This window comes from Salvelinus fontinalis, chromosome 16 (assembly GCF_029448725.1).
Source record: "Salvelinus fontinalis isolate EN_2023a chromosome 16, ASM2944872v1, whole genome shotgun sequence".
In the NCBI taxonomy this organism is placed as follows: Eukaryota; Metazoa; Chordata; class Actinopteri; order Salmoniformes; family Salmonidae; genus Salvelinus; species Salvelinus fontinalis.
The window spans coordinates 30,587,279-30,697,445 of NC_074680.1; the positions used below are offsets into that span (position 1 = coordinate 30,587,279).

General features: G+C 43.0%; 6 protein-coding genes across 27 annotated transcripts; 1 reads left to right on the forward strand and 5 right to left on the reverse strand.

Annotated features, from left to right (window-relative positions):
• Positions 1–646: 646 nt before the first annotated feature.
• Positions 647–14,329, reverse strand: LOC129812982 (tRNA (adenine(58)-N(1))-methyltransferase catalytic subunit TRMT61A-like). 3 transcript variants are annotated; one of them, XM_055865046.1, is made up of 4 exons: positions 14,064–14,329; positions 12,717–13,120; positions 6,332–6,598; positions 647–1,589 (listed from the first exon to the last, which is right to left on the reverse strand). In XM_055865046.1, exons 2-4 carry the CDS (start codon positions 13,045–13,047, stop codon positions 1,297–1,299), a joined length of 891 nt encoding a protein of 296 aa, XP_055721021.1. In that variant the 5' UTR covers positions 13,048–13,120; positions 14,064–14,329; the 3' UTR covers positions 647–1,296. The 3 variants fall into 3 exon arrangements, with proteins under 3 accessions (XP_055721021.1, XP_055721020.1, XP_055721019.1); XM_055865045.1 differs by having other exon boundaries at positions 12,717–13,079; positions 14,064–14,328; XM_055865044.1 differs by lacking the exon at positions 14,064–14,329 and adding an exon at positions 13,971–14,049 and having other exon boundaries at positions 12,717–13,079.
• Positions 14,330–15,790: 1,461 nt separating this feature from the next.
• On the forward strand, positions 15,791–20,370 carry LOC129812985 (creatine kinase, testis isozyme-like). Of its 2 annotated transcripts, none has more exons than XM_055865064.1 (8): positions 15,791–16,051; positions 16,824–17,025; positions 17,820–17,974; positions 18,106–18,238; positions 18,757–18,928; positions 19,219–19,342; positions 19,497–19,686; positions 20,064–20,370. In XM_055865064.1, the coding sequence occupies exons 1-8, from the start codon at positions 15,983–15,985 to the stop codon at positions 20,240–20,242; spliced, it is 1,224 nt and encodes a 407-aa protein (XP_055721039.1). In that variant the 5' UTR covers positions 15,791–15,982; the 3' UTR covers positions 20,243–20,370. The 2 variants fall into 2 exon arrangements, with proteins under 2 accessions (XP_055721039.1, XP_055721040.1); XM_055865065.1 differs by having other exon boundaries at positions 16,021–16,130.
• A 61-nt stretch (positions 20,371–20,431) lies between these two features.
• Positions 20,432–56,465, reverse strand: LOC129812983 (MAP/microtubule affinity-regulating kinase 3-like). 13 transcript variants are annotated; one of them, XM_055865058.1, is made up of 20 exons: positions 54,777–56,465; positions 54,331–54,369; positions 53,132–53,302; positions 52,827–52,880; positions 42,509–42,557; positions 38,565–38,630; positions 33,885–33,955; positions 31,664–31,720; positions 30,839–31,075; positions 30,549–30,689; positions 29,224–29,323; positions 27,954–28,066; positions 27,701–27,848; positions 27,383–27,585; positions 27,165–27,268; positions 24,797–25,054; positions 23,025–23,104; positions 22,803–22,856; positions 21,399–21,443; positions 21,008–21,053 (listed from the first exon to the last, which is right to left on the reverse strand). In XM_055865058.1, exons 1-18 carry the CDS (start codon positions 54,825–54,827, stop codon positions 22,804–22,806), a joined length of 1,995 nt encoding a protein of 664 aa, XP_055721033.1. In that variant the 5' UTR covers positions 54,828–56,465; the 3' UTR covers positions 21,008–21,053; positions 21,399–21,443; position 22,803. The 13 variants fall into 13 exon arrangements, 11 of the variants coding, with proteins under 11 accessions (XP_055721023.1, XP_055721022.1, XP_055721026.1 ...); XM_055865056.1 differs by lacking the exon at positions 22,803–22,856 and having other exon boundaries at positions 20,882–21,053; positions 30,570–30,689; XM_055865055.1 differs by lacking the exon at positions 22,803–22,856 and having other exon boundaries at positions 20,882–21,053.
• A 1,825-nt stretch (positions 56,466–58,290) lies between these two features.
• Positions 58,291–66,318, reverse strand: LOC129812984 (eukaryotic translation initiation factor 5-like). Of its 4 annotated transcripts, none has more exons than XM_055865060.1 (13): positions 65,975–66,318; positions 65,719–65,759; positions 63,974–64,181; positions 63,011–63,290; positions 62,752–62,833; positions 62,414–62,586; positions 61,799–61,910; positions 61,569–61,693; positions 61,216–61,380; positions 60,822–60,983; positions 60,523–60,687; positions 60,213–60,350; positions 58,291–58,492 (listed from the first exon to the last, which is right to left on the reverse strand). In XM_055865060.1, the coding sequence occupies exons 4-13, from the start codon at positions 63,080–63,082 to the stop codon at positions 58,394–58,396; spliced, it is 1,293 nt and encodes a 430-aa protein (XP_055721035.1). In that variant the 5' UTR covers positions 63,083–63,290; positions 63,974–64,181; positions 65,719–65,759; positions 65,975–66,318; the 3' UTR covers positions 58,291–58,393. The 4 variants fall into 4 exon arrangements, with proteins under 4 accessions (XP_055721035.1, XP_055721036.1, XP_055721037.1 ...); XM_055865061.1 differs by having other exon boundaries at positions 65,715–65,759; XM_055865062.1 differs by lacking the exons at positions 65,719–65,759; positions 65,975–66,318 and adding an exon at positions 64,436–64,545 and having other exon boundaries at positions 61,569–61,690.
• Positions 66,319–70,642: 4,324 nt separating this feature from the next.
• On the reverse strand, positions 70,643–79,424 carry LOC129812987 (tumor necrosis factor alpha-induced protein 2-like). Of its 2 annotated transcripts, XR_008753094.1 has the most exons (13): positions 79,278–79,424; positions 78,649–78,861; positions 77,152–77,803; positions 76,944–77,055; positions 76,605–76,727; positions 76,344–76,438; positions 76,114–76,209; positions 72,710–72,836; positions 72,399–72,521; positions 72,146–72,301; positions 71,937–72,058; positions 71,048–71,700; positions 70,643–70,949 (listed from the first exon to the last, which is right to left on the reverse strand). XR_008753094.1 is itself a non-coding variant. In XM_055865069.1 (12 exons), exons 1-12 carry the CDS (start codon positions 79,408–79,410, stop codon positions 71,562–71,564), a joined length of 2,091 nt encoding a protein of 696 aa, XP_055721044.1. In that variant the 5' UTR covers positions 79,411–79,424; the 3' UTR covers positions 70,643–71,561. The 2 variants fall into 2 exon arrangements, 1 of the variants encoding a protein (XP_055721044.1); XM_055865069.1 differs by having other exon boundaries at positions 70,643–71,700.
• Positions 79,425–83,697: 4,273 nt separating this feature from the next.
• Positions 83,698–107,008, reverse strand: LOC129812986 (exocyst complex component 3-like protein 4). 3 transcript variants are annotated; one of them, XM_055865066.1, is made up of 14 exons: positions 106,758–107,007; positions 105,063–105,421; positions 104,427–104,549; positions 104,039–104,248; positions 103,199–103,832; positions 102,958–103,075; positions 102,670–102,798; positions 102,416–102,516; positions 102,176–102,274; positions 90,635–90,758; positions 90,220–90,342; positions 88,171–88,323; positions 87,802–87,923; positions 83,698–87,111 (listed from the first exon to the last, which is right to left on the reverse strand). In XM_055865066.1, the coding sequence occupies exons 2-14, from the start codon at positions 105,388–105,390 to the stop codon at positions 86,883–86,885; spliced, it is 2,493 nt and encodes an 830-aa protein (XP_055721041.1). In that variant the 5' UTR covers positions 105,391–105,421; positions 106,758–107,007; the 3' UTR covers positions 83,698–86,882. The 3 variants fall into 3 exon arrangements, with proteins under 3 accessions (XP_055721041.1, XP_055721043.1, XP_055721042.1); XM_055865068.1 differs by lacking the exon at positions 88,171–88,323 and having other exon boundaries at positions 106,758–107,008; XM_055865067.1 differs by lacking the exon at positions 106,758–107,007 and having other exon boundaries at positions 105,063–105,472.
• Between the last annotated feature and the right edge of the window lie 3,159 nt (positions 107,009–110,167).

Here is a 110,167-nt window from a genome sequence, read left to right on the forward strand (position 1 = left end):
TACAGAAGAATGTCTTTTTTATGATTGTGTTTTGCTTTTCGTGTATAATAACATGTATTTTGTGTATATGAATGTGTAGTTTAATGTTTGTGTATTGTGGTGCTATACTGGGCTAATCTGGAAAAGAGACCTTGGTTTCTGCATTGAAAATAAAGGTTCTATAAAAAAAATCCCACCAACAGGGTCAGCTTCTACACAGGAGACCTGACCACAAAGGACTGTTAACCCACAAAAATCCCACAAATACTTCAATAACTAAATCACCATCCCATCCCCCACATACTTTCTAAGCACGGTAGGGAGCTTTATTCAAAGAACACAAACCTTTAAGCGTTACATAACCTCTAGGTTCTCCCATTATGAAAACATTGAAACAAACCTGTACAAAATCATTGGTAAGGAGTGAGGACAATGTCATTGGGCAGAGGTTGTGTTTTTCTGAGTAACAGTCTGTTTCATCTACAATCAAAGAGTGAGGTTTACAGTCCCTCACAAAGAGAAAGAGAGCAGTGGAGAACATCTCCTCCTCCTCCCAGCCTAGGACGGCTGCCATTTCTCTGCCTTTTTTGGTCTGGAGCCACCGGCCATCCAGCAATGATGATAATAGCCGACCATAGTTAAAGAAAACGTCACAAGCACAGGGCAGTAGGAAGAACGGTAAGGTGTTTATTTAGCCTTGTTACAGCATCCCCCTCAGCTGAGACAAAACACAATTTCTCCCACCATTCTACAAATGTAAAAATTGCAACAAAAAAATTGTCCTCCAGAGAGAGACACTGGGTAACAGTGGGGGATAAGATACTATTATTTAAATCCTGAATGACACAAGAACATATCAGTAGCATGATTAGAGCGATTGTACATGACAGACTAAGAGCGAACCTCTCAGACAGCTCTTCACAGCCCTGTGTAGAGACCCTAAGCAATCAGCAGCCTATTTATAGAATCCCACTTAGCCCGCTCTTCCCTCCCTCTGTTAGAGTGTGTTAGGGATGTGTGGGTTTGTGTGTATACATTCATCAAAGTCTACGAAAGACACTGGAAATAGCCTAAAACAGCAGCTATTTCTCAACCATGTCTCTCTCCAAAAGGATGTCAGCTGTCGACTGAAATGTAGAGTTTTAGCTGAGCAGTGGAGAGGAAGGGAAAGTACAGTAAATCAGTCTGAGCAGGTTTTCCACCCAAGTCAGGTTAGGTCCCAAGTCATCAGCACTGCATTTAGACCTTGTGGAGTTCCCCAGGCATAGTCTCCTAGACAACAGTCTCTGCCCACTCCAACCTCCAGCAGTCAGTTCTCTACACAGAGGGTTTGGTGGCGAAGGTAAGGTAGCCAGTGTGCCCTGCCATGTCCCTGGGCGGCGTGGTTGTCTTACAGAGAACAGAAGCATTGCTAGGGACTGGGGTGTCAGTTGGGGTCTCCAAGGGCTGGTCGGACCCAAAGTCCGGCAAGGGGAGTGTGATGGTGCGCACGTCATGCACCCTCAGCAGAACCTCTAGAGTGCTGATCTCCTGGAAACCCTCATCAGCCAGCGCCTCAACAGTCTTCTGCACCTGCTCAATACACGGGGAGAAGGAGCACACACGACCCCCTGCAGAGAGAGAGGTGGGGACAGGAGGAGATGACAGGATAGAGAAAGGGGTGGGGACAGGAGGAGATGACAGGATGGAGACAGAGGTGGGGACAGAAGGAGATGCGGAGATGACAGGATAGAGAAAGGGGTGGGGACAGGAGGAGATGACAGGATGGAGACAGAGAGAGAGGTAGGGACAGAAGGAGATGGGGAGATGGCAGGATAGAGAAAGGGGTGGGGACAGGATGGAGAGAGAGAGGTGGGGACAGAAGGAGATGGGGAGATGACAGGAGGAGATGACAGGATGGAGACAGAGAGAGGACAAATAAGCAGAGAAAAGGAGAGCCAGTTATTGAGTCAGTTATTCTGTTTCAATCTCACACTCTTTACTTTTGGCAGTATCTATGTAAACTTCCAGAGTTTGGTTTATTCATCCCTAATGGAGATTTTGGACACTCCTCTAGCCACCTTTAAGAGGCATATTGTGATTCAGAAGACAGGTTAAGACAGACTCGGCTGGTGAATTGGATTCCAATGCTGACATCAAACACGTCAAGAGATTTACAAAGCCAAAGATTTTTAGATATTCACAACAATGAGATATTGGCCTAATCATAAACATCTTATTGTTCTTGTGTGTTATGTTGAACAATGAAGAAGCAAGTCAACCATTTTAAAAGCAAGGAGTAAAATGCTATACACATGACCAGTTTAGTTTAAAGAAGAACAAATTGAAATGTTCCACTGGTTGCCCAAGTCATTGTAGTTGCTATGGTGATGACCCTTGTTGACCATTGGTTGATTGAGAGAAGCAGAAGACAACTAGCTAGTCAAAACATCTGAGGCCAGGCAGCCTTGGTCAGAATGCAAGGCTGTCTCAGATGTTTTGACTAGCTAGTTGTCGAATGCCTTGAACAATAGCTCTCACACACTTTCTGGATTTGTGTTGACAACAACCTGGTCATCACTAGCTCCACCTCTTCTGCTTCTCTCAATCAACCACTGGTCAACAAGGGTCATCACCATTTCAACACAAAAATAATTTCAAAGTGCATTAAATAAGAGAAAATAAATATCTATATTTATTTTTTTACATTATATTTTATCTCATAAAAGTGTTCAAGGAAGGGAAGGCCAGCCGATAAAGATGAGTCAAAGGTGCAATATGCAGAAATTGCTCCACCAATTCCTGGTTGCTAAAATTCTAATAGTTCACCTAATTTCAGTTTGTGACAAAATAAGCACCCAGAGTGTAGAGAATCATTGTACCATCTAAACCGCAGTGAAATAGATTTTCAATAACAAACATTTTATTTTCAGCTGGTGTACAAAACCGAAAGTAAAAGACGTAAAAACTAAAGTTAGGAACGGGAAACAGAAATGGCGCACAAAAAACAATTGTACTGCGTCTTAGACTTTGCAGCTTTAAGGCCTGCTTTAACAGTCTGAGCAGTCCTGAGACTGTCAGGAATTGTCAAGTGCCCTCATCATAAAACAGGGACGTTGTGTGCGTTCTGTGTGGTCAGGCCTAATAAAGGATAACAGAGGGTTGTTAGGACAGATGGAGTAAAGCGGTTGGACTAGGACAGGTGGAGTGGGAGAGAGGGACAGCCCTGCCACTCATTAGTGTATTTTAACAGGATCACAGCAGATCCACTTAACCCAGGATCACTAGAATCGTCTCCTCCTCCTGCTTTCTAGTCTACTTCCACCACCTCCTCCTCCTCTCTGGCCAAAACCTGGACGTGCAACACTCAGGCTCCAGGTTTGTGTGCGCATGTTTTGCTTCTATGGTGACAAGAAATCAGTCACAGGACCAGTGTTGTAATACACAGATCTGAAAGATGAAGCAGAACGCAATACGAGTGTGTAGAATCACAAAACACACAAGACTATGCATGCGTTTCCACTGGGCTAAAGTATCCAAAGAAACAGCCTACACACATCATTAACTAACATCCAAGAATGTGTGCAAACTGCAAAGAATCTTCCTCTCTCTGCTAAACACAAGCTCCATAGAACCACAGCAGGGTATGAGAGCAGCTTACCAAAATATCTTCAAGAACCTTGACAGACTGAGTAAAGAATGTTGTCTAAATCACACACCTATTACAGATGCCAAAATCTCACTGGGAGAATAATTTATTGTTAAATCTACAAAGTGAGGTGGCTTTTTAGCCTAACGAGTCCAGCAAGCAACACATGCAGACATTTACTAGTATGTGCCATGCACACACACACCAAAGTCGAAATAAAGTAAGATATGCCTTACTAGACAAGCCCTTACAAAAACTAGTGTCCGAATACGCGTACTTGCATTACAAATAGCAGGCATTTTGGATATGCGAAAAAATAAATGTTTATGGTATGTGAAATTCGGAAACTGTGGTATGCTTTAAATGCCAGGATGTCATACTCATTTAGGCTTTATCTGTTATAGTAGAATTCGCTGCACACTATTGAGGAAGAGAATTGTCTTTCAAGACCCATGTGTGCCTGACACCAGCTGAGGGATCACACTGTACAAAAAATCAACGAATGGCGGGAATCAACGCAATTGTGCATTAAAACCCAAACCGGCTACGGGCGCCATCGTGCATAAATGTATTTTGTCCTACACCAAACACGATCACGACACGCAGCTTAAAATATCAAAACAAACTCGGAGCCAATTATATTAATTTGGGGACAGGTCGAAAAGCATTAAACATTTATGGCAATTTAGCTAGGTAGCTTGCACTTGATAGCTAATTTGTCCAATTTAGCTAGCTTGCTGTTGCTAGTTAATTTGTCCTGGGATATAAACATTAGGTTGTTTAGGTCCTCTACTCTGACAATTAATCCACACATAAAACGGTCAACCGAATCGTTTCTAGTCATCTCTCCTTCCAGGCCTTTTCCATATTTAGACTTAAAATTGTGATTGGCATCTAAACTTTCATAGTATTACCATGACAACCAGCAACACAGTTAGTCTTTCAATCACCCACGCAGGTATAACCAATGAGGAGATGGCACGTGGATACCTGCTTCTATAAACCAATGAGGAGATGGGAGAGGCAGGACTTGCAGCGTGATCTGCGTCAGAAATAGAAAGGACTTATATTTTAGCCCCTGGCAACGCAGACGCTCATTGACTCGCGCGAGCAGTGTGGGTGCAATAATTGAGTAACAGATTTCAAAATATATTTTTCGTCGCTCGCTTTGTGTAGTCAGGGTATAAGATGACGTACTCTCAGTAGGATGAGCCTAGTATGCTGATATTCCTTGCTTACTGCATTCGATTTTACTAAACAGTACGTTCTAAATGGTATGTAGTACAATTAGTACAGTACGCAGTTTAAGTAAGTAGTAGGCAAGCCAGATTTCGGACACAGCCAATGTCTAGTGTTGGAAACATGGGATCTCTCAGATAAGACGTTCCATTGACAAATAGGAGCAGCCCTTCTCTGGAAAGCTCAAAACACAGCCCCAATCGGCCCCATGTCTTTGGCAAACAGAGGGGGTGTGTGGGGGGCAGGAGGGTTTGTGCCAGGATCTAGGGTCCTCTGAGCACAGCTTCTCTAAATAAAAGGTGCAGGCCACTGGCCAAATAATTAAAAAAATTACAGAGAGAAAAAAAGACAGCCATTACCTCTGCTCCATATTCTTCCCCTTACCCTGGTTCTCAGATACTACAGACCAAATCTAAAGCAGGGAAAGGAAAATGTACGGAAATCTCCTTTATTAGTGGTTACACAAGGACTGTACAGGAGCATGTGAAGCTCACATGGGCGGTATAATTGACTGGTCAAATGCTAGATGCCCTTGGCTGAAGCATGGAGAGAGACGGCTCCATAGTGTCCAGTCCTCTAGAGGAGTGTGAGAGAGACTGGGACTCCAGTGTCTCAGCCCTGAAGAGAGGGAACAAAATTGTGCCTTGCCTAAAGGAGACTCACGCTACCTCCCTGCAGCACATAACCCTGTATGGTCATGAGACTGATTCTACATCCAGATATCTGTCTGTTTGCTTGTGGCTCTCTGTGTGTGTGTGTGTGTGTGTGTGTGTGTGTGTGTGTGTGTGTGTGTGTGTGTGTGTGTGTGTGTGTGTGTGTGTGTGTGTGTGTGTGTGTAAGGGAGGGTCAGATAGCTAGAGAGAGGAAAACGCAGACGTGAAACCATAGAAGGGAGGACTGAACAGTCTACCACGGGAGAGAACGTAGGAAAGGGTGCTGAGTCTCTCTGCACCGTTACTAGTCCATGTCCCACATTCCATCTGTTTATGCACCTTGGGATTATACAAATATTTTATAAAGCTGTTTATAAACCAGTGATCCCAAGTAAGTAACTGTACTAGCCTAGGGCACTATGTGAATACTTTATAACCTTGTGATGTATTCTACCCATGTCCCACCTTTAGCCTATACAGTCACGCACGCACACATACTGACCACCCCACTAAGCTGCCAACCTGCCCAGGCTTGTCGCCACTGTACATGGGTCCTGATCTCCATGGAGACCACTGCATGCTCTTTAGTCAGGTCACGTTATTCTGCATCCGTGTGTCAAGGAAGTAACAGAGAGGAACAAGCATGAGCTGAGCCAAGGCCACATTTAATGAGAGCTCTGCTGACCCAGATCAATATCCAATATGGCACTGACTGTACTACATTGCACAGCCAGAGAACAAAGGCTGGCTGGGATTCATGAGTGGACAAGCCAAAGTCATGTTCTCTGGACCAAGTTCCTGGCTGCTTCTACACACGCACACCCCTTCTTACCCTGCCTCTTCATGGCGTTCTTGGCATGTTTGACAGCCTCCCAGGGGGAGGGGATGTCCAGGAAGACAGCATCTGCAACCCCCGTCACTCCAAAGCCCTCCTTGCAGACGTCCTGGTTGCGGACGGTGACCAGGTGGCCAACGCGGTGCTCCCTGAACTCCTCAGCCGCCTTCTCAGCACGCTGCTGGTGGAACTCCACAGTGTGTAGGTGACCAGTAGGCGCGATGGTGCGCAGGATGGCGTGGGACAGAGAGCCGCTGCCCGTGCCTACAAACAAAACATACAGGGAATGGGTTATGAGACTAGTAGCCGTGGTGGTGTCATGAATCAGGGTTTCCCAAACTCAGTCCTGCCCCCCCAGTGTACATTTTGGTTTTTGCCCTAGCGCTACACAGCTGACTCAAATTACCAACTCATCATCAAGCTTTGAATATTTGAATTCGCTATGTAGTGCTAGGGCAAAAGGTCAGTGGAAATCCTGTTATAGATGACTGGGGCGTTCACAACAACTGAGAAAAATGTAGAAAACAGATCAATACAGAAGTGCTTCCATTTTCATGTCATTATACTCAATCAACAGGTCTGATGTACAGTAGTACAGTTGTGCAAGTAATCAAACCTTGGAGTGTCATAGGACCACAACAATAACTGCAGTTGTGTCTGATCGCATCTGAAGTGATCATGTGACAAGGCAGGGGAACATGGTGATGGGCTACAGTGCCCCTTCCTCCTCCCGCTCCTGACATTGCGTCACTGCTGCTTTTGTTCTCATGGCAACAATGGGGGTAATGTTTACCACACAGCGGCACATTGACTTGCTAACGCCACACCAGTCAACTAACCGGATGACCGACAGAGCCAGGGGAACAGCAGAGGGGTTGAGAGCTGTACTACTACTAGTCTCTCTCCAGGACCTTCAACTGGATGACAAGTGTCTGGTCTAAACAACTGTATATGAAGGGTCTAAAGAAAAGGATAATACTCATTTTAGTATGATGCTGTGTGTGGGTAGTGCTGCATGGTAAACCATTTCCAAGGCTTTGTATACTGAACAAAAATAAAAAACAACAATGCAACAATTTCAAAGGATTTTACTGAGTTACAGTTCATATAAGGAAATCAGTCAATTGAAATAAATTCATTAGACCCTAATCTATGGATTTCACATGACTGGGAATAACGATATGCATCTGTTGGACAGAAACACTTTATTTTTTTAAGTAGGGGTGTGGATCAGAAAACCAGTCAGTGTCAGTGTCATTTTCCTCATGCAGCCCAACATCTCCTTTGCATAGAGTTGATCAGGCTGTTGATTGTGGCCAGTGGAATGTTGTCCCACTCCTCTTCAATGTCTGGGGAAGTTGCTGGATATTGGCGGAAACTGGAACACGCTGTCGTACACGATAATCAGAGCGTTCCAAACTTGTTCAATGGGTGACATGCCTGGTGAGCATGTAGGCCATGGAAGAACTGGGATATTTTCAGCTTCCAGGAATTGTGTACATATCTGTGCGTTATCATGCTGAAACATGAGGTGATGGAGGTGGATGAATGACAACAATGAGCCTCAGGATCTTGTCGCGTATCTATGTGCATTCAAATTGCCATCGATAAAATGCAGTTGTCTTTAATGTCCGTAGTTTACAGTGCATTCAGAAAGTATTCAGACCCCTTGAATTTTTCCACATTTAGTTGTTACAGCCTTATTCTAAAATGTATTACCTCATTAATGTACACACAATACCCCATAATGACAAAGTGAAAACAGGTTTAGACATTTTTGAAAATTTATAAAAAATATATTTACATAAGTATTCAGACTCTTTGCTATGAGACTCGAAATTGAGCTCAGGTGCATCATGTTTCCATTGATCATCCTTGACATGTTTTTACAACTTGAAGTCCACCGGTGGTAAATTCAATTAGTTGGACATGATTTGGAAAGGCACACAACTGTCTATATAAGGTCCCACAGTTGACAGTGCATGTCAGAGCAAAAACCAAGCCATGAGGTCGAAGGAATTGTCCATAGAGCTTCGAGACAGGATTGTGTCGAGGCACAGATCTGGGGAAGGGTACCAAAAAATGTCTACAGAATTGAAGGTCCCCAAGAACACAGTGGCCTCCATCATTCTTAAATGGAAGAAATTTGGAACCATCAAGACTTTAGAGCTGGCCGCCCGGCCAAACTGAGCATTCTGGGGAGAACGGCCTTGGTCAGGGAGGTGACCAAGAACCCAATGGTCACTGACAGAGCTCCAGAGTTCCTCTGTGGAGATGGGAGAACCTTCCAGAAGGACAACCATCGATGCAGCACTCCACCAATTAGGCCTTTATGGTAGAGTGGCCAGACGGAAGCCACTCCTCAGTAAAAGGCACATGACAGCCCGCTTGGAGTTTGCCAAAAGGCACCTAAAGGAAACTCAGACCATGAGAAATAAGATTCTATGGTCTGATGAAACCAAGATCGAACTCTTTGGCCTGAAAGCCAAGCGTCACTTCTGGAAAAAACTTGCCACCATCCATGGCAGCATCATGCTGTGGAGATGTTTTCAGCGGCAGGGACTGGGAGACTCGTCAGGATCGAGGGAAAGATGAAATGAGCAAAGTACAGAGAGATCCTTGTGAAAACCTGCTCCAGAGCGCTCAGGACCTCAGACAGGGGCGAAGGTTCACCTTCCAACAGTACAACAACCCTAAGTACACAGCCAAGACAACACAGGAGTGGCTTTGGGACAAGTCTCTGAATGTCCTTGAGTGGCCCAGCCAGAGCCCAGACATTTCTGGAGAGACCTGAAAATAGCTGTGCAGCAACACTCCCCATCCAACCTAACAGAGCTTGAGAGGATCTGCAGAGAAGAATGGGAGAAACTCCCCAAATACTGGTGTGCCAAGCTTGTAGCGTCATACCCAAGAAGACTCGAGGCTGTAATCGCTGCCAAAAGTGCTTTAACAAAGTAACGCAACGGGTTGCATACATTTTAGAATCAGGCTGCAACATAAAATGTGTCAAGGAGTCCGAATACTTTCCAAATGCACTGTATGCCTGCCCATACCATAACCCCACCATGGGGCACCCGGTTCAAAATGTAAAAGGACATTGGAGGCAGCTCATGGTAGAGAAATGAACATTCAATTATGTGGCAACTGCTCCGGTGAACATTCCTTCAAATCAGCATGCTAATTGCACGCTCTCTCAAAACTTGAGACATCTGTAGGCTTGTGTTGTGTGACAAAACTGCACATTTTAGTGGCCTTTTATTGTCCCGAGCACAAGGTTCACCTGTGTAATGATCATGCTGTTTAATCAGCTTCTTGATATGCCACACCTGTCAGGTGGATGGATTATCTTGGCAAAGGAGAAATGCTCACTAACAGGGATGTAAACAAATTTGTGCACAAAATTTGAGAGAAATAAGCGTTTCTTCCATATGGAACATTTTTGGGATATTTTATTTCATCTCATGAAACCAACGCTTTATGTGTTGTGCTTATATTTTTGTTCAGTGTAGTTTACTGCCTGATTTCATTCACAACTCTGCTCAAATCCTATTCAAGTGTGTGTGATGTTGTACTATGACAATTCTTACGCACTAAGGTGTTTCAAATCGCAAATATCTAAAACATCTAGTCACCTTCCATGGTACTACCAAGCAGGAACATTCCTCAAAGTACATGTGAAGGCCTATTTCTTCTGCAAATTGTAGCACGGCATGCACTGAGGACATGCCATTTCCATCTTCCACTGGTTACAAGAGCTTATTCAGAATCTGAGTGGCCTTGTTAATTTAATAAGCCTGCCATGTGAGAGCCAGAGACAAAGACTGAATGAGAGCGAAAGAGGTCAAGACCGAGGGATAGAGCGCCATCTGTGAGTATGGTTTGCTGATGTGTGAAGTTGACTGTCCAGACACTTGTCCCGTCTTGAATACTGCAACTCGCTGTTGGCTGGGCTCCCTGCTTGTGCCATCAAACCCCTGCAACCTATCCAGAATGCTGCAGCCAGTCTGGTTTTCAACCTTCTCAAGTTCTCCCATGTCACCCCGCTCCTCTGCACACTCCACTGGCTTCCAGTCAAAGCTCGCATCCACTACAAGACCATGGTGGTGCCTGCGGAGCAGCAAGAGGAACTGCCCCTCATTACCTTCAGGCTATGCTCAAACTCTACACCCCAACCCGAGCACTTCGTTCTGCCACCGCTGGTCTCTTGGCCCTCATACCCCTATGAGAGGGCAGCTCCTGCTCAGCTCAGTCTAAGCTTTTCTCTGTCCTGGCACCACAATGGTGGAACCAGCTTCCCCTGAAGCTAGGACAGCAGAGTCCCTGCCCCTCTCCTGAAAGCACCTGAAACCCTACCTCTTCAAAGAGCATCTTAAATAATCACCACACCCTTCTAGCTCTGTCTTTGCTGATAGCTAATTTATTGAGAAAAAATGTACTTACTATGCCTGTGATGTGGTGTCCCACCTGGCTATCTTAAGATGAATGCACAAAGTCGCTCTGGATAAAAGCGTCTGCTAAATAACTAAAATGTAAATAAATGTAAGAGACATTGCACATTTCTGCTGCCTGAGGAGGATGAGCGGCAGGACAAGAGCCCAGAGTCTCTCCCCATCTCACAAAACGGCCATTAGCACTGGCACTCAGCCCATGCCCACCACGAGGGTGCCACCTGATTGGATAACAAGGCAGCCACATTTGGCATGTTCTTCAGAGGCTCTGAGCAGTGAGCACCCATTAGCCTTCCCATAAAGCCAGCGTTGATGAAAACAGCCCTGACCTGGGACTCCTATCAAAAGTTCTATTCCTGGCAGCAGGATGGAGCCTGGTCAGCGAAGAAATGAAACAATGACATGTGAAGGAGCAGAACATGAGACCTTCTGCTAGGGCTGGGGCTAGAATGGCGACCTTCAGCGCAATCTAGATGACTCCTCTATGTGACTGTGCATTTCCCCTACAACACATGGTGTGCTCAGAACAGCCAACTGATAATTACTGCCTGTTTACATAGCTCATTCACAAAGTCACTCAGGACACAAAATATAAGTCACCCCTGAGATTGGACAAGTTATCGCTTAGATAGGCTTATTGTCGTCATCCAGTGTTCATGTATTAGCAGGTAATAAAGTAGATTTTACATATAATCAGTTGATAAACTTCCAGGCTTGTCAGCTATTATAATCAACATTTAGGAATAACATCTGACCAGACATCCAATAGGTATTTATTTTCTACAGAGTGAAACATGGTTTCAATGGCAAAAAAATTATGAAATCTAATGGAGAGGGCAGGTGATCCTCAGGTTGGTACATTAGGGGTCTTTCATCACTCAATTAGGCTACATTATATTACACAAGTTCAAAACCAACCAACAAAAATGACTCGGCATGCAATGGTGCATTGTAGTAATGCCTTAGCTTTTTGCTCCCTGTGTATGTTTTGGAACCAGACCTTTTTCAAAGCAAAGTAAACACCCACATGAAGAAGCTAATAAATGTGACAATACTGCAGACATGTTGCATCTCCCCATTATGTCAGGGGCTGACCAAGCAGATTTGTTCATCGATACGCCATCTGGAAATTCGCACACGTTTACTGGTGTTCCATCTATAACCCGTGAAGGAAGGAACAGCACAGCAGTTAAACATGATGAAGCACTGCAGCAAAAGCAGCCATCTGCCCCCAGACCCTCCAAGCCAGACACGTACACAGCCCAGGCTGCGTCAACATCCATTAACCACCCACACACAATCACTTTACTTCTGCATTGAATTCAACCAGTTCACACTCCTTACTGGGGAGATTTTTAGATGGTACTACTGTGATGTTCGATCTCAAGTCTAGTCAGATCAGGTTATTGTCATAAACTGACCGCTTAACTGAATAGGTTAATAATGGGATGTAAAACCACAACATTAATTTATCTCTGCTTTAAAAGAGCATAATTTCAACAGGCCTCAATGTAAATGTGATGCTGTGACCCATTGAAAACAGACAATGTCTTTTTTCAACTCTTGATAATCATGACAACTTGGCGTGCATCACCAAAAGCCAAGTGTGATGTTGTCCCAACCACTTCCCTTGGCTCTTGAGCGGGAGCTTTCACTTACCGACCTCTGTTCGAAGAATAATTAGCGTCACATTTATCCTTGTTGTTTTTGAGTGGCTTACCACTAGTCTATGACAAATACTTCCTCCAGATATTTTCTCATTATCTGTGTCCCTCTCTTATAGGGAACATGAAACATGTAATATTTCTACTTTATGAGTATGCTAAGCAATTATTCAGTGCAATGGGTGAAGTTATGGAAAGATTAAAATGACTCATGTCCTCAGATAAAGTAGCTACATAAAGTTGGAAAACAGCTGGTTTTGTCCCTCTCACCTGATTCACAGACAACAGAGCCAGGCTTGAGCTCCAGCATCATGGTGATGTTGGCAATGTCTGTTGTATAGAGGATCTGGGTGCGGTGGGGCAGGTTGAGGGTCCACAACTCAGGAGTGGGATGCAGCACATAGACCCAGCCACCTTTGCTGCAGGTGACCTTGGTGCCAAAGCGCTGGCCTATCAGGTCTTTGGAGTGGCGGATGACTCCGTAGCGTGTTTGTGTTTGGGCACCCTGCTGCACCTTGACCGGCATCATTGAGTCATGACCCAGGAAGATAATTGCAATGTCGCCCTCCTGGATAAACTCTGAATACTCTACAAAACTCATGGCCGGCCTTGTTTGACTCCTATCACGGGGGTCTACAAGAGGGAACCAAAGGGAAGAGTTTCAGGTGTTTTCACTGTAAAGAAATGAAGCCAAAAGGAGTGGAAACTAGTAAACATTTCCCCCATGACAACCAGAACATCCTTTTCACAAATTAATATAAATACAAGATTGATCAATGTATTGGGCGACATTAGCTGATAGTTTAGCTGAAATCAGACCTGCCTCTTCTATGCGAGTTGAAAATTTACTTTTAAATGGACAAATGTGGTCTGTCAAATATGATCAAAATCCCTCCAAAATGGGTTTGTTTACTTTCATACTCATTCGAATGCTCATTTTTACTTTTAGATGTGTGTGTATTGTTAGATACAACTGCACTGTTGGAGCTAGGAACACAAGCATTTCGCTACACCAACAATGACATCTGCTAAATATTTTGTTATGTGACTACTGCGATTTGATGTGCGTGCACTGTATCCGCGTTTATTATTTGTTTTGAAAACAAGTATGATTTAATAATTCTAAACTGTTTGTCGAATAAGAACAGTGGAGAGACACTTCAGTGTGACTGGCGGACAATAATATGGAGAAACTAAGTGAAAAGTCGTTTGTGAATTTTTAAATACATAACGTTAGTTATGATACTTTTGTAGCTAACGTTAGCGCGCTAGTAAGTTAACATATCAATCTGGTAGCTACTGTAGCTAGCTAACGTTAGATACATTACATTTTAAACCGTTAGCTAGCAAACTAACGTTAGTCAATTTAGCTAACGTTTACCAACTAAGTTAACTATAGTTTAACTCGCCAACAACAAATATACATAGCTAATCTTGATTTTGCAAGTCCGCTATTCGGCAACTTCACTGTGGAAAACGTATCTCAATGGTTAACTAGCTCGCTACGTTAGCTAGCTAACTTACCTATGGAAAAACGGTTGGACGCTAAATCTGACCCCATTCGTTAGTCAATGAACAGTCACGGCGAAAAACACTTGCGAGCAAACTTTGACATACCTTATCAAATGTAGTTAGGTACTTGCAGCTATAAAAGCAAAATTGAATTAGATGTGCGAAGTGACTTCTAGCTATGTTGAGTGGTTGATGATCAGTTAGGACTTGTTACTTGCTGTTCAAATGCTGCAGAGCTCACGTGTGGATTTGTCATCAGACTGACCAGACGAGGCTCCTGTTCACAAACATTTACACTATTCGCTTTCACAGTAATCATGAATCCTGCAATGAATGAGGCTGTTTAGATGATATACAAATCTATGAAAACGCGCAAATGCGGCGCTTTAAATTATTTTCAAACTGAGATGCGCAGGCTCCAGTTGATGACGTATGGCATTTCTTAAAAAAGCAGAACATAATCTGCATTATTGCTTAATTATCTGCGACTGCATATTATACTTTTAATGTATTTTTATTATTGGATTTTTTTTTCTGTGTATGTTTGGTTGTTATGTTTTTGTCTCTTTGGGTTTGGGGGGGGGGGGGGGGGGGTATATGTGTATATCCTATTTGGAACTAATACATATATGTGTAAAAAAAAAAAAAAAGTCAGAACAATCAATTAACTGTAAATCATAATTTTTTACATGATGGTCCTACATTTGTTTATGAATCCCTAGGAATTTCAAACAGTTTTAGCAAAGAACAGTTATTTAGGCCCAGAGTCTGTGTATATACGCGCTCCAGCAGGTATATCTCACTGGTCACTCCCAAAGCCAATTCCTCCTTTGGTCGCCTTTCCTTCCAGTTCTCTGCTGTCAATGACTGGAACGAACTGCAAAGATCACTGAAGCTGGAGACTCATATCTCCCTCACTAGCTTTAAGCACCAGCTGTCAGAGCAGCTCACAGATCACTGCACCTGTACATAGCCCATCTGTAAACAGCCCATCTATCTACCTCATCCCCATACTGTATTTATTTATTTATCTTGCTCCTTTGCACCCAAGTATCTCTACTTGCACATTTATCTTCTGCACATCTACCATTCCAGTGTTTAATTGCTATATTGTAATTACTTCGCCACCATGGCCTATTTATTGCCTTAACTCCCTTATCTTACCTCATTTGCACTCACTGTATTTAGACTTTTTGTTTTATTTTTTCTATTGTATTATTGACTGTATGTTTTGTTTATTCCATGTGTAACTCTGTGTTGTTGTATGTGTCGAATTTCTATGCTTTATCTTGGCCAGGTCGCAGTTGCAAATGAGAACTAGCCTACCTGGTTAAATATAGATGAAATACAAATAAAAATAAAAATAAAAATATATGGCTCTAGTTAGGCCAAAGAAGTTCATATAATTGAACAATGTGTAAAAAAATCCCACATTTAAATTCAACTGTTGTTATATGATATCCGTAGCCAGGCTATACAATAAGAGAAAATGTGTAATTACCAAAGATTTATATATACACTAGATTACTAATTAAGGGGCGCTATGTTGAAGCCACCGCACCACCATCTCAGCACTCCTCCCTACACCGTTGTAAAACATATTTGTTTTTGCCACATGTATTCTATTACAGACACCTTAATGCATACTTAAAAATGATATTATGTGAGCTAAACATAAAAATAACAAATACTTTCCTTAAAGTATTTATTTTTAGATTACTAATGTTACTGTCCCAAATATAAAAAAATACATTCTTAAATACGTGAAATTTTGTCCTTGAAACATTTAATTGAAATACTGTAGAATTCCATTTCATTCCTATGGAGGCCTGTGCCTAGTGAGAAGTGCCAATATGGCCGACCGCTGGCTTCAAAACCCCTCACTTGCCAATACATTGCATCAGCAGCAATCCAGGGTAGATATAGGCTACATCATTGGTAAAGAAAGACCAAAGGAACATATGAAAACTGCAATCTCGTATAGCCTAATAATCGACAAATAGGTGGACTACAAATACTGACCAATGGGAGCCGAGTTCGCCTACTATAAAGAACCATCTCCAAGAACATTTTCCACCGGAAAGCCAAATAACGTAAGTGATTGTTCGCCACGGTCGGAAAAATAGGTCTCGTTGTGTCTTCCCACCTAGTAGTGACCAGCCTCGGCAGCAGGTAGGACCACTATTTCTACTCGTTCAGGATGACATTCATTTATCATTCATTGATGGCATAAATCGTTTTAACCCCAAATCAGCTCATTGTGACTAGGCAAGTACTTGGTTTTTAACAGAGGCGACATTTTATTGGCTATTTGTGTCCATCCATATATATTTTTCGTTTTCCGTGAACATTTCGATAACAAAAGACAATGAAAACAATTGTATAACGCCTGTAGCCGTGTTCGAGCGCGAGACCCTGTTATTTTGAATATCTTGCTTTGGTCTGTTACAATCTCGCATAGCCTACCCTACATTTTATTTTTTCAAGGGCTGAGTGATTTGGATATGATTTTTCAACATGATCACACGCATTTACCACTCCAGTCTAGAGCACTATAAAATAGTTATTCGAATTGGAATGACGCTACTGCGCAATCTTTGACATTTGACTGGAGTTCCATCACTCCACCTCTCTTTATCAAATGCCTATCGACATCTGCCTATACTCGTCTGATTGTCGTTAAGTGCGGTGACTGCGATCCGACATCATTGGTGCCGCCGCTACTTTGCATTGCGCATATTCAGCCCTGAACTCGCACGCACCTGATTAAAAACCAAGTATTTGACTGAGATCTGTCGTAGGCCTATTTGTAGTATTTTCAAGATCACATTCACCAGTTTTTACCCCACTCCGTGTTGCGTCCAGGGATCAGCCATGCCGTTCGGAAACACCCACAACGCGCTGAAGATGAAGTACGCTTCTAGTGAGGAGTACCCAGATCTCAGCCAGCACAATAATCATATGGCCAAGATCTTGACTCCTGCCATCTACGAGCGTCTAAGGAGCAAACAAACGCCCAGTGGTTTTACATTGGATGATGTCATTCAAACCGGGATTGATAACCCAGGTAAAGACCCAAGCAGCTTTCAACCATTAAGCCATCTGTTCTGCCTCTTAAATGTGCGTTTAGTGAGGGCATGCCATTTTGTTCTGCACGGTAACCTTGCCGATGGGTAATATAACCCTATGAAAGTATGTCTTCAAGTGGAATGTTGCAGGTATTCAATTGGCCTGCATCAGTACCAAACTCTCAAAGCACAATGGGGCATTGATTTGTTTCGGATAACCTTTTTATTTATGTTATCCAGCAGGGGTCAAGCATCACTTAGGAATAATGCTTATTGGTCAAGCATACCATAATAATAACTTAGCAATATGGAACTCATCATAGGTTGTCACTGCAATTAGTGATGATCTGGTGACTCCATATGAACTGAAATAGTATAGCCTAACCCTTTTTGAGGAGAAATGAGTAGTGTCCGTGCACCATGCCCTTACCCTGTAGAATGTGTTTTGTTATTGTTCAGAAATGATAAAATGGCCAAACTGGCCAAACTGTCTGTCACCTGTCCCTGACCTAGGCCAGCATATCAACCACATGGCCAAGGTCTTAACCCAGAACATGTTCACCAAACTCAGAGACCGTGCCACCACCAACGGCTTAACCATAGATGGTGTCAATCAGACGGGGGTTGATAATCCTGGTAAAACTAACCCATCCGGAGTCTATCGACTCCGCCTGTATATAGCTTAATGAAATGCTAAGTATTGAGTGAGGTTGTCACTGTTTAATCTGTCATGCTCTACAATTTGTTTCCAAATTGAATCCATCCCTGATTGATTTTTCACCCCCCATTCCAGGCCATCCATTCATCATGACTGTGGGATGTGTGGCTGGAGATGAGGAAACATACGAGGTCTTCAAGGAGCTGCTGGACCCCATCATTGAGGACAGACATGGAGGATACAAGCCTACAGACAAGCACAAGACCGACCTCAACCCAAACAACCTGAAGGTACTGCCCTTTAAATGGGTCCCTGGTTGACAGTGGTCTGAGACTCATATTCAACAGTGTACACTGCAGGAAGTTGACCAGTGTTAAGTCACAGAGAATTCAGAACTCAACTTTGGTGTCTGTTTTCACAGGGTGGAGATGACCTGGACCCCAACTACGTCCTTAGCTCCCGTGTCCGAACAGGAAGGAGCATCCGGGGGTTCTGTCTGCCCCCACACTGCAGCCGTGGAGAGCGAAGGGCCGTTGAGAAAATGTCTGTTGAAGGTACTCACCTAAACCCACCCAAAGTGGGCTGGGGCTCTGAGTGGATGCCATTCTCAGAATGATGCCTGGTCCCTGATGCAACATTACTGCGTAAAGAGTCCCCTCTAGTGGTGAACTATGTGAATGTATTTCTACATCTGTTACTGACCGTAAAGGATCACTTTAGACCAGGGGTGTCCGTCATTTTGCCCGGGAACTGCATTTGGTTATATTTCCCAGCCGTCAACATTTGGGAAAATTGGTCCTCTATCGTTTTTGGAATTTGATGCTCCCTGAATGTCTAGCTTTAATTTTGGTGAATATTAGCGAGCTAGACAGTCAAGAAACTATGAATGTAGGTCCATTATCATTTCTACACTGTTTTGAATTTGGTTAGTTTTCCCCACCCGTGGGCCGGATTGGACCCCATCGCTGGGGTCCAATGGTTGTAATGTGATCACCAGATTAGTGAAAGCCACGTAATGGAGTCTCATCCAGTAACCTCAGACAATGTATCTGACACATCTGTTCCTCTGCAGCTCTGGACTCCCTGTCCGGTGACCTGAAGGGGAAGTACTACGCCCTGAAAAACATGACAGATGCTGAGCAGCAGCAGCTGATTGATGACCACTTCCTGTTTGACAAGCCTGTGTCTCCTCTGCTGCTGGCCTCTGGCATGGCCCGGGACTGGCCCGATGGCAGGGGGATCTGGTAAGACAGGGATTTCCCATTCCCATACTTGATGTCCTCAAAGGCATTACAATTTGGTTTTGTTCTTACTCACTGAAGTCATTCTTACTTTCTACCCTCCAACCTATTCAAGTAAATGACTGCCAAGAGGGATAGGAAATGTAGTTACCCTCAAACTAGGTGTTCCTAAATCTCTGGTAAGTCGAAGGGAGAAAGTTCAAAATAGTTTATATGCTGGTGGTGGCTTCATAAGCCACTGTCCATGACCTTATCAGAGGACCATAGAACATTTATTTATTCTAATCTTCAAGGCACAATGATACCAAGACCTTCCTGGTTTGGGTCAACGAGGAGGACCACCTGCGTGTCATCTCCATGCAGAAGGGTGGCAACATGAAGGAGGTGTTCAACCGTTTCTGTACTGGCCTCACAAAGGTGAGCGGGAATATCTGAGGAATACATTCATAAGGCTTTGAGAATGAAATATGAATCATAATTTGCCATATTCATGTGTGAAAACATGCTGGCAATGATCAATCGATGTTTGTAATCCTTTTCTTAATTTGACCCCCAAATCTCTTTTCCTCAGATTGAAACCCTGTTCAAAGATAAGGGCACTTCATTCATGTGGAACGGGCACTTAGGCTACGTGCTCACCTGCCCATCCAACCTGGGAACAGGGCTGCGTGCTGGAGTCCACGTCAAGATCCCCAACATGAGCAAGCATGCCAAATTCGAGGAGGTACTCAAGAGGCTAAGGCTTCAGAAACGTGGAACAGGTACAGAAAATGTTCCATTACTGAACCAGATACCTAATTGTGTTTGTTTGCTGTTCTGTTACTCAGGGTAACTTACATTAAGGCTGTAAAACGACCAGCAATAGTTCTAGCATTAAAGCTGTAATTCCTCTAAAAGGACTATTGTAGCTATGTTAAAGGAGGAACTATTAACCCATTTTGAATTGTATGTCCTCATATGATGCAAAACTCATCATACCGGCTGTATTTCTGCCTGCTTGCACAGTGATGGCTCCGATACACATGGAAACATGAAATGACCCCAGGAATCGATAGAGCATTGCTCAGATGCACCAAAACGATACAATGTTCAAAATGGGTGAATCTTTCTTCAGTCCCTCTTCTGATGTCTATTTCAGGTGGAGTAGACACCGCAGCCGTGGGTGGAACCTTCGACATCTCCAATGCCGATCGCCTGGGCTTCTCCGAGGTGGAGCTGGTGCAGATGGTTGTGGATGGAGTCAAGCTGCTGGTTGAGATGGAGAAGAAGCTGGAGAAAGGCCAGTCTATCGACGGCATCATGCCCACCCAGAAGTGAAAACTCTTGTGATTGCTTCCCTTTGCCATCTGAATGAATGTGTGACACTATCCTGGAATGCACTTACTCTCTCACAAGGTCCTCTTTCATTGTGATAGTGGATTTGAAAATAAAAAAAACTGTTTCAATCCACGCTTCTTTCTTTCCCATCTTTGAAGTTGCACATCCTCAGATTAGAACTTAAATATGCCAAGTTTACAGAATTTTATTGAGACATTGGTGATCTTACCATGTGAGCATTTACATGAACTCCATCTCTTATACATTCTTTGAAATGGTGTATAACAATGTGTGGCTGTCTTAAGTCAGATTCATTATTTACTCTGAAAAGGTTAACTTTCATGATGACAAACCATATACAACCAGATTATATACTTTAGTAATTCAGTGATTATTGCCAAACTCATTCAATACATACTCAGTATTTTGTAAAAAAAAAGATTGTACAGCTTATACTTTCACCCTTTTTGTTCATAGCTCTAACTCATTGGTGACTTTGGAAGCAATGTTTTTAAAAGCGATGGATGAGCCTGATATCCTCTTGAATCTCACGCCATTGAGGGAGAGGCGGGGCAGCTTGCACACCTCCATCACCCATTGGACAAGGTTCTCAGCATTGCCATGGACACAGAGCAGCAGGAAACACTCTTGCTGTTCGTAGTCACAATTGTTGGCCTCGAGCACCTTGCGTATCTCCCGCATGATGTCACAAGGCTCCATGGAACTGGTGTTCCTCATACTCCAAGTGAATCTGAGGGAGCGGGGTTTACCGTCTTTACTTTCCCCTTTCTGATCCCCAGGTACATGGCGACTGGTAGGAAGGAGATCGAAAAAGTTGAATTCACTAAAGCTGTGCATTTTCCTATCTGTATAACAGTATTTCCTTCAATATGTTTTAAAAGGGTCTTCCATGAATAGACAAAGTAATGCAAGGTGTTGATCATCAAAGGGTCAATTAGCAGAGCATGCAATAAACAGATCATGAAGCACCATACTCAATGAGGAAAAGGTGAGGCATGGGTAAACCCTATGAATTGACAGAGTGAACTATTGGTTGACTGACAAAATGAACGGAGAACAGAGCTGGGCCTGGGAGAAGTGATATCAAGCCTATAGTCACAGGAATATCAGGCTGAGAAAGCAACCTACACCTCACCTTGAGCTCTCAAATCTCCCGTTTCTTTCAAACTCGGTTGAGACTCTGTGACAGTTGAGGGAGCAGAGCAAGATTAGAAGTGAAAAAACACTAAATGTGGACTTCCAAAAGAGTATTTTGTAATAGCAAAGGAACAAAAAAAAGCACTTAAACAGATGACAGAGCAAGGGGATACACAAATGGAAATGTGTTGAATGATGGTATGACAGCTTGGTGACGTGAAGAGATTCACCCCAACACGACAAAAACAAAATCATACAGTGGAACTACAGTCCACACACCCACACGTTTGCGCACACAATTATGCTGTGTTCGTAACCAAGTGGGAATTTACCACATACGACTGGAAAAAATCCACTTCAACGGACCTCAAACTGGAAATTACAAGTGGGAAACTCGTCTATCATCCTGAGCTCACTTCTCTCATTCTGATGTCACCTTCTAAATAAATGACCTCGAGAACAGCAGTTAAATGCAACAAAACATTATTTATAAAAAGCTCTCTGTTAATATGTTTTTTTAACACTATAATTTGTTTATGGTTTACACAGCTTGTTGGCCATTAGCCAATCAGCGTTTCTCAATTAGTTAAAATCATGTGATGTTCCAACTGTTTACAACTGGTAAATTCCCACCACCCACTTTGTTACGAACGCAGCATTTGGGTCAGTGCATGCAGACTGGGGCTATTGTGGGAGGACTCATGCGGTCTACTCTAGACAGACAGCAGAACAGAGGTCCCCTAGTCCGATGTTTCTTCTTTCGGCGTGACACTGGATGTTTCAAGAATTCATATTTGTATTTTAATTGTTTTATTTAACCTTTGTTTAACAAGGCAAGTCAGTTAAGAACAAATTAGTATTTACAATGACGGCCTAGGAACAATGGGTTAACTGCCTTGTTCAGGGGCAGAACGAAAGATTTTTACATTGTCAGCTCGGGGATTTGATCTAGCAACCTTTCGGTTACTGGCCCAACGCTCTAACCACTCGGCTACCTGCCACCCCAAAGAAGAGGGTGGTTGGTTAAAAAGACAATCAGGCAACCAGTCATAGGGCCATTGTAGACAGGGACTGAATACCAGGTCCAGACCCTAATGAGTTTTGTGCTCCACACACGCAGACTAGCCTTGAAATGATTCTACGGGAGGGTAGAGGAAGTTAGATTCCTGGAGGGGTATTAGTTAGTGGGCAAGATATCAGCCTCAAGCCAGGGGGATGAGGGACACAAAAAGGTCTGAGACTTTATCTGGGACAGGGAGAGGGGCTGGGAGTGTCTGTCACATACACATACTGGAGAGAAGGGAATGTGACTGTGTTGGGGTGTGTATACAAATTCGTTCTCTCCACACAGAACTCTGACACTAACTCTTGTGGGGACATAAGGGTTGAAATGATCCCTTACTCTAGGTCTCCATCTGCGACTTCCTACAATTCTCTATATCTTCTGCTGCTGAATCTGGAAGAAAAAATGGATTCTGAAAAAAAGCTTGTATTTTTTACGGATACATGAACAGAGAAAGAAGCTTGATGTTCGACATGATCACAGGCCGATGATGCCAGGATGACAAGGAAGAAGAAAAAGGGGGAGAAAAGAAGGGGAGAGGTGGGTGAACAGAAGACTTACTAAGAGTCTTTGCTCCCTGGGCAGAAGGGATGGCAGGCCCTGATTTGGCCATCTGCCGTTTGGTCGGGTCAATACTGACCCTGAAGGGAGGAAGAGCAGTGAAAAGGTCCAAGGTTAAAAGGCACAGAAAGGTCAGGGAAACATTGGCACACAGCAGTACAATAGTGAGAAGAGTGAAGGGAGGGAACAGAAATCAAAGCGCATTGCCTACTACTGAGACAAGAGACTTCCTTCCCTATACTTAAACCAATCGTTTCCAGGATGTTACTCTGTGCAGAAATAAGAATCAACAGAGAAATGAAATGAGTGACAAGGACCTGGTGAATGAAGAAATATGGAAGTGTTGCAAAAGGTGACAACTTCCCAAGATGTAGAACTTCTGGTAGCCACTAGATGTCAGTGTGTCACTTAATCAGACTGAAGAACAGAAGGTTATGTCTGAAGAGGAGGTATGGTGGGAGAGCTTTGCCTATTGTCCCAGCTTTGTAAACAACATATCCTGATCTGCCAGACCATCTGCTTGTAAATGTTTACAAATTGATGTATCAAGACATAAATCCCTCTGATCTTGCTCATCAGAACGCCTGGTTCACAAAAAGTATTTCACAACCCTCTCGGTTCCCAACAAGTGAACACGACTCCACAAAGAAATATTACAAACTGAAGTTCCCAAAGCCTTATAAACAATAATTCTTATCTGAATACTCTATATCCTGCATCGCCACATCACAAAGTCGATCACATTCCTACAAGCCAGCAAAGTTATTATAGGGAGCATTGGTCATAACTAATAAGGTACAGCAAAAGTTAGAATAGACAAATATAATCAGTCTACCTTTCAAGCACATATCTGTCTACATAAAAAACACAAACTTACCTGGAACAACAGTTCAATACAGATCAATCATTACTTTGTTAAAAACAAATCAGAGTCAATAGCAACTTTGTAAGCAGGACTGTCCCCACTGCATGCATTGGAGATTGATTAGTGTCAAGCTTTCTGTTGGCTGTTGATGGATTTTTTGACTAACTGACCGATTGAGAGAGCAACACTGCCCTTACAATCTAACCCATCGTTAACTCCAGAAGCCTAAGACCAATCACTGTCACAAAACAGAGGTTCTAAGCAGTATGTCAGTTCCAGCTTGTCCTAGTACTGGTTTTAGTTGATTAATTGCACACACTGAAGGTAATAGGGGGTCCTACCTTTTCGTAAACCTAAAGGAAATGTTTCTACAACAGAATCAGCAAACACACAGAAACAGTGAAATGAGGCAAGAAACTGAAAGAATATGATTGGTTGAAACTTGAAATGAGTGAAAAGAAACAGGGTGGTTGGAATCAATGGCGAGGAGGAGAAGGTTCAAATGACATATGTTGATTTCTATTCCTAATGTCAGGTTAGTCTCGGGACAACCCCGAATTGTTGACAGTCGCCTGGCTGCCTGTCTGAGATGTGTTCAATCTACTCAGTCTGGACAAAAATTCAAGTGGGTTTTCCCTGCTGGTTTACACTTGAGGTATGTTTAATTTGATGTCTTTCTCAGACTGGCACCCAGGCTACGTTATCAGTGCTTCTGGAACAATCTATTGTTAGTAGGACTGTGGATGTTCCACACAATGTGATTCATGATGCTAAAAAGCACGCCGTTCAAAGCCCACTCAGAAGGATTAAAAACAAACCATTTAGCTAGATATAGTCATAGTATATTTTAGGGGCTTGGACTCATAGTTGAATTGAGTGGCATGAAGCTGTAGTCCCGGACACCTACCTGCGTGTGAGTTTGGAGGTGAGTTTGGAGAAGAGGTTGCTGGAGCCGCGGCTGCGGGTCTGGGAAAGGGGCGCTGCGTCTTGGGACAGGGTGGGTGAGGCTGGGGGCCCGTTGTAGGTAGCCGTGCGGCGCTCCTTCAGCTGACCACTGTGGAAGGTGCTGCGGCTCGCCGTGCCTCGTGGGAAACGTAGTCTGTCTGGCGTGGTGATACTGTGGGTGGATGCCACAGGGTTCCGCTGGCCAGGAGACACGGCCACACTGCAGGGAGGACGGAGGGAAGAGATCAGACGGAGAAGAAAGACAAACACCTGCCTGTACATACCAGTTCTATACATAGAATCAACAGCTGGGCCATTATCATATCACCAGTACCTTACCTTCAAGTCCTAAACTCTAAATTCTAAAATGACATCTAATCTGTGTCAATAATGTTCATTTAGAGTTATTCTAGTAATTCACTATAGTGTGATATTGTTGAAGTGAGTTGGAGTACTAATATCCAGATAGAACTAAACAAAGAGAGGAAAACTTGTTGGTGAAACATGGAGTGACTAGCACAGGTTTGGATAGTCAAGCCAGAGGTAGGTAGTGGAGCTGCCAGTGCCAGGACCAGACCAGGGCCAGGCCAGGGCCAGGCCAGGGCCAGACCAGGGCCAGAGCCAGACCAGGACCAGACCAGGGCCAGACCAGGACCAGAGCCAGACCAGGACCAGGACCAGGACCAGAGCCAGACCAGGACCCGGGCCAGACCAGGGATCACAGGTCCAAGCAGACGATGAAGGAAAAATTAGGGAACAGAGGAGTGTGTATAATAAAGGGTGGGGCTGTCTCCTACAAGAGGTTAGAGAGAGGGAGAGATGACATCATCACAACGCTTAGAGATGGAGTCCATGAAAGGGATGCATGTGTGAGCCTTGTCGTGGGTTAGAGAGGGCCTGAGACAGTGAGACGGGTCTACACTTGGGAGGTGAGAGGTCAGACAGACAGTTGGAGGCCCTGCCTGCCATCTTACTTGGGCTTACAGAAGTCCAGAGTGGGAGTGGGGCAGTGTGGCCCAGTCTGAGTCTGAGGGGAAGGCAGACAGAGGGTCAGAGGCCTGGTACCTCAGCTGGACCGAGGTGGGCGAGCCAGTCAACACGGGGGCAAAGCCAGAGGACGGGCTAATCATCACACAGGCATACGTCTCAGTCATACTGGGACACGACCAGACCACGAAGAAACCAGAAGGTTGGGGGGGAGGAAAAAAGGGGCCAAAAAAGAGAAGTGGTGGTGAGGAAGTAGAGAAGCCATGGGGGGGAAAGTAGAGAAGCCATGGGGGGGAAAGTAGAGAAGCCATGGGGGGGAAAGTAGAGAAGCCATGGGGGGGAAAGTAGAGAAGCCATGGGGGGGAAAGTAGAGAAGCCATGGGGGGGGGGGGGGGAAGTAGAAGCCATGGGGGGGGGGGAGTAGAGAAGCCATATGGGGGTGGGGGGAGTAGAGAAGCCATGGGGGGGAAGTAGAGAAGCCATGGGGGGGAAAGTAGAGAAGCCATGGGGGGGAAAGTAGAGAAGCCATGGGGGGGAAAGTAGAGAAGCCATGGGGGGGAAAGTAGAGAAGCCATGGGGGGAAAGTAGAGAAGCCATGGGGGGAAAGTAGAGAAGCCATGGGGGGGAAAGTAGAGAAGCCATGGGGGGGAAGTAGAGAAGCCATGGGGGGAAAGTAGAGAAGCCATGGGGGGAAAGTAGAGAAGCAATGGGGGGAAAGTAGAAAAGCAATGGGGGGAAAGTAGAGAAGCAATGGGGGGAAAGTAGAGACGCCATGGGGGGGAAGTAGAAAAGCAATGGGGGGAAAGTAGAAAAGCAATGGGGGGGAAGTAGATACGCCATGGGGGAGAAGTAGAGACGCCATGGGGGGGAAGTAGAGACGCCATGGGGGGGAAGTAGAGAAGACATGGGGGGAAAGTAGAGAAGCGATGGGGGGAAAGTAGAGAAGCGATGGGGGGAAAGTAGAGAAGCGATGGGGGGAAAGTAGAGAAGCGATGGGGGAAAGTAGAGAAGCGATGGGGGGAAAGTAGAGAAGCGATGGGGGGAAAGTAGAGAAGCGATGGGGGGAAAGTAGAGAAGCGATGGGGGGAAAGTAGAGAAGCGATGGGGGGAAAGTAGAGAAGCGATGGGGGGAAAGTAGATGAAGAGCACAACATTGAGGATATTTCTCCCCTGGAGGCCTGGTCTTGTTTTTCTTCAATAACTTCTCTCAATAATAACAGTATTGATACACATAGTTCCCTCCTCTGTGCCCCTGGGGGGAGAAACAGTGAAGGTGCTGTGTTGAATGCTGATGCCATGTGGAGAACACAGGGAACACAGTAAAATTCTAGCCTGTTCCTTACCTGTTCTCCTTCCCATTGGGAATGACAGAGAGACAGTCCATAGCGTTCCTGTCGCTGCACACGTACGTGTTTCTCCTCGTCATCCCGTCAGAGCCAGTGTTATTCTGCAGGGTGGAATAATATCACAAATCATCATATCGGAATGGAGGATTCATCCCCACTTCAAGTGTAAGAATATGTTATACAATTGATAATGGGATGGAATAGCAGACACTCACGTTGGGAACAGTGGTAACCCCCTTCCTGCCATTGGGAATATCAGCCTTGTTGGGGTTGTTGGCGTTCCCCAGCAAGGGGCTGGGTGGGGGGACACAGCGCCCCCCGGGGACACTGCGCCCTCCCTCCTCTTTGATGTTGTTTTCGGCCGTGCTGGTCTGGCTCCTCTTAGGGTGTCCTGAACCTGGGGCAACATTCTGACCCACTGGAGAAGAGAGAGAAAACGAGGAAAAGAGGAAATGGTAGAGCTGAAACGCATTTGTCAAAGATGAGAATTCCCTCTGAATGGTTGTTAATGACTGACTGATAGAGTGTCTCACCCTGATCACTGTAGCGTCTCTGTTTCTGGTTGGAGGAGACGCTCCGCTGGACTTTGAGGTGTGAGGGGGACTGGCCATTGAGCTCGCTGGTGGGCCGGGGCTTAGCCAGGGACAGGTTGCTGCTGGAGGTTGAAACACTTGGCTCCAGCTAGGTCAAAGGTTACAAACACACACATTCAAAAGATTGGACACTAATGGATATACTAAGCACTAGAGCAAAGACATCAACAACTATCCATTGTGTTGCTCTGACCTCAGAAGACTTCCTCCCCAGCAGCAGGTAGGTGGCAGTGATCTCATCATACTTCATCTTGGCCAGAGACTCCTGGATATCCTCTGGAGAGAAGCCCATCCCCACCATTACATCTGGAACAGTACAGAGACATAAGTTCACATATACAGCCCTGGCCTCCACAAGCACTGTCAAAAACTGTCTTATTTTAAGGGACTTTTCATTTAATGGAATTGACCCCAATCCTGCAGCCCAAAATGAATGCCATAATACCAGAAAGGTCTTTATTCGCCAGTATCAGCAACCAATAGCAGCCCACATCCTTAGTGTGTTCTACATAGATAAACAATTCATAAGCAATTACGCACACTTGCTCCTCTGACTCATTTAAAGCAAACATATTATATCTTCCTTTTTCACCATAACGACAAGAGATGTTCCACCACTTATTAAATGTAGCAGCAACCTCATCATGCGAGTGAGTCAGCATTGCATTCTAGCTCAGGTGTCATCACCCGGCCCCCCTCCTCCCTCTTGCCCCATCCGTTAGCAGAGGAGGACAGGTGATGCAAGCAGCACAGCGGGGGTGGAAGTGATTGGTTGGGAGGCAGTGGAAGATGGGGAGTGATTACACCCCCACTGCGCTACTTGCATCACATTGAGAGGAGCATGCCAGGTGGGGAAGCTCCCGGAGCGGCAGTTCCACCATACATCAGCTCCATCTATCCATCTCCCCACTAGGCTATACAGTGCTCCACAATCAATGTGTTCAGGCAGATCAGGCTTCACTAAACCCACTGAGGAGTCAGTGCTTCTCCACTGGGTGAATGAGATGGGGAACGCCCTGAAACGTGATCTCTCTCCACTAGACTACAGAGCCCTCAGTGAAACATGTGCATCATTTCATTTTTCCCTCCCGCCCGCTCTCTTTCTCTCTGCGCTAGGTGACTGGCAGCTCCCTCTAACCAACGTGCTCTGACAGAAATCCCAGCTGCTGTTATGCAATACCCCCACACTCCAGAGGACATCTTTCAGCATGTACACCCTCTCTCCCCCTCCCTCTACCCCTTAGTGCTTTTATCCAGGCCAAGATGTGGATGTTCTCTCTGTCTCGTGTGTCTCTCCCTCTCGGAGGCTCTTGCAGAAGTAGTTTTTATGCTGCGTTTTATCTTTTTCTTTTGAAAACTGTAAAGTGCTAAAATACTGAGAGCGATTATGTTGCTGTGCTGCTGCCTCCACACGTTAGAGTTCGTGCAGCTCAAAAACAAGAGTCGTTTTCTCCTCTTAGTACCTATTCTCTTCTGATCTGCGATGTCCTGTTCTGGTTCTACGAAAGGCTTGAGCTCGTCCTCCTCCGATCCCGCATTGATCCAGCGGTCTTTCATGATTTGCTGAAATAAAATGTTAAAAAAAGAGTCCTCATAAAACAGGGTCCTTTAACTCATGATCGCTTTCTTAAATCCACTTAAAGGTTCACTTATTTCACCTCATTGCACTCAAATAACAAATTGAATTGTGATTTCCTCTAAAAATAAGAATTGGAAATGAGATTTTGATTCGAATCAATGCTCCACTGTTTGAAAGCTGAATCGTCATTTAAAGTCAGTCTAATCTAATTCTCAAACAAATTCACCAATCAATCGGACGGTCGTGTACGATGGGTTTACAAGATAATGATAATAGGAAATGTACAACCACGAGGCCGATATCTCTTCTAAATGACATCTTTCAATGCAGGACTGTATGTAATCTGAACTTCTAGTGTCAAGAGGGATGAGGATGGATGTGACATAACGGATGCACACATAACGTGAACACACAGAAACCAAGACAACTATGTGCTGGTGCCTGCATTTTGCTCTGCCTAAAACTCAGAAAACAAGAAAGATAAAAACAAGAGGGATCATGAATTATGTATTGTGCCAACAGAGGAGAGAAAGAGAATGGAGAATATATAATCAGTACAAAAAGAGAGCGGTGTGATGAGTGTCGAGCAGATGCCGGCCCAAGGAATGGAGAGGTGGATGGAGAGATGGCAGGCAGGCGGATGGAGAGATGGCAGGCAGGCGGATGGAGAGATGGCAGGCAGGCGGACGGAGAGATGGCAGGCAGGCGGATGGAGAGATGGCAGGCAGGCGGATGGAGAGATGGCAGGCAGGCGGATGGAGAGATGGCAGGCAGGCGGATGGAGAGATGGCAGGCAGGCGGATGGAGAGATGGCAGGCAGGCGGATGGAGAGATGGCAGGCAGGCGGATGGAGAGATGGCAGGCAGGCGGATGGAGAGATGGCAGGCAGGCGGATGGAGAGATGGCAGGCAGGCGGATGGAGAGATGGCAGGCAGGCGGATGGAGAGATGGCAGGCAGGCGGATGGAGAGATGGCAGGCAGGCGGATGGAGAGATGGCAGGCAGGCGGATGGAGAGATGGCAGGCAGGCGGATGGAGAGATGGCAGGCAGGCGGATGGAGAGATGGCAGGCATGCGGATGGAGAGATGGCAGGCAGGCGGATGGAGAGATGGCAGGCAGGCGGATGGAGAGATGGCAGGCAGGCGGATGGAGAGATGCTCTGGAGTGCCATCATGCCACGGTGGAGTGAATAAAGTGTTGAATATTTACATTTTCGCTGTCCTCTCTCACCTCGAGAGTCCCCCGCTTGGCCGGGTTGAGCACCAGGAACCGCTTGAGGAGGTTCTCGCAGTCTGTGGACATGTAGAAGGGGATACGATATTTTCCCCTCAGAACCCTCTCCCTAAGCTCCTACAGAGAGACGGACCGGGAGAAAGAGTGAGTGAGACAGGAGTGAGGACATCTTATCTCAAGTTTTACCCCTATGTTTCACTGACTATGAATCTCCCACAGACAAAGGAACTGAGTGTGGAAGTATTTCTATGAGTCTTTCTACATACCTTGAGGTTCTGCCCGTCGAAGGGCAGAGAGCCGCTGACCAGTGTGTAGAGGATGACCCCCAGGCTCCAGACGTCCACCTCGGGCCCATCGTACTTCTTCCCCTGAAACAGCTCCGGGGCGGCGTAGGGTGGGGAGCCACAGAACGTGTCCAGCTTGTTCCCCATGGTGAACTCATTACTGAAGCCAAAGTCCGCTATCTTAATGTTCATGTCTGCATCCAGCAGCAGGTTCTCTGCCTAGAGCCACAGGAGGGGAAGGCAGAGAAGAATGAGGTGATGAGGTGAGAGGTTGCTGGGACGTCAGATTGAAAGACAGAGGTGACAGACTACCTAGGCCACAGGTAAAAGCATAACACATTTGAATAACCCACAAAGATCCATGCTGACAGTAGAGTTCCAATCAGAGGTAGAGATGTCAAAGGCACAAAAAATATCTACTGATCCCTCTACAGAAAAACCCCTCACAAAACAAAGTGCTCTACAAGTCAAAGTTAGTGTCAAACACACAGGGGGAGACAGCTGCTCTCTGCTCTTACATATCTGTCCTCATGGATCATTCATGAAGCTCTACAGAGTATGGACACGCTGCTGATGGAAATGAGATGGGAGCTCTGAACAGAGTAACTCCCACTGAGGTCGACCCCTCATGCTAACTGAGATAAAAATACAGGAGCATCAATATTTATTCTACATGTGGCAGCATATCAGAGGCTGGCTAAATGGAACGGCATTTTAAGTGAGTATGTGGTGCAACGGAGAACATGTGAGCAGGAAAAAGCACCGCCTTTGGCCACTTTAGTTCACCCACCCTCACTGGGTCCTTACCTTCAGGTCTCTATGAACAATGTGCTTCTGGTGGCAGTACTGCACAGCAGAAACGATCTACAGAGAAACACACATACAGAGTGATACAGTTAGTCTTCCACCTGGCAAAGTTTTCACACCGCCCCTGGGTGAAGGATATGGAGAGGAGATGTGGTGTACAACCACCCTGGGTGAAGGATGTGGTGTACAACCCCCCAAGGTGAAGGATGTGGTAAGGAGATGTGGTGTACAACCCCTCTAGGTGAAGGATGTGGTGAGGAGATGTGGTGTACAACCCCTCTAGGTGAAGGATGTGGTGTACAACCCCCCTAGGTGAAGGATGTGGTGAGGAGATGTGTACAACCCCCCCTAGTTGAAGGATGTGGTAAGGAGATGTGGTGTACAACCCCCCAAGGTGAAGGATGTGGTGAGGAGATGTGGTGTACAACCCCTCTAGGTGAAGGATGTGGTGAGGAGATGTGGTGTACAACCCCCCTAGGTGAAGGATGTGGTAAGGAGATGTGGTGTACAACCCCCCTAGGTGAAGGATGTGGTAAGGAGATGTGGTGTACAACCCCCCTAGGTGAAGGATGTGGTGAGGAGATGTGGTGTACTACCCCTCTAGGTGAAGGATGTGGTAAGGAGATGTGGTGTACAACCCCCCTAGGTGAAGGATGTGGTGAGGAGATGTGGTGTACAACCCCTCTAGGTGAAGGATGTGGTGAGGAGATGTGGTGTACAACCCCTCTAGGTGAAGGATGTGGTAAGGAGATGTGGTGTACAACCCCCCAAGGTGAAGGATGTGGTGAGGAGATGTGGTGTACAACCCCCCAAGGTGAAGGATGTGGTAAGGAGATGTGGTGTACAACCCCCCAAGGTGAAGGATGTGGTGAGGAGATGTGGTGTACAACCCCCCTAGGTGAAGGATGTGGTAAGGAGATGTGGTGTACAACCCCCCTAAGTGAAGGATGTGGTGAGGAGATGTGGTGTACAACCCCTCTAGGTGAAGGATGTGGTAAGGAGATGTGGTGTACAACCCCTCTAGGTGAAGGATGTGGTGTACAACCCCCCTAGGTGAAGGATGTGGTAAGGAGATGTGGTGTACAACCCCCCTAGGTGAAGGATGTGGTGAGGAAATGTGGTGTACAACCCCCCCTAGGTGAAGGATGTGGTAAGGAGATGTGGTGTACAACCCCTCTAGGTGAAGGATGTGGTGAGGAGATGTGGTGTACAACCCCCCAAGGTGAAGGATGTGGTGAGGAGATGTGGTGTACAACCCCCCTAGTTGAAGGATGTGGTGAGGAGATGTGGTGTACAACCCCCCAAGGTGAAGGATGTGGTAAGGAGATGTGGTGTACAACCCCCCAAGGTGAAGGATGTGGTGAGGAGATGTGGTGTACAACCCCCCTAGGTGAAGGATGTGGTGAGGAGATGTGGTGTACTACCCCTCTAGGTGAAGGATGTGGTAAGGAGATGTGGTGTACAACCCCCCTAGGTGAAGGATGTGGTGAGGAGATGTGGTGTACAACCCCCTAGGTGAAGGATGTGGTAAGGAGATGTGGTGTACAACCCCTCTAGGTGAAGGATGTGGTGAGGAGATGTGGTGTACAACCCCCCTAGGTGAAGGATGTGGTAAGGAGATGTGGTGTACAACCCCTCTAGGTGAAGGATGTGGTGTACAACCCCCCAAGGTGAAGGATGTGGTAAGGAGATGTGGTGTACAACCCCCCTAGGTGAAGGATGTGGTAAGGAGATGTGGTGTACAACCCCTCTCGTTGAAGGATGTGGTGAGGAGATGTGGTGTCGAGTGAGAAGACAGATACAACTAAAAAGAGACCATGTCTAAGAAACAGAGTGTAGACATGAAGCTTGGAGAAAACTGGGTCTCCACTTCCTGTGTGAGCATCTGCTCGAGATTTATCACTCCCAATGAAACTCTGCAGAAAGATGAACCTGCGGTCAGACCAAGGAAGTAGTTAGCTATAGCCTCGACATTGCTGAGTGTGCCTGACTATCCTCCCACTGCAGAGCGCTGTGTGGAGGCAGCACATCCCCAGTGTGTCACTGTCAGTGGGAGATAGATAAGCGATGAGGGGAGCTCTGTGTTTTGCCATTTCTCATAACTTAACAGTAACAGCAGTCTATCCTGGGTGGTTTAGGACACTGACCAGTGAGGAATCGGCAGGCAGACAGGCAGGCAGGATGAGAATCCAGCACACTGCGGGTAAAGTCCTGTACCTACCTGTCTAAATTTAGCCCTGGCCTCTTTTTCCTTCATCCTTCCGTGTGCAACAAGGTAGTCGAAGACCTCTCCTGCAAGAGAAAGAAGACAACAGTAAGGATATTCAATTAAAGGCTGTGTATTTCAAAGGGAAAACGGTACGAAAACACTTTGTACATCAAATAAGGTCAAGGTTTAGAGCAGGGCTGTTCAATTCCGGTTCTAGAGGACCAAAATACTTCCGTGTCTTGTTTCTACCTGGTAGTTAATGGCACACACCCGGTGTCCCAAGTCTGAATGAAACCCTTATTAGAAGGAGAGGATGAAAACCAGAAGTGTTTCGGCCCTCCAGGACCGACATTGAACAGCCCTAGTTTAGAGAATAATCCAAATCAAATCAAGAACCAATTTAAAACACAGTATGAGGAGCATGTGAACCTAACTGTTCCTCACACCGACAGAGAGACACAGAACTCTAATTCCTTTACTGTAGTTCTGTCCTGAAGGCACAAGCTTCTGAGTATCGCTACAACATCAGATGCTTTTTCAGCCCACGCAGCTGTGTTGTGTTCTCTCAACCCCGTCCATGCTAAAACGTGACACAGCTCTCTTGTGTGCTAAAAGCAGCTGAGAGGTTAGTGGGTGAGAAGGGGGGGTCCAGCATTAACAACTTGCCCCATAAAACATTTTGTTCTGCATCCCCGAAACCCTCCCACACACAATCAGTGTTGATCTGCGGGAGCAGCAAGTGAGCGTGTGTGCGAAAGAGCGAGCTTGTAGGCCTATGTGCGCAAAAGAGAGTCACCAGTGCTCTCCAACTCTGCTCTAAATGCAGGACGCGTCAACACACATTTCAGATTTCCTAGAAGTAGGTTGCCAGTGGCCACTGTTGCAATGTACTGAATATGATATGTTTCCTGTAGGGCTGACCCCATTTTGTTGACTGGTCGTTTGTTTGGTCAATAGGCTTTTGGTTGACTGAGATTTCTTTAGTGGAGCAGTAGCAATTAAAAAAAATATATATTTTCATGGTGTACAAGACACCTGTCTAATTGGCACCTGTCTGAGTGGACTACTCCATTATGGAGGCCGTGGGGATGGCACAGTCCATCACTCTAAGACATGTGCTACTGAAATTGTATATGGTTATATTACGTTGGAACAATGGTGCAACACTAATAAAAATGATATTTTATAACAGATGCGCTTTCTCCCGCGTAGGATAGCAGTCGCTGTCAGCGGTTCTGAAACACATCAGTGCACTGTTGGCGCCTAGACCATGTTGCTTTGTGCATAATAGCAAAGTTAACCAGCATATTGGTGTTGAGAACAATGCTGTGGAGGCAGCAGCAGAATGACGAGATGAGAAAAACAGCCTTTTGACTTAATTGTCTAAGAAAAGTAGCCTAACTGTTAAATGTGCCAGGCTTAAAAATCATCAATATATCGACAGAAATAAGACAAATCCTGCTTCTGTTGCCTGTTTGTTTAATAGCCTACTGATTCCATGAGCACCAAGCCTTCGTAAGCACCAAACCACACACAACATGTCGGATAAGCAATTTCACAAATGTGTATGTTTGCTATACTGTAATGAAGGCTTTACCTTGTTTTTAGTTAGAACAGCCTGTCTGGTATTATTTATAACCTATTTAGTGTTGCTTACACTGCTTACACTGTTCCAAATTGATCTCATTATTGTTATTATGACTATTATTGTTTTGATTATCATGATTCTAATAATAAGTAATGTCATAATCATTAGCAGGCTTAGTATAGCAGCCTCGCATATCCACCATTGAGCTGTAGGTCTGAGAGAACATCCTGTCGATTCTTAATACTGAAACTTACTTTGGTCTATATTTCAATATATAACTTACAGTACTGTAACAATCAATCACTCATTCATTAATGTCATCACACAGCATGAGTCATTCATGACTTGAAATGCAATCAAGCATTGACCCTTGAATAATTAGCGTGAACAATAAATAAACTGTTCCATTTTGCTGTAATAAAGACGTTACAAAAGAAGTTGTTTACATTGATCCAAACGGTCAGAGAAACTATATTGTATTCTAACAGAACCTGTTTGGCACACATAATATGCACGTAGAGCTTGCTCCTTACCTTACGAGCTAAACTACTTCTATGCTCGCTTCGAGGCAAATAACACTGAAACATGCATGAGAGCACCAGCTGTACCGGAACACTGTGTGATCACCCTCTCCGCAGCCGATGTGAGTAAGACCTTTAGACAGATCAACATACACAAGGCCGCTGGGCCAGACGGATTAGCAGGACGTGTACTGCGAGAATGCGCTGACCAACTGTCTTCACTGACATTTTCAACATCTCCCTGTCCGAGTCTGTAATACCAACATGTTTTAAGCAGACTACCATAGTGCCTGTGCCCAAGAACACTAAGGTAACCTGCCTAAATGACTACCAACCTGTAGCAGTCACGTCTGTAGCCATGAAGTGCTTTGAAAGGCTGGTCATGGCTCACATCAACACCATCATCCCAGAAACCCTAGACCCACTCCAATTTGCATACCACCCCAACAGATCCACAGATGATGCAGTCTCTATTAGACTCCACACTGCCCTTTCCCACCTGGACAAAAGGAACACCTATGTAAGAATGCTATTAATTGACTACAGCTCAGCGTTCAACACCATAGTGCCCTCAAAGCTCATCAATAAGCTAAGGACCCTGGGACTAAACACCTCCATCTGCAACTGGATCCTGGACTTCCTGACGGGCCACCCCTAGGTGGTAAGGGTAGGTAACAACACATCCGCCATGCTGATCCTCAACACAGGAGCCCCTCAGCTCAGCCCCCTCCTGTACTCCCTGTTCACTCATGATGGCACGGCCAGACACGAATCCAACACCATCATTACATTTGCCAATGACGCAACAGTGGTAGGCCTGATCACCGACAACAACGAGACAGCCTATAGGGAGGAGGTCAGAGACCTGGCCGTGTGGTGCCAGGACAACAACCTCTCCCTCAACATGATCAAGACAAAGGAGATGATTGTACAGGAAAAAGAGGACAGAGCACGTCCCCATTCTCATCAACGGGGCTGCAGTGGAGCAGGTTGAGAGCTTCAAGTTCCTTGGTGTCCACATCACCAACAAACTAACATGGTCCAAGCACACCATGACAGTCGTGAAGAGGGCACGACAAAACCTATACCCCCTGACTGAAAAGATTTGGCATGGGTCCTCAGATCCTCAAAAGGTTCTACAGCTGCACCATCGAGAGCATCTTGACTGGTTGCATCACTGCCTGGTATGGCAACTGCTCGGCCTCCGACCGCAAGGCACTACAGACGGTAGTGCGAATGGCCCAGTACATCACTGGGGCCAAGCTTCCTGCCATCCAGGACCTCTATACCAGGCGGTGTCAGAGGAAGGCCCTAAAAATTGTCAAAGACTCCAGCCACCCTAGTCACAGACTGTTCTCTCTGCTACCACACGGCAAATGGTTCCCGGTGCACTAAGTCTAGGTCCAAGAGGCTTCTAAACAGCTTCTACCCCCAAGCCATAAGACTCCTGAACATCTAGTCAAATGGCTACCCAGACTATTTGCATTGCCCCCCCCACCCCAACCACCACTGCCACCCTCTGTTGTCATCTATGCAGAGTCACTTTAATTAACTCTACCTACATGTACATACCACCTCAACTAACCGGTGCCCCCTCACATTGACTCTGTACCGGCACCCCCTTGTATATATTGTTATTTTTTTGCTGCTCTTTAATTACTTGATACTTTTATCTCTTATTCTTATCAGTATTTTTTGAAACTGCACTGTTGGTTAGGGGCTCATGAGTAAGCATTTCACTGTAAGGTCTACAGACCTGTTGTATTTGGCGCAGGTGACTAATAAAAATTTGATTTGATTTATTTTTCTTTATTTCCAGTATTTTCTACATGTCAAATGTATTCCACACATCTGACTTACCCTTTACCTCCTGAGCAACCTATAAACATTCCCCATTTCAAGTTTTTTTGTCACGCGCTACGGTGTTCAGAGTTTATTATAACCAGTTTATTGATGTGATTATGATATGCTATAGGTCAGGTCCTATTGGTCACGTGCATGCCATGCATACATGTGTCACGTAAAGAGATCAAGGGTTGAGAGAATAGGGAATGTTTCTCCGAAACAAATGAGCGATTTCAGTAACAAAAGTTTTCAGTCAGAAATGGCTGTAATTATGTTGCAGCTTTAGCAGCACGAACAGCGCGATAAACACTGTGGTGGTCGCTGCAGCAGGGAGGAGAGCCGACAATGGATGCTAGTCACACACTCCCTCACTGTCATTTTTTTTTTAACACATCAAGTCTGAGCCCGGCTCGGCACAATCAAATCAATTGCGGTCAGACTCCCTCTAGTCATGTGTGTCTTAATTATTTCATCAAACAGTGCGCTTAACGCATCAGACAAGCTCAGTGAAAATACTGTAGTTGATTTGATTAAACACATAGGATTTGTCTACATATGGACAAATACACGTTTGAAAATGTAGACCAATCGATGGGTCGAAAGAACAGATGACTCTCGGTCGACCATGATTATTTTCAGTCGGGGACAGCCCTAGTTTCCTGTATGGCTCTTCACCAAGCCCTATGCCATCACAGCAGTTATGGGGGCTGAGAAGCCGAGGCATAACATACTACTCACCTCTACTGGCATACTCCATCACCAGGTACAGCGTCCTCTCTGTCTCGATCACCTCAAACAGCTTCACTATGGGGAAAAGAGAAAGATTTGTACTTGAATTCAGGCCCACACTCAAAATCAAATTAAGAATTTCATCTTTCTGGCTCAACTTTGTAAAAATGCGTGTCCTGGATAGCTGACGGCATTGTCAGGGACCAGCGGTGTAAATGGATCCTGGTAAGAGAGAGACTCTGTACGCCCGACATTGAACTGCTTTCTGTGTCGCTGCGACCCTACTATCTGCCCAGTGAGTTCCCCCAATTGTTTGTTACCGTTGTGTACATTCAACCTAAAGCTAATATAACAAAGGCATCAGAGATTATTTATAATCTGTCACAGAAACTGGAATCCATCTCCCCTGACGCACCCAAATTTATTTTAGGGGATTTTAACAAAAGTCCTGCGCACATACCACCAGTATTTGAAATGTCACACTAGGAAAAATAGGACTCTTGACTTGTGCTATGGGACAATACCAAATGCGTTTTCTGCCACCACCAGACCTCCCCTGGGGACATCAGACCACAATGTGGTCTACCTCAGGCCAACCTACTGTCGGCTGCTGGAGAGGGAGAAACCCACAGTTCAAACTGTCCAGATCTGGAACGACAACAGTATCACTTGTCTCCAGGGGTGTTTTGACTGTACTATGTGGGAGGTATGAGGACAGCAGCTCTATCTTGATGAACTCACAGATGTTGTTTCAGACTATGTAAACGTCTGTGTTGAGTCAGTTGTGCCTACTAAAACCTGTAAAATATTCCCCAACAATAAGCCTTGGGTATCAAAAGATCTAAAATCACTACTTAATAGGAAGAAGGCAGTTTATGCTGAGGGTGATTGTACATCTCTTAAAGCCTGTCTATGTGAGATCAGAAGACAGATACTGGTGGACAAGGAGGCATACAAGCAAAGGGTGGAGAGGACCCTCTCCTCAGAAAACGCAAGGGTGGCCAGGCAAGGGATTAAATCCATGGCTAGTGCCCCCCACATAGGCAGGGGGAAAACCAGTGCTGACCTTGGGAGATGTTTTCTTCTCAAAATTTGAATCAGACAACTTTGTGTTGGAGGTATAACAAATGGAAGCATCATTACAAATGTTTGAGAGAGTTGTTGTTAAACAGTCTGATGTTTTAAAGTTGTTCAAGGGATGTAACACAGACAAAAGTCCAGGCCTAGACAAAATAAGTGGACATGTGTTGAATGACTACCGCTCTGTCGCCTTGACATCCTTAGTAATGAAATGCCTTGAGAAACTTGTGGAAAGTCATATTCTCAGCGCCACCCAGAAGCTTCTCGACCCATTTCAGTTTGCCTATCAGCCTAGCAGAGGAGTTGATGATGCCATTCTTACCCTCCTGAACATGGTCTACAGACATCTAGAGGGTGCCAAATCCCATGTCAGGGTTCTGTTTGTTGACTTTTCTTCTGCCTTCAACACAATCCAGCCCTACATTCTGGCACAGAGACTCATTCAGGACTTCTCCTTAGATGGGGGGTTTGTTTTGTGGCTGTTGGGACCTCCTGAGCCAACGCTCACAGTGAGTCAAAATTCGGTACCCACGTGTCAGAAAAACGCAATAGCAACACAGGCTCTCCTCAGGGATGTGTTTTGTCCCCACTCCTGTACATCTTGTACACTAATAGTTGTACTAGTTCCCATCCTGACAGACACCTCGTTAAGTTCGCTGATGACACTGCCTTGATCAGCCTGTTGCATGATGACGAGGAACATCATGGCCCGGTCCTAGATGACTTTGTAGAGTGGTGTGAGGAATCACACTTGGTCCTCAAAACCAACAAGACCAAAGAGATGTGCATAGACTTCAGGAAGCGTACAACACCTACCTCTGCAACATCTATCAGAGGTCAGAATATAGAGATTGTAGAGGAATACAAATACCTGGGTGTCCTCTTGGACAATAAGCTTCAGTGGAATAAATGTACAGACCTGATCTACAAAAAGAGCCAACAGAGACTGTACTTTCTCAAAAAGCTGGGATCTTTTAATGTAGACTGTACTATACTGACTCTGTTTTACAAATCTTTCATTGAGAGCATTTTAACTTTTTGTATTGTTTGTTGGTTTGGCAATGCCTCTGTCAGCGAGAGAAATATGCTGAGAAGAATTATCACCATAGCAAGCAAGGTACTAGGAGTCAAACAGACAGGCTTGGATGAGATCTTTAAGGTCAGGGCCCTTCGCAAAGCTCACAAAATAATTTTAGACCCAAGCCACCCCCCGTACCCGGACTTTGAACTACTCCCCTCTGGGCGCAGGTATAGGGCACCCCTCAGCAGGAAAAACTCAACTAGACAATAATTTGTGCCAGGTGTGATATCCCTCCTAAATAGCATGGGCTAATGTTCCTATTGACTCAGTAAGGCCAGCAGGCTAGTCTTTAAAAACAAACAATAGTATGCAAGTATAAACACCATGGGACCACGCAGCCATCATACCGCTCAGGAAGGAGCCACGTTCTGTCTCCTAGAGATGAATGTACTTTTGTGTGAAAAGTGCAAATCAATCCCAGAACAACAGCAAATGACCTTGTGAAGATGCTGGAGGAAACAGGTACAAAAGTATCTTTATCCACAGTAAAGCGAATCCTACATCGACATAACCGGAAAGGCCACTCAGCAAGGAAGAAGCCGATGCTCCAAAACCGCCATAAAAAAGCCAGACTACTGTTTGCAACTGCACATGGGGACAAAGATTGTACTTTTTGGAGAAATGTCCTCTGGTCTGATGAAACAAAAATATAACTGTTTGGCCATAATGACCATCGTTATGTTTGGAGGAAAAAGGGGGAGGCTTGCAAGCCAAAGAACACCACATCCCAACAGTGAAGCACGGGGGTAGCAGCATCATGTTGTGGGGGTTCTTTGCTGCAGGAGGGACTGGTACACTTCACAAAATAGATGGCATCATGAGGGAGGAAAATTATAAGGATATATTGAAGCAACATCTCAAGACATCAGTCAGAAAGTTAAAGCTTGGTCGCAAATGGGTATCCCAAATGGATAATGACCCCAAGCATACTTCCAAAGTTGTGGCAAAATGGCTTAAGGACAACAAAGTCAAGGTATTGGAGTGGCCATCACAAAGCCCTGATCTCAATCCCATAGAAAATTTGTGGCAGAACTGAAAAAGTGTGTGCGAGCAAGGAGGCCTACAAAAATGACTCAGTTACACCAGCTCTGTCAGGAGGAATGGGCCAAAATTCACCCAACTTATTGTGGGAAGCTTGTGGAAGGCTACCCGAAACGATTGACCCAAGTTAAACAATTTAAAGTCAATGCTACCAAATACTAATTGAGTATATGTAAACTTCTGACCCACTGGGAATGTGATGAAAGAAATAAAAGCTGAAATAAATAATTCTCTCTACTATTATTATGACATTTCACATTCTTAAAATAAAGTGGTAATCCTAACTGACCTAATACAGGGATTTTTTACTAGGATTAAATGTCAGGAATTGTGAAAAACTGAGTTTAAATGTATTTGGCTAAGGTGTATGTAAACTTTCGACTTCAACTGTAGCCTTGAAGAGCCTGAACAAATGTATTTCTTATTTCCTTTGATCACTGTGTTTTCAGTGAGCTGATCTAACAGTCTCTGGATGAGTGGCTGAGAGCTCCATGGCTATATATAGTGGAGGTGGGATGGAGAAGAGGCTCCCTCTCGCTCTTTTAAATGGTTATCATTTCACATTTAATTATAACCACATTTGAGCAGAGGAAATCATGACGTAAGTGGGGTACAAAATTAAACACAATTAACAGAGTATCCTGTCACCACCATCTGTAACTCAGCTGTATGGTAGTGTGTGGTGTATCGTGGTGTGTAGTGTATGGTAGTGTGTGGTGTATGGAGGTGTATGTGTGTGTGTTCTGCTTACCTATATTTGGGTGGTTTAAAATCTTCATTATTCTTACTTCTCTGAAGAGCTGCAGGGAGAGAAAATTAACAAATTGTTCAGTGTTGGACTGGATGTGTCAGAGAAGAGACAGTAGGGAACTGTTAGAAGTGGAATTTTATATATATATATATATATACATATACACACACACACACACACACACATATACACTGCTCAAAAAAATAAAGGGAACACTTAAACAACACAATGTAACTCCAAGTCAATCACACTTCTGTGAAATCAAACTGTCCACTTAGGAAGCAACACTGATTGACAATAAATTTCACATGCTGTTGTGCAAATGGAATAGACAAAAGGTGGAAATTATAGGCAATTAGCAAGACACCCCCAAAAAAGGAGTGATTCTGCAGGTGGTGATCACAGACCACTTCTCAGTTCCTATGCTTCCTGGCTGATGTTTTGGTCACTTTTGAATGCTGGCGGTGCTCTCACTCTAGTGGTAGCATGAGGCGGAGTCTACAACCCACACAAGTGGCTCAGGTAGTGAAGTTCATCCAGGATGGCACATCAATGCGAGCTGTGGCAAAAAGTTTTGCTGTGTCTGTCAGCGTAGTGTCCAGAGCATGGAGGCGCTACCAGGAGACAGGCCAGTACATCAGGAGACGTGGAGGAGGCCGTAGGAGGGCAACAACCCAGCAGCAGGACCGCTACCTCCGCCTTTGTGCAAGGAGGTGCACTGCCAGCGCCCTGCAAAATGACCTCCAGCAGTAGGGGGCGTGTATCAGAAAACCTGTTGTGACCACCATTTGCCTCATGCATCTCCTTCACATAGATGATCTGGCTGTTGATTGTGGATCGTTGTCCCACTGCTCTTCAATGGCTGTGAGAAGTTGCTGGATATTGGAGGGAACTGGAACCCGCTGTCGTAGACATCGATCCAGAGCATCCCAAACATGCTCAATGGGTGACATGTCTAGTAAGTATGCTGGCCACGGAAGAACTGGGACATTTTTGGCTTCCAGGAATTGTGTACAGATCCTTGCGACATGCTGAAACATGTGGTGATGGCGACGGATGAATGGCACGACAATGGGCCTCAGGATCTCGTCACAGTATCGCTGTGCATTCAAATTGCCACCGATAAAATGCAATTGTGTTCATTGTTGTAACTTATGCCTTCCTATACTATAACCCCACCATGGGGCACTCTGTTCACAACGTTGACATCAGCAAATCACACGCCCACATGACGCCATACACGTACGTGGTCTGCGGATGTGCGGCCAGTTGGACGTACTGCCAAATTCTCTAAAACGCAGTTGGAGGCAGCTTATGGAATTGAAATGAACAGTAAATTATCTGGCAACAGCTCTGGTGGACATTCTTGCAGTCAGCATGCCATTGCGCGCTTCCTCACTCAAAACTTGAGACATCTGTGGCATTGTGTTGTGTGACAAAATTGCACATTTTAGAGAGGCCTTTTATTGTCCCCAGCACAAGGTGTACCTGTGTAATGATTGTGCTGTTTAATCAACTTCTTGATATGCCACACCTGTCAGATAAACAAATTAGTGCACAACATTTGAGAGAAATAAGCTTTTTGTGCATATGGAACATTTCTGGGATATTTTATTACAGCTAATTAAACATGGGATAAACACTTTACATGTTACATTTATATTTTTGTTCAGTCTATATGCTTTATATGTCTTAAATAATACAATAGTCACTTCCACATACCGAGTGATATTGTTGGGGAATGTTACTATTAGTTAACATGCAATATTTTGTACTAATAATGACCTATATTAATTGAGTGACTCTGACAACCAACTAATACCCAGGGCCGATCAGGCCTTACAAAAACAGCATGATACTAACACTTACAGTAGTAGTAGTAAGAAAGGCAACATGTAGGAAAGACAGTTGGCTGACTTAGGAAGAAAAGCTCACTGACACGTGATGACAGACACTGATATGGTTTTCGCTTACAGAGCAGTTATGAGCAATGCATCTCTGCCCAAATATTTCCCAAGCACTAGTCTGGTTTTCACAAACACCTAGAATACATCATTGTGCTATTAAAGAAGTTGAAGTGAAGTTCCGATTATTGTCCTCGCCTATCTTTCAGAACCGTAGACTTTACCGGTTTCAACGTTGTTTGAGCAAGACACCTGCACACAAAGACACAAGACAAAAGCTCCATAACCATTAGAGAGTGATCGGAGTTGTGTCAGAGCCAAAAATGCTCTTTAGGGTTCAATCTCAGTGGGAATAAAATAACTAAGTGCTATTTATTATTGATCCTCCTTTTACGACAGCTCACTCTGCTCCCATCCCCCCTTCCGCCCATAAAATAATAAAAGTCATCCATATTTAAAAGAGCAGGAGCCGTGCCTGATGCTGTGCCATGTACTGGCCTTTCTAGCTTCTACTGTGCCTCCTGGCATTACCCAATACAAGGTGCTGCAGCAGTCAACGCATAGGAGGAAATATATCACCATGTCTGGAACATACAGCTTAATGCCATCCTAACTGTTCACCCATCAAGAAACACATACACGACACGCTCTGTACTGGGGAAGCCAGGCTGTTTGGAGGACTACAGACCAGGGTGGTGTTCACATTGAAACCCAACCTGAACATCGTTCATCTCCAAGTCTCTCAACTGAATAGTATGATTTCCGGGTTTAGCTAAAATACTAAAGGGTTAATTAAACTTCAACAGAAAAACACTCTGAACACCATAGTAACAAACAAGCATAGATTCGACTTGGCTCTTCCTTGCTAGGGGAAGAGAAGTCTTAGCCTTGGCTTGAGGTCTAGCTCACTTTCATTATACTCTTCCCATTATACCCCTCTACCCATTTTTATAGCAACATATTCTCAGAGTGCTGCGTAAACATAGAGAAATAAATGTTGTATTTGCATTTATTAGGGATCCCCATTAGAGCTACTCTTCCTGGGGTCCAAACACATTAAGGCACCTACATCACACAAAACAAAATATAAAACAGTACATGATATAACATTATTACACCACTACAATACAAAATGTATAACACCACCGCCAAGTGTCAGATCTGGAGGAAACCTGGCACCATCCCTACGGTGAAGCATGGTGGTGGCAGCATCATGGTGTGGGGATGTTTTTCAGGGACTGGGAGACTAGTCAGGATCGAGGGAATGATGAACGGAGCAAAGTACAGAGATCCTTGATGAAAACTTGCTCCAGAGTGCTCAGAACCTCAGACTGGGACGAAGGTTCACCTTCCAACAACCCTAAGCACACAGCCAAGACAATGCAGGAGTGGCTTTGGGACAAGTCTCATATTTGGGTGGTTTAAAAGCCCTGACTTTAACCCGATCTAACATCTCTGTATAGACCTGAAAATAGCTGTGCAGCAACCCTCCCCATACAACCTGACAGAGCTTGAGAGGATCTGCAGAGAAGAACTCCCCAAATACAGGTGTGCCAAGCTTGTAGTGTCATATCCAAGAAGACTCAAGGTTGTAATCGCTGCCAAATGTGCTTCAACAAAGTACTGAGTAAAGGGTCTGAATACCTATGTAAATCTTACATTTCTGTTTTTTATTTTTAATAAATTAGTAAAAAATTCTACAAACCTGTTTTTGCTTTGTCGTTATTGGGTATTGTGTGTAGATTGATGGGGGATAAAACAATTTAAGACATTTTAGGATAAGGCTGTAAGGTAACAAAATCTGGAAAAAGTTGAGGGGTCTGAATCATTTCCAAATGCACTGTACCTGATGTGGAGTAGAGTTCCATGTTGTCATGGCTCTTTGTAGTACTGTGCGCCTCCCATAGTCTGTTCTGGACCATTTTCTATGTCATGGATAGGCAGGCAGACAGGCTTATCATTGTTTCGTAAAAAACTGAGTTCGCCTATGTGTGGTTGCTGGATGGGTTTCGTGGTGTTCTCTAGAGAAAACCATAGGGAACAGACAACACTATCTTACAGCTGTATTTACAGGCTTATGTAGTGATAAAGCGCAGAACCGGTCAGTTCTTGCACACACACAAACAGACCACATGGGAACCACCAGGCTAAGGCACCATAACAAAACATCACAATAGACACAACACTTCTATGTAGATTGTGTTGCCAACAATCCAGGCTTACCAGTAAGGCTGGGAATTGTCAGGGACCTCACTATACAATATTATCACAATACTTAAGTTTTGATACGATATGTATTGCATTTCTCACGATTCTATATCTATTGCAATTCGATATTGTGATTTTATTGCAATTCGATATTGCGATTTTATTACATTTCAATGTTCCAAACATATTGCTCACCATATGTCTTCTGCAGAGGGACAAGAGAAAATTAGTTTTGGTCAGTCATGGAATTAAAAGTGCTGAAAACAAATTGGCTCCCTATTTAAAAAGAAGATGGCGAACAATATATGAAGGACAAATACTGGAGTTTTGGTGCAGGTACAGCCAGTCAAAATTAATATTGCAATATTGTTAAAACTATACAATAGTGTCAAAAACTGTATGGATTTTTTCCCCCATCACTACTTACCAGTGCGCTAATATATGGATCTCTAACCTTTACTTATGCTACAAGGCTAATTGTCACAGCAGGTCCCATTTTAACAGTCAATTCGACATGTATTTGTGAGCACTGCTTCTGCTCTCATTAGCCTATACTGAACTTAAAACAGGTTTAGTGCTGCTCTGTGGTGACTTTATGAGAAGGGAGTAGGAGAGCAGTAGAAGCAGAGTCCACACCACACCAGACTCCAAACATCTGAGAACCAACTGTTTTCATTTAATCAAAGGCTTTGGCCATTTCCCTAACCTTTGCCCTCTAAAATGGGCAACAACAGCCTTGTCTGGTCATGTGATCTTCAGTGGAGGGAGTTAGGGAGGAATGGAGGTGAAAGATTACAATGAGCTTGTCACAGATGTGAGCTCTTCCAAACTATTAAAAAACGAAGGATGAAAAAAAAAATGAGGCTTAAGACCATGTTTTGATTTACTGTCCCAATAACAGAACCACCCACATTTTGCAGTCTCCTCTTCTCAGTGTACCTGGACCTCTTAGATTTGTTGGTGCTGGAGAGGTAGAGTTCCTTTTGTTCACAAATCATCACCTAAGTCAGACAAGGGGATTTCAATTGGCAAAGGCGACATTTAAGGAAGATAGTGATAGCTTTGTATTACTAAAAATGAGTTACATCAAGTACCCAACACAACATGACTATTCCTAGGGGTTATTACAAAATTTTTAAACAGAAGCTCCATGTGTTGTGTGTTTCCAACAAGCCACCTCATAGAGAGCCTCATGACTCAGATAAGCCTCAATGAAATTTGTTTTAATCAAATCACATTTTATCTGTCACATGCGCTGAATAAAACAGGTGTAGAGCTTACCGTGACATGCTTACTTACGAGCCCTTAACCAACACCGCAGGTCAATAAATAAGTGTTTAGTAAAAACATTTACTAAATAAACTAAAGTAAAAAGTAACACAATAAAATAACAATAACGAGGCTATATATAGTGGGGGTACCGGTACCGATTCAATGTGCGGGGGTACAGGTTAGGTTAGTTGAGGTAATTTGTACATGTAGGCAGGGGTAAAGTGATTAGGCATAGAAAATAAACAGCGGGTCGCAGCAGTGTGAAAAAACAAAGGCGGGGGGGGGGGGGGTGGTCAAAGTAAATAGTCCAGGTGACCATTTGATTAATTGTTCAGCAGTCTTGTGGCTTGGGGGTAGAAACTGTTAAGGAAACTTTTGGACCTAGACTTGGCGCTCCGGTACCGCTTGCCGTGCGGTAGCAGAGAGAACAGTCTATGACTTGGGTGACTGGAGTCTTTGACCATTTTTTGGGCCTTTCTCTGACACTGCCTAGTATATACAGTTGAAGTCGGAAATTTACATACACGTACATGCTGATCAGACCGTACACGTTGCGTACGTCGCAAAATAAATGTAGAAATCCATGTTATTCAATTATTGCACCCACACTGCTCGCGATCGTCTGCGATGCCAAGGGCTAAAATAGAACTCCTTTCTATTTCTGACGCAGATCGCGCTGAAAGTCCTGCCTCTGCCATCTCCTCATTGGTTTATAGAAGCAGGTACCCACGTGCCATCTCCTCATTGGTCATACCCACGTGGGTGATTGAAAGACAAACTGTTTTGCCGGTCGTCGTGGTAATACTATTAAAGTTTAGATAAGATCACCATATACGTTCAAAGATGAAAAAGCCTGGAAGGAGGAGAGATGACTAGAAACAATTCAGTTAGCCGTTTTATGTGTGGATTAATTGTCGGAGTAGAGGACCTTGTGCATTTCAGGTAAAATAACAACTCAATGTTTATATCCCAGGACAAATTAGCTAGCACCAGCAAGCTAGCTAAATAGGACAACTTAGCTAGCAAGTGCAAGCTAACTAGCTAAATTGCCATTCATGTTTAATGCTTTTCGACCTGTCCCCAAATTAATGTAATTGGTTCAGAGTTTGTTTTGATATTTTAACCTGCGTGTCGTGATCGCGTTTGGTGTAGGGGGGCAAAATACATTTATGCACGATAGCACACGATGGCGCACGCGCGCAGCCGGTTTGGGATCGAGATTAGGTTGGAGTCATCAAAACTCATTTTTTCAACCACTCCACAAATTTCTTGTTAACTAACTATAGTTTTGACAAGTCGGTTAGGACTTCAACTTTGTGCATGACAAGTAATTTTTCCAACAATTGTTTACAGACAGACTTTTTCACTTAATCACAATTCCAATGGGTCAGAAGTTTACATACACTAAGTTGACTGTGCATTTAAACAGCTTGGAAGATTCCAGCAAATTATGCCATGGCTTTAGAAGCTTCTGATAGGCTAATTGACATCATTTGAGTCAATTGGAGGTGTACCTGTGGATGTATTTCAAGGCCTACCTTCAAACTCAGTGCCTCTTTGCTTGACATCATGGGAAAATCAAAATAAATCAGCCAAAATTGTAGACCTCCACAAGTCTGGTTCATCCTTAGGAGTAATTTCCAAATGCCTGAAGGTGCCACGATCATCTGTACAAACAATAATACGCAAGTATAAACACCATGGGACCACGCGGCTGTCATACCTCTTAGGAAGGAGTCACATTCTGTCTCCTAGAGATGAACGTAATTTGGTGTGAAAAGTGCAAATCAATCCCAGAACAACACCAAAGGACTCTGTGAAGATGCAGAGGAAACAGGTACAAAAGTATCTATATCCACAGTAAAACGAGGCCTATATCAACATAACCTGAAAGGCCACTCAGCAAGGAAGAAGCCACTGCCCCAAAACCGCCATAAAAAAGCCAGATTACTGTTTGCAACTGCACATGGGGACAAAGATCGTACTTTTTGGAGAAATGTCCTCTATTCTGAGGAAACAAAAATATAACTGTTTGGCCATAACGACCATTGTTATGTTGTTTGGAGGAAAAAAGGGGAGGCTTGCAAGCCGAAGAACACCATCCCAACCGTGAAGCACGAGTGTGGCAGCATCATGTTGTGGGGGTGCTTTGCTGCAGGAGGGACTGGTGCACTTCACAAAATAGATGGCATCATGAGGGAGGAAAATTATGTGGATATATTGAAGCAACATCTCTAGACACCAGTCAGGAAGTTAAAGCTTGGTCGCAAATGGGTCTTCCAAATGGACAATGACCCCAAGCATACTTCCAAAGTTGTGAAAAAATGGCTTAAGAGCCACAAAGTCAAGGTATAGAAGTGGCCATCACAAAGCCCTGACCTCAATCCTATAGAAAATGTGTGGGCAGAACTGAAAAAGCATGTGTGAGCAAGGAGGCCAACAAACCGAACTCAGTTACACCAGCTCTGTCAGGAGGAATGGGCCAAAATTCACTCAGCTTATTGTGGAAGGCTACTCGAAATGTTTAACCGAAGTTAAACAATTTAAAGGCTATGCTACCAAATACTAATTGAGTGTATGTAAACTTCTGACCCACTGGTAATGTGATGAAAGAAATACAAGCTGAAATAAATCACTCTACTATTATTCTGACATTTCACATTCTTAAAATAAAGTGGTAATCCTAACTGACCTAAAACAGGGAATTTTTACCAGGATTAAATGCCAGGAATTGTAAAAAACTGAATTTAAATGTATTTGGCTAAGATGTATGTAAACTTCCGACTTCAACTGTATTATATATATATACAGTGGGGCAAAAAAGTATTTAGTCAGCCACCAATTGTGCAAGTTCTCCCACTTAAAAAGATGAGAGAGGCCTGTAATTTTCATCATAGGTACACTTCAACTATGACAGACAAAATGAGAAAAAAAATCCAGAAAATCACATTGTAGGATTTTTTATGATTTTATTGGCAAATTATGGTGGAAAATAAGTATTTGGTCAATAACAAAAGTTTCTCAATACTTTGTTATATACCCTTTGCTGGCAATGACAGAGGTCAAAGGTTTTCTGTAAGTCTTCACAAGGTTTTCACACACTGTTGCTGGTATTTTGGCAGGAGACACGTTCATTTGAGACGGTAGCAGCAGCATTATGTACAAAATAAGTTACAAACAATGCGAAAAAATTAATAAAAAAATAACACAGTTGGTTAGGAGCCCATAAAACGGCAGCCATCCCCTCTGGCGCCATTGTAAGAGATTTTTGTAATTTTTGCATGCTTCTGTTCTCCGTTTAGTTTTTCCAGGTTTTCAACAAAATTGGATGTTCTAAGTTCACAAAATGCTTAAACCACATCAGGAGACCACTTTTGAGATCTGGAAAAATCTAAGAAATTTTGATTTTAGTTACCCTTTATTTCAAGTACGCACCAGCCAGAGACCGTTGTTTGGTTAATGATGTTTCTGTAGCGCTCATGTGATTGCAGTTTGCAAAACAAATGGCCACTGGATTGATGCAAATAATCATGTCATTCTGCTAGGTAGGCATAGGCCACTTTGTAGTTAGCATTTCATTGAGAAGGTTTTTGGGAATGACTTTCTAGCTCTACCAGAATGTAGACATATATACACACACAGGGGCATTCCTGTGCCATTTCAAAAAGTTGCAGGACAAAATGAATCACTGATGCATGTCATCTTATTACTAACATGGGCAAATTAATGAATTTTAGAATAAATTCAATATATTTATACTGAATAAAAATATAAACGCAACATGTAAAGTGTTCGTCCCATGTTTCATGAGCTGGAAAAAAAGAATCACAGAAATGTTCCATACGCACAAAAAGCTTATTTATCTCAAATGATGTGCACAAATGTGTTTACATTTCTCCTTTGCCAATATAATAATTCGACCTGACAGGTGGGGCATAAGCAAGGAGCTGATTAAACAGCATGATCATTACACAGGTGCACCTTGTGCTGGGGACAATAAAAGGCCACTTTAAAATATGTAGTTTCGTCACACAACCAACACAATGCCACAGATGTCCCAAGTTTTGAGGGAGGTTGCAATTGGCATACTGACTGCAGGAATGTCCACCACAGAGCCCAGGACCTCCACATCTGGCTTCTTCACCTGCGGGGTGTCTGAGGAGGGGTGGGTTGATGAAAAGTATTTCTGTCTGTAATAAAGCCCTTTTATGGGGAAAACTCATTCTGATTGGCTGGGCCTGGCTCCCCAGTGGGTGGGCCTATGCTCTCCCAGGCGAACCCATGGCTGCACCCCTGCCCAGTCATGTGAAATCCACAGATTAGGGCCTAATTAATTTCTTTAAATTTACTGATTTCCTTCTATGAACTGTAACTCAAGAAAATCTTTGAAATTGCTGCATGTTGAGTTTATATTTTTGTTCAGTGGTTGATTTCCTACTGAAGTTCAATCCATTTTTTACATTGTTGAATTCCATTTTAATGTCTAGATTCCATGATTCTGTCCACAACGCTGATTTTATAGTGCCCTACTCAGAGTTTCTGTTGACTTAGCACAGCCTATGTCAAAGGACCTGACTTTAAATACAAAACACCAAATCAACGGTGCTTTGGAAAAACAGATGGAAACTACAGCTAAGCAGCGAGTGAGAGAGATGCTTACTGAGTCTTAGTGGGGCAGGCAGAATAGCAACGACCACACCATCACCCTGGGTAAGCCCTGGTCATGCTCTCTGTCTGTCTGTCAAACCCTGCCTGCTGCAGCACATCAGTCATATCAATAATGTCCTCTGACTGGCCACAACCACCACCAGGGCACAGGCACAGGGCCAAAACTACACAGGTCAGCGGTTACACAGCCACGATAAATTATCTATTTTGCCACACAACCTCAATAAGTGTACTGGGAATCACAGCCACACAGGGAGGATCCTTACCTTTTGAAGGCTGTTTGGGTTCAGTTGTGTCTTATCGATAATCTTTATCGCCACCTGAGGAGAGAGCAAAAACAAAGTGTGTAAACAATTATGCTCTGAGGACCCTTCACTGGGATCAACACAGCACACACATAACATTACTTATCTTTTATTTTTATGTCCCCCACTTGTGAACAAGATACAATTCATATTTGCACAACAAGAACAACACTATTGAGAGGGGAAAGAATAGACTAGTGAAGCTAGGTAAACCAGAAAGGGGCTACAGCAGCCTGTCCTGCTGCAGGCCTAGTCTCTCCTCTCACCTCTCTGCCAGTGAGGATGTGACGGGCCAGCTTGACCTTGGCGAAGTTGCCCTTCCCAATGGTCTTCAGGAGTCGGTAGTTCCCCACATGAGGCTGCTCGTCGGCACCAGAGTTCCGGGTGCGGACGGAGCAAGCGGTGACCTCCTGGCGCCCATTGCTGTGAGACGTATGCTGTGGACATACACAGACAGACATGAGTAGAACAGCGTGCTGTGGATGGACTCACGGACGGACAGACAGACAAAGGAGTGGAACATCTCTGCACTAGCAGTGGCTCATGCTTGGGATTCCATCCACTGTAAGGTTCCAAAACAACTCTCCTGTTAGTTAAATATTTACTGAACAGATTATAATCAAGCTAACCAAGCGGGTAAAGAAAGCTTAGTGTAGGTGACTGACTAGTGCAGCCTGATTATCAAGTGTATGTACAGCATACTGATGTTCTGACCCTGGTTAAAAGCCCACCCCAAAATCAGACTGATACTTTTCTATGGGTCAGTATCGACTCCAACCCAGGTCAGCTCCATTAGCATGGCCTGCTCTGTTCTCTAACTCCGCCCTGCTCCGCCCTAACAACCCCGCCCCTAACCTGAGCATCAGTGGTTACTTGGCAGCACAGCTACACCACAGACAGTTGGAGTTGTGGGAAAAGATGTACAGCGCTGAACTGGATGAAAAGGAAAAATATAGATTAAAATGATTCTGATATTTGCATTGATCAGGATGTTACCAGTAAGAATGCATTAGATTCAGCAGATGTCCAAAGGTCTCGTAAACCAGACAGAACACTGCGCTCCTCAGTCTGTTGGACAAGGCTAGACTTCCAGTATAGCCAACTATAACACTGGGTTACAGTGCTGTTATCACTCGCAGGGAATGCCAGGGATGCTTTATTTTCTGTTGTGATCCACTAACAACATATCTAAATGTGAGAACAATTCACCTCCCTTATAAACTGCATTAAGTAGGTCACACTTTAAAAAAAATATATACCCTTGGAATGTTTCCTCAATATAATATTCCTTTCTTATGAACCAGAATGAATGACAGGATAAAGAGTATTAGAGCATCTAGATACAACTGCATGAAATCACAATGTAATTAATAAAAATACATTCCAAGAGAGGCATCATCCTAATTTGGCTAAATTAAAATGACAGGTAGCCAACTGAGATTTCTATTAAAAAGTCCTTACTTACTACACTGATGGGGTGTCTTTTCATTGCTTGCCGGATACTCTGAGTGAGAATGAAAACGGTCAGACGATTGTCATTGAACTAGAAGTGGTGGGAAATATCACTGTAAGCCTATATCATTGAGAGCAAGCAATAGAACTTGAAAACCAGTCAGAACCTAGTCTAACGGGTAAGGTTGTTTGGATGGAGATACAAATGAGTAGGCTATTTATCACTATCCACAGACAACATATGAGATTACAGCCAGGGCGTGCACAGTAGAGGATTTTGTTTGAGCCGAACATATGCCTGTCTCCTGCGTGACACAATGTATCGAACACTCAGATACAATGTAACCAGTATGTAAAACCATATGATACAATGTAAGGAAAATAGTTTCGTGGTTAGGCCTACTTTCTATTGTCAGAGACAAAACACCTCTAACTGGCTAATAATAACAGTTTACTTACGCTCTCTGTCTCTTTCTCATTGACTGTAGGTAGAGGAGTTTTTGTTGACATTTTCTCGATTAAATGTTGTCTATTTCCCTATATTCTGCACCTCCTTTGGCAATACGAGGGGAGGCGATTGTATTCTTGCCTTTGGACACAAACCATGAATTCGGCAACTGTCTCAACATCGGTCCATCCAATCCAAATTTGTCTCAAGATGTCACGAAGACGCAGACAGAATTGAATGACATGTATTTCCCTATAACGCTCCTCCGCAGCAGGGCATTCGCCCTATCGTCCTTTATGTTCAGAATTAAGTATGGTAACTATTTTTCATTGCAAAAAAGACAATACATTGGCTGTTAAATTGAACTAAGCAGAGGTTGATCGACTCCAATCTAGGCTACTCATAGTGGACGGCGGAAGGTTCAGATGTCACCGCTCCCAAAATCGCAATTTTGTTGTGATGTTGTCCGTGTGTGCCTTGATATCCGTCTGTATTCCTGGGTTTCAAAATTGTTGAGCTTTTGGACTTGCTGTCGGTTCTATTTCTTCCATCTTCGATTCCGAATGAAACTAGTGTTTTAGGTGGGAGCAAAATGGCTACCACTCACGGGCTCTGTTGGATCGGCCCAAATCCTGTCTGATAGTGATGGGTCGTTCGCGAACGAATGGCTCTTTTTGGTGAACGTTAGGAACCGAATCGGCTAAAGGGCCTTTTATTTGGCTCCCCGATTTGCGTACTGCTACTGCTTCAAAACAATAATCTGCAAATACATTACAAAATCATTTTCTTAAGAGGATTCACTGCAGAAACAGAGTGAGCACGTCAATCTAATCCATTTGGCATACAAATGTATGCGATCGAAATTTGTCCAGGTAAAATTTTATTTCAACGTGCATCACGACCTGACAATGGTAGACGCCTTTTTTGGTTTTGTGTGCACGGTTTCCCCTGGTTCTTGGGCTATTTTCAAGCATTTAATCGAAGAGTTGTTTGGGAGCCAAAGGATGCAGCTCACCGAAAAGACTTGGTCCGCAATGCCATCACTGCCTCAGAGATCACTACCGTCTAATGGCAGACGTGAGGAAACCAGCGACCCCTTAGCGCTCATTGTGGCGCTCAGTAGACCGTGATGGTAGCACTATCACTGCTCAGTGATTCACAATGACAGATTGGAAATAGTTTATGCCTTACCTACAGAAACCATGAGTCAGGGCTCATGCTTCCAAAATTAGCTTTGTTATGACTGGATTGGCTGTTTCAATATACAATATACTGAAAACAACTGGGATAAGGAATCACCCTGATGTGTCATAATTCCAGTGTTTTCTGTGCTCTCCTATTTCAAAACATTTTTGTATTCAATATCTGCCAAGATGGCACTACTGACTTGTCAAGGAGGGAATACCAATGCAGTGTTCAGTGACATCCCTAGTGGGCATGTAGTTTACACATACACCATTTATCTCAGACAAGTTCAAGAATCCCATATAACAATTAACCGAAGGTTGTTTATCTGTGACTAAATTGAACAAAAATATAACAGTTGTGGATAGCAAAACATTATTTAATGACTGGGAAAAAATGCAAATGAAAAACTACAACAATTAGTGTGCAGTCAAGTAAATCCCCAAAATACACCAATATCGCATAAATCAAATGTCTCAATTACAGAGTTAATGTGCAGTGACTAATAGCGCTATGTTAACCTGTCTAGGATCAGCGTGGCGCTAGCGGCACACCCCCCCCCCCCCCACTGAAAAACCAGTGCCGCGAAATTCAAAAAAAATATTTTTTTAAAATATTTAACTTTCACACATTAAAGTCCAATACAGCTAATGAAAGACACAGATCTTATGAATCCAGTCAACATTTCCGATTTTTAAAATGTTTTACAGGGAAGACACAATATGTAAAGATGTACATCTATTACCTAAAAACACATTAGCATATTCCACCATCTTTTATTTGTCCACCAACACCAGTAGCCATCACCAATTCGGCTAAACTAAGATATTTATAGCCCCTAACCAACAAAAAAACTCATTAGATGACAGTCTGATAACATATTTATGGTATGGGATAGGTTTTGTTAGAAAAAAGTGCATATTTCAGGTATATGGCATAGTTTACAATTGCACCCACCATCACAAATGGACTAGAATAATTACAATGAGCAACGTGTTTACCTAACTACTAATCATCAAACATTTCGTAAAAATACACAGCATACACGAATCGAAAGACACAGATCCTGTGAATACAGACAATATTTCAGATTTTCTAAGTGTCTTACAGCGAAAACACAATAAATCGTTATATTAGCGTAGCACATAGCACATAGCAGCCCAGCATTGATTCTAGCCAAAGTGAGCGATAAAAGTCAACATCGCCAAAAGATATTAATTTTTTCACTAACCTTCTCAGAATTCTTCCGATGACACTCCTGTAACATCACATTACAACATGCATATACAGTTTGATCGAAAATGTTTATATTTAGCCACCAAAATCATGGTTAGACAATGTGAAATGTAGACAAGCTGGTAAAGAAAACGTCCTTGCGCCACTTAGACAGTGATCTACTCTTATACATAAATACTCATAAACGTGACTAAAAAATATAGGGTGGACAGGGATTGATAGACAATTTAATTCTTAATACAATTGCGTTATTACATTTTTTAATTTATCCTTACTTTTCAATACAGTTTGCGCCAAGCGAAGCTACGTCAAAAAACATGGCGTCCTAAGCCACTAAAATGTTTCGACAGAAACACGATTTATCATAATAAAAATGTCCTACCTTGAGCTGTTCTTCCATCAGTATCTTGGGCAAAGGATCCTTTCTTGGGAGAAATCGTCTTTTGGTGGAAAGCTGTCCTCTTGCCATGTGGAAATGTCAACTACGTTCGGGATGAACTGAAAAGCGTTCCCAACTTTTCACATCGTTGCAAAAATAAATGTCCCAAAATCGCACTAAACGGATATAAATTGCTATAAAACGCTTTAAATTAACTACTTTGTGATGTTTGTAACTCCTATAACGAGTGAAAAGATGACCGGAGAAATATAACAGGCTAAACTAATGCTTGGAACAGGAGAGGGTCGGTGTCTTCCACGCGCGTTACGCAGCAAGAAAAGACTTGCTAGCTAAAGGTTTTTTTCATTTGTAGTGCCTGTGAACGAGCAATCGAGCCCGTTGGAATCGTCATCACGTAAAGGCATCCAGGGGAAGACGTAAGAAGTGTCCGTATAGTCATAGCAACGACAGTGCCCGTTTAAATGACTTCAGAAAAGTGGCCAACGTTTCTCAAATCTGACTCCATGTCAGGGAAATTGCTGTAGAATGGGCTCTGTTCCACTTAGAGACAAAATTTCAACTCCTATAGAAACTATAGACTGTTTTCTATCCAATAATAATAATAATATGCATATTGTACGATCAAGGATTTTGTGGGAAGCCGTTTAAAAAATTAGCCACATTAGCATAAATAGTCTAAACAGCGCCCCCATCCCCAACAGGTTAACAAAAGCAGTGAGGTTGTGTGAAAAGGAGAGTAGGGCTGGCAATTTGGCAGGATGAGAAAATGTGATTCAAAACTACAACTTCTCAAAATGGCCTCCTTGTTTAAATTGCATCAATATCAAAGTAGTCCTCTTCCTCGTCAGGCTTGTCCGGTTTTACGTTCTCCACTTTCAGTTCCCGAGCAGAAGAATCATATACAACCTGAGGAGAGAGCAGGATGGAAAATAAGTGTTTATTTGTGCATTATACTGGCGTCAAAACTCAAACCTGTATCTCCACAATTTTGCGATATCCAAAATGGTAGTTAGTCTTGTCCCATCTCTGCAATTCCCCTACGGACTCGGGACAGGCAAAGGTCGAGAGCCATGCGTCCTCCGAAACACGACCCTGCCAAGCCACACTGCTTCTTGACACACTGCTTGCTTAACGGAAGCCAGCCGCACCAGTGTGTCTGATGAAACACCGTCCAGCTGGCTATCAAAGTCAGCTTGCAGGTGCCCGGCCCGCCACAAGGAGTCACTAGAGCACGATGGGAAAATGAAATCCCGGCCAGCCAAACCCTACCTAACCTTGTCGACGCTAGGCCAATTGTGCACCGCCTCACAGGTCTCCCGGTCAGTAGTGACCACAGCCTGGGATTGAACCTGGGTCTGTAGCGACGCCTCAGACCACTGCGCCACTCAGGAATGATCATTTAATTTTATCTGATGTGGAATAGAGTTCCATGTAGCCATGGCTCTATGTAGTCTGTTCTTGACTTGGGGATTGTGAAGAGAGAGACCTTTGGTGGCATATCTTGTTGGGTATGCATGGGTGTCCGAGCTGTGTGCTAGTAGTTTAGAAAGACAGCTTGGTGCATTCAACATGTCAACACTTCTTACAAAAACAAGTAGTGATGAAGTCAATCTCTCCTCCACTTTGAGCTATGAGAGATTTACATGCATATTAATGTTAACGCTCAGTGTACATTTAAGGGCCAGCCGGGGTGCCCGGTTCTGGACCAATTGTAATTTTACGAGGTCCCTCTGTGGCACCTGACCACACGACTGGACAGTAGTCCAGGTGTGACAAAACTAGAGCCTGTAGGCCCTGCCTTGTTGATAGTTGTTAGAAAGGCAGAGTAGCACTTTATTATGGACAGACTTCTACCTATTTTACCTACTGTTGTATCAACATGTTTTGACCATGACAGTCAACTTGCTCAATTTCTACATTCATTGCAAGAATTAGTTGAGGTTTAGTGAATGTTTTGTCCCAAATACAATGCTTTTAAGTTTTGGAAATATTTAGGGCTAACTTATTCCTTGCCACCCACTCTGAAACTAACTGCAGCTCTTTGTTGAGTGTTACAGTCATTTCAGTCGCTGTAGTAGCTGACGTGTAGTGTTGAGTCATCCGCATACATATACACACTGGCTTTACTCAAGGCCCGTGGCATGTCATTAGTAAAGATATTAAAAAGTAAGAGGCCTGGACAGCTACCCTGGTCAATTCCTGATTCTACCTGGATTATGTTGGTGGCTTCCATTAAAGAACACCCTCTATTCTGTTACAACAAGAAAATCTTTATCCACAATATAGGAGGGGGTGTAAAGCCAAAACATGCGTTTTCCCCATCAGCAGACCACGATTGCTAATGTCAAAAGCCGCACTGAAGTCTAACAATCATCAATCTCTCTCAGCCCCTCATCAGTCGAGTGACGCAGCGGTCTAAGGCACTGCATCTCAGTGCTAAAGGCATCACTAGACACCCATTCACAACCGGCCGTGATTGGGAGTCCCATAGGGCGGCGCACAATTGGCCCAGCGTCGTCCGGGTTTGGCCGCTGTTCACTAAGCATGTCCTAGTAGCCCAACTCAAACCACAAAGTATAAACTGTGCAAGCTATGAAAATATATCAGTGGACAGTCTGACCAGTACCTCCACATGTTCATCCTCTGCCTCTTCTTTCTCACTGCCCTCGCTCTCTTCCTCCGCCTCCTTCAGCCACTTGATGAAAGGAGCTGCCTTCGCATGGATCTCTTTGGCAAGTTCCTTAGAGACATATTTCTTAGACACCTGAAATATATAAAGTAATGAGCAATGACACTCACAGAGAAGGAGCAAACAGAAATTTTAATGACAAAAAGTTATATTTTACAAGAAACTAGGTATTATGGTGATCAGTCTGACATGCAGCTGTATTGAACTGTGTGTGAGAGCACGTACAAGTTTAACCACACACACACACCTTCTCTGCCCAGGACAGTATTACATCCTCCTCCACTAGATCAGCATCATACAGGTCTTTGAGTATGACAGGCACACGGGGCAGCAGCTGGGCTTGGTGCAGCTTTACCAGGCACTCAAATCCTCCCAGGAGGTATTTCTGGGCCTTCTTATTATTCACACAAAACTAAAGACAAAAAGTAACAAAACCACAATCAATTTGGCAAGGTTTTGGTCAACTTTGTCCCCTCTTGAACACATTACCAGTGGTAAGAGGTTATGACAGAGGTCAAATGTAACAACGGGGGTTTGAAGACTCACGCGAAGGAAATGGCGTTTGTATTTCTTTATCTGGTCACGGATGTTTTCGTCAAACAGTAGCTCGCTCAGGATCAGCGGTCCCATGGCCGTCACATCCAGACGCTCTGCCTCTGCCAAGATCTCCTTATCTGCTGCATCAACAGCGCCATCCTCCCTTTTTTGCTGGAGAAAATAACCAGTGAGAAAGCTTTTAACATGATTTTCAAAATGACCCCTAAGAAGCACAAATATTGCTCTGTGTTGAATAGGGAAAAAAATGACTTATGGCCAGTCAAAACTTCTAGGTCGCCTTCATTAAACATTCACTCTCATTATACCCCTATATCAATGAGAAATTTTCACAATGGATTACCGACTTTCATTGTCCTTGTAATTGATTTCAGGCACAACTTACTTTGACAAAGTTATAGAATATGTTGACCCTCTCTTCCAGGGTCTTCTCCATGTCCTCACTGAGGGTCAGGTTTTTGGCATGGGCACTGATCTCCTCCATTCTTCTTCTCTGTGCCTCCTCCGTGGTCTCCTCCGCCCAATCCTCGTCGTCATCATCATCACCGTCCTGATACACAACACACGTTCTCAAGGGATCAATAGCTGCTAGACAGACAGGCTTGGGTTACTGACAGACTAATCCTTCAGAACAATAATAGCTTGGAGAGTGGTGATGGAGGTTGGTTCCCCCTATTCAACCACTAGCATTAAGAACTTAAACTGACATGGCTTGCACACATTAATGAGGATACTCACCACGGCATTAGGGGCATCTATGTCGTTATGGTTCCCAGCCTCTCCGCTGCCAGAGCCATTTTCCTTGTCCTTCTTACGGTTCTTCTTCTCTTTTTTCTCCTTCACAGATCCAGGTTCATTTTCTGCTGAAAAAAGCCATTGGCGCTTTCACTCAACAGGCCACATATCGGACTTGACTTTAAGATAAGAAAAACAAACCGGTCATGGGCAAATTCTTATTGTGTGCTTACCTGGTGGGTTTTTGAGGATAAACGTGCAGAGCTTGTGTCGAGTGTCTAACATGCCACGGTACCCACAGGCCTTACAGGAGTTACCAATGGTTTGTTTCTTAGGATTGATATGCTGCAATTAAAGGTCAACCAACATATTAACATAATCACTCTTTATACCACCCATAATAGACAAGCAATCACATACCCAAAACAGACCATAACTGCATTGCAGGAGAAAGACACTTGATCTCTCACTGCTGTGTATGATGTAGCAGATGAGATCCCAAATGGCTGGGACATGCACAAGCAGGACCCAAAAAGGCAGATATAGCACAAGTCAAGTTGGCAGGATGTCAAATAAATCTACATAAAAACATGACCAGGGCTTTATTATATCTACACGCCTCAAGGACATAACACTGGGAGTGAACTAAAATACATGATTTAAAAAAAGGAAGAAACACTACCAGCAAAATAACTGACCAACATCTGTGGCTTTGATATAAAAAAGGTCAAATTCGTTTGCAAAGTCCCACATATAAATGCACTCAACACATTTAATTCCTGTCCCACTCTTGACAACACTACTTAAACACCCACCACAAAGGACAAATATGTTCATCAAATATTTACCAAATCGGTTTCAGGGTTATCACACTCAGGACACAGCACAAATTTACGGATAAATATGTCAAGCATGTCCTGCAACTTGTTCGCCTCATGGGATCCGTTGACGATGAAGCGGTCATTCTTTGCATCAAACTGGGTCTGCGCACCAAGCTCACAACCAAAAAACTTGGTCGGATCTGCAAAGAGGTTATGAGTTGCAATCAACATCCACTAATCTAATGGATGGTTATGCACACAGCATACCTTCACTTCACTAAATGTTAGGTAACATATCAATGTATGGTGCTAGTCAACGTAACCATTTTAGAATCAACACTATGGGAGTGGGGAGGTCAACTTACATGTTGGAGGCCGACTCAGTGCCTTTGCAACATCAGTCATGTTGACAATGACCGTCTTGATTCCATTTCCCTTGCCCTCAACCTGACAAATCAAACCACAAAAACTATAAATAACTTATAAGAATCATTTTTCAAATGGACCACCATTGAGTACTGCACATTTCATTGGAAAACTGACCAAGAATGCAAATATCAAGAATGTTGAATGACAATGCTATTTTCCTGACAGGATCATGACAAGATTATACCAGATAATTACCTTAGCAATCAGACGGGGCATCTTGTAGCGATAGAACTGGTCTGCCACGCTGCGGTTGACGTTGACCGACATTTTGACTGGCTACTAGCACTATCAGTAAGATAAAAATATCTTGAATGGGGATTTTTTGGGATCTTCTGTCTGGAAAAGAGGGGATGACATAAACGACTGCAAGCGTGCTCAGTCTCTGACATGAAAAATAGTTTGCCACTGTGGCCGCAAGCGCCTTGATCGTAGACTACGTTTCCTCCACACAGGTTCCAACAGCTGCGCAACAGCTCTGAAAAGAGGGGAGAAAGGCATGGACATCAACTCTAGTTCCACAGATTGATAACTTCCTAGATGGCAATGGCTTTTATTGAATACCTAAGTAGCCTATATAATTATCTGACTTTACCTTTTAGTTACAACCTGTGTATAGTTGTTGGGTATGTTGCTAGCTAGCTACCCAATGTGTCAAAAGTTAGTGTGGCTCTCGTGAAATGTCGCCACTGACATTGTCAAACTCAATTACGAGACCCCGTGTGGCTCAGTTGGTGGTGCTTACAACGCCTGGGTTGAGTTCGATTCCCACAGGGGGCCAGTACGAAAACGTATGCACTAGCTAACAGATAGGCAACTGATCTCGCTTTACCGTGAGCTAAAACACAGCAAACGTGTCTAACGTTAACATGTATGTATACGCATTCTTTCACTTCGATATACAAACGAGATCAGGTTGATTAGCAACCGGGAAGCCAGACTGATGAATCTAGGTAAGTTAGCGCTGCAGAGTGCGTCATGATTTATCAGATGGCACGAGTGACGGGAGACGCCATTTTGATATTCTTATTTAGCAAAGACATAACTTCGCCACGAATTTCACTATAAAAAGTAGCTACATCGAAATATACATACAACAAAAACAATGCGTATATATTTACGACAGCAGCGTATTTCTATAGCTGGTCATTATGCACTCACCGTTTTCGTAAAACAAAGACATAAACAACGATGGTCGTCCAAGAGGCACAGTGAAGTGTTGCCTAGTACTGCTGCTGCCAATAGCTGGTGTGTTGCTGGGATTGTAATTCAATGATGCAAGGTGGCAGAATTTCAGAGGTGATAAACGATCTAGCAGATTCTTGCCCCTGTTGTGAAAATATTCGGGACGCCGTCAGAGTTGGGGTGTCTAAGAAAAAACAAAAATAAGAGTTAGTCAGCAGAAACTAGTTAGATACAGCGACTAACGTTAGCTAGCTAAACACTTTTTGATACACTCGCGCTAACGTTAGATAGCTAGCTTTTTGTATGTTGCCGTTAGCTAACTAGCTTTGGCTAAATACAACATGGACTCGACCCAAACATATCATACAACAATTATTAGTTAGTTAGCTAGCTAAACACCTAGCAATCAGATGGACGATAGTAAAATTGACTCGCTACCTCTCGAACGTTCTCTCAGATAGGATGATTATTCTGTAGCCAAAACGTGAACTTCTTCTTCGATTAAGTTAAACGGCGGTTGGCACCCAATAAATGTTGCATTACCGCCACCTACTACTAGACTGTAGTACAACTCCCCTATACTTTGCTTGAAGAAATAAATAAACAAATACCCTAACATCTAACACTGTACTCACAAAAAAAGCACACCCCCTACTCCACTATTTAAATCTATTTAGTCCTACCTCAGATCAACAATCTGAAAGGATGGGACAGCACCACTTAACACACCCTGGAACTCTTATGATGTCAAGTCTCAAACACCCAAATACCTCTCTGCAGCTGACACTACAACCTCAATTTTCTGCAACTTACGTTCCAACCTTGCAGTACAGTTGATAACCATTGCTATAAATGCTATAAATCCAATTTTACTCAAACATATATTACTTGTTGGCCTATCCTTCTGTACTGGTACAGATCTACTACTCACACCACTCCTCTTAGACCCCTCCCCCTTGACCCATCTTCCTCTACTTTCTTCACTGCCACCACATATGAAAACTTCTGCACTATTCTAACCCTGGAAACCTCAACCTGCCTCTCTCGCACGGAACATTTCTGATCCCCAGCCCCATGGGCACCCTTACAATTAACACATACCGCTACTTTCCCCAATGCTACACATTCCTTTGTCTCATGCCCTTCTGCACACTTCTCACACCTAGGAATCTCCCTCCTACACACTGCTGTCACATGTCCATAAGCTTGACACCTGTAACAATGTAATGTATTCGGCACAAAAGCTCGTACAGGATAACTTATATATCCGAACATACCTTTGTCAGGCAAAGAATCAACATCAAAACTCAAAAGAACAGACAATGACTCTTCTGTTTCACCACTCACGCCACCCTGTCTGTGTCGCACCAAATGATGAGCATCACAAACACTGGGAATCTTCCCGTTCAGTTGGTCAACTTCTACATTTACCGCTACGCCAGTAATCACTCCTTTCAATGGTGCCCTTTTCTTGTGAGCAAAACAAATCACATTTCTTGCCCCCATTTGTTTCACGCGGAGCGCCTTCTCCCTCTGACCAGCAGAAACACAAACAATTATCACAAGACCACAGCACCCAACTCTGTTTTCACCCACCCTGAAACCACATATCGATCAGCCAAAAGGCAATGGTCCACTTTTTCCCAAAACTTCACTCCTACTCTCACAGACTCATCTTTATGAGTATAATATAATTATAATTATAACTTCACCACACCTACCACCTTCGATACTTCGTCCTCATTCGCTTTAATTTATTCTCCTGTGAGAGAGAGAGAGAGAGAGAGAATACTTAAATTCACACAGGACACCGGATAAGACAGGAGAAATATTCCAGATATAACAGACCCCCGACACATAAACTACTGCAGCATAAATACTGGAGGCTGAGACAGGAGGGGTCAGGAGACACTGTGGCCCCATCCGATGAAAAACTATCTCCCTTTTTTCTGCCATTTTTAACCGACTCAAGCTCACCCTCTTCCTCCCTCTCTCTCTTAGACCTCCTCTGCCTCTCTTTTTTCATCCGTTCCTTCTCCGTATTCCAAGTATATGTCTCCTTATGATAATACTGCACTTCTCCTGACATACATCGTGTTCTTGCCTTCTCAAAGGATGCCATTTAATCGGCTGTCACAATCTTCGTACAATCAGCACGAACCCCTCGGGATGTAGCACTCAACAGTGCATCCCACTTATAATGCAGCTACTTCATCTTGATGGTCTTCTTTATCAAAAGCTACCGCAACGCTTTTCCATTTCAAACAAGCACGCTCTTCCAACGACCATCCACCGTCTCGCTTCATGCGCTTCCAAAACGTGAACCAGTTTCTAAACCTGTTTTTGCGTGAACTGTCTGCATGATTTTTTGGTTACCCCCGCCCTCCCCTATCACCCATTGGACAAATTCACCATCTCTGATTAATTGTTATACATGTATTTGTACATTATGGTGCCACTGGCTATCATAATGATAACAAAACTCTTGATTTCACCCGATTTCTCTATATTTACACACAGATGAAGGCCCCTCCCTCATATCACTCCCTGCAGTCCTCCAACCCAAATATGTATGGCTAAGTGCCCTCAAAAGCATGTTCCCTTCTGATTAGTACTGACAGATAGATGTAACATAGTAAACATGGACAATACAATTAGTATGATATATTACAAATTCCAATTTTTGTGATATGTTGCGAATTGCAATTTGTGTACAAATTACAATTCGTACAATATATTACGCATTTGCTAAACGTATGATATGTTACGAATCCCAATTTAGCTAGGCTATGAGTTAAAGTTAGGGTTAAGGTTAGGGTTAGGAGTTAGGTTAAAGGATCAAGGTTAGGGGTAGGGGAGGGTTAGCTAACATGCTAAGTAGTTGCAAAGTAGCTAAAAAGTAGTAAGTGGTTGCAAAATTGCTAAACGTCTACCCATCCACCCCAACCAATCACCCTACTTTAGTTTTTGCCATAAGTAACCTTATGTCTTATGTAACCATACCAAACATAACATATTATACTAATTTAAGATCTCCATATTTACATTTACTATGTTACGTCTAGTCTATGAGACCATGCTGGACAAAGATAAACATATGGCTTCCTTCTTCCTCTCTGGTACTGATAAAAGTATTGCATCACCATTAGTTCAGCTTTGAATAATCATGATTGTCATGTTAACAAAAAGGAAAAGTTTTGAGCTCACTTGGGGAAATTCCCTTTATCCTGATACACAACCACTACCACAACCACAACCACTGCCAACACCATCTCTGGTTAGCTGTTGTAAAACAAACAGGCTTTGGTTTGGTACTATATTTCTCAGTCAATCAATATATTTCTACTGTGGCAGACACAAATATATGAAATTTTCCTCTTCTTTTTTTCTCTCTATGACACCAGGCCACCAGCATGTCAGGGCCAGTTATGAGTGGATAGCAATAATCCCAGGAGGAATGTTTGGGGAATTTGGTTGTATGAGTGTGGAATGAAACAACCAGGTAGAGCTGTTGTAAATAATATTCACTCTTTGAATTTTTTCCAGACCTAGGAAAGTTTGGGAAAATTCAAAAGGGTAGACGGTGTTCACCCATATAGGAAAGTTCTACAATGTAATGGGCTCCCATGTGGCGCAGTGGTCTAAGCCACTGCATCTCAGTGCAAGAGTTGTCACTACAGTCTCTGGTTTGAATCCAGGCTGTATCACATCTGACTGTGATTGGGAGTACAATAGTGTGGTGTGCAATTGGCCCAGTGTTGCCGGGGTAGGCCGTTGTTGTAAATAAGTGTTTGTTCTTAACTGATTTGCCTAGTTAAATACAAATAAATAACCTCCTGCATGTTTATCTTTCAAACACATTTGAAATGTATTGTGTCCTATCATCAGTTAGTCCTATTAACTATTAACAGGATTATCGTTAAAAACAGTCCTCATAATGAGTCTATTGTTACAAAATGTAATGTTATATTGGCAGGCATCCAGTACAATGCAGCCACAGAAACTGAAAGCAACACCATGACTATGGAGTGTCACTAATGGGAAAAGGGGGGAACTGTACATAGTTCGGCAGACAGCCTCTTGTATGGACATTGGTGGTTGGTTGACAAACTGTGACTTACATTATTCCTCATCTGTACTACTGTACATGCACCTGCTCCATCCCCTCAAGATATTATATCATAATATTTACCTACTTGGATTCTGACTGAGGACCTGTTGAGTTCAGCATTGGTACCTTTTGTGGCAATCAGTGTGTCAGACAATCAACCCAAAAGAGAACCTTGAAGAGATTAATCTTGATGACCAGAAAAAGTAAGGAGGAAGGAGGAGAGTCCTCTGATGAGGAACAGTACACTACCTGCAGATGGTGAGATCCAGATTCTTACTATGGTCTACCTATTGTTTGTCATTCATCATGTTTGTTCCAAAAGCAAGAAGATATGTCTACATCGCTTGGGATCAATTAGTTATTTTAATGTAATGTATTATGTCCAAAACAATCAGTATTCAATTTATATTGAATCAACTTAGAGTACATGTACGGTATAATAATGGTAATTCGTTTTTTGTGCCGTGAGACTCAGAAGAAGAACGATACAGACTCAGAAAACTTTCTCCAAAGGTACTTTCACCATATGGAGGCGTCTGTGGACAAAAACTTCCCTAAACTGCCAGCAGAGGACACTATGAATCAACTGGAGTGCTACCTAAAGGAGGTGCAGAGAATGCCGGGGGAGCTTCTGAGGTTAATACCCCTGCTCAAAAGAGGCTGAGTTGCTGAGGCATTTGATTGCTTGCTATCATCTGTGTACGTTTGACTGTCTACACCGGATCTTCCAGATTGTTGGCACAATGGCGCAGCAGGTAGCCTAGTGGTTAGAGCGGTGGGCCAGTAACCAAAAGGTTGCTGGATCAAATCCCTGAGCTGGCAAGGTAAGCATCTGTTGTTCTGCCCCTGAACAAGGCAGTTCACTGGTAGGCTGTCATTGGAAATAAGAATTTGTTCTAAACTGACTTGCCTAGTAAAATAAAGGAGGTCTTTACTGTGTTCTACACAGATACTCAAGGTACTCAGTGTAACAATTACATGTTTTGGGTTATTTTTCCAGTCAGGAGCTGCTAGGACACCCTGACCTCTGGAATGAGGCTCTCCAAGCAGTTGACCTTCTTCTAAAAGACTGGTTCCCACAGGCTGAGAGGCAACTACTGGCCACTGTGCAGGTGAATCACGTATAGGATCATTAATGTAATCTCAAAACTAACAAATCAGTACAGGTGTCCTACTTCTTGAGGGTTAGATTTCTAACATGTATCGATTTTTAAACATATTTGTGATAATATTCCAAGCAGTTCCTGTGAATATAATATTTAACTCATTTCGGTCTATCAGTACACCTGAGTCTCTCTCTCTTTCTTTCTGACCCACCTTAGGAAGACAGCTCTACATCACTGAGGAGGATCCTTCATAATGAATAGTCAGTTAGAGAGGTGTGTGTCTGGTGCCTTCATCCGCCTGCATCAGGATGTCATTCAGTTACTTCAACCAGCAGGGATGTGCACAGAGATTATACAGTGTGTCACTGTAAGTCTATACTAAGACATTTCTCTCCATGTCTCTTTTCTTCCTCTACGTAGTGCATCAATTCTGTGCTCCAAAGAGCAAAGATGATGAGCCAAACTCTGATGCTCATGGCACATATAGTCTGTTGGCAAGAGCTACAGGACTTCATAAAAAGTTAGGTCTCGCTTTTTCTTAGTCCCACAACTGTTTCATGGTCTATAACTGTTTGACCAGGCACAATGTTGAATGAATGTGCTAAACTGTGCAGGTATGTCATGTCAGGTACAATGCACTTCTTCAAGACTTTCAACACCTGCAATGAACTCAAGTGAGTTTCTCTATTCTTCTTATGCTGTTTGCAATCAGTAATGATATTGTTTTTTTCATTACAATGAGCATGACATAAAATCAAATCTCATGTATCATTGTTGGATCATGGTAATCATTATGATTATAAATTATTATGTTTTGCAGGCTGTATATTCCAACGATTGCCAGAGATGACAAGTTTTGACTGTGTTAAAACCATTTCAACACTCAAGGGGTATTTCCCTTTAAATCCGTATCACAACCTATTATCAAAACACCGACAGTCTTCCAGGGGAGCTAGAGACATTAACCTGGAAGAACTGGCAGCCTGACTCACTTGAAAAACTGTTAACTATGCTGTTAATGCTGTACATGCTTCCTCAATAGTATCCCAGGGGATATTATCATCAAGGTCTGGTGTTTCCCCTTAAATCCTTATCACAACATATTATCAAAACACTGACAGTCTTCCAGGGGAGCTAGAGACATTAACCTGAAAGTATTGGCAGCCTGTCCTGTTAATGCTGTTTCCTTCCTCTTTCCAAAGTAATAGGCAGCTTACTGGTAAAGTGAGCATTTAACTGGAACTGATACACAAAACAAATCACAGTCGGCTAGACAAGTACTTAGTGTGTATACTTCCCCTTGTCGTTGACAAAATAGTAACAATGACTTAGAATGGTTGACTAACCAATTTCAGGGAAATCCTTGAGTAAGGAAGAAAACACTCAAACTTGAAGTGTGAACATGAAGAAGAAATGACTATACAGAGGTGCCTTACGGACGTAATGCATAGTCCTTTTTATTACATAAATACTTCAACATGCAAAATACAACATACAAATCTATAAGAACACAGTATTCTCATGGAGGAAAAAACTGCAGTAACCTAAAATAACCGTATTTGTCACGGCCGTTTAAAGGAGTGGACCAAGGCGCAGCGTGAGAGAAATACATTCTTCTTTTTAATAACGAAGAACACTTAACACACAATAACAAAACGAACGGGACCGCTATAATACTGAGTGCAAACATGCAACATCACATAGACAATTACCCACAATAGCCTAAAGTCTATGGCTGCCTTAAATATGGCTCCCAATCAGAGACAACAATAAACAGCTGTCTCTGATTGAGAACCAAACCAGGCAACCATAGACTTTCCTAAACATCTATACTGAACACAACCCCATACACTCTACAAAACCCCCTATACAATACAACCACCCAAGACGAGACAAATACACACAAACATCCCCCATGTCACACCCTGACCTAACTAATATAATAAAGAAAACAAAGATAACTAAGGCCAGGGCGTGACAGTATTATATCAATATATTAAATGTCTACTCTTCACAGCACCCTCAAAAGCTCATAAGGTACAGCAATGTGAAATAAGTCCCTTTAAGAATGCCCATATACAAAATACAAGCTATTTTGCAACAATCTAATACAGTACAGCTTATCATTGCATGGTTAACACTACAGACTTGACTCAAGAGTGTTCAACAATCATTTGACCTGTCGTCACTAGTTATCACAGCCACAAAATCATAAACCACACCCATTTTTACAATTTCTCGTGTTAAAATATGATTTTAAAACTCTAGCCTTAACCACACTGCTAACCTCATGCCTAACCCTAACATTAAATTAAGACCAAAATGCTAGTGGTAACTAGTGGAAACCCTATACCTTGGAGAAAAACGACGGGCCATCCTGGGAGCTGGTGGTGTCCTGGATGTCCAGGAGGGTCTTCTTTATCCTCTTCACAGCTGAGGCAGAAAGGTTGGACTTGAGGCTAAGCAGGGCGGTCACCTGGACGTCACTGCGGGTCAAAGGGGAAAAGGGTGAGCTCATCGGTTGTACAATGCAAATACAGAATCATCTGCTGTGTGTTATTGGCCTTGTGCAATGAACTTTAACTGAATTTAGCATTATAACCTGAATTATTTCTGTATCAATATCAGCCATCACTACATAGTATGCAAAGGAGATACAAAATCTCATAGCTACAGTGTTGTGTAATAACAGTTATGTGAGTAAGAAGTATGAAAGTTCAACCTGAGATCAGGGTAAGCTTGACTCAGAGTTACTATTTCCAGCTGTATGGAGGAAATGTCTTGGAGTTTCAGCACTTCAGCAATCCTGGCCAGAATGTCACTCAGCCACTCCTCCCTGGAACCCTGTGAAAACAGTCACAATGTTATTTCCAGTGTGTGTGTGTGTGTGTGTGTGTGTGTGTGTGTGTGTGTGTGTGTGTGTATTCTCACCGCTTCAGTGAACAGTTTGTTTAGTCTCTGGCCATCCTCACACACCAACCTGGCCGCCTGCTCCTGCATCCTTTTGTCTCTCAGCTTGATCTTCCTCTTCAGTAGCCTCCTCACGTACTCCACTGTCACCTCCAAGTGCAGCTGGCCCAGCAGCTCCTGCATAACCATCCAACCATTCATTCAATCAATCAACTTCTCAATATATCAATAAATCAGCCATTCCATCTTTCAATCGCTCTGTCAATCAATTTACCTGATGGCAGGAGTCAGTCAAGCCCCTAACATCCTGGGTGTGTTTGTTAATTCCTTCCAACAGCTTCTCAAACACCTGTTTCTTCTCCAACCATATGGGCGTTCCCAGACTGCTGTACTGAGACTGTGCGTGTGTGTGTGTGTTTGTTTATATGTGTGTGTGTGTAGAGGAGGAGGCAGATAGACAACATATCAATATCAAGACCAATGACAGGCTAGTAGGTACATTCCACTTTATATTACTTCCTTTCCTTAGATACAAAGTCAAACTTTTCACAAAGCCTGGATTTTAGATGTGTAAGTCAGCAATACCTTGAGGTCCTTGTGTATGGGGCTTGTTAAAGATCTGTAGCCACAATTTTTCATATCAGCTACTATGGACAAACAGCATTCCTTTATATCCACTGGGAACAGATCTGCTTTCTTCACAATATAGTCCCTGTGTGGAATCATACAGGTAGAATGGCTTAATAAGATGGTGCTGAAGAGAATGTCGGACATTTTACATGCTCCTGACCAATTGTGCTATTTTGTTAGCTTTTTTGCGTTGTTTGTAACTTATTTTTAAATTTTGTACATAATGTTGCTGCTACCGTCTCTTAGGACCGAAAATAACTTCTGGACATCAGAACAGCGATTTCTCACCACGAACTGCAAGAAGCTTTTTCCTTCAACAAGACCGACTAGAAGGATATACTGCTCTCCCGTGAACAGGCCCAAATCCCATCATTTACGTGAAGAAAACACAGAGGAAAAGAGGACGCAGATCAGGCTGCCTTCTGAGATTCCGTAGGCGAGCGAGTAAACTCCCACTGCCTTCCGTTCTACTTGCTAACATGCAATCATTGGAAAATAAAATTGATGACCTACGATTACGATTATCCTGCCAACGGGACATTAAGAACTGTAAAATCTTGTGTTTCACCGAGTCGTGGCTGAAGGAAGACACGGATAATATAGAGCTAGCGGGATTTTCCATGCACCGGCAGAACACAGATGATACGTCTGGTAAGACGAGGGGTATTTGTATTTATTATGGATCCCCATTAGCTGCTGCCAAAACATTACAATACATTCACAACACACTGTGTGCCCTCAGGCCCCTACTCCACCACTACCACATATCTACATTATTAAATCCATGTGTATGTATAGTGTGTATGTTATCGTATGTATGTGTATGTGTGTGTGTATGCATGTGTCTGTGCAAATGTTTGTGTTGCTTCACAGTCCCCGCTGTTCCATAAGGAAAATGTTTTTTTATCTGGGTGGGTGTGTGTGTCTTTTTGTCAATAACAGCTGGTGCGCGATGTCTAATATTAAATAAGTCTCAAGGTATTGCTCGCCTGAGGTAGAGTACCTTATGATAAGCTGTAGACCGCACTCAACCAACTCTATAAGGCCATAAGCAAACAAGAAAATGCTCATCCAGAGGCGGCGCTCCTAGTGGTCGAGGACTTTAATGCAGGCAAACTTAAATCAGTTTTAATTTTCTTTTACCAGCATGTCACATGTGCAACCTGGGGAAAAAAACAACCTCTAGACCACCTTTACTCCACACACAGAGATGCATACAAAACTCTCCCCCACCCTCCATTTGGCAAATCTGACCATAATTATATCCTCCTGATTCCTGTTTACAAGCAAAAACTAAAACAGGAACTGCCAGTGACTTGTTCAATACGGAAGTGGTCAGATGACATGGATGCTACACTACAGGACTGTTTTGCTAGCACAGACTGGAATATGTTCTAGGATTCATCCAATGGCATTGAGGAGTATACCACCTCAGTCATTGGCTTCATCAATAAGTGCATCGACGACGTTGTCCCCACAGTGACCGTACGTACATATCCCAACCAGAAGCCATGGATTACAGGCAACATCCGCATCGAGCTAAAGGCTAGAGCTGCCGCTTTCAAGGAGCGGGACACTAATCCGGATGCTTATAAGAAATCCCGCTATGCCCTCAGACGAACCATCAAACAAGCAAAGCGTCAATACAGGATTAAGATTGAGTCCTACTACACCGGCTCTGACGCTCATCGGATGTGGCAGGGCTTGAAAACTATTACGGACTACAAAGGGAAACCCAGACTGGATCCTGGACTTCCTGACGGGCCACCCCCAGGTGGTAAGGATAGGCAACAACACGTCTGCCACTGTCATGGCTGTTGAAAGGAGAGGACCAAGGTGCAGCGTGGTGAGCGTACATGTTCTTAATTTAGACAAGACGCCAAACAAAACAATAAACACTACAAAACAAACAGTGAAGCTAAAGGCTATGTGCCCTAAACAAAGTTAACTTACCACAAAGACAGGTGGAAAAAAGGGCTACCTAAGTATGGTTCTCAATCAGAGACAACGATAGACAGCTGCCTCTGATTGAGAACCACACCCGGCCAAACACAAAGAAATAGAACACATAGAAATAAAGAAACTAGAATTCCCACCCTAGTCACACCCTGGCCTAACCAAAATAGAGAATAAAAGCCTCTCTATGGCCAGGGCGTGACAGCCACACTGATCCTCAACACTGGGTCCCCTCAGGGGTGTGTACTTAGTACCCTCCTGTATTCCCTGTTCACCCACGACAGCGTGGCCAAACACGACTCCAACACCATCATTAAGTTTGCTGACCACACAACAGTGGTAGGCCTGATCATCGACAACGATGAGAGCCTATATGGAGGAGGTCAGAGAACTGGCAGTGTGGTTTCAGGACAACAACCTCTCCCTTAATGTGAGCAAGACAAAGGAGCTGATCGTGGACTACAGGAAAAGGCGGGCCCAACAGGCCCCCGTTAACATCAACAGGGCTGTAGTGGAGCGGGTCGAGAGCTTCAAGTTCCTTGGTGTCCACATCACCAATGAAATATCATGGTCCAAACAAACCAAGACAATCGTGAAGAGGGCACGACAAAACATTTTCTCCCTCAGGAGACTGAAAAGATTTGGCATGGGTCCCTAGATCCTCAAAATGTTCAACAGCTGCACCATCGAGAGCATCATGACCGGTTGCATCACCGCCTGGTATGGCAACTACTCGGCATCTGACTGTAAGGTGCTACAGAGGGTAGTGCGTACGGCCCAGTACATCACTGGGGCCAAGCTTCCTGCCATCCAGGACCTATATAGGCAGTGTCAGAGGAAAGCCCATAAAATTGTCAGAGACTCCAGTCACCCAAGTCATAGACTGTTTTCTCTGCTACTGCACGGCAAACTGTACCGGAGTGCCAAGTCTAGGACCAAAAGGCTGCTTAACAGCTTCTACCCCCAAGCCATAACACTGCTGAACAATTAATAAAATTGCCACCAGACTATTACATTGACCCCCCCTCCCCCCATTTGTTTTGTACACTGCTGCTACTCGCTGTTTATTATCTATGCATAGTCACTTCATCCCTACCTACAAGTACAAATTACCTCAACTAATCTGTACCCCCGCACACTGACTCGGTACCAGTATCCCTTGTATTATAGTCTCGTTATTGTGTTACTTTTAATAATTTTTTACTTTAGTTTATTTGGTAAATATTTTCTTAACTCTTCTTGAACTGCACTGTTGGTTAAGGGCTTGTAAATAAGCATCTACACTTGTTTTATTCGGCGCATGTTACAAATAAAGTTTGATTTGATCAAATTAAATGACTAAATTGTCATGGTGGTCCTATCAATTTAGACATCACATCACATAAAGAGAAAATAAAACATACCTAAATTGTTCAACACAGGATAGATTGGCCATTATCACAGTTCTGCTGTTTCTATTGTTGCTTCCCTTGAGAACTTTCTCCTGGAATTTCTTGTAGCTGGAAGTGTGTAATTTGGTACATTAGTAATAGATCATCTTGATTTGATAGTATTTGGAGTAGAATACAACACAATGCATTGTTACTTCATGATTCATAACATGGAACTCTGTCCTGCAAAAAGTTTATATTACCTATTCAAAAAGTCCTTCAACAGGCACGCAATCATCTGGACTTTGGACGTGTCTCCCAAAACTGTCTCTACTGATTCGAATGCAGCATTAACAAACTAAAGGGACAGAGAAATAGAAAGTGAGCTGGTTAAAGATGGAGAATAAGTGACCTTTCCATTTGAAATGAATCTCTGTTGAAATAAACAACGTCATTTGTGACTAACTGAATAGTAAGAGCAATAAATGCATGAAGATGCCAAATATTTCCTATATGATGTCTACCTGAATGACATCAATGGCCAAGGGGCTAAAGTAACAGTTGTCTCTGAGCTCTGGCACAGATCCCTCCCTCCAGGCTTGCTCCTCTACATTCAGCACTTTGTTAATCAATGTCTGCACCTCTGTCTGAAATTAGAGCATAAACAAAACAATTCATTATCTAACAAGGGATATATTTATCTCTGGGATAATTACTGTATACGTAACTTTTTTATGATCTACAATCAATTATTCACATCTAGGTGGGTAAAGCTAATATTTTCCTGGTCGAAAACATTAACACATGGGTCAGAAAGCTGTGCTCCAATTTGCAGGAGACATTTTAATTTAAATCATATTTACCTCTTGGTGAGTAAGATATTGATTCTCCAGTTGTGTTGTTAACTCTTCAGTCAACAGCTTTCCCAATGCTTCAGGGTTAATCGCCTTGGTCAGTTCCAGATTTTGTAGAATCCTAAGACAAAAACCAGGAGTTACTATGTTAATCAGTCACATCTCCTAAACTCCTTATATAATATGAATAATTAAACAAAAATAAGATATCACTCACTCTGGGTAGGCAACATTCACCCAATGCAGGAGGTAAGAACAGTCAACCATGCCCAGCCCATACTCTGCAATCTTTCTCATCCCTGCACTGAAGGCTTGGTGGTACATTTTTCCATAGAGGTTGCAGATATCCATGTCCTCTGGGTAACAGCCCTTCACATCCTTTACCACCCTCAGCAGGTCCTCCTGTAGGCGTCTGCCCTTCCCACAGATGTCCCTCTGCAGGGAGGAGCGTAGCTTGTTGCTCTCTTCAGGGGGCAATTCGGCATTGACCATACACTCCTCCACCAGGCTCTGGATGACAGTGTCGTGGTGACGTCTACACTCACTGGGCCTCCAGGAAGGCCGTTTACTCTTCTGCTTCAGCCATCGCCTATCCTGCTCCTCCTCCTGTAGGATAGCCTTCACTGCAGACTTCAGAGCTTCCAGACTGTCTTCGTCCAGATTGAGAGAACTCTTCACAGCCAGGTCTATGTGGCTGAGGAGGCCTTTGTGATCTCTGGCGAGCTGCTCTTTCTCCTTCTTCTCTCTCTCTGTGGTTGGCTGAGCTACTTCTGAGATCTGTCCATATAGATGCTCCTCTCTGTCTATCAGCTGTTGGCCAGCAGCAGACAGGCAATTTCTCTCAAGGTTCTGCTCAAAAGTCAACAACTCTGAGGGAAAAGACAACAAAAACAGTGTAGTGTTTACAGTGTCTAAACTATTTGCCATAAAACATGTACGTACGACATGTTAGAACCAGTGGTGGGAAAAGTACCCAATTGTCACACTTGAGTAAAAGTATAGATACCTTAATATAAAGTTACTCAAGTTAAAGTCACCCAGCAAAACAATACTTACCTACTTGAGTAAAAGTCTAAAAGTATTTGGTTTTACATATACTTAAGTATCAAAAGTAAATGTAATTGCTAAAATATACTTAGGTATCATAAGTTAAAGCTAAAGCATATATAATTTCAAAGTCCTTATATTAAGCAAAGCAGATGGCTCCATTTTCTTGTTTTTAAAATTTGTACGGATAATCAGAGGTACACTCCAACCCTCAGACATTATTTACAAACAAGGCATTTCTATCTGACAGACCAGATGACCACCTTTATTCTTGATAAGTGCGTGAATTTGACCATTTTCCTGTCCTGCAAAGCATTAATTATGTAACAAGTACTTTTGGGTGTCAGTGAAAATGCATGGAGTAAAAAGTACATTATTTTCTTTAGGAATGTAATGAATTAAAAGTAAAAATTGTCAAAAAATATAAATAGTAAAGTAAAGTACAGCTAGCCGAAAAAACTACTCAAGTAGTACTTTAAAGTACTTTAACATCACTGGTTAGAACTATTTACAGATGTGATAAACAAAAAAATCAGTCATGAGAAAAATGTACATTTAATATCTGCGATTTTTATGATAACCTATGATAACCTAGGAATAATAAAATGTAAAAAAAAGAGATGGAATTACAGATAGAAGGGGAGAACTCATTGTAGGTTTCACTCACCCTTCTGGGGGGCAGCTATAAGACAGGATGTGTTGGGTACATCTGGAAAGGAGACGTTGCTGTTACTCTTGGAATTCCGTCTAAGGATAGGGGGCAGTGTAAAATGTTTAAACTTTCTTCCAGCTGATGTTGTCTTTCCACTGTGTTCCACTGGAGATTCTGGCTTAGTGGATCCTATTTCGGAGGTGTTTCTGGTCCGCAGGGTCCTCATTGCTACAGAGAGACAGTCAGAGACAGATGGTCACTTACTGCATTTGCAATGTGTTATAAACTGATTGTGTTCAATCTGCTGCATTGTTAAATATTGTAGCGCCATTAACCCAACACCTAGCGACTTCAGCAAGAGGTTTGGACCTCTTAGCATAATGGTTGAAGTATTGGCTTGACTATCGCTTGACCAGGGTTCGAGTCTTGGTCTGGCCACACCCCTCCGGGTACTCTACAATATTTAAAGGCGTTTTTATGTCACATTATCTCTATCTACCCTTAACAAAATTTGGGTAAAAGGTTAGAAATACAGTCGGCATATATATATAATTGCTAAGTATATTTTGTAAATGAAAACATTTGACATCATAAGTAAACTTTCAGTATGTAAAGGCAAAAGAAAGCATGTAATAAAGACCTACCTGCTAAAGCCAGATAGAAAAATATGTGTGAACTGAAAGGAATAGATCTACTATCCCGACAGGACAGATCACGTTTACAAATCGTAAAAGCACTTCCATTTATAGGCTGCAGCAGGACAGGGTGGGCTCGCATGGCAGCCTGGTCTCATAGACTAGACATAATATAGTACACTTAAATCCGGGATACTCACATCAGTATGTTATGTTTGGTATGGTTGCATAAGACCACGGCCGACCCGCTCATTAGGCAGGATTAGGCGGCCACATTTTCTGAGCTAAACTGAACAAGACGCACCTCCAACAACAAAACATAAAACCTCACATAATTCTGCCCCAAAACAATGACAATTTCTCTCAACCAGTGGCATATGGGGTTTTTAGGTGAGCGCTGATGCCGCCCTGTGATAAGCAGTGCCCACTTTGTAAAAGGCAGGGGCGCAAAATATTTTGCTTGTCCATTCCCAGTGCGCCTCTCCAGGGTGCTGTTGGAGTGTCAAAGCTAAAATACCACTTCTTCAAAATTAACAACTCAACTCGACCCTGCCTACCCAATAGCAGTCAGTTATCCCTTGTCATTAATCCCCCAGATCTGATAGATGCCGCTCTGCTTTACCACTGAGCTAGTTTACAGCTAGGGACTGTTCCTCAAACTCAACAGTAAGGGCCATATAGTAAAGTGGCCTATCCTCAGAGCCTAGTGCCTATGCTGCCTCGCTCTCGTTCCACCTGGCGCCTTCTCAGGATCGTCCAGGCCAGAGCTTCCACCATAGCCCACTATGAGAGGCCACTATTTCGTGGATTAACTAAGCCCAGAATCCCCCCTCTTATGACGCTGACCAATGCACTCAGTACCTATAGTTCGGTCTCAGGTTATTTTATCCCAGCAACTCGGGTTCACAATGGACGAATTAACCAATGCTAAAAATCCTCAATCAATCAAGTTAATCTCAGAAACCTAGAGTAAAACGACATGCACTTGTATGACTCTTTGATGACACAGGGTTTCAGAACACTAAAGCAAGTTTATTCAAAATTCCAGAAACAGGCATAAAAAGTCCCAGTTAAATCAATCAATATTGTGATAAGCAAAAATTAAGTGGATTAGATACCTTCAGCACCCTTATACTGCCAATGCAATATTTTTTATCTATTACAATTTTATGATAAGCACAGCATTAAATTACAAGAAAAATGGTTTCTTACCGTCTACAACTATAAATAGTTTTTGTCGCCCCCCTCAGGATGATCCGTCTTTCAGTCGGTGTCTAAAAACTTTAACAGCTACTTTAAAACTTATATCAATAAGGTAACCTTAAGGATTTATTCTAGAACTTTACTTTAACACTAAGAATAAAAACTAAGTATAATTCAAATCTAAATGTATCTTAAGCTAAAAAGCTACAGCAAAATCTTTCTTCAGCAGACAAGAGGTTCTTCAAGCAAGCCCAGAGACTCTTCTCCACAAAAACATACAGTATTTTTATATCCTAATCCTTATTCTAATCCTATCCTAATAACCTATCTGTGTTCCTAACCACACCCCTAACAACACTTATATTCTCGCGGACGCTTCTGCAAATCTTTACACCTGCATCTGCAAACTCTCAAAGGGGCTTTTTCAGACACCTGCTAACCCCCTTTTTCCTCACCCTTTCTAAAACCACAGGCTCCTCCCCTCCCCAGGCTCAAGCAAGCCGTGATTTAATTAACCTCTTTTCACCTAAATTGGATGCGTCCCCCAATACCAAATGATACGAGCCTTGCATCCACATGATTTCCTGCCTCCTTCTAACTAGTCTAACCTTGGGTTATTCTACACTGAACAAAAATATAAATGCAACATGCAACAATTTCAAAGATTTTACTGAGTTATATTTCATACAACAAAATCAGTCAATTGAAATTAATTAATTAGGCCCTTATCTATGGATTTCACATGACTGAATACAGATATGCATCTTTTAGTCACAGATACCTTAAAAAAAGGTAGCGGGGTGGATTAGAAAACCAGTCAGTATCTGGTGTGACCATTTGCATCATGCAGCACGACACATCTCCTTCGCATACAGTTGATCAAGCTGTTGAATGTTATCCCACTCCTCTAAAATGTCTGGGCGAAACTGCTGGATATTGGCAGGAACTGGAACACGCTGTCGTACACATCATTCCAGAGCATTCCAAACGGGCTCAATGGGTGACATGTCTGGTGAGTATTTAGGCCATGGATGAACTAGGACATTTTCAGCTTCCAGGAATTGTGTACAGATCCTTGCGACATGGGGCCATGCATTATCATGCTGAAACATGAGGTGATGGCGGTGGATGAAGGACATGACAAATGGGCCTCAGGATCTCATCATGGTATCTCTATGCATTCAAATTGCCCTTGATAAAATGCAATTGTGTTCGATGTCTGTAGCTTATGCCTGCCCATACCACAACCCCGCTGCCACCATTGGGCACTCTGTTCACAACATTTACATCAACAAACCGCTTGCCCACTAGATGCCATACAGTTGAAACCGGGATTCATCCATGGGCTTCCGAGAGGCACAGCAGTCTGAAGCACTGCATTTCAGTGCAGGCGTCACTACAGTCCCTGGTTTGAATCTAGGCAGTATCACATCCGGCCGTGATTGTAAGTCCCATAGGGCGACACACAATTGGCCCAGCGTCGTCCGGGTTTAGCCTGGGATAGGCAGCATTGTAAATAAGAATTTGTTCTTAACTGACTTGCCAAGTTAAAAAAAAAAACAATCCAAACAATCCAAATCCATGAAGAGCACACTTCTCCAGCGTGCCAGTGGCCATTGAAGGTGAGCATTTGCCCACTGAAGTTGTTTACGACACTGAACTGCAGTCAGGTCAAGACTCTGGTGAGGAAGACAAGCACGCAGATGAGCTTTCCTGAGATGGTTTCTGACAATTTGAGCAGAAATTCTTTGGTTGTGCAAACCCACAGCTTCCTCAGCTGTCTGGTTGGCTGGTCTCAGACGATCCCGCAGGTGAAGAAGCCGGATGTGGAGGTCCTGGGCTGGCGTGGTTACACGTGAGGCCAGTTAGACTTACTGCCAAATTCTCTAAAACGACGTTGGAGGTGCCTTATGGTAGAGAAATGAACATTACATTCTCTGGCAACAGCTCTGGTGGACATTCCTGCAGTAGCATGCCAATAGTGCGCTCCCTTAAAACTTGAGACATCAGTGGCGTTGTGTGACAAAACTGCACATTTTAGAGAGGCCTTTTATTGTTCCCAGCACAAGGTGCACCTGTGTGATGATCATGCTGTTTCATCAGCTTCTTAATATGCCACACACATCCACATCAGGTGGATGGATTATCTTGGCAAAGGAGAAATGCTCACTAACTGTAAGGACAGACGCTGGAGACGAGAAGCAAGTACAGGGAGTGAACATTTAATGAAAACACAAACATAAAACAGAACACGGACAGCGTCTGGACAGGGGAAACGTAAACGACAATAATGCTGACATGGGGAACCAACGGAGGAACAGACAGATATAGATGGGGCAATCAACAAGGTGAAGGAGTCCAGGGGTGAGTCCAATGAGAGCTGCTGCGCGTAATGATGGTGACAGGTGTGCGTAATGAAGGGCAGGCTGGGGCCCTCGGGCGCCAGAGAGGGAGAAAGGGAGCAGGCGTGACACTAACAGGGATGTAAACAAATTTGTGCCAAATTCTTTGATAAATAAGCTCTTTGTGCCTATGGAAAATTTCTGGGATCTTTCATTCAGCTCTTTGAAAAAGGAGGGAGTTGTGTAGTGACCCTGGATTATAAATGCGGATATAGACTCTGCCGCTGGAGCATGCTTGCAGTGAAAGCTTAGTTTGATTTATTTTCTGTTATGTAATGTCATTGAGTTCTAGATTTGAGAAAATTAAGAAATTATCATTACCTGCTTCGTCCCTCAACCTCCTTATTAACTTCATTCTGCCAAAGCACGTGTTGCTATGAATGATGGGTTCTCTGCCCCTGTGTCTGGTCCAGCAGAGTTTAGTGTTGCTTAGCAATAGACAGGTCAGGAGGATACCAGGTAGTAATTTTATAACGAGGTTGAACTGTTCTTTGGCAACCTGGTTTCTTCATATGAAGTTATTGGCTTTCATGTAGGCGTGGCTTTGCTTCTGTGATCTGATGATGCTGTGGAGTCTGTCGTTTTTAGGGATCTCAACATTCTCATAACTATTTTCCCAATACTATCATGTGCTGGTTTGACCTGCTGGCAGCTCACACGATAAACAGGCACATCGTGTGTATAATGCCTTGACTTAAACTAAAACTTTATTTTCAAGATAATGATTGCCTTTATTATACATTTGCTTATCATTATAGCTACAGTATGAGCTTTCATGAGCTGACAAATGATCAGTGAACTATGAGAACAGTAGATCTATACAGTAGATGTTGAATGGATTTATTGTGATTGACTCAAAGTTAAGAGCAGACAGATGAGTACAAACCTTTGTGTTGCATGTTGCCCTGTAAAAGTGGCCAACATTATCGTTAATCAGAGGGGAACAAAAACTCTCACTTCCCTAACCAAAATACTGCATTTGGTTAGTGCAAATCTCAGATCTGATATTTCAAAACCCATATTTTACACCCGAAAAAGTGTTCGGTGAGAATGATTTGTTAATTGAATTAGAATATTCCGCCCTGAAACATATAATTGTATGAAAGTGATTAGAATGTATAAATCATAATCAATAAATGTGTAGTCCTAGTCAGAATTAGGGTAAAGACAATATGTCTGTATGGTATTATAAACACAGACTGTCTGAGCTTGGTGCCGACCTGACTAGAGATTTGGGAGAGAACAGGGAGTACGGGTCAAGGACAAGGTCACTAATCTCTGTCGACTGGGTAGCAGGACATGTGTGTGCATCTGTTTGTGTGTATGTATGTGGGTGCGTCTGTATGGGTGTGTGTATGGTTCTGTGAATGTGTGGGCGTGAGAAGTCAGTATAAAATGAATTGTTTTGTATTCTTGACTTTAGAACGTTCTCTGAATAAACTGTACTAACCTTTTGTATAAGCTGAGTCTTTGACTAATTATTATTATACTCATGGTCTTACAAACCTCGGGAATTGGTCAGAGCTATTGATTGATTGATTGTTATTATCATTGGGATTGGAAATTCTCTTCTCAAAAGCCCCAACTGACTTCCCAATTACAGTTGAAGTCGGAAGTTTACATACACCTTAGCCAAATACATTTAAACTCAGTTTTTCACAATTCCTGACATTTAATCCTAGTAATAATTCCCGGTATTAGGTCAGTTAGGATCACCACTTTATTTTAGGAATGTGAAATGTCAGAATAATAGCTGAGAGAATGATTTATTTCAACTTTTATTTCTTTCATCACATTCCCAGTGGGTCAGAAGTTTGCATACGCCCAATTAGTACTTGGTAGCATTGACTTTAAATTGTTTGTTTAACTTGGGTCAATCGTTTCGGGTAGCCTTCCACAAGCTACAGAGCTGGTGTAACTGAGTCAGGTTTGTAGGCCTCCTTGCTCACACACCCTTTTTCAGTTCTGCCCACAAATTTTTATATAGGATTGAGGTCAGGGCTTTGTGACGGCCACTCCAATATCTTGACTTTGTTGTCCTTAAGCCATTTTGCCACAACTTTGGAAGTATGCTTGGGGTCATTGTCCATTTGGAAGACCCATTTGCGACCAAGCTTTAACTTCCTGACTGATGTCTTGAGATGTTGCTTCAATATATCCACGTCATTTTCTTCCCTCATGATGCCATCTATTTTGTGAAGTGCACCAGTCCCTCCTGCAGCAAAGCACCCCCACAACATGATGCTGCCATCCCCGTGCTTCACCGTTGGGATGATGTTCTTCGGCTTGCAAGCCTCCCCCTTTTTCCTCCAAACATAACGATGGTCATTATAGCCAAACAGTTCTATTTTTGTTTCATCAGACCAGAGGACATTTCTCCAAAAAGTACGATCTTTGTTCCCATGTGCAGTTGCAAACAGTAGTCTGGCTTTTTTTATGGCGGTTTTGGAGCATTGGCTTCTTCCTTGCTGAGCAGCCTTTCAGGTTATGTCGATATAGGACTTGTTTTACTGTGGATATAGATCATTTTGTACCCGCTTCCTCCAACATCTTCACAAGGTCCTTTGCTGTTGTTCTGGGATTGATTTGCACTTTTCGCACCAAAGTACATTCATCTCTAGGAGACAGAACACGTCTCCTCCCTGAGCGGTATGACGGCTGCGTGGTCCCATGGTGTTTATACTTGCGTACTATTGTTTGTACAGATGAACGTGGTACCTTCAGGTGTTTGGAGATTGCTCCCAAGGATGAACCAGACTTGTCAGGTCTTGGCTGATTTCTTTTGATTTTCCCATGATGTCAAGCAAAGAGGCACTGAGTTTGAAGGTAGGCCTTGAAATACATCCACAGGTACACCTCCAATTGACTTCAAATGATGTAAATTAGCCTACCAGAAGCTTCTAAAGCCATGACATCATTTTCTGGAATTTTCCAAGCTGTTTAAAGGCACAGTCAACGTAGTGTATGTAAACTTCTGACCCACTGGAATTGTGATACAGTGAATTATTAGTGAAATAATCTCTCTGTAAACAATTGTGTGCAAAGCTGTCATCAAGGCAAAGGGTGGCTACTTTGAAGAATCTAAAATATGTTTAGATTTGTTAACACTTTTTTGATTACTACATGATTCCATGTGTTATTTCAAAGTTTTGATGTCTTTGCTATTATTCTACATTGTAGAAAATAGTAAAAATAAAGAAAAACCCTTGAATGATTAGGTGTGTCCAAACTTTTGACTGGTATTGTATATTTTTTGTTGTTGAAAATGTATTCTACAAAAAGCGGGCTGCGGGCCGCCAGTTCCCCATCCCTGCAGTTGATGTTGGATGAATTTATTGTGATGGACTTCATCTATACTCATACTAGACAGCAGACACACGAGTACAAACCTTTGTGTTGCATGCTGCCCTGTCAATGTGGCCAAAAAGTATTAGAGGGGAACAAAAACTCTCACTTCCCTAACAACGGGAGAAACTTGTATTCGTGTATTTGTTTGTGGTTAAATGACATTATCAGATATTTTGAAACCTTGTTTTGACCACAAAACAACAGGACAGTGGGACTTTCTAAGGGAGTCTTTTCTATGTTGACATGTAATATGTGCACTGCAGCGACACATTTGAATAGCTTAAAAATAGGTAAATCAATGGTAAAGTTCATTCAACACTGAACATACAGTTTGAGCCCTACCATGGAGTTCATTTAGCATCAGGTCCATTATTAATTATGTTCTCAGCTTTCTTTTGCAACAACAGTGGGCTAAAGTGACAATATATAAAAAAAGAAGGCTTAATCAATGAGGTGTCTTAAATAACCTCTGACTGCATGAACAAGATTTACCATGTAAAGGTCCATTCACATTTAAATAATCATTAGACTAGGTTTGCTTTTGCGTAGTGATCATACTGGTAATCCTACAGTATGTTCTTTATAAGCCTCCTCAGGCCTTCTCAGACAGCTTGGTTAGGTTACCATCTCTGTGGTAGGCTCTTGTATCTAGGCCTGTAGATTAGCTGTCTGGGAGGAGAGAGGAGAGGCAGGAGAAAGGCATGTCAGCCAGACAGTTTGTATTGGTGATGGTGACCTGCATATCAATGAAGAGGCCTCTTTTTTTATCTCCAGTGTTCCCTGCAGTTCCTAGTTTCTTCTTCAGCTCAGTGAGACACTGCAGGATTACCCGCTTCTCCCTGCCCCGCACCAAGCCCCTGAAGTACAGCACGGACGATAGGTGCTTCTTACTGCAGACAGAGGGGAGAGAGGGTACAGAATATCACTCTTGGAGAATCAGCAGGAGAAATGAACCGTCAAATGTTTTGTGAAATGAATTGGTCTAAAATTCCATAATCTCAACACCCAGAACCAAATCAGCTAGCTACTCAATTTTGTTAATGGGGCTGTCATGACAAATAATAATATATATATATATTTTAAGATAATACAATTTAAAAAAATAAATACAAATAATAATAATAATCTGTCAATCTTGCTTTGGAGAAGTTAACTAGAGTTAAAATAAAAAAAATCGAATTAAATGGTTCACAAAAACCCAGACCAGGGTAATTGCCTGGGAAAGTACAGCACTTAAAGCCCTATTCCGAGAAACCAGGCACAAGTGTTCACTTCTCATCGGGGGTCTCCCACCTCTGTCTCTCCCGGCTGGTCCTGCCCCTCCTACATCCTGCTGTTGAGATTCAACACGGCGCTCTATCATATTTGGAGCAGCACTATCTGGCTCTCAATCTGTCACTGCCTAGTCAACACCCTTCCCCTGTCTGATGAACACTGCTGACTTTATCTTCCACTGCTGTTCTTCTCAGGGCCATAACAGTCAGAGTAGAATTCATATGATCTGTTTTTACTTTGATTATATTTTGTAAAAAAAAAAATCAACAGATACAAGATGTGGCCACGGGAAGATGCAGGATTACCTGATGTCTGGGTAGTCCGCTACTAAATGTTTCAGGTGGTTCTTTATGTCTCTCTTGTTCTTTTCCCCAATTATGTTACTCAGGTGGTCTCCTACTGGGTGGAGCCAGTCATGTGTTGTCTTCTACAAGAGGAAATTATTATGAGTGTGTCTACTAGTCATGAATTTTAATAACACATGTCATTTGTTTATGACAGCACTTAATTTTCAAAGTAGCATTCCTCAAAGCACAAAGACATAACGCTGAGACAAATTTATGCACTGTAGTATTTACAATTTTAGACAATGTTGAATGAACATGAAAAGTACAATTTGTGTGGATGTAAATTGGCCACAATTCAGTTTGTAGTTCAGGATTAATAAGTGTTACCATTTCCTCAAACAAATCATTGAGTTCATCCCACTGCACCCTCATCTTGGTGGCTGCTTTGTCATGCTTCCTGTTCTTACAGGAGTAGTTGTTTTTCATCAGCTGGGAGACATACTCTTTCACCACATAGTAGTGCAAGCTGCTCACAAACATCTGATGCAGAGGAACACAGGCCAGGCACAGTGGAGGCCAGAGAAAGGGATTACAAATAGACATGAAAGTCTTCTGTTTATTCTTTCGCTTTCAAGTGACTGCCATGACTGATCATCTGAGTGACACCCATCCTCCTCCCCCTCTTTTCCTGCCATTTACTCCTATTGCCACATCAACTCAAATAATGTTCCATTCTATGCATGGTCAAGTTCCAGTATGGTAAGGTCAGGAAATTCTCAGGTCTTTTCCAGTAACTCCAACTTCCTATGGACCATCAGGGGCATGATTTACTTCGCTTACTTGAGTGTACAGTACCGGTCAAACGTTTGGACACATCCTACTCATTCAAGGGTTTTTCTTTATTTTGACTATTTTCTACATTGCAGAATAATAGTGAAGACATCAAAACTATGAAATAACACATATGGAATCATTTAGTAACCAAAAAAAGTGTTAACAAATTAAAATATATTTGAGATTTTTCAAAGTATATACCCTTTGCCTTGATGACAGCTTTGCACACTCTTGGCATTCTCTCAACCAGCTTCACCTGCAATGCTTTTCCAACAGTCTTGAAGGAGTTCCCACATATGCTGAGCATTTATTGGCTGCTTATCTATCACTCTGCGGTCCAACTCATCCCAAACCATCTCAATAGGGTTGAGGTCGGGTGATTGTTGAGGCCAGGTCATCTGATGCAGCACTCCATCACTCTCCTTCTTGGTCAAATAGCCCTTACACAGCCTGGAAGTGTGTTGGGTCATTGTCCTGTTGAAAAACAAATGATAGTCCCACAAAGCACAAACCAGATGGGATGGCGTATCACTGCAGTATGCTGTGATAGCCATGCTGGTTAAGTGTGCCTTGAATTCTAAATAAATCACAGACAGTGTCACCAGCAAAGCACCCCCACACCATCACACCTCCATGTTTCACGGTGGGAACCACACATGCAGAGATCATCCGTTCACCTACTCTGCGTTTCACAAAGACACGGCGGTTGGAACCAAAAATCTCAAATTTGAACTCATCAGACCAAAGGACAGATTTCTTAGCCTAAGCAAGTCTCTTCTTCTTAATGGTTTCCTTTACTAGTGGTTTCTTTGCAGCAATTCAACCATGAAGGCCTGATTCATGCAGTCTCCGCTTAACAGTTGATGTTGAGATGTGTCTGTTACTTGAACTCTGTGAAACATTTATTTGGGCTGCAATTTCTGAGGCTGGTAACTCTAATGAACTTATCCTCTGCAGCAGAGGTAACTCTGGGTCTTCCTTTCCTGTGACGGTCCGTATGAGAGCCAGCTTCATTATAGCGCTTTATGGTTATTGCGACTGCACTTGAAGAAACATTCAACGTTCTTGAAATTGTCCGGATTGACTGACCTTCATGTCTTAAAGTAATGATGAACTGTCATTTCTCTTTGCTTATTTGAGCTGTTCTTGGCATAATATGGACTTGGTCTTTTACCAAATAGGGTCTATCTTCTGTATACCACCCTTACTTTGTCACAACACAACTGATTGGCTCAAACGCATTAAGAAGAAAAGAAATTCCACAAATTAACTTTTAACAAGGCACACCTGTAAATTGAACTGCATTCCAGGTGTCTACCTCATGAAGCTGGTTGAGAGAATGCCAAGAGTGTGCAAAGCTGTTATCAAGGCAAACTTAACTTTGAAGAATCTCAAATATATTTTGATTTGTTTAACACTTTTTTGGTTATTACATGATTCCATATGTGTTATTTCATAGTTTTGATGTCTTCACCATTATTATACAATGTAGAAAATAGGGGAAAAAAGAAAAACCCTTGAATGAGTAGGTGTTCTAAAACTTGACTGGTATAGTATATCCTGCATTTAAAACAATATGAACAGCACTTCCCCATTCCTAACCTGTACATATGGATGTCTCATTTGTGAACAGCGCTGGGACAGCTTCTCTGTCCTGCTCAACAGCTGTTGAAAGTCCTCATCTGTGGAGAGCCACTTCCTCGTCATCATTCTCCTGAGGTAAGGCTGGAAAAAGAAAACAGACACATATTAACCCATCTATTCACTCACTAATTTGTTCATTCATTAATTTATTTGTTTGTTCACCCATCTATAACATTGACAGCAGGAGCGATTGAGAGAAAGCCTTTACAGAAACATGTGCAAAGATATCAGTAGACTACCAAACTAAGTAACTTCCAGGTCACCTGAGACAAGTAGGAAAGATGTCAATCACCTCAACACACTGCTCAACTTAGGGGTATTTGTAGAATGAGGACAAGACCAAAGGTCAATCAAACTTCTCCCCCTCACCTACCCTGACATCATTCTTAAACTGGTCCTCCAGGCCCTGGACCAGTCTATGGACCAAGCCATCCACCTCTCTGCTGAGATGGTCCACCTGTGTCGGGCAGCTCTCTCTGTAACCCTCCATGTGCTCCCTGGAGGAAGAGAAAGAGGGAAATGAAACAGGTCTGAGGTTAGGTCAGGTTATCATGCATACACACCTACGCGACAGAGTTTCTAAACCCAGAGGTGCCACATTGCGAGACTTCCCGAACAATTGTGAAACAGACCAAGGGAAGGGTTTCAACAGGGGTTGTAAGCAATGTTCACTTCATTTTTGGGGGGCACTGAGCAAATTTAATCTCTGCTGAGTGCAAACTTGAAGATTCTGTGCAAATTCCAGTGTGCGTTTACTGTGAACCCCGAGGCTGTACCCGCTTTAAGTGACAGTTTCAGACAGTAGCCAATTAGGCTACTGTGGATGATCATAATGTAGGCCTACCATCAAAAGCAATGGAGAAAATGCATAACATAACATGGAAATAGCTGTTCTATCATTCAGCCTACAGTAGCAGCCAATGTGTGGTGTTCAATGTAGGTTTACATTCCATGAGACTTTTGAAATAAACATGCAGGGCTTGACATTAACCTGTTCAACCACTTGTCCTTCGGACAAGGAGGTGACTGAAATTTAGGTGATGTTTGATGTTAGAAACCACTTTACAAAATAAAATGCATTATTTTTTACCATACCATTATTACAGAGAATCAGACAAATTATGCTACCCTCTGACTAATGGCTACTTAGCTTATTGAAACCTGTCTCAAAATACAACACTGCCCCTTTAAGAAAGAAAAAAAGCTCTTGATCTGACTTGCTTTTCAAAGATGTCTAGAAATGTACATGTTTTGTGCTCTTGTAAGAAGCAATCACTCCCCCATTGCTGACTACAAATGATCTATAACTGGGCTAATAACTCACTAACTAGCAAAGAATATGTACAAATGTGCACACGTGGCTACATACTAATATTGCGTTGATTCAATCACAATTCCCACAGTAAAAGGGAAACGTTGATTGTGTTAACTAAGGGGGAAACTCTAGAAAGTTGAGTGAAGTTCAATCTCGAGCTTCTCTGCACAGGCTGATATTTCTTCTTGCAAGGCAGTCCCGGGGGAGCTGCGCGCCTGAGCACGTGCGCAGTTTAGATGGAACATTGGTTGTAAGAATGTTAACAATTTCTGATGTTTTGCATGTGTAACTACAGTTGAAGTCAGAAGTTTACATACACCTTTGCTAAATACATTTAAACTCAGATTTTCACAATTCCTGACATTTAATCCTAGTAATAATTCCCTGTTTTAGGTCAGTTAGGATCACCACTTTATTTTAAGAATGGGAAATGTCAGAATAATAGTAGAGATAATGACTTATTTCAGTTTGTATTTCTTTCATCACATTCCCAGTGGGTCAGAAGTTTACATACACTCAATTAGTATTTGGTAGCATTGCCTTTAAATTGTTTAACTTGGGTCAAATGTTTCGGGTAGCCTTCCACAAGCTTCCCACAATAAGTTGGGTGAATTTTGGCCCATTCCTCCTGACAGAGCTGGTGTAACTGAGTCAGGTTTGTAGGCCTCCTTGCTCGCACAAGCTTTTTCAGTTCTGCCCACAAATTTTCTATTTGTTTGAGGTCAGGGCTTTGTGATGGCCACTCCAATACCTTTACTTTGTTGTCCTTAAGCCATTTTGCCACAACTTTGGAAGTATGCTTGGGGTCATTGTCCATTTAGAAGACCCATTTGCGACCAAGCTTTAACTTCCTGACTGATGTCTTGAGACATCATTTTCTTCCCTCATCTATTTTGTGAAGTGCACCAGTCCCTCCTGCAGCAAAGCACCCCCACAACATGATGCTGCCATCCCCGTGCTTCACTGTTGGGATGATGTTCTTCGGCTTGCAAGCCTCCCCCTTTTTCCTCCAAACATAACGATGGTCATTATGGCCAAACAATTCTATTTTTGTTTCATCAGACCAGAGGATATTTCTCCAAAAAGTACAATCTTTGTCCCCATGTGCAGTTGCAAATGGTAGTCTAGCTTTTTTATGGCGGTTTTGGAGCAGTGGCTTCTTCCTTGCTGAGTGGCCTTTCAGGTTATGTCAATATAGGACTCGTTTTTACTGTGGATATAGATACTTTTGTACCCGTTTCCTCCAGCATCTTCAAAAGGTCCTTTGCTGTTGTCGGGGATTGATTTGCACTTTTCGCACGAAAGTACGTTCATCTCTAGGAGACAGAACACATCTCCTTCCTGAGCGGTATGACGGCTGCGTGGTCCCATGGTGTTTATACTTGCGTATTATTGTTTGTACAGATGAACGTGGTACCTTCAGGCATTTGGAAATTGCTCCCAATGATGAACCAGACTTGTGGAGGTCTTGGCTGATTTCTTTTGATTTTCCCATGATGTCAAGCAAAGAGGCACTGAGTTTGAAGTTAGGCTTTGAAATACATCCAAAAGGTACACCTCAAATTGACTCAAAATATGTCAATTAGCCTTTCAGAAGCTTCTAAAGCCATGACATCATTTTCTGGAATTTTCCAAGCTGTTTAAAGGCACAGTCAACTTAGTGTATGTAAACTTCTAACCCACTGAAATAGTGATACAGTGAATTATAAGTGAAATAATCTGTCTGTAAACAATTGTTGGAAAAATTACTTGTGTCATGCACAAAGTAGATATCCCAACCGACTTGCCAAAACTATTGTTTGTTAACAAGAAATTTGTGGAGTGGTTGAAAAACAATTTTTAATGACTCCAACCTAAGTGTATGTAAACTTCCGACTTCAACTGTATGCGTTTTTTTTTTAGGAAATAAGCATAAACAGTATAAAGTGACGGACTCCATCCTAGCTGGAGGGGTGCTCTCATCTTATCTACCTACATAGACAGGGCTCTAACTCCTCTAGCTCCACAATGAAATAGGGTGCAGGCCAGGCAGCAGGCTGTTAGCCAACCTGCCAGCTTAGTGGAGTCTGCCAATAGCACAGTCAGTGTAGTCAGCTCAGCCATCCCCATTGAGACTGTGTCTGTGCCTCGACCTAGGTTGGGAAAAACTAAACATGGCGGTGTTCGCCTTAGCAATCTCATTAGGATAAAGACCTCCAACATTCCTGCCATTATTGAAAGAGATCATGATACCTCACATCTCAAAATAGGGTTACTTAATGTTAGATCCCTCACTTCAAAGGCAGTTATAGTCAATGAACTAATCACTGATCATAATCTTGATGTGATTGGCCTGACTGAAACATGGCTTAAGCCTGATGAATTTACTGTGTTAAATGAGGCCTCTCCTCCTGGTTACACTAGTGACCATATCCCCCGTGCATCCCGCAAAGGCGGAGGTGTTGCTAACATTTACGATAGCAAATTTCAATTTACAAAAAAAAAAATGACGTTTTCGTCTTTTGAGCTTCAAGTCATGAAATCTATGCAGCCTACTCAATCACTTTTTATAGCTACTGTTTACAGGCCTCCTGGGCCATATACAGCGTTCCTCTCTGAGTTCCCTGAATTCCTATCGGACCTTGTAGTCATAGCAGATCATATTCTAATTTTTGGTGATTTTAATATTCATATGGAGAAGTCCACAGACCCACTCCAAAAGGCTTTCGGAGCCATCATTGACTCAGTGGGTTTTGTCCAACATGTATCTGGACCTACTCACTGCCACAGTCATACTCTGGACCTAGTTTTGTCCCATGGAATAAATGTTGTAGATCTTAATGTTTTTCCTCATAATCCTGGACTATCGGACCACCATTTTATTACGTTTGCAATCGCAACAAATAATCTGCTCAGACCCCAACCAAGGAGCATCAAAAGTCGTGCTATAAATTCTCAGACAACACAAAAATTCCTTGATGCCCTTCCAGACTCCTTCTGCCTACCCAAGGACGTCAGAGGACAAAAATCATTTAACCACCTAACTGAGGAACTCAATTTAACCTTGCGCAATACCCTAGATGCAGTTGCACCCCTAAAAACAAAAAACATTTGTCATAAGAAACTAGCTCCCTGGTATACAGAAAATACCCGAGCTCTGAAGCAAGCTTCCAGAAAGTGAGGCGCCCGGAAATGGCGCCACACCAAACTGGAAGTCTTCCGACTAGCTTGGAAAGACAGTACCGTGCAGTATCGAAGAGCCCTCACTGCTGCTCGATCATCCTACTTTTCCAACTTAATTGAGGAAAATAAGAACAATCCAAAATGTATTTTTGATACTGTTGCAAAGCTAACCTAAAAGCAGCATTCCCCAAGAGAGGATGGCTTTCACTTCAGCAGTAATAAATTCATGAACTTCTTTGAGGAAAAGATCATGATCATTAGAAAGCAAATTACAGACTCCTCTTTAAATCTGCGTATTCCTCCAGGGCTTAGCTGTCCTGGATCTGCACAGCTCTGCCAGGGCCTGGGATCGGGAGAGACACTTAAGTGTATTAGAAAAAAAAAATAATAATAAAATAATCATGGCCTCTAAACCTTCAAGCTGCATACTGGATCCTATTCCAACTAAACTACTGAAAGAGCTGCTTCATGTGCTTGGCCCTCCTATGTTGAACATAATAAACAGCTCTCTATCCACCGGATGTGTACCAAACTCACTAAAAGTGGCAGTAATAAAGCCTCTCTTGAAAAAGCCAAACCTTGACCCGGAAAATATAAAAAACTATCGGCCTATAATCGAATCTTCCATTCCTCTCAAATACTTTAGAAAAAGCTGTTGCGCAGCAACTCACTGCCTTCCTGAAGACAAACAATGTATACGAAATGCTTCAGTCTGGTTTTAGACCCCATCATAGCACTGAGACTGCACTTGTGAAGGTGGTAAATGACCTTTTAATGGCGTCAGACCGAGGCTCTGCATCGGTCCTCGTGCTACTAGACCTTAGTGCTGCCTTTGACACCATCGATCACCACATTCTTTTGGAGAGACTGGAAACCCAAATTGGCCTACACGGACAAGTTCTGGCCTGGTTTAGATCTTATCTGTCAGAAAAATATCAGTTTCTCTGTGAATGGTTTGTCCTCTGACAAAATCAACTATACATTTCGGTGTTCCTCAAGGTTCCGTTTTAGGACCACTATTGTTTTCACTATATATTTTACCTCTTGGGGATGTTATTCGAAAACATAATGTTAACTTTCACTGCTATGCGGATGACACACAGCTGTACATTTCAATGAAACATGGTGAAGCCCCAAAATTGCCCTCGCTAGAAGCCTGTGTTTCAGACATAAGGAAGTGGATGGCTGAAAACGTTCTACTTTTAAACTCGGACAAAACAGAGATGCTTGTTCTAGGTCCCAAGAAACAAAGAGATCTTCTGTTAAATCTGACAATTAATCTTGATGGTTGTAAAGTCGTCTCAAATAAAACTGTGAAGGACCTCGGCGCTACTCTTGACCCTGATCTCCCTTTTGACGAACATATCAAGACTGTTTCAAGGACAGCTTTTTTCCATCTACGTAACATTGCAAAAATCAGAAATTTTCTGTCCAAAAATGATGCAGAAAAATTAATCCATGCATTTGTTACTTCTAGGTTAGACTACTGCAATGCTCTACTTTCCGGCTACCCGGATAAAGCACTAAATAAACTTCAGTTAGTGCTAAATACGGCTGCTAGAATCCTGACTAGAACCAAGAAATTTGATCATATTACTCCAGTGCTAGCTTCCCTACACTGGCTTCCTGTTAAGGCAAGGGCTGATTTCAAGGTTTTACTGTTAACCTATAAAGCGTTACATGGGCTTGCTCCTACCTATCTTTCCGAGTTGGTCCTGCCGTACATACCTACACGTACGCTACGGTCACAAGACGCAGGCCTCCTAATTGTCCCTAGAATTTCTAAGCAAACAGCTGGAGGCAGGGCTTTCTCCTATAGATTTCCATTTTTATGGAACGGTCTGCCTACCCATGTGAGAGACGCAGACTCGGTCTCAACCTTTAAGTCTTTACTGAAGACTTCTCTTCAGTAGGTCATATGATTGAGTGTAGTCTGGCCCAGGAGTGTGAAGGTGAACGGAAAGGCTCTGGAGCAACGAACCGCCCTTGCTGTCTCTGCCTGGCCGGTTCCCCTCTCTCCACTGGGATTCTCTGCCTCTAACCCTATTACAGGGGCTGAGTCACTGGCTTACTGGTGCTCTTTCATGCCGTCCCTAGGAGGGGTGCGTCACTTGAGTGGGTTGAGTTACTGACGTGATCTTCCTGTCTGGGTTGGCGCCTCCCCCTTGGTTTGTGCTGTGGTGGAGATCTTTGTGGGCTATACTCGGCCTTGTCTCAGGATTGTAAGTTGGTGGTTGAAGATATCCCTCTAGTGGTGTGGGGGCTGTGCTTTGACAAAGTGGGTGGGGTTATATCCTTCCTGTTTGGCCCTGTCCGGGGGTATCATCGGATGGGGCCAGTGTCTCCTGACCCCTCCTGTCTCAGCCTCCAGTATTTATGCTGCAGTAGTTTGTGTCGGGGGGCTAGGGTCAGTTGGTTATATCTGGAGTACTTCTCCTGTCTTATCCAGTGTCCTGTGTGAATTTAAGTATGCTCTCTCTAATTCTCTCCTTCTCTCTTTCTTTCTCTCTCTCGGAAAACCTGAGCCCTAGGACCATACGTCAGGACTACCGGGCATGATGACTCCTTGCTGTCCCCAGTCCACCTGGCCTTGCTGCTATTCCAGTTTCAACTGTTCTGCCTGCGGGTATGGAACCCCTACCTGTCCCAGACCTGCTGTTTTCAACTCTTAATGATCGGCTATGAAAAGCCAACTGACATTTATTCCCGATTATTATTTGACCATGCTTGTCACTTATGAACATTTTGAACATTTTGGCCATGTTCTGTTATAATCTCCACCCGGCACAGCCAGAAGAGGACTGGCCACCCCTCATAGCCTGGTTCCTCTCGAGGTTTCTTCCTAGGTTTTGGCCTTTCTAGGGAGTTTTTCCTAGCCACAGTGCTTCTACACCTGCATTGCTTGCTGTTTGGGGTTTTAGGCTGGGTTTCTGTACAGCACTTCGAGATATTAGCTGATGTACGAAGGGCTATATAAAATAAACTTGATTTGATAAAGTTATATCTGACCATCATTATTTTAAGTCTCCTGTCTCCTTGAATATGAATAACTAAATCTGCAGGAGAGAATTTTGATTGTTTCTGTCCATCTCTAATATTGTGTTCCTAATTTTTTTACTGACAGAGACATGCTGTTGCTTGTTTCAGTGAAATTACCAGCTCTTTGAATGTGGAGAGAGGGGGGCTTTCTTTTTTTAGAGCTTGAACTACTCAGGCAATTCTCTTACACTAGCCACGTTTCCCGGAAACCATGTGGTGTTTCTCTCTTTAGACAGGCAGTGCTATACTCCAGAGATGCCTGTTGGCTGGAAATAGCTTCCCAGCTAGCACATTTGGTTCCTTGGAAGTTGTGGGAATGTACGTTTTTGGTTTCCCATTGGTTCTGGGAACGAAGCCATACATTTCTTGACCAGTAGAACTGAAGTTTTTTTTTGAGAATGTAATGTACATCTTTTGTTGCAGGTTGGTTTTGAGAACGTTTTTACTATGGTTCCCTGAATGTTTTTCTGGGAGATTTATTATTCAATTCTAAGTTAGAGTTTTTTTAATAACTTCTTTAACTTTTATTGAATGTTTCAATAAGACATTTAAGAACACTGCTAGCTTCGTTTGGGTTAACTGTTTTGAATTCCAAGCACAGATAGGACCCATGGAAATTAATTTGCTTAGGCATTAATCATGCAAACACATTTATTTTCATTGTGGGACAGTGTCAGTGGTCTTCTGTTCTCTATCCATTGAATTAGTCGACAGCACCAACAGGATGGAGCTAGCAAGCTTTGTTTTTTTAACTCATACAAATTTGTTCATTTTAATCTATTCAAACAGACCCCATTTCAAAGGAAACAAGTACTTAATAAGATCAGACGTGGCCAATTAGTCGGCGCGGCCAAGACACCTAAACACACTTAACAAGATAAAGGATAGAGAGTTTTGTTAGCGCTGAGAACGGATATGTATATGTTTTTCAATTGTTTTACAATAACATTTACTTATGTTACTAATGTTTTTTTGTGTTTTCTTTATAGATGTTTTCTTAAATGTTACTTTAAATAGTACCATGAGGAAACCTGGTGGAAACGTTATGCTGAAGTATTGAAATTCCCACAGGAGAACGTTGTTTCTTAACCTTCTCTGAACTATTTGAGAGCATTCCCAATGTCAAACCAGTTGGAGAATGTTCCAAAAACAATACCAAAATGTTTATTAAATTAAACCATGTTTGGATGTTTGTCAAAGTAATGAAATACCAGGCAAATAATGTTATTTTGTCAAGTTTCTTAAATGTGCTGAGAATGTTCCAAAGCCAAGCAACTATCCTGTACCATTTCCAGAACGTTGTGGGAAGTTGTATGCAAAATCAAATACAATTTTATTGGTCACATACACATGTTTAGCAGTTGTTATTGCGGGTGTATCGAAATAATTAGGTTTCTAGCTCCAACAGTGCAGTAATATCTAACAAGTAATATCTAACAATTTCACAACAATACACACACATCTAAAGGAATGGAATTAAGAAAATATAAATGTTTGGACGAGCAATGTCAGAGCAGCATAGACTAAAATACAGTAGAATAGAATACAGTATATACATATGAGATGAGTAATGTGAAATAAGTAAACATTATTAAAGTCACTAGTGTTCCATTATTAAAGTGGCCAGTGATTTCAAGTCATATATATATATATATATATATATAGGGCAGCAGCCTCTTAAGGTGCTAGTGATGGCTATTTAATAGTCTGATGGCATTGAGATAGAAGCTGTTTTTCAGTCTCTCGGTCCCAGCTTTGATACACCTGTACTGACCTCGCCTTTTGGATGATAGCGGGGTGAACAGGCAGTGGCTCGGGTGGTTGTTGTCCTTGATGATCTTTTTGGCCTTCCTGTGACATTGGGTTCTGTAGGGGTCCTGGAGGGCCGGTAGTTTGCCTCCGGTGATGCGTTGGGCAAACCGCACCACCCTCTGGAAAGCCCTGCGGTTGTGGGTGGTGCAGTTGCCGTACCAGGTGTGATTTAGCCTGACAGGATGCTCTTAATTGTGAACTTGTAAAAGTTTGTGAGGGTTTTAGGTGCCAAGACAAATTTCTTCACCCTCCTGAGGTTGAAGAGGTGCTGTTATTATTTCTTTCTTTATTTCTGATAATATTTTTTTATTGGTATGTAACTGGTATGAAAGTTGTATTGTCAATTTTGTTTTGTATTTAAACGCCACTTTAAATGTGTACATGACACTGCAACAAAATTTCACCATGGGGACAATAAAGTCAGTAAGTAAGTTGTGCCTTCTTCACCACACTGTCTGTGTGGGTGGACCATTTCAGTTTGTCAGTGATGTGTATGCAGAGGAACTTGAAGCTTTCCACCTTCTCCACTGTGGTCCTATCGATGTGGATAGGGGGGTGCTCCCTCTGCTGTTTCCTGAAGTCCACGACCAGCTCCTTTGTTTTGTTGACGTTAAGTGAGAGGTTATTTTACTGGCACCACACTCCCAGGGCATTCACCTCCTCCCTGTAGGCTGTCTCATCATTGTTGGCTACTACTGTTGTGTCGTCTGCAAACTTAATTATTGTGTTGGAGGCGTGCGTGGCCACGCAGTCATGGGTGAACAGGGAGTACAGGGGGCTGAGCATGCACCCTTGTGGGGCCCCTGTGTTGAGGATCAGCGAAGTGGAGGTGTTGTTTCCTACCTTCACCACCTGGGGGCGGCCCGTCAGGAAGTCCAGGACCCAGAAAGCACAGGGCGGGGTTCAGAGCCAGGGCCCCAAGCTTAATGATGAGCTTGGAGGGTACTATGGTGTTGAAGGCTCAGCTGTAGTCAATGAACAGCACTCTTACATAGGTATTCCTCTTGTTCAGATGGGATAGAGCAGTGTGCAGTGCATCGTCTGTGGATCTATTGGGGTGGTAAGCAAATTGAAGTGAGTCTAGGGTGTCAGGTAATGTAGAAGTGATATGATCCTTGACTAGTCTCTCAAAGCACTTCATGATGACAGAAGTGAGTGCTACAGGGTGATAGTCATTTAGTTTAGTTACTTTCTCTTTCTTGGGAACAGGAACAATGGTGGACATCTTGAAGCATGTGGAGACAGTAGAATGTGACAGGGAAAGATTGAATATCCGTAAACACTCCAGCCAGCTGGTCTGCGCATGCTCTGAGGACGCGGCTAGGGATGCCGTCTGGGCCGTCAGCCTGGTTAGGGTTAACATACTTAAATGTCTTACTCATGTCGGCCACAGAGAAGGAGAGTCCACAGTCCTTGGTAGCTGGCCGCGTCAGTGGCACTGTGTCAACTTCAAAGCGAGCAAAATGTGTCATCCTCAAAGCGAGCGAAAAAGGTGTTTAGCTTATCCGGAAGCAAGACGTCGGTGGCAGCGACGTGGCTGGTTTCCCCTCTAGTCCGTGATTGTCTGTAGATCGAATTGATTGAATTGAGACTTCACTTTGTCTCTGTACTGACATTTTGCCTGTTTGATTGTCTTACGGAGGGAATAACTACACTGTTTGTATTCAGCTATATTCCCAGTCACCTTGCCATGGTTAAATCCAGTGTTTTGCGCAAATGTATTTATTTAACCTTTATTTAACTAGGCAGGACAGTTAAGAACAAATTCGTATTTACAATGACGGCCTACACTGGCCAAACCCGGACGACGCTGGGCCAATTGTGCGCCGCCCTATGGGACTCCCAATTATGGCTGATTGTGATACAGCCTGGATTCGAACCAGGGTGTGCGAATGCTACCATATATCCATGGTTTCTGGTTTGGGTAGGTTTTAATAGTCACAGTGGGTAGAACATCTCCTATACATTTCCTGATAAACTCAGTTACCGTATCTGTGTATTCATCGATATTATTCTCAGAGGCTACCCGGAACATATCCCAGTCTGCTTAATCAAAACAATCTTGAAGCATGGAAACACATGGTTCTGAGAACGTTATGTGCTAGCTGGGTTTAGTCTTCAATAGTTTCACTGTAATTTATACAGTAATATGATATAGTGTGTCACCGTGCCTGCATGTTAGTGTGTTTGAGTATGTTTGTAAGATAGATAAGATGCATATTTAACCATAATTCAACATTTATTGGTGTCTATTTTTTGTATGTTTATCTTGCAGGCAGGCTAAATGACCTAGTATGGGTTCCAGGAAATGCCTGTGAAAATGTCATTTCATAGTCCCAGTTTTCCTTTAATGCTGAGACTTTGTCTTCTGAGCCAAGACTTCTGTTCTCAGGTAAATCTTTTAGACTGCGGTCTTATTTTTATTTATTCACACCATCCTTTGGTAAATGTACCCCAAAGTGTCTGGAAAGCTGAACTGACTATCTATCAACTGTTGTCCAGGACATTCCCGTCTACAGTGTGTTGAGGGCAGAGGAAAGGGGAGGGTTGTTGACCAGATGTAGTGAAGAGAGGAATCTGACTTACTTAAGAGCTTTAAAGCTGTTGATGTAGGTTATCTGATAGTCAGCCCAAAGTGAAGGGTTTTCCATACTGTTACAGCAGTACCTAAATTCGTTCTCAAATCTATGGAGATGTAGAGAGTGAAGGAGAGATAATGTCATGGAGTTATTAACAAACAAAGGACAAGGTCCAGTTTTATGTTCCAGTGAATAATGGTTAGGATAGAGATAGAAAGAGCAGACTCTGGACTGTTGCAGAGCATACCGCTTGGGAAACTGCTGTAACTCTTCTAGGCAGGAACAGACTACTCTCATCTCCAGGTCTGCATCAATCCTCTTGGAGTTTACAGCATTGCTCTTAACTTTCTACACAAAGAACAACATCAGTTTCAAGTCCTACAGAGTTATAGTAGCCTTAGTAGCCTGCCGCTATAATTAAAATGTAACTAAGTAGGCAATGTTGCCCTCTAACGGAGATATGATGCTATTGCATTATATAAAATCATGACAAAACAATACCGTCCAGATATCCATGTGTATGTCAGATTTAAAGAAGTGTTCATCGTCAGTCTCTGGTGCCTGTTTCTTTATCCACATGTCCTCATTTTCAATCTCTAATATTTTATCCAGTGAAGCTCTCATGTCCTCCTGGAAAAGAGACATGGAAAGCAAAAGAATAAAGGCTAAAGGACTAGAAGAGTTTTACAAAAACGTATATTTTGCTCATCAGTGTGGTACCTGCATTCAACCTGAATTCTTCCTAAACATCTATCCATCTGTCTCTTAGTGGAGTGTTCAATCCCTCACCTTTGCCCGCATGCAGTATTTCCCCTTGAGCTGGTCCAGGAAGCCCTCCTCCAGTGAAAGGCCTATGTTCTCAGCTTCCATCTCTGGTCTCAATGAAGGACTACTCATTACCTTCTCACTGTTCAACAGGGATGGTGTCTCAGATACAATACTACTCATCATCTTGAGTCATATTTTTGTATATATATATATATATATATATATATATACACATACATACATATACATACATACTCCTCACCTCTCATAGTGATTGATGATCCAGTCCAGCAGGGTGTAGTAGTCCTTCAGATCTGTCACCTGCTGCTGAAGCCTCTTCAGATGCTGGCTGACAGCACCATGGTAACAGCTCACATAGGTGCTGAACACATTGAAGCTGGGTGGGTAAGAGCCTTGCAGCTCTCCCTTCACCTTCTTCAAGTCCTCCACGATGGCCTTGCCCAGCATACCCAGGTGGATAGCCAGCCAGGAGGCATTCTGCTCGGGCCTGTCCAAGTGAACACTCTTCAGTGTGGCCTGTACACCCTCGCTCACAGCCTCTCTCCAGGCCCCTCGCCAACCCCCAGGCCCAACCATGCCCACGAACCCAGGCTCTGCCTCCCTCTTCTCCTCTTCCTGGATGACATGGGCCACATGCATCAAGAGATCCTTGTTGCGAGAGGGAAAGGAGTTGGAGTCCCGCACTATTTCCTTCACCTTGTCCAGCAGGGCATTGTAAAGGAGCCTCAGGTCCTTCTCCTTCTTGGCCAGCTCCATAGGGGAGGCCTCCTCCGTGCACTCCTCCCTCTCCTGCTGGAACTCCTGGCACAGGGAGAGGAGGTTCAGATAGGCCTCCTCCAGCACCTCCATCCCAATCAGCTTATTGATCTGCATCACTGGAGTGTAAGAGCAAACAGAGTAAAGGCATTAATGCATAGAAGCTTATGCTGTTATACCTAATACACACATATTGCACAGACACAACCATAGTGATTTACATCACAAATGATATATTTTGTGATCTCTACTGCTAAAACAAATAAAAATGGACAAGAGGATGAGTGAGAGAAAGAGACAAAGACAGAGAGAGAACGAACCTCACCTGAGAGGGGTGTGAGGGGTATCTCTGGGAGTATGTATGACTCTTTTATCTCTACCCTCTCCTTCTCTCTCTTCTCATCCACAGTGATCTCAGTGACAGGCTGGAGCTGCTCCTGTTTGAGGGCCTTGTCCTTCTTATTCCCCACAAGTCGCAAACTCCGTCGAATGGAAGCCCCCTTCTTTAGAAGAGAGTCCCCAATTGCCGATGGGTCTATAGATGGACAAGACAGATTACGGATTACGAAGACTTTACAAAGACTCAGAATATCCCAACGAGCTCTCTAGAATTCTCTCAGTAAATGATATGTATTTGTGCTTGTCTTTGAACAGTATTTATTGTCAACCATTGATTGAACAAGCTCTGGTTGGTTGGGTAAACAGTGGTGTACCTGAGCGTGTTCTGGTGTGCTTTTTCTGGAATGAATCTTCTGCACTCTCTCCTCCCTCCTTCCTCTGGAAGGACCCACCTAGACCCTTCAGGGGAGAGGCCATAGGAGACCCAGCACTCAAACCTGAGCAAGAGAAAGTTCTCTATGACATTGAATAATGCTAGTAATTAAACAACTTTGCAGTATAATAGTAGATGTGCTGACCGTACACACACAATCACACGGACAGTCGCACAGTCACACAAACGCATACGCACACACAGAAGAAGTCACACAACCTTGACAACTAGTTAAGCAGCTTCTGTCAGATTCATCATAAAAAAAATCTGTGTTATTGTACAAAAGGTTAATTATGTTAGTGTATATCCTGCTTGGTTGGCAGCTGTTTCCGAGTTTTGTATAAACTTCATTAAGATAGGAATGTCAGTAATTGAGTAATGATGAAAGCCCCCTGCTCAGACTGGCTCATGTCCAGCTGAAGTTCCCAATTAGAGAGTCCTTCCTGCCATTTCTACTGTCATTCTGTGTCTGCTGAGACGTCCTTTTCCCATGACCTTGAGAAGCCAGTTCTTGACTCAAGAGCATATTTCATAACTCACTTAATTAGACAGAGGGACAAATCTGAGGAAAACTTACATGGTGAGGGAGGGGGTGGCAGCTGATGGGTTGGTGAGGTCACTTCAGGGTCAATACCATGTCCCCCCTGTTCTGAATTGGATTTGTCCCTTGACTCTTGGCTGTTTGAGGCCAGAGGACTCCTCTCTCCAACCCGCTTGATGCTCTCCCTGAATTGCTTCATCATCCCCAGTTTCTTCTCCTTCACCGGGCCGTCAGGTTGTGTCTTCACGTTCCTCTCCATGGTGGATTTGAGGGAGGATCTGTCCCCCTCTAGACCCTGAGCTTCATTCACCTCCTCCATGTCCCCAGGTTCCCCAATCCCTGCCATCTGATCTCTGCTTGGCATTGAATGTCCCTTGTTTCAGGCAAGGAGTTGTCTGTTGAATGTGTTGTTAAAAGTGCCTTTAACTTTTGGTGCCTGTCACAGCAGTCAGCAGGAACAGGAGCAAAGCTTATGTTTACAGCCAACATGCCATTTTCTATGGAAGGTAAGGGGGAAAGGGTGTGCCGTCACGGTAACCAACCCGACCTGGCAAAGTACCTCAAGTTAAAAATAAGGGTAGCATTCCTACATGCATAAGAATCATATTATGGATACATTGTGTATAACCTGTAATTACCATGAGTCACTGATAAGAATGGATTTTCCACTTCTGACGTGAATGTGTAAGAGAGGTACAGATGTAGGATCTTAATTCGATCACCCTGTTGCAGGAGAACTTTCCTGCAATGCAGAAAATATCAAATGTGTAGTGTATTTGAGTTTTAAAAGGTTTCTGAAGTTTGTAATTTCCACTTTGACATTTCAGACTAAATTTTTTCTTACGAAAATTATAATTTAATTACAATCCACATAATAATTCACATTTCCTGTACCTGCAGGAATATTTTCCTGCTGTAGCAAAATGGTTAAAATAAAGTTCCTACATCTGTAAACTGAGAATAAAAACCTAAAAAACAACCTATACCCTTTGAGAGGGACTAGCTTTTGGGTCCAGTGGTGGTTGGTTTTGAAGGACTGAGTACAGACAACCAGGGTTGGATTACAGTTTGTTTACACTAAAATACCATTGTTATTGGTATGCACTGGTCCGAGGGCCTCTAACAGAAACAGGAAGGTACTGTCCAGAGGAAGAAGTGACAGACAGTGTGACAAGGGCAAAGAACAATCAAATGAGGCAGCAGGCAATGGTTAATTAGTAAAACACATGAAGGCCTACTCACTCTCTAATATAAATGTCTTTGTCTGTAAACAGTAGACACATGTAAATGTCTGTATAAAATTATGCTGTAATGGTAATCATTGAATATTTTCTGTACCGCCTAATTGATTTGGCTTTTGAATATTCATAACAAACTAATGAATAAAACAAACTTACATTTTCCTGAGAGAGCCTATTTGTTGATATTTGCAGTAACATGCTCACTATGCCTGTATTTTTTTAAAGGGAAGTTAACTTTATCTATTGAAATATGTCTCTGCTTAGCCCTATACATCACCATTTTTAGAGCAATACTTAGCACGCAGAGGCTAAACAATTGCATGACAAATGCACCATGAAGCATGAAGCCTAGTCTGTAAAAACAATCTGCCATAGCATAATCCTCTGCTCTTATTTTAGACATATAGACAGACACATTTAGTTTACAAGAATATACCCTTTCACAATTCAAAAGACACCACAAGATTTCAGGTAATATAGTCTCACTCACCTGAGCAACTCTACTGTCTGGAGCAGTGAGTGAGTAGCCTACCAGCCCAGGGGTTTTCACATGGGTTTACAGCTGTTTTCACTTTAATGTTCACCTCGCCAGGTATCTAAAGAGCAATCATGTGGTCACGAGACAACCTGCGGGAGGTTGGAAGTTGATACGACCTCAAGAAACATGAAAAATAAAATCCCTTTTAGGCAGCGTGCCAAGCAGCATGAGAGAAGCAAAAATCACCATGTGACTCAGAGACTCGAGCGGTTTATTGTTAGAAAATAAGTTAATCATTACACTGTATTTGTTGGTGTAAAATATTTGGTGTAGGCCTACGTCCATGACAAATAAAATGACACCGATGCTGATAAACCGGACTGCACTATTTTCAGTCATAGTTTTGAGACATTTCAACGTCTACACTACGCAAAATAGGCGACAGGTCTATCTCTAAATAGCAAAACAATGCTTAGAAAAGAGAACTAGCCAAGCAATATTCGCCTGTCATTCCTGTTGCTTGTCACTGGAGGGCGACTGTAGACAATATTTAGACAACTTCCCCAATGACCACATGTCAATTAGGCCTACTTGTTTGTTGATCTCATCAAGGCTGGAAATTACAGTATATATGGTATCATACTTGTTGCTGACCTTAAGGCTCAGGGGTGATAACTATTTAGCTTACTTTAGGTGGAATTCTCCTAATTGTTCGACATCTATCTATGATTGCCCCTATAGCAGGGATCATCACCTACATTCAGCCACGGGACGATTATTTCTTGAATGGATGGTCAGGGGGCCGGAACATAATTACGAAAAATTTGAGGACTGCAAATTGAACGCAATAAGCCCAAACAGACATAATATTGCATCTTGTCTATGCCGCTCTGTCATTGCTCATCCATATATTTATATGGATATATTCTTATTCCATTCCTTTACTAAAATGTATGTGTATAAGGTAGTTGTTGTGGAATTGTTAGATTACATGTTAGATATTGCTGCATTGTCGGATCTAGAAGCACAACCATTTCTCTACACTCGCAATAACATCTGCTAACCATGAGTATGTGACCAATATAATTTGATTTGATCTTTGACTAAAACATAATACTTGTAAACATTGCATACATTTGTAAACGTTGACATTATGCGTGGGAATACTTTTTAACAGATTTCCAAAATTAAAACCACATGGAGCTGATTTGCTGGTGTTTTTACAGTCTTTTATGTCCAACAATCAAAATTAACGTGTTTTATTTATTTTTGCTCAGAAAACTTGTGTGAGGGGGGCAAATAACATCATCCAAATTTGGCCCATGAACCGCAAGTTGGGGAACCCTGCCCTATAGCCTTGGTATTTGCTCTGATAGGGTGAAGTGTATCCTATTCTATGCCTTTAACACAACACGTAAATATAGCATGAATCTTTTACCCCCCCAAAAATATATATATATATATATATATTCCACATTTTGTTACGTTACAGTTACAGCTACCTGCCCGAATGCATAGTGCCAACTGCAGTCCCTGGTTCGAATCCAGGCGGTATCACATCCGGCTGTGATTGGGAGTCCCATAGGGCGGCACACAATTGGCCCAACATCGTCCAGGTTTGGCCGGGGTAGGCCGTTATTGTAAATAAGAATTTGTTCTGAACTAACTTGCCTAGTTAAATAAAGGTTAAATAAAAAATATATACAAAAAAAATGTCAAGTTTAGTGGAGGAGGAATAATGGCCTGTGATTGTTTGTTCATTGTTGGGGCTCCTTGGTTCCATTGAAGGGAAATCTTAGCGCTACAGCATACAATGACATTCTAGTTGATTCTGTGCTTCCAACTGTGTGTCAGAGATTGGGGAAGGCCCTTTCCTACATAAGGGACTCAGCATGACAATGCCCCCTGTGTACAAAGCAAGGTCCATACAGAAATGGTTTGTCAAGATCGGTGTGGAAGAACTTGACTGGCCTGCACAGAGCCCTGACCTCAACCCCATTGAATACCTTTGGGATCAATTGGATCGCCCAACATCAGTGCCCGACCTCACTAATGCTCTTGTGGCTGAATGGAAGCAAGTGCCTGCAGCAATGTTCCAACATGTAGTGGAAAGCCTTCCCAGAAGAGTGGAGACTGTTATAGCAGCAAAGGGGGTACCAACTCCATATTAATGCCCATGAGTTTGGAATGAGATGTGCCACATACATTTGGCCATGTAGTGTATATTTTCAAATAATTTGTTATCATAGGCAAAAGGTTTTGTCCTACAGCCAAGGACATAAGTAAACATTTCTAGTCAAGATGTGGAAAAGAGGGATATATAGTCAGTTGTACAACTGAAATGTGTCTCCTGCATTCAACCCAACCCCTCTAATTCAGAGAAGAGCATCCAAGGTTTTGGCATGCAGGGAACAGTGGGTTAACTGCCTTGCACAGGGGCAGACTGACATATTTTTAGTTTGTCAGCTCAGGGATTCAAACCAGCAACCTTTTGGTTACTGGACCAACGCTCTAACCACTAGGCTACCTGCCGACTCATGTAGAGTCAACAACTGTGTGTTCGTGGACATACAATGTTATCACTCAACTGTGTGTGTGTGTGTGTGTGTGTGTGTGTGTGTGTGTGTGTGTGTGTGTGTGTGTGTGTGTGTGTGTGTGTGTGTGTGTGTGTGTGTGTGTGTGTGTGTGTGTGTGTGTGTGTGTGTGTGTGTGTGTGTGTGTGTGTGTGTGTGTGAGCGAGCGAGAGAGAGTGAGTGAGTGAGGATTACACTTATCCGAAACACTGTTCTTGAAGTTGGATTTAGCGTCAACAGCTTAACATAACTCATGGAATCACAGACTAACACTCCCATCTTCTCACTCATGCCTAAAACTTCCATACCTTTTTTGTTACAGTTAGCTGGGCTGGAGCACCGAAGGATCCTTGATAGGAACCATTTTGGTGCGTTTCCCCTTCACTATAGATGGCTATAACAGTAATATAAGGAGATTATGCTAAATCATATTCATTTTCACTCTGTCTTGTATGTTTTGTTAAGAAGATATAATTTACTGATTTCAGGCAGATGTGCTATTATTAGACTTACAAATGACCAAACCCAGTCTCAGGCTTGGATAACATTGGAGGCCACTTCGGTCTCCACAGAGTTATCGTAGTAACGATCAGAGACCTCTGTGTTGATACATTTTCTTTATTTTCTTTTTCTTAATATGCTTTGCAATTTTGTATATACAGTGTCTTCGGGAAAGTATTCAGACCCCTTGACTTTTTCCACATTTTGTTACGCTACAGCCTTATTCTAAAATTGATTAAATAAATACAAATTCTCAGCAATCTACACGCAATACACCATAATGACAAAGCGAAAACAGGTTTTTAGATATAAAAACCTGAAATACCTTATTTACATAAGTATTCAGAT

Excerpts from the sequence above, each read along its gene's own strand:
- LOC129812982 (XM_055865044.1), bottom strand. The coding sequence starts at position 14,007 with ATGGGGTCAGATTTAGCGTCCAACCGTTTTTCCATAG. Across the intron at positions 13,080-13,970 it reads GTCCAACCGTTTTTCCATAG|ACCCCCGTGATAGGAGTCAA; the intron begins GTAAGTTAGCTA and ends TCCCTCTTGTAG. Across the intron at positions 1,590-6,331 it reads GAACGCCATGAAGAGGCAGG|GGGGTCGTGTGTGCTCCTTC; the intron begins GTAAGAAGGGGT and ends CTCTCTCTGCAG.
- LOC129812986 (XM_055865066.1), bottom strand. The coding sequence starts at position 105,390 with ATGCCAAGCAGAGATCAGATGGCAGGGATTGGGGAACCTGGGGACATG. Across the intron at positions 104,249-104,426 it reads GCACACCAGAACACGCTCAG|ACCCATCGGCAATTGGGGAC; the intron begins GTACACCACTGT and ends GTCCATCTATAG. Across the intron at positions 87,112-87,801 it reads GCGGACTACCCAGACATCAG|TAAGAAGCACCTATCGTCCG; the intron begins GTAATCCTGCAT and ends CTCTGTCTGCAG.
- LOC129812987 (XM_055865069.1), bottom strand. The coding sequence starts at position 79,410 with ATGCGAGCCCACCCTGTCCTGCTGCAGCCTATAAATGGAAGTGCTTTT. Across the intron at positions 77,056-77,151 it reads GTGAATGTTGCCTACCCAGA|GATTCTACAAAATCTGGAAC; the intron begins GTGAGTGATATC and ends TTTTTGTCTTAG. Across the intron at positions 71,701-71,936 it reads CAAGCTTACCCTGATCTCAG|TGACGTCCAGGTGACCGCCC; the intron begins GTTGAACTTTCA and ends TTTGACCCGCAG.
- LOC129812983 (XM_055865047.1), bottom strand. The coding sequence starts at position 54,827 with ATGTCAACAAAAACTCCTCTACCTACAGTCAATGAGAAAGAGACAGAG. Across the intron at positions 27,269-27,382 it reads GGGTTACCACTGTTCCCAAC|AATAACACTGGCTCTGACGG; the intron begins GTGAGTGTCTGC and ends TCCACCCTGCAG. Across the intron at positions 21,444-24,796 it reads ACCTCCAAACTCACACGCAG|AGTCTCAACCGAGTTTGAAA; the intron begins GTAGGTGTCCGG and ends CAACTGTCACAG.
- LOC129812984 (XM_055865060.1), bottom strand. The coding sequence starts at position 63,082 with ATGTCGGTCAACGTCAACCGCAGCGTGGCAGACCAGTTCTATCGCTAC. Across the intron at positions 61,381-61,568 it reads TAGATGCCCCTAATGCCGTG|GACGGTGATGATGATGACGA; the intron begins GTGAGTATCCTC and ends GTTGTGTATCAG. Across the intron at positions 60,351-60,522 it reads TACTGTCCTGGGCAGAGAAG|GTGTCTAAGAAATATGTCTC; the intron begins GTGTGTGTGTGT and ends TATATATTTCAG.
- LOC129812985 (XM_055865064.1), top strand. The coding sequence starts at position 15,983 with ATGGGAGCCGAGTTCGCCTACTATAAAGAACCATCTCCAAGAACATTT. Across the intron at positions 16,052-16,823 it reads CCACCGGAAAGCCAAATAAC|GGATCAGCCATGCCGTTCGG; the intron begins GTAAGTGATTGT and ends TGTTGCGTCCAG. Across the intron at positions 18,239-18,756 it reads TGAGAAAATGTCTGTTGAAG|CTCTGGACTCCCTGTCCGGT; the intron begins GTACTCACCTAA and ends GTTCCTCTGCAG.